Below are 107,154 nucleotides of genomic sequence, written 5' to 3' on the forward strand. Positions count from 1 at the left end.
AAATCTGCACTACATGGACTATGGATTTCATTTCTAAACAAAGCCTCTCCCAGCTTTTTGTATTTTTTTTTTAACAAGACGATGGTGTGGAAAGCCACTTAACTGAATGGCATCCCTCCTCAAGTGATCTTAATGCCAATACCAAAGACAAATACTAGCCGCCAGCTAATTAGATTTTTGGCCCATGGTACGACGCAAACAACTTCAGTGGAAAGATGTACACTGCAAATTGAGTTGCAGATGTGTCTGACTGAGATCAAATACTGCAGGCTACATTAGCAGAAAGAAGGAGGAATGAAAGAAAATTTAAAGAAACTGGAGTTAAGTTTGGAAACATTGCAGGTTATCTAAGGGCTTAATTCATCTAGCTGAAGAACATTTGGAGCTCCAAAGAAATCAGCCAGACTTTTCAGCCCTGTTCTGGATCAACGAAAGTATACATAATTGCCTGACATGTCCACTCTCTGTGTGTTGCCATTCTCAAACTCCATACTCCTCTCCAACAACGAACTTCCAGCCAGCAAGCTACACGCTGAAAATTCAAAATTTGAAGAACATTTGGATTGTGCAACAAGGCTGGCCTGCTTGGTTCTTTTGGGGAATGATTGTAAAGATTTACAAGGAATATGTTTACGGCATTTACTATCTAATTGGGACATTTTGGGACTGATTGGTGGGGATTGCTATGGACGAAGTACACACATTGACACACTAGCAAGAGAAAATTATGTTAACCATGTATCCAGCTAATTTAAATAGCTCATGTTACCGTATTGTGTGAACAGTTAACTTAATTTAATATTTCATGTGGTGTTTTCAGAGCCTTTTGCAAAGCCACCATCTTGGCGTCCAGAGCGTAGCACCACCCAAGACAGTTGTGATTGGTTTAAAGAAATGCAAACAACCCAGAGCGCTTTTTTCTCCTATCCCAGAATGTATGTGTGGAGTTGCCAGACCTTACTTCACAGCGCTGTGGAGATAGTAGTAGTTCAGCTCTAACATTAAGCCTTTGCTACTCTATGGATCAGAGACGTAGAGGACGACCAAGAACAAAATGACGAAACTGCAAACATTCATCAACAGCTGCCTGTGGTGGATCTTGAGCATCCACTGGGCAGATACCATCAGCAAAAATTATCTCTGGCAGAGAACGGGCCAACAACCGGAAGAGAGAAGAAGATGGGGATGGATTGGCCACACATTTTGGACACCAAATACAAGCACCACCAGGCAGGCCCTTAGATGGAAGCCCCCAAGGCACAAGAAAGAGAGGCTGGCCCAAGAACACCTGGCCAAGGGACCTCGAGACAGACATACACAGCAGCAGAGTGAGCTCACATAGAAACAGCTAGAAAGGAAAGCCCAGGACATAAGACTGGCGAGGACATCAGACTGGCGAGCTGTGGTCAACGGCCTATGCTCCATGAAAAAAGAGCGATAGGCGTAAGAAGAAGAATCTGCAACATATGAGGTATCAACCAAGTCTCACGGCAGTTCGTGAAATGGTCACTTTATTTAATCTATTGATTCGTGTACATGGACAGGTTTATGTCGTTTTTTCGTGGTGGTCAGCACGTTTTTTAAACTAATGTATTTCAATGGGAAGCATCTTTTGTAATCACAGCACGACTACGGTAGCCCCGTTGTTCTTTTCCTAAACACAACTGTCACGTTGTTGTCACGCGTCCCCCAGAGACCGCGGATCGTGGCCCGTGTGTGGCATTTCATTTCCCCGTTGTTGTTTTCTTAAACACAACCATCCCGTTGTTGTCGCGCGTCCCCCAGAGACCACGGATCGTGTCCCGGCGTGTGACGTGTCCCCGTTCTTCTTTTCCTAAACCCAACCTCCATATAGATGCTTCCCATTACGTGCTGACCACCACGAAAAAAAAACGACATAAACGTGTCTGTGTACACGAATCAATAGATTAAAAATAACGTGACCATTTCATGAACTGCCGTGAGACTGTGTTGGGGGTATAGTTCCCTGCAGAGAATTGATGAAAAAGGATTTCAGGGGTCGGACCACCACCTTAGTCTTGCTCGAGTTGGGAAGATGCTTTTAAACATATTGAAGAAGAATATCTCTACTCACTATGCAGTCTGCTGCCTTTCTTTTTGGGGGATTTTTAGGCCTTTATTTTCACAGGACAGATGAAGACATAAAAGGGGAGAGAGAGGGGGAATGACATGCAGCACACACACACACACACACACACACACACACACACACACACACACACACACACACACACACACACACACACACACACACACACACACACACACACACACACACACACACACACACACACACACACACACACACACACACACACACACACACACACACACAAAATATGAGAGCAGGAAGAGAGGCTCCTAATGGAAAAAACAGGTTATTATTTGGATACAAGTATATTTGGCCCCCATTTCCTCTACTAATGCATCTAATATGTTATAATGAATATCTTGAAAGGGGAAAGTTGACTTGAGTATAAACTGAATGTGGCAGATGGGGAAAAATGTCCAAGGTGACAGGAGAAATGCTGTTCAGGGTAAAATGCTTTAGAAACATTCCTCCTATCCAGCAAGGCTAAATATAGGCTCATTAAAAATCTAAAGAGCCCATTGAGGGGGAGGAGCAAGGGTGTAGATGGGAAAAGAATTGTGTCAGAAACACAGAGAGAGTGAGATTAGAGGGAGAGATGGACAGGTAAAAGAGATTTAAGAAGTGGTTGCGATGGTGAGAGTCAGAAAGTAGTGTTAGTTATAATGAAAAATGGAGGGACACGCAGAGAATGAGCAATAGGGCGATTCTGTTTTGTACCACACAGGAGAGAAAAGCATGTCACTCCCATCACATAGCAGCCACCAGCTTGCCTGCTTCTCCTTTTAATTCTCTGCTCCCATCCAGTATTCAATAGCCTGCTCCTATTCGGCCAGCAGAAATAGAAAAATGCCTCATTGTCAAGTTTTCACTTCCATTTCCTCTAATTGAAAAGTGAGGTGGAGGAGCAGAGGGGTGGAGGTAAAATGAACGAACAGATAGGGATGGATAGAGATAGAGAACTAAAGACAGATCTGATTTTAAGGATGGATCATTTAAATACTATACATTAAAAGTTCAATCATAAACAAATCCCTTTTGAAAACAAAGTAAAAGTAAAATGTAAGATAAAAAATGCAGCATGCTCCAACTAGGACTAAAGTTTTGTTCTGACAGAAAGTAAAGCAAATTTTTGTCTTGCTTCAATCACACATATTTGATCATCAGATTGTATGCAGTCAGAGTTGATTTGTTTCAAATAACCGATGTAACAACTGTATACAGATGTCAGCTGTAAGCTAGTTAACAACAAATGCCTGGGAGTGTGCCTGTGTGTGTGTGGCGGCTCAGCCTTTGACTGTTCTCAAAAGAACTCCAGTTCTTTGTGTTTTTTCTCTTTCTCGTTTATGAAGTAGATTCATAAAGCCTCTGGAAACTTTTTCAATTAGTGAGTTCACGCTGCCTCTGATAAAATTGCATCTGATCGCATCTTCCCATTGACTGTGTTAAATCGTGCTGCCTCTACAATTCGCTTTGCTTTATGTGTGAAGATACAGTAAGATGGCTATTCTCAATTGGTAACCTATTTACTACATGCTTACATTTGTATTGTTGTTATGCTTTTACTGGCCATTGGTTGGTACATTTGTGGACAACAGGAGTTTGTGAATTGTGTTTTGGTACAGCAGTAACATTAGGCTATACTGCTGTCAATCTACCGTAGATAGCTAATAGACATTTTAAATTGAAGCCATTGTTATTTCCAAAGGCTAATGTCGATGTAAAGTCACAAACCACTCATGATAAAGTCAAATTCCAAGTATTTTTGAAATTTGTCCAAAAGCATCAGATTTGTGACTTGAGTCAGGCTTGAACCAGAGACTGGGCCTGAAGATTTCCAAAGAACAAGTTGTTCTAAAATATATGCTACATCTACATGCCCTTATACTGGCTGATTTCTGTTGGAATAGATAAGTAACGGGAAACTAGCAAATGTAGAGTGTGTGAAGGTGTGTATGGTTTGTATGGTGTAATGAGATCTGAGAGGTGCAGGTGCAAGTCCACGTATATTCGTTTATGGAAAAGATGGAAGTGCATGAGCATGAACCAACGAATGCGACCAAATGAGATATGAAAAGAGAAAAGAGATACAGACAGAAACAGAGAAATATGTCTTGAGAGGAATGGGAGCAGAAGACGACAGAGCCTTTGAGGAGAGAGCAGCTGCTCAGTGGAACAGCCGCAGGGCAAATTTCAGAATGCATGACAGGGGGAACCTCCCAGGCCTGGGTATCTTAACACAAACACACACACACACACACACACACACACACACATACACACACACACACACACACACACACACACACACACACACACACACACACACACACACACACACACACACACATTTGTACCATGACGTATGCGTGCACATGCAAGGACATACATGTGTGTCTGCTTCTTTTGGGTATGCACTGTGCATATAACCACAAACACTTATATACACACACACAAAGATATACATGTGTTTTCCTCAAATTTGTTTCTGAATGTTTCCGCCGTGAGGGCTGCTGCCACTGTCTAACATATGAAGCCAGTTATCCTGCCTGTGCCTGGAATATTAATTATGCCTTTAAGTAATATATAAATAGGCAAAAGTGGCATTTTGAAAGAATACTGCAGCCACACAAAAAGATGGAACATATGGAAGGGGGATTTAGCATTTGAACAGCCATCTCTTTGAGAAATGTGCAAGTGAAAGTTGCTAAAAGTGAAACTTTGATTTAAAAGAGATTATTAAAAAAGGACATTCCAAGCATTTGTAAGGTCAAAATAAAGTACTAAATGCTATATGTGAGTTAACACACTCACCTGCAATGTCCATGGGTTGGTTAGACATTTCCTTTACAAATGCAGGCTAAAAGGTAATGAAAATTAAATAAAGAAAGTGTTTAAAAAAAAGAAACAAATGCAGGCTTAGCCGAAACCTCTATGGTCATGGAGGGTTTGCTCAACATGCTTACCCTGGAAATCCAGAGTTCTCGCGAGAGCACAATTTGAATTTGCTCAGCAAGTCACTCTGGCATTCAGTAATGATGCTCATTAACTATGCTCTTGTAGCCGAGCTGCACCAATCACATCGGTGTATCTGAACTAGGCGGGCCAGAGGCGAGCTAAACAGATGACGACAGCACTGCAACGTCAAAGTCATTAGTAAACATTGCAAGATGGCTACGGATGAACACCAGTTGTTTGACACGGCTTTGGCCAACGATGAATGAGTTAGGCAGGCTTTTTATCTAAAAGAGGAACAGAAGACGGCGCTCGAATCTTTCCTTTGCAAGAAGGACGTTTTTGCTGTTTTGCCGACCGGATACGACAAGAGTTTAATCTACCAGTTAGCTCCGCTGGTAGCTAAGTGTATGGGTACGCTCTGGATACGTCACCCCATGTATTGTTGTGATTGGTCGTAGTGTTATCCAATTGCGTGCAATGAGATTTTCAAATGCATGGTTGGTGCCGCCCCCTAGAGTTGGGCCATTTTCATTACTCATTGCCAGACCCTTAAACTTTTGGATTTGGGTCTGGATTTCCAGGCTACCACATGCTCATAGTACTTGCCTTTTTTATCTTCAATGCATGAAGTGTACAAAACAACAAAATCATTTATTAAATTGATGTTATTAATGCTTGATTAAAGTTCCTGCACATGCTCACACACACACACACACACACACACACACACACACACATACACACACACACACACACACACACACACACACACAGGTGTTTTCAGTTATATTAGCTAATAACACCTTATCTCATAATTGTGTGTGAGTTAAAAGGAACCGTGATTGACACCTTTTACTTTCGTTGCACCTGTTAGCGCGGATATACTTACACTACTTACAGTCTTTTGGGTACATGGAGTTTGTTGACCTTATCAATTTCCAGCATAGATGCATTAAACATAATCTATAATTAATCAGTCTAATTAGTTAAAATAAGTAAAAACAACAAAGGGGAAACATTTAAGTCTGATGTAGTCATTGATTAAAAAACAAATAAAATCTATGTTATAAAACTTAAGTACAATTTTGCCTTTTTTCATCTCATCTTCCTTCATTTCAGTTGTTTTAATGAACATCATGTGTTTTAATGTAATTCAGAATCGCTTTCATTCCTGCTCTATCCACTCTAAAACAGGAATCTCTCTATTAGCTAATTGCTCTAGTTTTTCACTCACTCCATCCCCTGTTACCTTCTGTCCCTCTCTATCTCACGGGGCTGTGAGGTCAATTAGGTTGTTTTACTGCTGTTCCAGTTTAACTGGGTAGGAAGCAACACTATAAACACTAATTAACACACACACACACACACACACACGCGAAGGTGATTTGCTTTTCTTTTACCATACACACAACTCTGGAGTGTGTTTCTACAAAACATGCATGTAGCTGGTCAAACCCATAGACATTCTCATTAATAAAAAGTACAATAAAATCCCAGATATTATGATGTGCAGTTAAAAATACACACTATACTGCAACACATAGTGTATTCATAAAAGCAGGAGTCTAGTCGTTCTCGCCATAGTTAATGATCTTAACAATAATGTCAACGGGTCCTTGGTGGAGAGGGTGGACCTTGGTGTCCGCATCGCCGAGGGTCTGACCTGGGTGCTGCATACTGAATTAGTGGTTAGAAAGGAAAACAAGGACACTGCCTTAGAATACAGCAGGTACAGTATTGTTCCACAGGGGTGTCTTGTAATGATGAGTGGTGCACACAAACATGCAGTATAGATGAACACATGAGCGCAAAACAGAGGCCTGTAGAGACATTCACAGCTAAAAGCAGAGCCTGCAGACATGCAACACCAGCACATTCCCTGTCTTTCACAAAGACACATGCACACACAAACTGACACACAGAGATTCACAAGACAAGATTCAACAAAGACATCCTTTGTCCACAAGCTCTGCCCCATAGCTGTGAATTTCCTCCATAGTTCTTTAAACGTGTGTAACTGCATGAGAATGTCTTCGTCTCATGAAGCTGAAAAGAAATCTCTGACTGTTTTCTCTTTCCAAAGATAACACTGACCTTCCTGAGGAATTGTAGCCAATAAGATGAACTTTCACAGACAGCATAGCACTTTAGAAACGTTCTCACTCTGCCTAATAAGAAGACACTTGAAGAGAAGAGATAGCGTGTGTGTGTGAGTGTGTGTGCGTGTGTGTGTGTGTGTGTGTGTGTGTGTGTGTGTGTGTGTGTGTGTGTGTGTGTGTGTGTATGTCTGTGAGTCATATTGGTACCATTAAAATTAAAAAGTATCCTTCAGAAATCTCAAATCTCTCTGAATCCCATCCTATCCAGTCTGTTTAAGGACCATCTCCCAGCTGTCTCCTCACTCATCACAAAGGTCATCAACTCATCCTTCAGCTCCGGTTCAGTACCACAAACACTCAAACTTGCTGCTGTCAGCCCCATCCTTAAAAAACCAAACCTGGACACAACCCTGATATTATGAGCAATTTCCGGCCTATCTCCAATCTTCCCTTTTTATCAAAAATACTGGAATGTGTTGTTGCCTCCCAACTCAGAGCCCACCTCATCTCCAACAACCTTTTCAAACCATTTTAATCCTGTTTCCGCTCACAACACAGAAACAGCCCTCACTAAAGTCACCAACAACCTCTTCCTCTCCTCAGACTCTGGTCACCTCAGCATTCTCATCCTCCTGGACCTCACTGCAGCCTTCAACACCATCATCAAGACAATATCTCTCTCCTGCTTTGAGTCCTTACTCAACATTTCCGGTACCACCCTCTCCTGGATAAGGTCATATCTAACAAATAGACAACAATTCATCAACATCAACAACTGCACCTCCTCTGTCCAAAGCACCCCCAGGGATATGAGTTTGGTTGTCTGTTCATGCTCCCCCTAGGTACATCACATGCCATCATGGTCTCTGCTTCCACTGCTACGCCGATGACATCCAGCTCCACATTTTCACCAAATCCATCACCACTGCAACTCATTACACTCTGACCAACTGCTTTAGTGAAATTAAATCATGGATGCAAACCAACTTCCTCACACCTAACTGTGACAAATCAGACATGATCATCAGTGGTCCCAAATCCCTCACCAAAACCACTCAGGCCAACTTCTGCCTCACCATCGATAACTCCACTCTGTCTCCCTAAGTGCTGTATAAATATAATTAATATTAGTCACATTTGTATTTAAAGATCAATAAACTGTGTACAAACTTTGCCAAATTACATATGCATAAAATGGAAATAGGTGTATGTGTGTGTGTGTGTGTGTGTGTGTGTGTGTGTGTGTGTGTGTGTGTGTGTGTGTGTGTGAGAGAGAGAGAGAGAGAGAGAGAGAGAGAGAGAGAGAGAGAGAGAGAGAGAGAGAGTTAGAGAGAGAGGAGACAGACTGGCTGACTGAGGCTGAAGGTAAGTGTTGATAATGGCAGTGTTGTAGCGGTTAGAGATAAAGATGAAGAGACAGCGAGAGTGTTTGTCTCGTCTTTCGAGTGAACTGTAGATTAATGAGCTTCTTTGAGTAACGTTCCTCTGCTGCTGCTCCAAAACCTGCTTTTCTCAAACGGAAATATACACACACCAACACTGAACATACAAATAGGATACACAATGAGACAATAAAGTATATTGAAATCATTGCAAAAAAGAAGGGGGAGAAGATTCGAACCAGACTTTCCATTCCATTTAACCCATTTTGCCCTTTGGCGAGAATAGGTAATTTATGAACTTTCTCCAGCTGGTTTGGTGTTGGGCGGCCTTCTCTGCTTCTTCCAGGATGATGTTGTTTGCACTTCACTAAATCACTGGCAGTTTATTTTGACAGCATCATTATATAATTAACCTACCTCCCAGTTCAAACAAACCCTGAATTTGAAAAAGTAAAAAAGTAGGTTACACATACAAGTACAGGGCAGCCTGCTCCACAATGATATGCTGTGCATTTGTTCAAGGCTGTAAGAAAGATGCAAGGAAAGAACCCTGAAGATAATTGCTTTAGTTTGAACAGAACTAGTCAGGCTGTTGCACCAGTGCAGCTGGAATTATTATCTGGGTCTGTGTGTGTATGTGTGTGTTGAAATACCCCTGCTCAAGTACTAGCTGCTCTTTTGTTGGTTGGCCCAGGCGTACACATACACAGAGAACATTCATACACAAACACCACCACACAAATGCATACAGATGTGAATACATGCACACTGATAGAAATGCATGCATGCATTCTCAAAAAGTGCTAACACCTACAAGCCAGGCAGACGCTTTTTTTCTAACTCAAATTAATGCTAACTTACTCTGTGGGACCGCTTAATGAGCTGACAATGACCAGAAAGAGATAAAGGAGAAGAGGGAGAGAAAAAAGGTGAATTTAATGTCACTGCAGACAAGGACGGATATTATGCCCATTCAACAATCATAAAAAACAAAATGTTCCTGGCCAATCTTCCTGTAACAACAACAGCAACATTGACTAAAATTAATACAACCTTTACATCTAAGTAAATCACACCAATGTCTCCATTTATTTTATTTTATTTATATTTTATTTGTATTAATGAAGCAATCGTGTTCTATTCTCTGATTTTCCAACTGAGTGAATATGAGGCATCTTCATTAAGTATAAATCAAGAGAAGAAAGGTAAATCATAGCCAACCTAGTGCTAAAAGAGGAGACAAAGTGTGTGGTATTATTGGCATCACTAGGTCATCATTTAATGAGCAAAATAAAAAACTGATGTTATTGTTAAAATGCCAGCCACTCACTCAGTGTGAATCACAGTCTGTAATGATAAACAGTAGCGCTGTTTGAGCATTTGGAGGTATGTGTGGGTGTTTTCAGGGAACAGAAGGAAAGGTTAGTAGACAAGAAACTGATTGAAATGAGAAAAGTGTATCTCAAGTAAACTTCAGCAAAAGTAAGCGTTAGGAACAACTGGTTAGTCAAAATAAGGAGGGGAGGTTAAAGTATGATAAAGTCAAACTAAGAGATTCACACATTCTACTGGCGATGTAGAAAATGTTGTGAAACAGAACTAGTTAAGTTTAGGCAAGAAAAATACTGAGGGTTAGTAAAACATCAGGGATTAGTTTTAATGAGTCACATAAAACTACTAAAACGAAGATGTTACATGACGTCACGGACTAAGGTCCGTAAGATTCATATGTAAAACTCGGCTAATTTCAAGTTGACAGTAGACTTTTGGTTTCACATGGGACACAAACCCTAGTCTCCTGAGTGAAAGTCCAGTGTTCTCTACACGTGTTGATGTCAACACGGGCATACTGCACAGGCGTCAACACTTGGGCTGCAACATTTACATACACTGCTACATGTAGCTACATGCAATAATGTCAGGGAAACCTACATTTTTCTCCACAACTACAGATCAAATTCCTATTGTAACATGTTTGGTTGTGTAGTTTTGGGTTAAGAAGACTTTATTGGTGACTTTGCTGCTATGATTAATAATTAATTAATTCCACTGCTACATCTAGCTACACGCTAACGTTAGGGAAACCTGTGATCTTGCCATCATCATGCCCAGTTGTGGAGTTTTTGGTTTAGAATCCTTAATTGGTGATTTGTCAAGATAAAAAGTGCTGCTATACTCAGTCTCCGGCTGCAATGACAGATGGTACCAGAGTTGTGTTCTAGCAGGGATAAAATAACCGTCTGTTAAACAGTGTTGCAGCCCAAGTGTTGACGCCTGTGCAGTAAACCTGTGTTGACGTTGACACGTGTAAGGTGCGATGTAGCATCTACCAACCTGCCTCCATACACAGAATTTGGTGCTCTGATACTTTGTCACCTCACTTCCTCCTTTGCTCTCGCGATAATTACTACAGCAACGAGAAGTCGCCGCCTGAGAGAAACGTAATTGTCGGTTGATATGAGCTGCTTGCATGATCGACCCATATGGTCGTTTTCTGGGTGAGGATGGACACATAGCACTGCAAAGCCTTGTGTAACCGGTAAGTTAAGTACATTGTCATGTGAGACATCACGTGAGACACACGGAAATAAATGCCCGTCCGGTAAGCTCCGACTTTCCCTTTGTCTGCTGTTGTTGCTGCCTGGTGTGCCTCGTGTGTTGTTCTGTGGTCCAAGATTTACGCTCTGTGGTTTGCGGGTTCACTGGAGGAGACAGCCAAGGTACTTTTAATTTGTTTGTCACTCTTACTGTGTGTTTTTGCCATGCCAGGACAGACATTGACCTTTGTTTTTTTCTGTCCGTGCAGGGCGCAGCGCCGCTGCTGTTTTGCCTAGTCTGAGTTTTACACTTACTTATTTAGCTTACCTGTTTTATTAATTTTAACTTATCTGTATGTTCTTTATGAGCGGGTTTTATGTTTCTATTGAGGGGAGTTCATTTTGTTTGGCTATTGTGTATTAGGTTTAGTAACATTTAATCTGGCCTGAGATTTTAGAAACCTAGTGGTTGCTCGAGTTACTCGTAGAGGTGGTGACGTATAACTGGCTCATTTTATTAGTGACATTGCATGGTTTTAGTGTGTGATTTGGGTTTATTTTGATATTTGCATGTTGTGTTTATTGGTAGTCCCTGTTTTTTTGTTATATGATCCACCCACGATAACCACTTTAACCACTTAAATAGTTTTCACTTTAAATAGTCTTTATCTGAATGAAATTCTCCTCTCCTACTGTGTTTTTGTATTTTTGGTTGTTTTGTTTTTGTTGCATTTGCTCTGTTTTAATTAATTTTTTTATATTGTTATGTTGAACTGAACATTGTTTCCTTTGGGTTTATAATACATGATTTTGAGTTGCCCAAATCAACCTCGTCTCTGATTATTTATGTGGGCTTGCCTGTGTAGTGGGGGCCCCCAGATTGATATCAAAATTAAACTTTAAACTCTTTGGGTGAAAGTCCCAAGGTGGCGTTGTCGACTGTTACATTGCAAAATTTTGGGCTAAGCCCTCTATTGGGCCCGGTTACACTTGCATAACATTTATTACTTTAAAAAATAAGTTTGCAATTGTCTCACACACTGGAAAGTCACAACATTATTATATTCGAACAGAATACTAAAGCATCCCCTCAAAGTGCATGGCACGATCAAGTCTGGCTTTGTTGTCCTATAGCAGAAAGAACAGATGTTGATGTTGTGTACCACAGTAGCTGCCTGCTGGGCGGGAAAGGACACATTCATGTTTATTCACACCACCATTTGGATGAATAACACAGAAATAATGTGCGTTAATTTAATGTGTCCGCGTGTGCACTGAATACATATACACACAGAAAGTACTTAATATGCTTAAGACATTCTTATTCGGCCGATGCAAACACTAGACACATGCACTCTGCTGGAAAACTGGAAGATAACAAGAGTTTGATGACCACCTCTAGATGTTAAAACGCTCGCTCACTCAAATGCACACACAGTTCTATACAAATATTTCCTCCCTGGAAAGCTATGTTTATACTCTGTCAGGTGCTGGGAAGAAGCAGCACACATTTCATCTATTCTAAATAAGGTTTTATTGCTTATCTGCAGTAGCTGCAGCAGGAATGCAGAATTAGATTGGATAGAGAGTGAACTTTCTTGTCAGCTATGATAATCTTCTGTTGTACAAGTTGGATTAAATGATTTTGTGTTAACTGCACAGTGGGATTGTGGATTTGACCAGCCATTTCTGCTTGATTAAAACTATAAAAAATGTGTTGCTATATGGCACTTCTGAAAGTCTGAAGAAAGAGTATCACAAGCTATACATTTATAGTACATGACACATTCTGTTCATGCTCGAGCTGCATTAGATATCAGTTTCATTTAAATGTAGAGGTTATGACAGCTGTGATTGGCCTTGTTCCTCCCACACCAATTAAAGGGCACTTTACATGAGTCATAATTCCTTTGTTTCAATCCTGTCTTTTTACCTGATCAAGTAGGATTACTTTAAGCCCTCACTTGAAGATGATTCTGTTATAGGAATAACTGCTGTTGTTATTCCTCTTGTCAATCTGCCATGATGCTGCTTGAGAAGATATCACACTGCTTAAATTAGATCATTTAGATTTTGTTCTAAATCCCCTAAAGCCCCTGAAATGAATCAACAGCTGTGTTAGGGGAGCTATGATGGGTCCGACCGGCCGTTATAGAAATAGCTATGACTCAAAATCCATGCTTCACTATGATGGAAATATCTGTATCTGCATAAATGATGCAGCTGGCATCATATGGAAACAGATATATTTGCATCTAAATCAAACACCTAACATAACACCAAATATTAATTACTTGACATAACTCTAGCTAACAATGTTTCACATAAAAATAGTCACAGTGCGTTCCCTTCGGCCACTGTTTGACAAAGTGTGTGTGTGTATGGGGGGGGTGTATTTATATTTTAAAACAATACAATCACATTTCAAATGGAATGATTTATTTTGTTAGGTATGTGTATATGTATATATGTTTAGAAATGTGTTCACATAAAACAAGACACACCCGAAAACCAGGAAATTGCATTTCAGAATAAACATTGCCTTTACATGGTGCGCATAGGTGGCTGTGTGTGTGTGTGTGTGTGTGTGTGTGTGTGTGTGTGTGTGTGTGTGTGTGTGTGTGTGTGTGTGTGTGTGTGTGTGTGTGTGTGTGTGTGTGTACATTATTAGCAGTGTAGAGAGTGGCCTTCCTAATCTGCTTTCCCCTAATTAAAAGCCTGAGACTAAATGGACCAGCACTGGAGCTGTCTGCCGGGGAAATTAAAAAACGAGAGATGTTTAGAGGACAGAGAAAAGAGGGACGTGGCAGAGCACAGATGGACAGAGGGACGTAGGATGAAAGGCACTGAGGATGGAGCGGAACAATGGGAGGGGAGGGAGAAGAAGGTAAAGGATTGTGAGTCTGAGGTTGAGAGAGAGAAGCAGATAGGAGGAGGCGTAAGGGGACAAAAGGTACGGAGGAGGAAACAGAGATGATAGAGGAGGGAAGAAGGACTGGAGGGAAAAGGGATATGAAAATATGATGTTGGAAGAGTTGTGGGGTTATGAAAAATACATGTGAGGAAAGAGAAAGAAGGAAGAACTGGATCCTAGAAAAGGTGGAAAAGATAGAAAAAAACATATATAATGGGATAAAAGTTATAACAAGACTAAGTCAATGGCCATGCAAGCAGCTCTGGGGAGGTTGTACTTTCATTTCGAACATCGTCATATAATATTTACCAGGTTCACAATCTTAGTTTAGCATGTTAGCTTGCTAACAAGAGCTAATAAGCACTCAGCTGATGGGAATTTCATTACTTTAGCAGGTATTTGGTCCTGATGAGAAAAAGTCAGTAGCAAAATAGAAGTGTTCAATTTGTGTACAAACACAACAGTGAACTGACTATGCTGAATCACCATTGTCACTGACCACATCAGTGGCTTCCAGCAATGGAGCTCCCCTCACTGGTGACCGGGAGCACCGCTAAAAGCTCAGCTGTGATTCACAGTACATTACTTCCTCATCAAAAGATTATTAAAAGACTGCAAAAAACACAGAAACAATCATGATGTGATGACTGCAAATAAGTGGCTGCTGAGCTATTAACCTGATGTGCAGTGCTTGTATAGGGAGAGTTTTCTAAAACTGAACTGAATACAGCCTGAATCAACACTGAGCGTCACAGTCGTATGAACTGTGGTACATTCGCTTACTGTTGTACACAATTAAATACTTTTGAACGGTGATGTGATCACTTAGAAGAGAAAAAAGTGAACAAAGTGCATAGCCTGTAGGGACCTTGATTATCTGGAGAAAATGTCAGAGCAGGGCATCTGGTTAGCTCACCTGGTAGAGAAGGCGCCCATATATAGAGCGGCTGCAGGTTCAACTACACTCTGAGGCCTTTTGCTACATGTCATTCCCCCTCTCTCTCCCCTTTAATGTTTTCAGCTGTCCTATATAAATAAAGGCCTAAAATGCCCAAATAATAATCATCCAAAAAAAATGAAGCAATCCATCAATTAGTTGTCAAGGCATTACAGTCTGAACCAAAAATGTCAACCTGCTAGAGGCACTAAAGAAAAAGTCAGATGATCACCAAAGTAATTTGAGTTCATCCTCTGGAAACCATGAATGTCTGAACCCAATTTCTTTGCAATCCATCCAACAGTTGTTGAGATATTTCAGCCTGGATCAAAGTGGTGGGCAGATCAAAGTTGCCATCTTGTTCGGCTAAAAAGACATTAAATGCATCCTCAATCAATGGAAGAGACATGGATAATATTTGGAAATAAAGACTGAAAAGAAAAGACTGTGAGATCCAAAGAAAAACAAATGTTACTGAATGAAAGGCTTTCTATCTTCCACTTCAATATATTTCCATGTCCAAAACAGTTACAACAAGCCAGATAACTAGATGATGGAAGTACTTGGATTCTGATTTGATCAAAGACACAAAATATGCCTCTGGAGTTGCTGCAGAGAACTTTTGCCCTGCAGCACAAAAATCTCAATTCTGAAGGATGCTGTCTTATTATCTATACTAAGCTTTGCATCCATAACAAAAACTGGGATAGAGGGGATATTAAAGGGAAGAGGGAAAGAAAGAAAAAGGGGTGCTTGGAGAGAGCAAGAGATAAAAAGACACAAGAGATAAAGACAGAGAATCTGTGCATGCAAGACAAGAGTGTTTGATCATCCCAGCTGAATCAGCAGTGTACTTTAGCTGAATGTAGATACACTCAATGCTCATACTCTTGAGTTTGCAATTAATTTATATGCATCACTCCATCCTTCTCGCTATCACTCAGACATAACTTGTCTTTTCCCACTCCTTAGTCTGTGTCTATACGCACAGACTCTCCGGAACTTACACATGACCATATTCTCCCTTTTGCCTCCACACAAAAAACCATCCAGATATGATTACTTATTCCCCTCTATGGAAAAATTTACAAAAAATTATTTACCCCGTGGGCTTGACTGTAAGAATAGGAGTATACTGTAAAATGTAATATACACTAAGTGAATGTAAGTGGGTGCTTTCATTCAGAGTGCCTGAAGGTGCAGTGAGTGAAATGGCAGTAGCAGCCAGCGTTTGGACTGGCAAGCAATACATCTCCTTTAGCTGAGTGTGACTGCTTGCAAGACGGATTTCACCATTTCACCCTTTATTTACAGTATGTATTTATTTTGTGCCAATCATATTGCTCTACAAGCCGGAGGGGAATGAATAATTAGCTGATAAATGATTGAAATATGAACACTAGCAGTTGTTGCCCAGTTTGTTTGCCTCGGGGGTAGGAGACAACAAAAGAGTATCACTCTTTCCTATTATTTAGCAACAGTTTGGGCTTAGGCCAAGGAAAAAGAAGTAATTCATATTACTTTTCATGTTCAGTAAATTACATTATTCTTCTTCTTACAGTATAGCCATTCTTTTCTATTTGTTTTTTAAATGTGTATGCATACAGTGGCTGCATATGGAAGAAAAAAGTGCCCCTAAGAGAATTTAACTTGCATAAAATTATAATTAAACTACGTTTCTAAATTAAATTGTCATTAAAATGCAGTAAAATTAGTAATATTATTAAAATGAAGGACAACAATTTGTCCAAAATACTACATGCTGTGCTAAATAAAAAAATGGCCGTATGTGTGTCTTACTTTTCTCAGCAGACATTTAAGAAACACTTTTCTCTATAACACATGTTAATCATTTTCAAGGAACAGTATTTTTGATTTGTATGTAGGGTGGAGCAGTGGCTCAAAGTCGGAGGTCTGCGCTCTCCGAGTGCCATTCTAGTTTGTCATGTAATCATTGCTATGGACAAATTTGGTCAAGATATCTTCCTGCCTTTTACAGTTTGGTGTACTCTTGACAGGTGAGGAAAATAATCACTAATTGTCCAATGTGTTGCTGCTCTAATGGTGTAATGTGTGTGAAGGAAGCCTAATCACATTCAAAAACCTCATTTACAACGATCAATTATATGCCTGCAATAATGGTGCACTGTAGGCATAATATAATTCAAAACATTCAAGGAATATGGAAGGCAGGTCACAGTAATATGTCACTCCCTTTCTTTGATATTGCAGTGTACCACGTTGTTGCATTCGTATAATCCATTTATGGGTGGTGACTAGCACCCTATTGGACTGGGTGCAGTAAACATTGGCCAAAACTACTCTGAGAGAATCTTGACAACCATAATTCTGAATCTGAAAAGATCTGAAAAATGTCAGTAGTGATTCCCAAAGAGAGCTCAATGTCAGCCACCCTGCTGACTGCCTATCTCCTGTACTCCTTTGGAAGTCAGCATTCACCTGCAGTTTTAAGCTTGTTCATTTTGAGGTTGTTGATATATTAGGTACCCACTCCTCTACTCTACATGGTCATATCAGAGTGCTGCCATGGTGACTTTTATTTATTTATTTTTTTATCTATTTGGGTAGCAGTGACCTAAATGTGAGAGAAGAAGGCCTTTGAGAAGAGGATCATCAGTTTGATCCCTTTTTGGCAAAACAAATCTAGCAGAGACAAAAACAATGCATTTAACCCCCCAACTGATTCAATAGGGGAGCTCAGTGGTCAACAATAGCTCCCTGTTGTGACTATACAAAAAGTAAGTTTATGAATTTGAAGTAGAGCACTGTTGAAGACTTTCCTTTGAAAAATGAAGTTTAAAGAAATGTTAAACTAAATGCAAATAAGGTCACTGACCTGTTTCCACTGAACCCCAAACAAGGAATACAGGATTTAAGAATTATTTTTCAGAATAATTGGAGAGCATGAAGGGATGGTGCAGTGCAGTCACTTTTCCTATGCATATTTTAATTTTTAGTTCAGCAATTCAACTTGACAAGATTAGTGTGTGCCTTTAATTATACAAAGTTACTCAACATATGCTGTGTTTTATTACTTACTGTAAAAATATTCTTTATTTTATGACATTTTCTTTCTTTTTTTCTTTTTTAAACTCTGGAAGGTCTGGAAGTGTTGTCTCTAATACCAAATAAATCCATCTTTAATGCCAGTAAAACACAATTAATTGAATAAGCTATTGTTAGTCGCGGTTAGTCAATCAATCCAACAAAAGTGTGTACGTCATTGTAGGCAATAAAGAGTTTGTGGCCACATAAACAATGCATTTCAGCTGCTCTCACTGAACTTATGTTGCAGAAATATTGCAGTTGACTGAGACTGCATTCCTTACTGTAAAACTGATTCAAAAGGTGGAGAGAATATAGCATCGTTGTAGGTGGCAGGTGATTAACATCTTATACACATTCACTCTCTGTCATGAATATATATATTTTCCACATTATAAAGAAAATGTGGGTCAATGCATTTCTTATTGCAACATTTTATTGATTTGATTTCTTTAGTAGGCTAAAAGATGGGAGTGACTGTTCATTCTCAAAGTAGATGACAGTGCAGTATATTCCCTTCCTTGAGAATATTTTAAATAGTTTAAGAGAGAATTGAATGGATGCCCTTCAGGTTTGGCAGGATTTTATAAATGTATACATCAGGGAATCCCACACCCCATACAATCCTGACTCCTCAGATGCATTTTCAGTAAACAGAATTGTACACAGCTTTGAGAGAGAGAGAGAATGAGAGAGCTACATAAAAAGAGAGAGGAGCGGAGACTGAGTCCTTGCCTAAATGTATGTCCCTGTCTGAGCCTCCTCAGCCCATATGTGTGTGTGTGTGTGTGTGTGTGTGTGTGTGTGTGTGTGTATGTGTGTATGTGTATGTGTGTGTGTGTGTGTGTGTGTGTGTGTGTGTGTGTGTGTGTGTGTGTGTGTGTGTGTGTGTGTGTGTGTGTGAGAGAGCAATGATTAGGCTATCCTGTCACGTAATATGCTAAATATCTCTGCAGACCACCAGTGAAGCACAAGGTTTAACGGGCCATTGGAGGCTACTTGACATTTCTGATGCTTATTTCTTCTTCTGCAGGGAATGAGAAACACAACAAGAGATGCCCACACACACACACACACACACACACACACACACAGACACACACACAATGCGTTTCACTATCTTTGTGGGGACCCGTCATTGACATAATGCATTCCCTAGCACCTTACCCTAACCTTAACCATCACAACTAAATGCTTAAACTTAACCCTTTCCCTAACCCTAACCCTAACCATAACCTAATTCTAACCCTAATCCTAAAACCAAGTCTTAACCCTCAAACAGCCCTTTGAAGTTGTGGGGTCCAGCATTTTGGCCCCACAAAGCTGTCCGGACCCCACAAGTATACTGTATTCCCGGTTTTTGGACCCCACGAATATAGTTAAAGAAGAACACACACACACACACACACACACACACACACACATACCTCTCTCCTCTCCTACATAGTCACACAATGCAAGCACAGCACATAAAAGCAGCCTTACAAGAACTGCATGCCCTATTGCTCATATTGTGACACACATACATGGGTAGACACAGCACTTGCGTGCTCATACACACACAGATGTTGTAAGAGATTCCCAGGGGGTAGCCAAGAAAGACAGGCTACTGTGGGAACCTGGAGGAATCTGCCACTCTCACCTGAACAGACATAAACAATAGACAAAGGTAATATGTTGCTTTAAGCTGACCCAAATATACATAGAATTAAATAAATGACGGGTTAACATAGATCATTCAGAGATAGTGCCAGAGTCTATCAGAACATACTGTTTTATCTTTCCAACTCATCAACAAATCGTATCTATTAGTATCACTAGGCATCTACATAAGCCAAAATGTCCTAAGTAACATAAAAGGACACACAAAATCTAAATGTATTTGGAAAAGGCATTATTATTTACTTATATCTGCAATGCAGACGTTTGGTAGTTTAAGGTGTTGCTAGCCCCAAAATGTAAGATTTTGGTATGAAAGAGTAACCTCCTGCTGGCTTTAAAGTGGCTGTTAAAAGTTGGTCAGTTTCTCGCTTCAAAGAGAATAGCTGCTGTGGTCAGCATGAATATGTGTCACTTACAAAGTTCTGCAATAGTAACAAGTACTCACTGCAGAATAGACCCAATCACAATGTTTGTGCAATAACGTCCGGGTAGAAAACTTCTGCGTCCAGTACATACAATTTAACAGCGCTGAGCAAACAGGGACGAGGAACAGCTGGATATACTCTCATCTTATTAATCTAAAGTGCATGTTTAATGCTTTCATATGTCAACACTTTCACTAACGTTAGGTCAGAGACCTAATTTACCTGTTGGACCACAGACTAAAGAAAATGACACCACTAAAACTACCAGTCAGTCTGACCGGCGGTGAGTTGTTGCTGTTCGTAACACTAGATTTGGTTTATCAAAGACCCTAGCAAAGCAATACAGTACAGAAAATAAGCACAGCAGAAACGTCACATAGGTCGGACCTCCGTGTTTAACTAAATATCTTTAAATGTTACAGTTACGGCTGAAAATGACAACAGACATAAACAAGTTTGCCAATTCAAATCAACTGCCATTTGTCTATCTAGTGATTTTTGTGTAAGCACGACGTCACCGAGATTCGGTCTACAATATGATTGATTGATATTTTTTTATTTACGTATGTAAGTATCGAAACAACCATAGAAACATCTCAAAACACTGGCAACATAATCAACCTGTTCTGCACATCTGTAGGGATACATACACTGTTCCTGTCTGACTCCACATGTACAAGATAAAGTTATATTTGTTAAATCAGTGAAATAGCTCCACTATCCTCGAAATTCACCAAAATATGCCAACACACACACACACACACACACACACACACACACTAAAACACTGGTCACGTCCCCCTCTACCAAAGCTAATCCCCCTTCATCTGACATTAAACCAAAGGATTGAAGGATGTAGAGGTAAGCAGGGGATGAGATGGGGAGAACAAGAGAAGAAATAGGCAGAGAAATAAAAAAGGAGAAGAAAAGAGAACAATGCTCTTTGCCCTAATCATTTTTGACATGTGATGTCTGGGCTATTACTGGTGGAGCACATCTGAAGTTTGAGTGTCTGCAGGGATGTCAGCTTTTTGAGTCAAGATGTTTCTCCTTTTTAAAAGCAAGACATGATTTTTATTTGAACTTTTACCCACAAACTTGCATTTAAAAAAAAAAAATGTATTACCAGTTTTCAGTTTTATATAAAGGTAATTATCTACACCTACACTACAAGTCATTTCTCAGCAAAACAAAACCATGGTTAAAGGATTTATACAAACTTACATGCACACGTAAGCCAAAGCCCACAAGCATGCATGAATACAATTCTAATTCACACACACACACACACACACACACACACACACACACACACCCAAATGGGCTGGTTTCCCAGAATTGGTGTGGTCCTGATAATATGTGTGTGTGTGTGTGTGTGTGTGTGTGTGTGTGTGTGTGTGTGTGTGTGTGTGTGTGTGTGTGTGTGTGTGTGTGTGTGTGTGGATAGCAATGTGTCTCTGAAATGAGCCTTGTTTGTCTAAAGTCTTTGATAACACACTACATTAAGTAGTCAGAATATGCATTAATGCAAGAAGAACACACTAATGGGACTATTGACCAAAGTAACAATTTTTATTTTATTTTTTACCTGTAGTGATATATGGTGATGCCATTGTTGGTTTTATTTTCCAGGTTTTGAGATATCTGTCTCAGTAATTTCTGACACAGAAAAATAAATCAGAAATGAATTGATTAAGAAATCAACAGCAATGTCTCTGTTCCTCTGAATAATCCAATAAAACTGAATGTATACACTTTTCATAGGGCCAACTTTTATCTGAAGAAATAGTCCATGAAGACATGTTGAAAGTGTATTCTGCAGAGTTACACTGAGATGTTACTTTTATCTATAAGGGAATTGTCTACTTCATCTGCTGGAGTGCTGGGTGTCTAGAGTTAGAGCATGAAGATTAAACACTGAATAATAATACAAACTAATACTAGGTATATTATAATAGGTGATAGGCCAAGCTACCTATAGTGATGAGAAATGGTTTCTGCACCTGTTAACATTTTGCACCTTTTGTTATTATTTCATTTGTTTTACAGACATTGTATTTTTCAGTCAGTTTTTTTCCTGAGACAATGATTTCCAAAAATACAGTGCAGCTGTATATCAGCCACATTTTTGTTGCATAGTGCAAGTTAAAAAAAGGTTAAAAAAACTTTCTGGAAGACACAGCATGGATCATTTATCATATCACAACAGAAAACCAGTGAGTTACAATGGTTGTGGGGAAACTAATCTGTACAACTTTACACCTACCATGTAGGGTATGCTTACCACCAAATTAGGCATTGAATATAATCATCTGCTTCTGCCCAGATCATCTGTGCAAACCAGTAGTTAAATCTGTTACAGGACAAACTCAGAAAACTGAACTTTTCAGTCGAGTAGCATATCTTTAAAGTGGAATTGATTAAGCAATATTGATCGCTTGATATAAAACCTTGTTTGGATTATTCAGATTTTATACTTGCTTCAGTGCTGAAGTGTCCCTGCACCAGACACAGTATTGTGCAGAGCTCTGCTCAAGAAAACCTCAGCAATTACGACAGGCCTATCCTAGTGATGGGGATTAAACCAGCGCCTTTTCATTTAGTGGTTGATGTTTCTGCCTCGAGGCAAGCCTGCCGCCCCAATACACACAGACACACATTAGACATTAAGGTTACTCTACAGTATGTCTATTCACTGTGAAGTCTCCTCTGGGAAGACAAGACTAATGCCAGCTCATTCAAGCAGACACATGCTGCGGACACATACAAACACACTCACATACGTAGAAAGACAGGCGTGGAAAACAGTAAGAGAAGAGATTATATCCGCTACTGATACTGCACCGTAATCCTATGAATAGTAATAATGCTTTACTGTTACTGTAACAAACATTCTGCTTATACAGTATCGTCTTATGGCTCATGTCTGTTTTTACCATTTATGTGAGTTATTGTCTTTATGTGTGAAATTATTGTCTACGTTAATGTTGCTGTTTTCGTATACAGCCTTGGCATGTTGCCGTTTTTAGATTTAAATGTGTGTGTGTGTGTGTGTGTGTGTGTGTGTGTGTGTATGTGTGTGTGCGTGTGTGTGCATGTGTGTGTGTGTGTGTGTGTGGGCCTGTTTAACTATATTTGTGGGGTCCAAAAACCGGGAGTCCAGTATACTTGTGGGGTCCCGACAGCTTTGTGGGGCCAAAATGCTGGACCCCATAACTTTAAAGGGCTGTTTGAGGGTTAAGACTTGGTTTTAGGATTAGGGTTAGAATTAGGTTATGGTTAGGATGATGGTAAGGGTTAAGGTTAGGCATTTAGTTGTGAAGGTTTAGGTTAGGGTAAGGGTAAGGGGCTAGGGAATGCATTATGTCAATGACGGGTCCCCACAAAGATAGTGCCACAAACCTGTGTGCGTGTGTGTGTGTGTGTGTGTGTGTGTGTGTGTGTGTGTGTGTGTGTGTGTGTGTGTGTGTGTGTGTGTGTGTGTGTGTGTGTGTGTGTGTGTGTGTGTGTGTGTGTGTGTGCGTGCGTGTGTGTTAGAGTGCGTGTGTGTGCAGCATAAGCATGCATGGCGTACAATACATCTGTGCCCACCAGCGATCTTTATGTATACTTACAAATTCACTCCCCGGGTGCATTATGCCTTTGAAGCTCAGCAGGGTGGTCTAAGAGTTTTCAATTTTAATTAATTTCCCCTGTCTATTAATAACCTTTATCATTGCCTAAGTGGTTCTAAGTTTTAAAGGTGCTGCATTACTCAGACAATTGCTGGGTAATGGGAAGGCTTTTTGTGCAGAGTCAGCAGAAGTCTCAAGTTGGCAAGTTCACCCCATAAAGTCTAAATAACTTGTGACAAGATGATAAGCGTGGACATGGGTGACAAGAAATGAGTAAGTACAGTAAGTGTGAGTGAAAAAGTGACCAATACAGAAACTGAAAGGGGCAATGAATACACTTATGAGTGTGCCTTGAGGGGAATACATCTGGTCAGAAACAGTTATAAACTCAGTAGAAGTGTTGAAGTCACTGCTTTGTTTTGCTGCAAATACAGCATGTAACACCTTGACATTTTATAATGGTGGATAAATCACTCCGAAATGTACCCGCTAAAATAACCTCAAACGTAATGCCTGCCTGAGATTGTTTGCCTTTGGCTTACAAAGCTGCCTATTGAACGATTCCCGGCAATCCATTTCCAAAATTTGATTATTAGAATCCTCAACAAGTCCAATCATGTCATCTGTGTTGTGTTTAGACGAGTTCTGGGAGCTTATTTTGAACAGTGAGTGATCTGAAGAAGATAAAATCACAGAGTGAGGGACCAGACAGACGGATGGTGTCTTTAACACTATTCCGTGGCAATAGTCTTTCAAACTATTAAAGCATGTTATTCTATGAAAATAAAATGACATAGGCTATATCCAGTCAATATAATTCTAAAATGCCTTTATATACTTTAATGCGCCCATTAAGGGCTAATAAATTGTATTTTTAATGGCCTCCCTTCTGTCATTGGAATCCAAGTGAAGTCATGTCAGCTGTTTCCTTAGCTCTCTGTGTAATGCAGGGAAGAGCTAACTCCAGAGACTTCCCTTCTCTTGAGTTGAGCTCTGCTGTGGTGACCCTCCCTGCTCTCCTCTGAGGGTTTCCTTTAAAATGTAGTTTCCTCAGTAGGTAGGTAGAATAGATAAATAGATATATAGATAGATAGATAGATAGATAGATAGATAGATAGATAGATTTTTCTCCACTAAAGTGTATTTTAAAGTGTATTTTTCCCTTTCTGACCTCCCGCCCAGCATCTCGCTCAGTTACACACACACACACACACACACACACACACACACACACACACATCGTGAGCGCGCATCACTCAGTTGGCAAAGTTTACGCGCCGACTTTCATAGCACAGACACGTCTAATAGAAACCAGTAAAACTATGCGGGGTATTTCTCAGTGACTGAACAGAATTTATTTACTCCGCGGTGATAAGAAGTTCGGCGCCTGTAAGCTCTTGTCTGACCGTGAACTGAGCTATATTACCCTCCACCTGCACTTAATTGTTTCGGAGTTTTGCTTGGGCGAGTAACTTTCAGGCGAGCACAGATACTTGGATTTCGGGGAACTTTGGAACAAGACGGGACATCGTGAGCGTCAGGCAGTCAAATGGTGGCTCATATTTTGCGGGTAGAAGAAAGAGATTAAGAAAGCGTGAAGTTGCTGAATGGAAAGTTAGTTTTTACTTTCTTGGTCGCGGGGTATTTTAGCCTTAATCACATTGTATTTGAGCCACTAGAAGGTGAAGAGGACATAAGTCATTTAAAGCGTGTACGAGTTTTTTATCAACATGAGTGGAGGATTAGTTTTCCAGATGTGGACGGTTTTATTGTTGGGGACTATAACTGGGGTCGGGAGGGCTCAGGTTTCCAACGTCAAAGTGCTGAGGGGCAACATCAGGAGAGACGGTGAGTCTTTATTCTTTGTTGTTTGACTTTTTCCTTGTGTGTTTAGTGTGTCTTTACTGCTGAAAGTCTCTCTGCAACACTCAGTGATATAGTGGCTGTCTTACAGGAAATATATCTTAAGTGGCATTGTGTAACTTGACTTCTTGACACATTGTTGGGCCAGAGAGAATGAGGCAGCAACAGAGTGGGGACACTGGTGAAAAAATGAGAAAAGTTAAAGTGGGTGCAAAAGAAGAGGAAACGCAAAGTATATTGGATGACAAGCTGATCCACATTTTTAGACTAAAAAAAGAAAAGAAAGATAAGCATACAGGACATCTCAGACAACTGTGTACTAGCCTGTTAAGAGTGGGACTTCTATCATTGCTGCAGTGCAACTTTTCATCATTAAAGAAGTCTTCAGACTCCCTTGGCCTCTTGTAGGGATGTACTGGGACGGAAATTCGGTCCGGGACTTTGGGATGGAGCAGCCTTTAATGAGAGCGTGTGAAGAGTGCACGTAGAAAAAAATTCGGAAGTAATTTTATATACTAATAATAAGTCATTTTAAATACTAATATACTATTTTACATAATGTAATACAGATGTAAAACAATAAAAACTAATCCAGCCTTTGTGGTATGAAGAGACTATGATGTTGCTAAAGACCTTCAACTCAGGATGTTTTGCACACCTGCCTCCTCAGTTTGCTGACTGTAGAGCTACATCTACAGGGTAAATGAAGTAGTATAAATGACATCAGTAACTTCTAGAATTACCAGTAACTAACCATTGAAAAGTAACAAAGATTTCCAATTCAGCAGGCCAGTACATTTAATGCAATAGTGGATGTTCTCTTAATTTCTGTTTTATATAATTTCAAACAATCATACAACTCTTTCCATATGTTTTTATTTCTATTCATAAAACAATTGCCTATCCAGCCCTGCACACTGCACTACCTTTCGCTTTGTCTTTGCTAGTTCCTGCTCCATACTCCTGCCTGTCTTCCTCCTCATCACCACCATGACTGGAGTCACCCTATGTCACAGCATCACCTCCACTGTAGTCACTCGACTAATAACAAGTAATAATAATAAACTTTAATGATTATAATATTAAACGTTAGTACTTTGCATACTGTGTTTACATACAAATACAATAACAAAATAAAAGACAAATACTAATAAATTAAATCATAGGCCTATAAGTTTTAAGTTTAGGAGTTTAGAAAGTCATAGTTAAGATAAATGCCTTAACTATTCCCTCTTAAACCCGCTTTGACCTAATGCACACAAGTTATTGCCCAACATGGCCAATAGTGCACCTGTCATGTCTCTGCTGCTGGGTCCTGGTCCTGCCTCATCAGTGCTCTCGCTGACATTGGTATTAACCTTGGCCTTTCCACTAAGGAAAACGTTGGTTAATTTTGCGCATTTTACCGCATCTTGCTCTAACTACACTGCTTTTTAACCTCAACTTCTCAGCGCCACCAATTCTTTTTCATCTTCACCACCATTTTCGGTTTTCTCTGTGATCATAACTTCAGGGAAGTAAGTTACCCGACCTAGGGTCAGGCTGAGCCAATCAGATTTAACAAAACACGGAGCAGTCCAAGTCGGGAGGAGTTGTTTTGACGCTCGCATCCCCACTTTAAATTGACAGTATTAAATTGGCCCACTCTGACGGCCGGGCCAGAGCTCCTTTTTGTGCTGTCTGCGGATGTGATAGTACGTTCCATTTACCTCCAAACTTGGAAGCCGGAGCTGGGAATAACATCACACCCGAGTTGAATGCGTTCCATTTACAAGTCATATTTTTGATTGTGGGGTTAGCTCTAGCCAGGTTAGCCATTGTTTGCAATACCAGTTGATAACAACGCATTATGCTGTTTTTTGTTCATACAAACAGCTTAACAACATGTCCACAGATAGAAGTTGGACAGGACTGTGTGTATGACTGATTTAGTGAGACATAAATTAAACAGTGCTAATAACTGTATGTTACTACAGCTTTCACTTCTGTTGATGCATGGGACATCCATATTGGATTGTGAGATCGGGGTACTCGGAGGTTGTCCGAGTTCCGAGGTCAGGGGGGCCAACTTTGACCTCGGAAAATCCGACTTCCAAGTACAAATGGAAAGCACTATAAGAGCCAGGCCAGCCCATGTCATGGCTGAGGGCAGTACTGTCACCTGTTATAATACGTCCGAATGTAACTGGCATCTAAAATTGAAATATGATCGCCAGCCGGTTCGGCCCAAGATGGACCGCCCGTTCAGGAAATCTCCCGAACCTCCCGATGGCCAGTCCGATTGATGATTTTGGCAGGGAACATGAAAATACCACTGTATAAGGTTCTAACTTGGACGACTGCACCTGAGGCTTACCTCTTACTCCTGTGTTAAAAACAAAAGAATAACATGGAGGGGTTAGGTCATGACTTCAAGTCTGAAGTAGCTCTCCATCAAATACCTCTGAAACTTTCTGAAGTTCAGATTGTTTTTTTGTTACAACATTTAACTGTTCAGGTTGAATCATTGAGACAAGTCTGCCATGAATGCAATGAGCACATAGTTTAAACACACTTTGATAAGTCAATATCCACAGATTGATTGCAACTTGTCAGAAAACAGTTGCCGAGACTTTTCCAGTCACAAGTGAGGACAGTATTAAATTACATCATAGAAGCCGCTACACAGAGTGATACCTGTGCTGCAGCAGTATCGTGAGACAGAGCAGACAGACAGAAGAGAAGAGCAGCAAGTGATGACAAAGAAATGGCTTGTTACAAAATAAAAGTTGATACTGTTAGGAGACGACAGCTGCACTAACTCTGTTTGGTCAAGGTTCAAAATACCAGCAGGATTGAAAGTCAATGTTCTCTTACTGAAAAAGTATAAAGCAGGAAAAAACAGAAGAAGGCATGCAGTAATAAAACTCCAACATGCTTTTATGATACTTAAGAAATGGGTGTTTTTATTACTTTTATTGCATCCCATTCTCAGTTCTCCTTTATATGTTACTATGACTAAAAAAGCGTGCAGTAAAATGTGCACACCATTCTTATTCATTCATATTCACTCTTGTTTTGTTTTAGCTTGTTTTCCTCCTATAGTTAAACACTTCCCTTTAGCAAAAATGTAAACATTTACAAAGCAACAATTTAACTTTTTTTTCTTGTTCCTTTTCTACATATCAGATGATGACATAATTAAAAGTATACACTTTGCCTTATCCTCTCCTTTAAAAAAAAATCACCACTTCTTTGTTTTAGGGTAGGAGTGCTTCTCAGTACATTTCAAACCCGCCCTCTGCCTTTACAGTAATAACGACTTTTATTATAAACACATACTATAAGCTCTCTCCCTGCTTCACATATGCCTAAACTGTCTGCACTTGCCATCTGTCAAACCATAGCACCCCTAAAAATCATCTCAGCACCCCTGAAAAATAAAGTCCTTGTCATTGTGATTTTGTGAAATCGTTTAGTGCTCAAACGTTATTACTTCTGCAAATCTGATTTTAGCGATAAATGACGACAGGCATAGCTCAGTTGTAGCCTAAAGTCAACAGCCTATTTGCGATTCCCTGAACGAGTGCGCCTCAGCCTACTCTTTAGTCTGCGCAGATAACTTTGGGGATTTTGGTCGTCAGAGTATGGCAACTTTCAACCACTGAAAAGGTATGGCTAATGGAGTGAAAATTAAATCTAATCGAATTAATACATTAAGTAGGCTACAGGTGTAGTATTTGTGGAACCAATCTGTGATTCCCTGATCACAATGATGGCAATTATATCTGAATTAGCCTAGCTTATTCACCACAGAGTCCAATTTTGTTGTGCAACATTAGACAAAATTGCTAACTGTAGGCAAATGTAGCTTAGGAGTAGCCTACAACGAGTTTTTAAAGTGTGCTATTAATAGCCTGCCGTAACGGCTTGAGCACCGCTAAAAATAGCCTAGCGCCACCGCTGCAGTTACCTCCCTACCAGACACTTTCTTATTTTTAGCTGTCAATGCAAATGAAAAATAAATAATTCGACCTGACGGATCATCAGACTCATTCATATCAGAACTGAAACACTGGAAGAACAAACCCTGACTCACAGTCTGTTTCCCCATAGATGGATATACGTTTCTTTTTTTTTTAAAGAAAACAGCCAGGTTCAGGTGAGAGAGTATAAGATAAGTCATTAACATTATCCCACTGCACTGAACAGCAACCCCATATTCACATATGTTATAAATAGGTGAATGTATAACCTTTGGTAGCCTACACGATACATTCTCTGTTGATTAGTCGATTACATTTGCCTTCTGGTTGACAGCACCAAGTAGTGAGGAGAATAGAGAGGGAGAAGGGCAGAGAGAGCAAGATGAACAAGGTGAGAAAATGGCTAGGTAGCCTATAAGCCAACAAAGCCAGAAAACAAAAAACACAAAACACAGTAGTCCTACTATATATATATATATATATATATATATATATATATATATATATATATATATATATATATATATATATAGTAGGACTACTGTGTTTTTTGTTTTCTCTTTTATTTGATTATTTCCTAGTTGATTACAAAATTTTTGTATGTGATTGTCAGTGATATGACGGAGGGAGGGGGATAGAGAGAGAGCAGGATGGATAGAGAGTGGACAAAGAGAGGGACCTGGAAGAACCAGGTGAGAAAGTGGACATATATTGTATGGGCAAAAACATTTAAAACACTTAAAATATTCCATTTACAGTTTAGTTTAGTTAGTTTGTCATAATTGCATGTCTCAATCTGTCTATTTATTTCCCCAAAACTCACAAGAAGTCATGATTTAAGGGTTTAAAAAATATAGAAAATATTTTTTTTTAAATCTTACGGGGGCATGCCCCCGGACCTCCCTAGCTTAACTGCTATCAACTTTTCATTAGGGGCTGAGCCCCCCCAAAGGTCAGATCCTAGAATCGCCCCTGCCTGTGATGATGCTGTCAGGAAATGATTGGTTTAATGCACTCAGTAAAGGAAAAGATGGCTATTAACATTTTAGAGAAGAGTTGTTATAGAAGGAGCCAGTAAAACAATGTGTTTAATCATTCTATCACAGGAGTTTGAGAGATCAAATGGCATAACGTTTTTTTGAACACTGTCACACTCTGAAGATCTTTTCTGACAAAGTTGTCAAGCCACCTTCATGTTCTGTATATTAAATTATATTGACTTTATCAAAGTGAATTATTTGATCTCTAGATGATCTTTTGTTGCACAATGACTATGGTTCACTGTGATAGCTGCTATTAAAGCATTCTGGTTGTTAGATGCCGTCTTTAAACAGCTCTTTAATCCCCAGTGCTGTGTGTGTGTGTTTTACTGTAGTTCCCTTATTTGATTGACAGGTGATGATTAGCTTTCTGTCCATGAGCAAGACTGAACCTCAAACTGATAGGGGCTCCGCAGCTTTCACTCATCCATTTACCGATGTGAATGTGACCATGTGTGTACCTTTGTGTATTTGAATGTGTGTGTACACGTGTGTATGCGTGTGACAGAATGTCTTAGCTCACTTTGAGGAATTCCCCCCAAGGTTTTTTTCTCCTGTGTTTGTTCAGCCTCTTTTGCTCGTTCTTTTCTTTTACTGAAGTGTGTTCTGTGGGCGCATTGTAGACACTGGTGGGGGGTGAGACAGGGAGACAGAGTGTACAGCATGTAGAAAAGGAAACACACAAATACACGTGTAAACACACAGAACGAAGTAAACACTACTTGGCCCTTCTGCCCCGAACAACTTATCATGTCTGCTGAAGAGATCCAGATGACCCACATAGGATAAAATCTATTACACATACTTTGTGTGTGTGTGTGTGTGTGTGTGTGTGTGTGTGTGTGTGTGTGTGTGTGTGTGTGTGTGTTTGTGAGTGTGTGTGTGTGTGTGTGTGTGTGTAAGCAGCACTTGTGGGCAGGGAATACATGTGTCTGCAGGCACTAACAGAAACAAGCATACAGTAGTCAGATACTGGCACCGTCACCCAGACACAAGCACTACCATCTCATTCACAACTAAAACAACAACACACACTATCACATGCTTAACTTTGTTCATGTGGCTCACAAATATGGTATTACTTATGTATTAAAGTGTTTATTGCTCTTAGTTTTTCTTATTTTTTTATTTTAAAAGTGAGTCTTTCTTAACAATGCTCTGACACATTGTGGTAGTAGAAAATGTCATTGGCTGGAAACTTGTGAATGCCCTCTGCTGGAGTTTTAAAGGAGCGGTACGTGATTGGAGTCAGATCAGCGTAAATCTTTGACGCATATTCAGAGACATTTTGTCCTCAGATGTTCAGAATCCAGTAGAAATTCACATATTATGAAAGACACTAGACAACAACAGTATGCTTATATGATTCATGTCATTGTTATTTTTGACGTTATGTAATACTTAGAACTTTCAAGATCTTTCATTGGATGGATTTATTAATTCATTTCTTATAGCCAAGTTGGGATGCTTGTATCATAGTCTATATTGTAATTTTTTTGTAAGGTCAAAATCACAAGGAGAAAATGCTGTCATCAGCTAATAGCTAAAATATTCTATTAAGGCTCCTTTTTATCCATTTACATTAAGATTTATTCTTTTTATATTTAATTCCTTGGCACACCTGAGCTACTACAAATGCCCACTGGTGTGTTGAGGCACAGCGGTTCAAAATACACACACTAAGTTCCAGAGAAAGTGTTGACAACTTTATGAGTACAAGGGAATGTGTGAAATACTGTTACCTTTTTTAAACTTGTTGACTTTAAGATTAAAGATGCAACAATATTACTTGCACACACTTTACTCGTGTGTGAAAGTACAAACACTCACATGAAGACCTGCATGCACCACTCACAGTTTAACTTAAAAGTATGAAAAAATTGAGATGTTGCTTTTAGATAACAACCATGCTTGTAGTCAGTGGTGTGGTTAACCTTTTGAAGAAACAGACCCTGCAAACAATACAATGTCTGTATCAAGCAGTCATTGTGGCCACTGTGCAAAACAGAGAATATAACTTCAATTCAGGGACAGAACCACATTATAAATTATATTTTTTAAAGGCTCCTGGCATCTTTCTGATTCCTCCTCTTCTTTCCTCCAATAGTTATTCTCTTATCTGTTGCCTTCCTCTCTCAGTGTTGTCTTATCAGTCTGTGCCTCGCTACATATCACTCCATCTCTCCAGATCCTCCTCTTCCAATCTCCCCACTTCTCATTTATCTCTTTATCTTCCCATCTGTTTCAGCTCTTTTTAATCAAAAGCTATTTCACCCTGTTGGCTCTATGAGCAAATATAATGCTGCACACATAGTGTCACAGACATGCATGGACACTTGCACAACACAAAGGTACCTGCACAAGGATAATACTTTTAGTCAACACATTTACACTATACAAAATGGGGCGCAGACACAGAAAACTAAAGGAAGACGTTACATATGTACAGTAATACACATATATGCACATGCAGACAAATAATATGAGTGGATGTGCTAAAAAATGCATGTCTGCTATCATACTGAGCTGAGCTAGGCGTTGGTGATATCAGTGGTTGTGATGTCATGGTCCTTGACTGTGTCTGAGAACTGGAGGTGGCCTTGCCTTGGATAACACACACACACACACACACACGCGCGCGCACACACACACACACACACACACACACACACACACACACACAAAGAATATACAGTAATTTACTAATGTAAATTTCTCATATAGGCATATAAAAAACATGCTTGAGCATAACATGTGCAGCAAAAGAGACAAATGCCAGTTTACATGCTGCAGTAGGGTTTAAGGTGAATTTAAAGTGTATTTGACAAAATAATCTCAAGTTTGGAGCTTCCAATCGCATCACACAATCTTTCTAAATGTAATCTAAGCTAATTTATAAAATTCAAGAAATCTAAAACAGTCTAAAACTGTATTCTTAGTCTGTGCTTTGAAGTGCAGGAATACATGATTGAAGGGCCATCAACCAGGTCACTCCATCCTGCAACATCTTGATAGATTCAAGATAGGATGCAAATGGATTCCAAATGTTTTTGTATCATTATATTAAACACAGGGGTGACACCAGGGAGGAGTGTCACTGGGGTTTTGGGACTCATGAGTCACTCTCAGGACACCCGACATGGAAGAAATTGCATGAGCTAAAGTTACCCCACCCTTAAACATTTGGCAGACAGTCTTTTCCTCCCCTTCACAGAGGAAATAGGGTGGTGACCACTTGGACAGAGAAACACAGAATGAGATGATGCCTTGAAAATTGAGTGGAGCTAGGTGTAGGCTCATCTTTGTGGTTGTGCTCCGATTTTAGGAGGCGAGGGCAGCAGGAGAGAAGTTAAAGTTTAGGTAGGAGCTTAGAAGAGTTAGAGGGCACAGAGGAGGAGAGGGAAAAGGTGTGTTAAGAGAGATATGCCAAGTTGAAAGACCAGTCCCTCCACTTTTCTGCCCTGTCAGCTTTAAAAGAGAGATAGTAAGAACAACGGCAAGCCAAATGGACAGAGTATAAAAAGGGAAATGGAAGAAAGCAGGAATGATAGAGTGTGTGTTGGGGGGGGTGATAAGGTATTGCCAAACATCAGCAGATAATCTGATCTCTCTCTATCTGTTCAAAATGTAAAGCATAAGGATACAATAAAATAAAAAGGCATGACCGTAGCTCTGTCAGTATGCAGTACCTTCGCCACTGATGAAGGCTACAGACAAATCTGGCTTCCCAGATTGGGAGGGTCACACTCAGTGAAGTGGAAACATAATTAAGCTTCTTCACCTCATGCCCCAAATGTGATTGTTTAAAGGAACAATGAATTCCTCAAGATTATCCAAATACACAGAATATCCTTTTACAGAAAAACATTGAATTCTTTCACATTGATGATGTGAGTTCAGGTAACAGCCATCATCACGTGTTATCTTCTATTAAGATTAAGCCAATTATAATGAGGAGTTGTGGATAGAGGTGAAGAAGACCTGGCATGTGGACTGTGAAAAAGGATAATGCTCCTAAAAGTTTTGTGCTGCAACTGCATGTGAAGAAATTTAAAACCAAACTACTCCAACATGAACACAACATCTTAACAATGAGGTATAGTTTGAATTTTGGGGGAGCCAGGAGGCTTAGCTCCCTTTAAAGAGACAGCAGCTCCCCTGAACACAAACAAAAGATTGAGCTCGGACTGATGTCTCGAATGTCTCATTGAGTATCAGATACAATTAAAACTATTGAGGAAATATTTTCCTTTGACATTGGTCCAGTATTAAACGAGATCACTGCAGTCGGCAACAGTGAAACAAGCTACAACGTAAAATAATAGGACGTCAATTGTCCAGCTAGTATTTACGTTCATAAAAGTGCTCGTTTTTCCACTGACAGGCATTCATTTCCACATTCTAAGTGGTGTAACATTATGGAAAGGATTTCTAAGGAGGTCGATCTTTCTGTTACAGAGTAAGATCCTTTTTTAAAACATAAAAAAGTCCACGAAATGCGTTCGCTAAATCCACCAGACTCCATGTAAATAAACAGTAATTTTAGCATCGTAAAATGGGCGTTCTAGAACATCTCTGAGCTCTGAGGCTTGTTCTGGCTGTCTTGAGCCTGTGCGTGTAGGGTGCACGACTATTTCATTCAAATTTCGGGTCTGTCAGTCACAGTGAAAACCGGGGACATTTCCGGGGACAGCTCCAGCCGGGGACAGCTCCAGCCGGGGACAGGTCACCGAAACCGGGGACTGCTGGTCACCCTATGTTACCAGTCTAAGATGTTATCAGGAAAGAACACCTCTGGTCCTCCACCTAGTGGCATTTGGTGGCTAATGTTATCTGGTGTTAGCTAACTTAAAGCAATAGTTTCACATTCACACTTATTTGCATTCTTGCTGAGAGGTAGATGAGAAGATCAATACCACTCTTCAAAATCTGCCTACCAGCACCTCTAAAGCTTACTACTTAATACTATCTACTACATTAATATCTCATTTATTTTAACCTTACAAAAAACAAAGTGAACTAGAACTGCAAGCAGTTATGACAGGGCCCAAGCCACCCATGCCAGTCGCCCCCGACGCCCCGGGGAGTGCGCAAAAGCGGAACCCGAAGCCTGGCGGCGTGGAGGCAAACGTCGGTAAATATCGAGAGGTGCGAGCCGCGAGGTCTGCGGTACGTCGCCATTGCAAATGTAGCGTTCAACAGTTCATCTCCATGCATATACAGACCACCTTTAAGAATGCTCTACAATAAACAAACTTCTTAACCCCCTTGACCACAGGGGACAGCAGAGAGAAATGAGAGAGTGACCAAGAGGGGGGAGGCAGGTGTGGTGGTTGAAGGAGCAAGGGAGGTGGTCAAGTTGTTGCAAATGGCGTCATAGGCGCCGATTTATGTTTTCCTCCGTGGGTACTTAGTGGGAAATTAAGAATCAATGCCACTGACATAACCAATCACACTATGACAGACGCTCCATCCCCACTCCTCTTAATTAAGGATCCACTCCCATTAACATTGAGTAAAAGGGCCAAAACCCATTTACGTTGATTATAGCGCCCCCTAATGGCCAATCTTCGCCAAATTTGGTACAGAGCCTCAGAGCGGTATGCCGAACGAGCACCACAAGTTTCGTGTTGATTGCATTTACTGTGGCAGTGATATTGCAATTGCAAATTACCCATTTAAATGCATTGAGTTATTGGCCAAAACAAATAAACGTTGCTTATAGCGCCCCCTAAAGGCCGATCTTTGCCAAATTTGGTACAGAGCATCGTAGTGGGATGTTGAACAAAGATCTCAAGTTCTTTGCTGTTAACATTTAATTTGGCCGAGATATGATACGTGTGTGGCAGCTAGCTAGGAAAATTTGTTTGGTCGTCATATGCGCATACTTTAACTTAGCAAAATTCCTTGAGTAACTTTTGGTCAGGTCCATCTGGAGATGCTACGTACCAGGTTTCGCGCTGATCCGTCGCACGGCCTAGGACGAGTTCGAAAAAGTTGTTATTGCGCAATATTGCGGCTTTAACTGACAAAATCATGTGATTCAGCTTGATTCAAGGAACACGTTGATGTATGGTTTTCTAATGTGCGATGTGCAATGTGGGAGTTAAAGGCAAAAAACCATTATAGCGCCACCTAGTGGTCCACATGTGTAATTTTTTGGTAGGTGTGGTCCATGACCCATTGTCTATCTACCCTGTAAATTTAAAGTTGTTCACGTTAGTGTAAGTAGTAAATTTAGACGTGGGTCCCATAGGCCACGCCCACTTTGACCCCTCAGTACCCCACTCTAGGGTAGGCCTCAGCATTGGCCCTAGATGGTACCCAACAAATTTTGTAAAAATCGGATGAGCAATTCATGAGATATAAACTTTTTGTACATGTAGCGCCCCCTAGTGACCAATTTTCGTAAAACGCGTGAGCGACCTCCAGAGGGTCACGACAAACAAGAATCTAAAGTTTGGCGTTGATGGCATTTATTTTGGCTGAGATATGGCAAAGTTGGTGTTTTCATAATTTGTGCATAATATGCGGAATTTTTATCCTATCAAAATAATTTGTATTAACTTTTTGTCCGGCCCATCTGGAGATGCTGCCTGCCAAATTTCGTGCAAATCGGTCGCATGGTCTAGGAGGAGATCAAAAAAGTAGGTTTTTGATAAATCGCAATTTTTCATGCAGAAAAGTTTAGGCGGAAATGGGCGTGGCCTATATCACGTGATTCAGGAAACGCGTGGATATATGGTTTTAAAATGTCCGGTGTATGGTGTAGGAGTTATCGGGCCAAACGCGGTTTTTCTGCTATAGTGGAAGTGGGTGAATTGTTGCGCCTGAGGTCCTTGCGGAGTTTGGGACCAGTCCTGAAAACGTATGGTTTAGACTGTAGTCAGAGTTTTAGGCAGAGAAGAATAATGAAGAAGAAGAAGAAGAAGAAGAAGAAGATTAATCAGTAGAAAAACAATAGGGTTCCACAGCCCTGCTGTGAGAACGGCATAGCTTTGCTATTGCCGGTTCTTGCAGACTCAGGCTTGGACCCCTAAAAATCACTGAGTTCTGGTATTATGGTAGGCTTATTAAGTCATTATTTAATAACTGGTGATCTTTAGAGCTGCTGGCAGTTGTATTTTGTTAACTTTGTACAGACTCCATACCAGGTTAGCTGTTCCATCCTGTTTACAGTCTTTATGCTAAAATAAGCTAACCACTGTAAGCTGTAGCTTTATACGGACTGAGGTGAGAGTGGATGTTCTTATCTAACCCTCCGGAAGACAGCAAATAAGCACATTTCCCAAAATTTAAAACTATTTCTTGAAGATAGATATCGCTGTGTAATGGAACTGAGTTGGTTTGCTTACTTTGTGATTAATGTGTACTTACATTACAAAGCTTTGCTTTAACTGACAACTCAGTTATTTATACATACTTGTTTCTGCAGAATTATTTACCTCCATTGATGTGTACCGTCTTCCTTTGGCTATACTAACTCAAATTACAAGCCAATAAAGCTTTTCCGACATTGAGCCCAGGACAGTGAGGGAGACAGATGTTTAGTCATTGGAGAGTGTTGTTAGTGTTGTAGCAGAGTCACCTGACTGGCACAGTGGATGCAGATAGGAACGGGAAAATGAGACAGAGAGAAAGAAGGAGGTGCATGATTAGACCACAAGATGAAAGAGAAGAGAAGATGAAATAAAGAACATGAAGAGAATAAAGATGGCAAAGAGGGTAATGAGAGTTTTTGGGGAGGATAGAATAGAGCTAGGCAGAGAGAGGGAAAGGGGAATTAATGAACAGGAGTGGAAGAAGTGGGAGAATAAACCAGTAGAAAGTTATAATTGAAGGGGAGATTAGAGGTTGAGCAGGGTAAAGGAAGAAGCGAAGGAGGGGAGGAGAGAGATGGTGTAGCCAATATGTGAGTTTCACAAAAACAGCTGACAAGCAGGTGAAAGAAAAAGCCAGAGAGAGAGAGAGGAGAGGCATTAGATGAGACAAAGTGAGTCAGAGTGATGGATATGAAAAGAGACAGAGTAGAGGTGTGAAAAGAGTGATAGAAAGTGCATGGCACCACAAAGGAGAAACAGGAGTGGGAGGGAGTGTGCTGAATAAGCAGTGAAAGCGAAAAAAAGGAGTAGAAGGAGAGAAAAGTTTGGAAAGAGGGAGGAAGTTTGTGAACACTCAGGGAGGCACCCCCCAAAAATGAGAGAAACACTGATGAATAAGAATGAAGGATAATAAGGGGAGGAAAAGAGAGTGCAGTTTTAGGAGGATGTAGATTAGCTGGATAGTGAGCTTCTCCCTCAGTGTTTGCTGAGTCCTTGACAAACAAATCTAATGTGACTCAACAGTAAATGCATGAAAAAAACTTCTGATCCCTTTGTGTGAGTGTGTTAGAAATATAGTGCCAGACAGAGAGAAGGATGGTGGTCGTGTTTGTGTGTTTGGGGATGGATTGTGGTGTAGAAAACTGTGTGTATTTGTAAAGAGTTGGACAACCAGGAGCTGCCAGAACAGCTTCTAGTAAAACAGCACACACACTTCATATTTACACAAGTAACTGGTGTGTAACAATGCCACTGTAGTTGCAGCCAGTGTGTTAATAGCATTGATATCCCCTCAGGCAAGGTGTTGCATGGAAACAGGCTCTCTGACGGGATTGTGAGTGGAATTAAAATGATCTCTAGTGCAGCTAATTGGCACTTATTTGGATTTAAGTTGGATAATAAAAGAAAGCAGGCTGATCTTTTATCAAGCTGCAAAGTATGAATATAAAAGCAAAGAATTGATGTACCATGCTCCATCAAAAGCCAGTGTTCATTTCCTGATTTGAAAACATCCTCAGTATGGTAGACAATGTACTGTATCCATTTTCCAATTCCATTTTGGGTGAGAGGGGGAGGGTCCATGAGTGATTAGTCAACTGCGTGGGTCACACATGGATGTGATCTACACTCTTGTTTTTATTTTGTGGTGTCACACTCGTCCGTAAAAGTCAACCATGGCGAAACATGCTGTTGCACAGCCCTGTGGTTACCATGTTTCCGTGAAAATCATTATGTTGCAGTCCGCAGCCAAAGTTCCTCTATTTTGCTTGCTAAAGACTGTACATCGGTGAGGAAAATGCTGTGTAGTAATTGGGGATCGGGATTTAGCCTTCGCCTTACGTTAGACTTCCTCTCTTCCCTCCACTTTGTTTACACTCTAAACCCCGCTTGCAAGCACTTCCAGTCGGCGGACGTCAGTGCTGTAGTATTCGGTCTTGTTACAAAATAGAGAATTACGTTTTTATTCAGTGTTGTCTCGGTCTCAGACAAAAAAGGATTGGATTTTATTTCAACACCACAACTGCGGGGTATCACTGAATTGCTTGTGCATTCATAAAGTACGATTACATGCACACCAATATTCCACTATTATTCCGAATATGACAATATTCGGAATTTGATACAGCTCATGTAAACAGCATATTCCGGTTGAATATTCCGAATAAGGCCTTTTTCCGAATATAGCATTTTCCGATTAAGACGTGGGATATTCTGGTATTATTGAGGTTTTAAAAGGCATTCTTTGGACATGTATACAGCGCATTCAGAATATGCGTCTCAAGCAGGGTTTCCCACTCAATCTTTCCCATACTGGGTGTTAGATTCTTAGACACTCTCCTTTCTGTGGAAGTTTAATCACCTTAGATATGATTGTTATTTCAGTGTCTGCTACTTGGGTGGAGTGATTTGCTCGCAGCACCTGAGAAGCCCCGTGGTGAGGAGCAGAGCATAACAATGGTGCTTTTCAGGTGTTGCGCTAATTATTCCACCCAAGTAGCAGTGCTTCGCCTTCTGAGAATAGTTCCCAGTATGTATACGGTTAGAAGATGGCTGTGTCTCATGTGACCTTGTTATTTGTACACGCTGTGATTATACAAATCACAACATGTAACTAGGAAAATGTTGGCGTTATTTTGTTTATTTTGCTTTGTTATTCGGAGCAGTAGGCTAGATGGAACCGGTTACCTCCAGGATCTGTGCTAAGCTAGGCTAGCGGTGGGTGCGTCAGACAGTTACAACACGCTCGGAGATGAGAAGGGTATGTATGGACTTATCTAACTGGGGGGATAAGGTGAATAAGCTAAAGTCCCAATAAGTCGGCGTGTTCCTTTAAGCACCATTAAATAAACATGTGACTCTGAACTACAATAAAACAGCAGATTGTAGTTTCTGTATTTATTACCAAAGCATTTATCAGTAATACAGTTAAAATGGGGAAAATATGAAAAATTGTGTTACAGATTGATTTAAGGTGTGTGCCCTTACATTTTCTGGCATTCAAATTTTCAGATAGGGGCTACAGTGCTCCTGGTAAGAAACGTTAGTCTGGAGCCCTGGCCTGGTATATTTGTTTGTTTGTGTTCTGCCAACTAAAGTCGTATCTATTCAGCATGAGCGTACTCAACCCTATGAGAGCTGCTGCTTAAAATTGCTCACGTCCACAGACAAATCATTTCTGTCATTTATTAAGTATACAGACATTTTCTGGTTCCAGTTTCTCAAATGTGAGCAGTTGTTGCTTTTCTCTGTTTTATGGCATTGTAAGTTGAATATATTTTTTTAGTTCTTTTTTTTTTAATCACTCAAATAAGCTTTTTGACAACATCCCTTTGGGCTCTGAGAACTTGAGTAAGGCATTTGTCACTTTTTTCTGACATGAATTGAAAAAATTGTTGACAGATAAACAAATGATGGACATAATCATGAAGCTTGGGAGGTAGTTGAGGCAGACAACATGAGTGCACTGTTACAGTAACACCTAACACACCCAATTTACGGCAACATAAATCCAATGCACCCACCCCCAGTGTAGGCTGGATTACTGATGATTCACTGATCACCTGAAAACTCTGCTGTAACTGCTATGTTCACTTGGCACCACTGCTGTTTCTATGGCATTTTAAAAGCCATTTCTCCAACTACACATCCACCTGTTGTGCTCTAAGTCTAGGTTGCTGCCCTGGGAGGGAAATTATTGCTGTACCTCCCCAATCTTTGCAGTGCTGTATTGGGTGGGTCCATGATGGGTGTCACAAGGTTGGAGCCTTAAAGCCGAATATTTTATTCTATATTGTAGAGTTTAGGATATTTTCTCCAGAAAAAACTGTACCAAGGAATCAAATGTTTTCAGTACCTGCTGAAACATTTAAAGTACAAGATACAGATCCTTAAGAAAAAATGGTGTGATGCCAGTGGGTTTCTGCCACCAGGGCTAAGTGAGGGTGAGAACATGACAAATGTCAGATGTGACACTTCAGAAAAATGAGAACAGGAGCTGCTCTTACCCCAGGAGATCCGCCCCTGCTGAAGGAAAGAGATAAACACTCTGTGTGTATGTTGTGTGTGTTTATATATATATATCTATATATATATATATATATATATATATATATATGTGTGTGTGTGTGTGTGTGTGTGTGTGTGCTTGTGCGTGTGTGTGTGTGTGTGTGTGTGTGTGTGTGTGTGTCTGTGTGTGTGAGAGAGAGAGAGAGAGAGAGAGTGAAATCCTTTAGTGCACTGTGAGAGCTATGTCTTTGTTACTCTGACAATGGTGCTCTGACACAAATGAAAAAGATTCTTTTTTTTCCTTCTCCGTCAAACACTTTTATGTTCCCCTCTCCAACTGTCAGCGTTTCTCCCCATATTTCCCTCACTTTCTCTGATTCTCCATTTGTGCATCTCAGCATTTCTCCCGCTGTCCCTCTCTCCCTCTCCTTCTGTCTTGTCTTGTCTTCATTAGCTTCCCCTCTTCTGTTTTCATGTCATCATTTTTACTCTCTGAATTTGGTATCTAAGCAGCAGAGAGTGAGGAAGTGCAGAGATAGAAGTAGAGAATACAAATATAGAGGAGAGAGGAAGAAATGGGGATAAGGGACATGGATAGGAGCACAGAAAAAAACGGAGAAGGCATTGTTAGAGGGATATCAGAGGAAATAAATGCGAGAGGCTGAAAGAAAAGCTAACAGGCAGAAAAAGAAGCAAAAGAGAGAAATAATATAAAAAGGAGAAGGGGGAATAAATGGCAAGAGGATGGTGTTATGTGGTACTGCGGAGCCTGCAGCAAGATAAGTGATCCCAGCAGTAGATAGAAGGTCAGATACACACTTACAGTCAGACCACTGCTTAACCCTGCACTCTGACCACACACACACAGCTGATGTGAGGCAGACAGACTGAGAGCAGGATGGCTGTCAAAACATCAGCATCTGGTCAACATCACACACAACGCTCAGAGCAAACACACATAAACATATATCTTGGAAACAGCGTCCAAGCAGCCCTAAGGGGGACTAAGGCTGATATTTGATAAACTTGTGCTGCCCCAGCTGGGGCTTAGTTAAACACACACACACACACACACACACACACACACACACACAGCCCAGCAACAACCAACTTCACCAATTTGTTTTATAAAGTTAGGCTATGCGTTGAAACATAAAGTCATGGAGATATAACAAACAGAATTTGTCTGCAGTTATTACATTACATGTTTATTATATCGTGACTGTATATATTGTAAATGGCCTTCAATGTGGGTTTTATTCTGTGAACATATTTCGTGAATATCAATGTGTGCGAGTATGTGTGTGTATGTAGGGCTAATTGATTGTCCTCGTCAGCCCTGCTGTTCAGACTGCAGTAGCTGTCAGCAGGAGCCAACTGCTACTCTAACAAGCCTTACAAACACACACACACTTTCATAGTCTCTCAAAAGCACACACACACACGTTATCCCTTAACATAGAAACAGATGCACAGAATCACTTAAATGCACGCAAAAAGGCAGCTCAATAAAACTACAAAATGCATGTGGCGTGATTGCAATAAAGATAGTATTCTTGACATTTAGCAGTTTGAATGACAGACGTTAGACATATCTGAAGAATCCCCTGGCATTTGTTGGTATGTGACAAGTATAACAAAGACCCAGGCCTAATCCAACCTTGAGCCAGAGTTATACACAACAAAGATTCACCATCTGCATGATTAACAGGCACAGTGATCAAACGAAACAGTACGTCTGATGATTTGCATTCTTAATATTACAGATACAGCATTGAACAAAGAGATAACATGGAAGACAATGCACACGCCAAGCAGCACTGCATCAAGCCACACATACTGTATAGACACACACACAGGGAGGATATTGCTGATGTAGTGTGGGTAAATACACTACATCACAGTGTAGGAGGTTACACAGGGACAAGCCCCTCTCATCCCTTATCCTCTGCTTCTCTCTATCCTGCCCCTCCCTCAAACCCTCCTCACAATCTGCCAGTACAACTTGAGTCGGCTTCTCACACCCAGTTTTGTGTCTTATCTATCACTTATTTTCCCTCTTCTTCTCTCTTTCTCTATGTCTTCCTGTCCTCTTCCCTGTCTGTTTTTTTCTTGTTCCCCTTTTTTCTCAATTTGTTTTCCATCCTCCTCATTTAGCGAGATGGAGCTTTCTGTCAAACGTTGTCCTTTGAGCCTCCTTCACTCTTCCATAACACTGTAGCTGTTAATGTGTATGACTCATGAGCATGTGTGCATGTAGTCATGTGTAAGACTGAGTTATAAATGAATGTGTGTCGGTATAGCTCTTGACTGAGTGAAAGTTTGTATATGTGGCTGTGCTGTTATTCTGGTTAAACAAATGGCATTATGCATATGTCAGCATCTCTAATAGAGATGGTCCGATACCATTTTTTGCTTCCCTACCGATTCCGATACCTGAACTTGCGTATCGGCCAATACCGAGTATTGATCCGATACTAGTGTGTCATATATTTTATTATGTTTTAAGAACTGTATACTATCCCTGTATGGATGTGATATGATTTCTATCTTTGTTGTCAGTCTGGCTCAGGTTAAACTCTTTGTGAAACATGAATGCCACAGAACGTTCTTTTATTATCCTGTTTGACAGTCAGTTATAACGGGAAAAAAAACATAAATAAACTACTTTAACATATTTTTTCTTTAGGGCTTTATTACGTGGTATCGGATCGGTGCATAAACTCCAGTACTTCCCGATACCAATACCAGCATTTTAGGCAGTATCGGAGCCGATACCGATACTGGTATCGGTATCGGAACATCTCTAATCTCTAACCAGCATAGATGTTACAGTAACAGCTGGATAAAAACATGTAACACAATGTTATCCACATGAAATACTCACATACTTTATATGTACTTTTAAAGCAAATATTGGTGTGCCATAATACAATGTTATAAAGGAAAATGTTTCAACTACTGTATGAAACATGCTTCAATCTGCATTGATAATGCATTCCATCGACCATCTCTTGCCTCGAGAGCTCAATGTGATTTTTGCACAGATATGCTTCTCAATACCTTTAAGTGCCCCAGGCTCTCTCTCCCTCTCTTTCTTCTCTCTCTGTGTCTCTATATGTGCATGTGTTAGTACTCCTCAGTTTAAGCGTCTTCATGTGTGCATCCATGAATATGTATATTTTGGCGTCCAATCACCCATGCATCTGCTTGTGTGTGCGCCACCTACGTATTTGGGGTTATGGCTGCTCAAGCCATTCAGCCACAGTGTCTCCACCGATCTGTCCTCAGTGCTGACTCAGCGAGTGTTGGTCCCCTCTGCATTATTCAGCGAGCTTAGCCAAGGTGTTAAACAGAAGCACATCACAGCAGAGGACGGGAGCATGTTAAGTGGACTAGCACAAGACAGGGAGAATGTAGAGAAGATGTTAGCTTAGTGGGATACAGACATTAGCTTGTAGAAACAGGACTAAAGCTGTGTCCCATTTCCATTCACACATTTTGACTTTGATTTGAGGATGTCAGGTGTACACTGACAAATATGTTAGTGTGCATACTAAATTTGCTTGATTTTTAAGTGTGATGCAACACATAAGTAATGTAGGAGATTGTCACAGTTAAAACAAACATTGATAAAGACGCTACAGGTACATTATGGAATATAAAAGTATCGGTATGCTTTGGGAAACATGGCAGTAATGTGAGGTTGAATTAATGTGTGGCTTAAACTTGCTAACCCCTAGTATAGTCCTTTGCAGTTTATAAAAATTTAAAACTTGTTTGTTTGTGCAGTAGGTCTGACCCGAATGCTTTGAAGTAGGGCTGGGCGATATGGAGAAAATCAAATATCACGATATTTTTGACCAAATACCTCGATATCGATACCACAACGATATTGTAGGGTTGACTATTGGTGCTTTCACAAAATATTTACACAATGAGATTTTTAATAAATAATCATCAGTAATGTGGATATAATGACTAAGTGGGTAAAGGCAAATAATAGAACAGTTACAACAGTCTGGTAAGTTCAGAAAATGACATAACTTTACTGTAATGCAGCCTTTAAAACCAGTAAAAGACAACACTTATGCCATATTACGATATTACGTTATCCAAAATCTAAGACGATATCAAGTCTCATATCACGATATTGATATAATATCAATATATTGCCCAGCTGTACTTTGAAGCTTTGATTGCTGCCATGGTAATGGACGCCCAAATCAGTATTTGAATGCTTCTTTTTAAAATGATAATTATTATTATTATTTTTTTAAATGCATTACCCCAAATTCCTGATAGCTCATGAAATAAGGAAAAGTAATCCTCTTTCAATACCATGGATTATGCCATTCGGCACTTATTTATGAATTGCAATAGTCAATGGAAAATAATCTGAAAAAGAAATAGCACAACGTGGTATCAACATAAAACACAGCACTTTCAAGCAGCGGAAACACTCGACAATCTTTTTCCTAAACTTAACTAGTCGTTTTGGTGCCTAAACTTAACTGCCATCGCTGCGTGACGCTCAATTCTTTTGGCTAAAATGTACTACCATGGCCCCTGAAAGGACCATCATCTGGTGGTGCCTGTGGCCAGCTCACAGTCACCTATTGGCGGCTAAACAACTGCTGCTGGTAGCCGGCATCTCACAACTCTGTAGCTAAATACAACCAGCGACTACCGCTCGGATTTTATTGTTCAATCGCACTATAGACTGTTCACGTTACAGCGCTTTACTTAGTTTAAAATACTTATATTTTAGGTACCATTAATATATGGTCTATCGGTGAATTTTCATGGTGAAATTCATCAATTTGAGGGGGGCAGAGGCAGGGATATGTAGACCAGAAAGGGCACACGTCACAACAAAGCAAATGACACACAGACACAAACATGCACATACAGTAACTTCACAGATGCACACAAAGCAATTACCGTGGACTATTTATGAGTGCAACTCAGATATGCACTGTGGTGCAGCCCTGGGGCTTTGTGGACTTTCCTTGTTCTTTTCACAGTACAGTAGCTGTGGCAGTGTTCCCCCCTCTGTCTTTCCACTGCCTATTCTCCCTCTTTCTTTATCTGCTCTGTTTTGACATTTATTTTATCTCCCCGTTTCCCTTTCACTCCCTTCTTTTCTCTTCTCTGTCCTTCTCTACCTCACTCAATCACTCCCCGTTTTTCTCTCATCTGCCCTTGTCCATGCTGTTTTATTCTTGATTTATAACCTTTCTTTACCTTCATTTTGTCCTCTGTATTTTTGTCTATCTGTCTTTCTGTTCCCCCTCTACTTGTTCACACTGAATTGTGTGTAGTCAGTCTAAGAGACTGAGTAAAGTACGCTCAGTAGACAGTGTTTTGGTCATGTCTGTGGCTGTTTGTCTAACCTCCTCTGTCCGTGACATAGGATATTCCTTTGTACCGGCATCAAAAGGAACACACACACAAATGCATTCACACAAAGTCTTCAAAATCCTTAAACAGAGGTACATGCTCACCCAAATACCCAACCAAATACCCACATAGCACACACACACACACACACACACACACACACACACACACACACACACACACACACACACACACACACACACTTTCTAATGCACGTGGTCACATGCTGAGGCTCCCACACTGAAATTGAGGAGTAAAGGAAAGAGATCCAAAAGCAGAGAAAGAGAGAGAGAGGGAGGGAGAAATGAGTGGCTGCCTAATATGTACTGTAGGTTTGCTGCAAAAAAGAGAGAGGGGGAGGGGGTGGGGGGGGTTGAAGGTGTTTGTGGAGGATTTCAGTCACAAGTGTGAGTCATCAATATTTATTCAGTCTTGTCACCGAAGTCAGCCAAAAGCTCAGAAAGTTATGTTTTATGTGATAATGTTGCCTGGCAACCAAGATATTTCTTAGCAGATGTTTCAAGCCAAACCTTAACATATTACAGTTAGACAAGTTAGGTAATTGGAAGTGGATTAAAAAAGTTATAAATGAACACATTTTAAAGTCAAACTAAAATTGTAATTCTCTGTAAATCTAAATTATGATGATACTGCAGCTATTGTGCATATTTTTACATTTTATGTATTTTATAAGTTTTTTTGGACATAGTGGAAAACGCTTCTTAGATTCAGGCTTCTGGGTAGGCGTTTTGCATGACAGCGGTTGACTAAAAAGTTAACCACTCACATTGCTGGAGATGTGCCTTCAACTTCTGCCGACTGAAGCATGCCACAGCCCTGCATAACAATGGCGTTACAATTTTTCCCCTTTTCCAACAGGCACTGTTTGTTATGTACCATTAGCAACTCATTAAACACACACATTAAACACCATTAAACCATTTGTTTTTTGTTGGTTAGGTTTGTGTTCTTTGAAAGTGGATGCTATTTAGTCTAGTTTGCTATTGTAGGCATTGCTTACCACAAGACATTACTTTTTTGATAATGTTTACATTATACAAAAGACAGAGGCTGGCTAACATTACCTATTTTTCATGGGTCTATTTGTGGTGACAGCACTTAGAAATAAAGAAAAATAAAACTCACAATAATGGGTAGTTCTGTTACCTTAACACTCCGTATGTTACCCAGTGATTGGAATCAGAAACATACAGAGTCACATTGGGAGCGCTCAAATCATAGATGGGACAAAGCTACCCCCCACACACACACACACACACACACACACACACACACACACACACACACACACCCCCGCAGATATTCAGTTGGAACCAAAAATTCCCACCCGCTGTGGAGAATGCTATTACAGGAGACAAATAAATAAAACTTACATTACTTTTTTTTGGTTAGTACAATTTTTAGTCCACCAAATTATAAAAGATATAATAGTAGATTATATAATCTACTATATAATCCCATCTAATTGCCTATACGTCTTTCAATGGTCAGGGCCCTAAATATATTCTGCCCTACAAAGGCAAAAGACCTTAACTCGCCAGTGTGAAACTGAGAAAAATGACTTTAAAGTTATCTTAATGTCCTGACAATTGAGTTATAGTATAATATTGTAATTTTCACATTTTGTAGTGTATACCTGTATTAATCTATCGACAAAAACATTTTGAACTCAAATTTGACCTTTGACCCTTTTTAGGAAGTTACTGTATTCTGCCTTAGCATTGCCCACAAAATGACAATCGGTCATACCAAGGCAAAAGACCTTAACTTCTATTGTATAGCACAATGTTATGATAACAATGATAACTTTTACTTAAAATGTAAGCAATATTAATCCTATTGGACTCACTATGATAAAAATGGCTGCACATGTATCAACATCATATGAAAATGATATATCAATAAATTTTTTCTGTATTTCATACTCATACTAGTACCACACAGGCAGTCGCATGATTGATTCAGACAGACGTCAGAATTAAGCATGAGTGTTTAGATGTTTTAAAAAGCATGTGTGTGTGTGTGTGTGTGTGTGTGTGTGTGTGTCTGTGCAGCGCGGGCATCGCATTTACAGAGTACCTTAACTCAATTTGAGCATTCTGAAGCGCCATGAAACAAAGACAAAGAACCGTAACTGATGTTACGGTATTCTGCCTTGGCTTCTCTGTGGCTTTTGAAGTTACGGCAAAGACATCACACAATTTTCTCCCCAGAACAATAAAATTGACTCAAGATATTTGTCCACATGATAAAGTAGATCTTTCAAAGTTCTTTCCAAGAGTGGTGAAACGGCCTTTAGCCATTATGTTGCCCACTGCTGGAATCAGCTTCCGCTGGATCTGAGGCAAGCACCAACTGTTACCACTTTTAAATCCAAGTTAAAGACTGTTCTCTTCTCCAGGGCTTTTAATTAGTCTCGTCTGATGGTACTTTTAATTATTTTTGTTTAAAATGTTGTCGTACATTTAAATAATGTGTTGTCTTTTCATGTATCTCAGTATATGTATATTTGTTGTTGTTGCTTTTTGCCTGTAAAGCACTTTGAATGACCTCTGTGTATGAGAAGGTGCTCTATAAATAAATTTGCCTTTGCCTTTACTGATTTTGTTTTCTAGCAAAAATTACCTTTCAAACTTTAAAAAACGTTTTCTGTTGCTTGGAACACAAACACATACACTATTTTAAGAAACGACTTAAATGGAATGTTTGTTTGGTTTTTATCTGTATATTTTTGTTTTGTTTTATGCTTTTTAAACACATTTTCAAAATAATTCAGATGGAAATCCATATCCATGTTATTCTATGACACTTTTCTGACCACAACTCAGTGGCCATCAAGCTACTGTAATAGAGCAGCTCGTTTGTGTCCAACTGAAGGCACATGATGACTGTGGTGCGTTGTTGTCCATATAGGCCTGCTGTTCTCTATAATTCATGGATATGTACACTCCAGCTGCCTCTGCACATATGTAACACTCAGATGAATGCCTATGTGGCCTGCCTAATGCACTGGACACGCCCACACACCCTTTTTTAAAACCATGTATTTTCCTTCTTGATCATCATTTCAGTAAGTTAGACTGGACAGTAACTGACAGGTCTTTCCTGTCTATCCCTTCTATATTCTGCCTTCCTCTTCATGCCATCGATCCACTTCAGAATTCTAATTCCCTACATTTTTACACTTACTGCAAAAAACATGCAGTCTCTTTGCAAAGATTGGGCTACACCAAAATGATAATCTTAAAGAAAAGAGGAAAATCTCAGACTGAGGAAGCGAAAGAGGAAGGGAGCTCCAGTATTGTTTTTGACCATTTTCAATTTATTAATATTTAACGCCTCAGGGACCAAGTCAGACCATGGTCACAGGACTCGGTCCCTGAGGTGTGAAATCTTTAAAAATGTGAGAATGTAAATCAGGTATCCATTTGGTGTAAAAGAAAGAAAAATTAGAGCTTCAGTGTTTCTGTCGTGGTCAAAAAGAGAGTGAAGCAGAGGTAGAGAAGATGGTGCAGGATGGAGGGAACAGGGAAGTGAAGAAGAGAGAGGAGGAGAAATGCAAGAGCCGATGCTGACCAAAGCTGACACCCCTCGGCATGCAGTGTTCACCTCCAGGGTGTGTGTGTGTCTTTTTCATGCCTCTATGCTCGTGTGGGCGTGACTGAGAAACAAGGGAGAATATTTAAAGCTGATTTGTCATGAGAGAGTGGGAAAAAACAGTGGAGCTAGCACAGGCTTTGATAAGCAGCATAGTAATGTGTGTACACACGTGTGTACACACACGCACGCACGCACACACACACACGCGCACACACACACACACACACACACACACACACACACACACACACACACACAGAGGCCTTGAGCTACATTTAGCCAGATGGAAATGGCTTTGGTTATTTCTCATGGGTGGAAATACTCTGAGGGTGCAAGTACAGCTTCCCGCATCAACAACCAATACACACACGCACAGACACACAGACACAGACACACACACACACACACACACACACACACACACACACACACACACACACACACACACACACACACACACACACACACACACACACACACACACACACATTTAAACACAATTACGCAGGACACACATGCTTACACAGTGTTCAGAAGCAGTTTTGCTGCTAATGGGCAATGTTTTACACTCTGTTGCCAAACACAGATGAATAAACAATTCAGCAGATAACTAGGCATGACAGCAAATGGGTCTGTAATAATAATGATAAGAATAATAGAGTAAAAAGGGAAATTCACCCAATATAAAATAATACACAGATATCATTGGACACCTTTAAGATTATACAGAATGAGAGTAATGAATAACAATTTGTGTTGGAAATGTCATAAAGAAGTAGGCACTCTGTTACACTGTATTTGGGAATGCCCAACTATCCAGCCCTTCTGGAGAATCATTTTGGAATATTTAGGTAACTGGGCCAGAAAAAACCTACCAATATCTCCAAGACTCTGTCTATTAGGTGACAGAAGTCAATTACACAACATATCAAGTAAAGAGTTCTCTGTAATCATGGTTGGCATTACAGTGGCTGCCAGGACGATACTTAAACACTGGAAAACACCTAAACACCCCGGCATTAAAAGAATGGGCCAACACCATGGTAAAAACAGCTTCATATGAGCATATGCTAAACAGGATAAACACTGTTTAGGATTTTTCTATAGAATGTTGGTAGAGCTACTTCCCAGGGTTCATTCATGCCAAAGCGGCTTATATCGTCCTCACTAAAATTCAGTCCCTATTACCAGGCCCAGTGGTTGAGCCAGTTACTGTCTCACAATATGAATGAAGTTGAAGTAATTAACTGCTGCATACAAACTACTATGCAGCCAGCATGCCAACTGCTTTATTAATAAGTCTTTCCCTTGACATGTCAGACTTTGATGACTGATTTGTCTACTCCCTAGTCCTGTCATTGAAATGTCCATGCACGCTCTGTGTACCTAAAAGTATTTTTACCCCCCATTATAATGGTCCGGCACATGGCTCCTTGTATTTAAAAAAGAGTACAGACACAAACAACTGAGATAAGTAACGTGTTAATTAGTGGTTGGTTGATTGGTCAGATTGTGTTACCTTTGGACTGGGTTAGGGTTAGGATTGTTTGGATTTTATAAAATGTATGTAATTTACTTAGTTTTAAAATAATTTCATAATCTCAAAGATCCAATCCATGACATTTTAAAATACCTATTTTTAAACTGAATGCCACCAAGAATGAGAAGTATTGCATGTCTCTTGGGAGTTCTTCACGGCAGAAAGTGAATGTCTTATGCATGTCCTGTTAGCTAGTGTTGGGGCTTATGAGAATTCAATTTGAGTAGATGAAAGTCAGACTGGATATGTTAGACGGGATGGCAGATAGGAAATGGGGTTGCCTTGTTATAGGTAATGTCCTGTGGGAGTGTGTCTCTTGAGTGAGAATGCATCATATGCAAACTAAAGAAAAAAAATGTGGTTTGCAAAGAACAGATACATAGATTAAAAACTTTAATATTAGTGGAATGTTTGCACACCTGTAGCACTTTTAATTAGGAGAGAAATATGAAGTTGAATAACTCCTCTACATCATCAGTTCTTTTCTTGTGACTTCAGTGCTTGCTCCACAGAGATATGATTTGGTCTCTGATGCAGCACACTGGTTGCTGGGAGATTGGTAAGTGTGATTGGCACTTGGATCAAAAATAGATTTCAGAGCCATGTAGAACATCACACCCTGGCACTAGAGTTGGGAGAGCCAAGTTTAATTTGTGAGAATTTAATCACATAGTTCCTGGCAAAATCTATGCAAATACACATACAATCAAGAATGTTTTCTTGCAACCTAACACCCACAAACACACTTTAATAGACACTCACATCACACAGTCATGCAGCATCTTTGTAACTGTTATTTAAGTGTCAGATCAGGAGTCTGAAAGCTTAATTGCCAGTGTCATTGACATTGCGTGTGCGTGTGTGTGTGTGTGTGTGTGTGTGTGTGTGTGTGTGTGTGTGTGTGTGTGTGTGTGTGTGTGTGTGTTTAAATCTAGGGGTGTGAGTCAGACTGTCAGTGATATTATTAGCACTTCTGACATCATCTTATTTCCTGAGATTGCAGAACTTTAACTTTCTGTCACGTTCAAAAGAGATAAGTGTTTCTAATTCTCAAGTTTTGTGGCTTTAATGGGAAGAATTAGATAGTCTTAAGTGCTGTAATGTTATGTTGCTAAGGCTTGAAAGAGAGCCATGTATACAACAATAGATAGACTGATGAAGACTAAAAATACTTGCAGTACATTTAGAAACAGTGGCTATCCAAGATAAGAGTTACATGGGACTGCTTATTTAATCCTTAACTGCCTCTTCCCCAGGATTTCCGACTATTACAACTTGCTCGAGCAGATGCGCCATCCCACTCCTGAAATTATTTTTATTCCCACCTGCAACAAGTTTCTTTTAATCCATACAAATGCTATTATAGTTGCAACTATATAATAAAATACCTAAGAAATACATAAAAAAACCACACCAGTTAGCTATGAAAATGCCTAAAGTAAGCTCAGCTTGATGTTGTAAAAACTAAAGGTGTTTTTGTGCATTTAAGACAGTTAAAATAAATTAAACTTTATTTGGTACCGTATTTGGAGGCGATTTACCGGAAGAACAGGTCTTTGCATGCATGGTTAGGCCCTGTAATAACAGCCTCTCAAAATTTCATATATTTCATTCATCCCGTGCCCTCTCTGCGATAATATAGTTTGGAGAGTGACACATTCTTCTTTTTTGCATTGGCCCTGTACTCCAGCAAATTGAATCTGAATCTGAATCTGATTTTTGACAGTGCTTTTAAATTTGACAAACAGATTAGTTCTGTTATTAAAACCAGTTTCTTCCAGCTAAGACTTTTGGCTAAGGTTAAGCCCAAGAGTCATATATGCATTTATTACGTCTCGATTAGACTACTGTAACTCTTTATATGTTGGATTGGATCAGTCATCCCTTCGTCCGGGATCAAAAAGCGCGACCACATTACATCAGTTTTGGCCACGCTCCACTGGCTTCCTGTCTGTTTCAGGATTGATTTTAAAATTGTATTGCTTGTTTTTAAGATTTTAAATGGGTTGTCGCCTTCTTATTTATCGGAGCTTTTACATGTCCACACACCTGTCATAGCACTGAGGTCTTCCAATCAGATGCGCCTTTTGTTTTCTTTTACTGTTGCTTTTTTTGTATTGTGTATACTGTGTATTGTTTGTGTATATTATCTTTTGGGGTTTTTTTTGAGCTTGTTAAGCACTTTGGTCAACTATGGTTGTTTTTAAACGTGCTATAAAAATAGAATTGAACTGAACTGAACTGACTACGAGACTTGAGGCCGTAAGGTTAAAGTCCTGACGTTGCTGACTTGATTGTGTTCACACCCACATCAGTAAACAAGTGTAGCATTCATTCTTCCTGCTGTATTGTGCTAAAAATCGGGGTATGTAAAGAAACTCCATGATTCCTGCACTTTTTACACAGTAAAGATCTAAAAACTCTCAAACACTATTATAGGTAAAAGTCAGTATAGTCACAGTTTCATTTCAGGTCCAACGTGGTGAAGTACAGAGCTAAACAAAAAACAAAAATGTCTCACTGTCCTAGTATTTCCGGGCTAAAAACACAACAACCAGAAAGTCGGAACACCTGACCTTGTGGGCTTCATGCGCACACACACGTACGTCGCCTTACGCTCCATGTAACCTATGTGAGTGAGAGTAGATGAAGAAAACAACTTGTAAACCTAGACACAAGCTTTAATGCTCACAGTACTGTGTGAAATTGGCCAAAGTCGGGTTTAAGTGCAATCCACATGTTTACATGTTACATTGTTGTGAGAGTAGCATAGCGAATGTGTGGTCAAAAGCGAGAGCGAGAGAGAGAGAGAGAGAGAGAGAGAGAGAGAGAGAGAGAGAGAGAGAGAGAGAGAAAAAAAGAGAAACTGACTACAATAAGGCTTTGAGTTATCTGAATATTTTTAAATTGGCAGAGCCATAGTTAGTGTCCACTTTAGTTTGTGTGATTTGTAACTGACTGGAGATCAGTAATATTCATATTTATATTTCATGTATTAATGTCCTGTTGTTCTGCATTGCTTTGCTGTTGTTTTTTCAGATTTTATTTATATATTAAGTAGTGCTGTCAGTTAAACGCGTTATTAACGGCGTTAACGCAAACCCATTTTAATGGCGTCAATTTTTTTATCACGAGATTAACGTTCTTTTTGACATAGCAAACTTTGTAGTTTTTTTCACATGCTGTTGCAACAACTAGTAACGTTAGAAAAACTACAACACCACACCGGATCTAGCTAGACCGAAACAAAACAACACTTGTTTGGGCTTGCGAGCCGGCCAAAGAGTAGTAGGCTAACGTTATGTTTTGAGTGGATGGCGAGCGCGAGACGCAGAAATGGATGCCAATAAGATTCTGAATGGAAAGTTTACTTTTAAAAAGTTGCCAAATGGTTCCATTGACAAGACCGAAGTGATCTGTGTGTTTTGTGGTTGTGAACTGAGCTATCATCGCAGCACGTCCAGTCTGAAATACCACTTGATGGCCAAGCACACAGCTGATGCCAATTCTCCGCCCCCTCGTCAAAGCCAGGCGACAAAAGCACAAAGCAAGCCGATCCACTTTTCCATGTTGATAAGAGCATTAAAATGAGAAAAAATAATTGGACAAAAAGAAATCTAGGGACATTTAGAATAGATAAAAATGTGCGATTAATTGCGAGTTAAATATGAAATTAATGTGATTAATCGCGATTAAATGTTTTAATCGTTTGACAGCACTAATATTAAGTTAAATCATGATGAGCATATTATATGTTAACAAGGCTCAAAGTAACAAGTAATAATATTCTACTGTGATTGAAGGTTTTTCATCTCAACACGTAGGCCTTGCATACATGAAAGTGCAGTTTATATGTTGGCTGTATCCAAGTTGTGTTGGTCATACTATAGAGTGATAGCTGGTGTACAGTGAATAATACAGAAAATAAGGAACTTGCGTACTGAATCACAATATTGATAAAAAAAAATCACAATTAGATTAGTTTCCCGTATCGATCAGCCATATTAGAAAGCTAGTTACAGAAAGTTATATACTCTCTTTAGTCCAGATAGGTCAGAGGTTAGGATCAGCTATAGAGCTATAAAGCAGTTTGAATCAGCCTTTGAAACAATCTCTAAAGCTCTTGTCCCTCTGCTGCGCTCGGATAATACTCTTTTTCTACAACAATAGTAGTACCATTCTAACTATCATGCAAACTTCACAAGCAATTGTGGAAAAGGGCAACACGTTTCAGAAAAAACAAGGCCAAATGAATGGATGTGACACCAAATTCCCTTTAGAAATTAAATATACAGTAAGAGGGGCATAGGTGAGTGTGTCTATGTGTCTCTATGTTATGGGCTCTATATGTATTTTTTTTTCTTACAATTTGAAGTTAGCTTACTCATCTTGCACTAGCATCCTGTTATTGCTAATTTTCTCTGTTGCCTCAAAAAGGTTCTTTGATATACATGATGATTGATGTTGTGCCACTTTTGTTTACCTGACAGCCACTATCTTTGCATTGTTGAGGAAAACTAGGGAGAGGTATTTCCCAGGGAACAACACTTCCAATGACTACTGCTTGTGGTTTTGATGGGGTACCAGGCTTATCTCAACCTATGGGTCTGTGCTAGGCCAAGAGCTTTAACACACCAAAGTGTGCAGTAATACGTAAAACTCGGGGCCATGAACAAATATTGTAGCTGTACTATAGTTCACAAATTCACAATGTATAAATATGAAATGTGAGGTGATTTCAGTGGCTGCCTGTGGGTGTTATTTGTCACTTTGTGTTTATGACAAAAATAGAGTCAGATTGTATTGTGTGTGGAAGTCAACTATGGACTTACAGTTTACCAAAGCTATAAGGGCTATATATCTGTCTTAGAATAAAAGTGATCTAACACTTCATAAATGCTTTCGAAATGCTGTGCATTTTCCTGTATGCACAAACATAAATGTCAGTGGGGAACAAAAACATGCAGTGTTGGCTTGAGAAAAATGATGTACACTATAAAATAGACACTCTACTACATACTTATCACAAATAATGATCACATACACATGAACACACATTTCCTCATGAACATATGAAAATACTCTGAGGCACACTCAAGCTGTCACACACACACACACACACACACACACACACACACACACACACACACACACACACACACACACACACACACACACACACACACACACACACACACAGTTCCCCAGTGACCTTAGTGGGTGAATGTTCCTGACATATAAGCACTTTTGTGACTGCATGGACCTCCACAGTCAGGCTTCACACACACACACACACACACACACACACACACACACACACACACACACACACACACACACACACACACACACACACACAGTGTTAATTGCTAGAGCCAGAATTAGCAAAGGGTGTGACTCCTGAAGAATGACCGATGAGACAGAATTACTGACTGAAGCAAGAAGAAGAAGGGAGAGAGGGGATAGGACACAATTAAGGGAAGTTTGCAGTGAAGAGGTGGAGGAAAGGGCCAAAGCTTCATTATCATCTCCCAGGAGTGCAGGCTGCAGTGGCTTGATTATGCATTCAGCTTTCTCTCTCACAAAAACCACACACCGCTCAGAAATTACAGCCCTGTCAGCCTACTTCAGCACACAGCCTGACCTTAGACTTTGTATGTTTCTGTGTGTATACTTTTCTAATTTTCAGGAAGTCAGCAGTAAAATGATGAGGGAAAAAGTTATGTTGTGCAAGATCAAAACTTGATTTACAGTATGATTGAGTTGACTAATCAGGATGCGACATTCAGATGGCGTTCAGGTGTGATTATGATGTTAATCAGTACTGATGAGCAGTTATACTTATAACACTACTTTAAAAACTAGAGTAAAGCAATGAAGCTAATAACACAGAGCCCATGACATTTTATTTTTGTAGGTAGGTAGGTAGATGTTATCTCATTTTAGAATAAAGTGCGTGCGTGTGTTCGTGCATGCACATGTGTGTGTGTGTGTATGTGTTAGCGGTGAGCTAGCTAGTAGACAGAGCACAGTACAGTAAAGATGCAGTTTTTTGCTGTTTTGGCACAGCAGTGCAATGAACTTCATTCATTTTATACTTGTACACAAGAATTATTAAAAGTGTGAAAAGGTCAGAATTATACTTTGGAACTAGGACAGATACACAAACATATCCATAAACATCCTCAAAAACACAATGTTCAGCAGATCCACAACCAAGAAACATAATTGTATAAAAAAACAAAGCAGAAAAAACGACAAATTTGCTATTTTTAGGTGGATTTCTTTTAACCTTCAGATAGAGCCAGGTTAGCCATTTTTTAGTATTCAAGCTAAGCTAACCAGCAGTTGACTGTAAGTTAATATTGAAGGGCCAGTTATGAGACATGTATCATCCTCTAATTTAATAATTGGCAAGAAAATGAATCAGCACCGTTAAGGCATTTCGTTATACATTAGGCTGAAAGCCTATAAGTGCTGGAATTAAAGTACCTTTGCTGAGGTCATGTTATCATTAGACAGAAATGTCACCTTTGTATTTGTATTGTTCATCTGTGTATGTTTTTGTGTTTTTGCGTCTATCTCTTCCATAAAAGTATATTTGTTGTTCATGCATGTAGATTTCCATTGTGGGTGTCTGTGAACAAGCTGCTCTGCTTGTGTTAATTTACAACTGGACTAACTAACTGATTAGTTGTAACCACTAACAGACAGCAATCGCCTCACTACAGACTTGTACCACAAAGAAGAAAACATCACAGTAACGTCAGTGGGTGGAGCCATCCCCAGTCCACGCTACCCCAACGCTTATCCCCGCAATCTGCTGTTGTCATGGAAACTGGTGTCGCCACCAGGGAGCCACATACACCTGGAGTTTGACGGACACTTCGGCCTGGAGGAGGCTGATAATGGAGTGTGCAGGTAAAACATGAGATTCAAAAAGGTTGGGAGAAAAAAACAGATGGAGAGTGGAGTGATGGAATTCAGAAAAGAGGATTAGAGCAGAGTAAAAAAAACAGACAAAAGGAGAGAGGGCTTATACCTGAGTGACAAAAAGAAGGATAAAGGTACAGAGCACAAAGAAGAGGAAGTATTGATGAATTACAAGCGGCTATAAAGGACGGAAGCCAGATGAAAGTAACAGTGATTAAAGAACCAGAGTGTGAGTGAGGAAAAGATGGAGAGGACCGTTTGGAGTAACAGAGAAGAAAGGAAAAGTTTATGGATGATAAGTCTCAAGTTGAAAGGACGTACAACAGCAACAGTAAAATATGTGAAAATTATTTGTTAATGTATGCATATTAGCACACCAACAATAAGCTGTGATTGAAAGGATGTGAGAGAAATATAGGAAGGTGTGGGGGTGGCATCACTTTGAGAGAGATGTATAGTTGAAGTTTGTTTTATTGCCAAGAAGTATAAGATATAAGAGTTTGTCCTTGAGGGTTGAGGGGATAAAATAGACTTTTTAATCCCCATATGCAATTCAACCATCTTTGTAAGCACTTTGCTGACAAAGACAATGGGGAGCAGCAGGGGAGGAGAGGGGGAAGGAATGATTTAGAAAGGTATGAAGAGGGAGGAAGGAGCTTTGCCCAGTTTTTCAAATCTGTATCTGTGTGTGTGTGTGTGTGTGTGTGTGTGCTACGTGTGTGTGTGTGTGTGTGTGTGTGTGTGTGTGTGTGTGTGTGTGTGTGTGTGTGTGTGTGTGTGTGTGTGTGTGTGTGTGTGTGTGGTTCATAAATTGAATCACTAATTGACTGGGGAATTGATTGCTGTAAAGTTATCCAAAAACAAGCAAAATGCTTGTTATCTTATAGTTTGGAAGGGTGGCCCAGTGATTTGAGAATACATTGTAAATTTGTCTCATCACAGGTTTGGTTAAAGAATCTTAAGACCCTAAGATCAACCTAAACTTGGCTTAAGGAGCTAAATGTACACATAACTTTTAAGGAAAATTAGTTTCTTTCAAATTGGGTCATATCATCATTTCATTTTTATTGTTTATGATAACACTGTACTCACCAAAGTAGTTGCTGAGATCTGGAAAAAAACTTATAAATAGGCTTATTAGCTTTCTTGCCGAGAGTTGTGAGAAGATCCAATTCACTCTCGTACAAAATGAAGCTAGAACCAGTAGCCGCTTAGCTTAGCATTAAACTGGAAACAATGGAAAAATCCCCTGACCAGCACCTCTAAAAAGCTCACTGATTAACATTTTCTATCTTGTTTGTTTAATGTGACAGCCAGCTGTTTCCCTCTGTTTCTAGTCTTTATGCTAAGCTAAGCTAACCTACTACTGGCTCCAGCTTCATATATTTAGCATACGGACATGAGAGTGGTACGGATCATCTCATTTACCTCTGAGCAAGAAAGTGTATTAACATATTTACCAAAATGTCCAACTACTGCCTAAATTTATACATAAAGCCAAAAGAAAGCACACCTAAAATGAGGGTAATAATCTTTCATTGCACAAGAAACTCTATATAGTATGGTTTTTTAAGTTTCAAAGTCTCAGCTTTTCTATTTTTATTATGTGCAAGTTTTATCCTCCATCTTTCACATTCATCTACCTCTCTTCTCCATATCTCTTGCTCTCTCGCTCCAGGTATGACTTTGTTGAAGTGGAGGACCAATCAGAGACCAGCACTATAATTTGGGGTCGCTGGTGTGGGCAGAAGGCACCACCTAGTCTTAACTCCAAAACCAACACGCTCAGAGTCACCTTCAAGTCTGACGATTACTTTGTTGCAAAGCCGGGATTCAAAGTCTACTACTCACTGCTGGTGAGGAATACACTTTCTCACACACTCTCACACACTCTCACACACACTCACAAACTCACACACACTCACACGCACACACACACACACGCATGCACGCATGCACGCACGCACGCACACACACACACACACACACCTCCACAATAAAACTGAGAGATGGGATGATATGAGGAGATATGTAGATGGGAGAGGAAGGCGGAAGGGAGAGAGGGAGCATCTTGCAACACTGTCAGTAAAATGCCAAAATGTATTGGCCAACTGTTCTTTTCTCACACGTGCACTCAATAGTAGAAGAGAGATGGAGGGATAGGGGAAAGAGAGCAGAAGGGCAGGAGGGCAGGAGGGAGGGTGAGGATAAGAAAGTGTTCTCTTAAAGGCTGTCAAACAAACGGATAAGGAGATAAGCTTTGTCATTCTGTCAGGGAGAGGAACAAGAAAGAGAGAGACTGATTTGAAAATGTTACTTCACCTATGAGCAGAAGGAAAAGGGGAAGAGAGAGAGCAGCTGTTGGAATGTCCCCTGGCTTCCTCATTTATGAGTACAGAGGAGAGAGAGGGGAAGAGACACAGCATCACAGGTAGGGTTGAACTGGTGGCATTGCTTATTATCTGAGAAAAGAGTGGCATTCACACAGATGGAGTAAAGGGCAAGACAGAGATATATATATATATATATATATATATATATATATATATATATATATATATATATATATATATATATATACTGTATTTGCAGAAGATCCTTTACTTTCATACATTTTTGACATTACAGCTCCTGTGATAACAGTTACCCTAGCTCTCATCACAATTTGTACTAAAACCTAAAACTCTACACATTCCCAGCAAAAATCTAGGAAGCACTGAGATTTTTTACTTGAAGGATGAGGCTATCATTATTCTATGTGTTTCTTATTGTCAACAAATCCCATGAAAACCAATTTAACCTTTGTTAGGCATTACTTAACGTCCCTACCCTGTATGTGGCGCTCAATACAAAGCTCATTGGTTTCTACTGAAGATGTTAAAAAATGTTTAGGGTTTGGTAATTAACAGCTGGGCATTGTAGTTTATAGCAAATGTCATTCAAACTGGAGTAAACTGTGCATTTGTTGGGGACTATTTTTAGCGGTGGATCAATACATATTTTGTATGTTAGCTAGTATTAGTGGCAGCAGGGATGTATGAGGGATTGACTAAAAAAAAACAGTGCCCATGTTCATCCCAATACAGTTGTGTGGCTCATTGATGTTTGTATTAGTTTTTGAGCAACAATATCACAGAGGAATACTGTAAGATATTGTATATCAGGCTTGGCTACACATACAATACTTGTCACGCCTTTAAGTAACAGCATCAATATAAAAATATTAAGTTAAACTTAAGGTTCTCAAAGTATTATCAGCAGTACTCTTAATGCAGAATGACCGCTATCAGAGTGCTATATATACATATTAATGTGTAAGCTACAGCTGGTTGAGTTGGAGGTAATTTTAAAAGGTACAGGAAAGTAGATTTAAAATCAAAAACATTTGTATGTATATAGGTGTACATGCAATGTACTGTGCAAAGCATTTGAAGTCACACAAAATTTCAAATACCAGCTAAAAATCACCAGTAAAGTGGTGTCTCTATAACAGAAATGCAGATGACCTAAAGGCCCTACACTACAACAAATCCATATGTGCCAGGTTGCTATGGTAACCAGCATACATGGCACACAGTGTAAGGGCAACACAGCCATAACATAAACTGTATGTTTGAGCCAGATGAGCCTTTAACGACCTCAACTATAAAATACTAGTGAGCCACTACCGCGTTCAATCCAACATAATGACAACTCAAAAAAAATTCAAAATATAATTGCCTTATCTCTCTCTCTTACTGCTTCTCTCTGTCTTCCCTCCCTCCTCACTTCTTGTTATAATCCTCCTCTGGTCAATTAATTACACCTCTGTACATTTAAAACAGAAGCTAGCTCCTGAGGTTTATCTTATTTGATCCGTTTTACCCATTTTCCAAAGAGCTCCTGTGCTCCTTGTGTATTTGTATCTTTCCATCTTTCACTCACTCACACAGCTTCCCTTCAGCTAGACTGAAGCGGTGTGTGTGGCTTAATTTAGCAGGTCTAATTTGTTCTCTCCAGACCTGTCGAACAGATAAGAGGGAGGAGGAGAGGAGGCAGCGTGAGGAGAGAAGGAAGAGAGAGGCAGAGAGAGGATGAGGAGAGGCAGCATTGGAAGGAGAGAACAGGTGTCTGAGATGGTATCAGCATGTCAGCTAATGACTAAAACAAGCTGAACTGAGAGAGGCAGACTGAGAGAGAGGCATTTGTGAGGTAGTGAGCTTTGAGGTTGACTAGATAAAGGAAAAACCATGAGGGAAAGCAAAATAGGGTCCATGAGAGAGAGAGAGAGAGAGAGAGAGAGAGAGAGAGAGCGAGAGAGAGAGAAAAAAGGTATAGTCAAATGAGATGGAAGCATAAAGGGAAAAGAGACTGAATAAAGACCAAAACAAAACACTTTTATCACTAAACCCCTGCCATGTTTCAAATATGTGTGGGTCTTGTCTTGTTTAATACCCGAGCAGACACTTTCATCTCTGATCACATGTGAGTCACAATTTTCAGAGAAAAATGTATTCTTTGAGGAGCATTGTGCCACTGCAGCATCTCTCTTTAGACTCAGCTACTTCATGCATCTTGGATAGCTATTTGATCGGTCTGTCTCATTAAACTTCAGGAAAAGCGTCTCAAACTATTTCAACATAGTAATGCTTAAGGCATAACAATATGATTGTTAGGCTATGGTTTAAACCCAGCACACAGAGAAAACAACCACGGACTCAGAGTGTAGATAAAAAAGTGATTTTAATGAAAGTTCAGTTCATCAAGTAACGAAAAAATTAAAATACTAAGTAGGTCGGCTCCGGCGGGCAGGCAGTGGAATATCCAGACGTTTTTTTTTGCAGGAATCCAAACGAGGTGGTGGAAAACTGGAGGTGAAAGAGCTGGAGACACGGAACGCCACAGCAGCTGGTTGAGTGGTGTGGGTCTGAGCAGAGCAAAAATAAAGCACGTTAGCAGGAGCAAGAGCTATTAACAAGGAGACAAAACAAACGAGTTAGCTAACTGCAACTTGGGAGCCTAGTTACCGCACTGGTAGGTGCAACGCTGTGGCACCAATGGAGAGCCATGCCCAGGAATAAATACTGCCAGGTTGATAGTGGAATTAGATGCAGCTGCGCAGGTAAGAATCAGTGGAAGCGCCCGCAGCTGTACGGAGAGGTAGATCTTCCAGCCACGCTCCTTGACCTACTTTCAGGTGAGTCTGCCATACACACCGGCAGACACCACAAACACAGTGGGGACACACACACACACACACCACCGACAAAGTGGGGACAAAACAAGGGAGGAAAGGGACACAGAATGGGGATGGTCGTCAATAAGCCGAACAGGAGGAGGGGGATCCGCCGGCAGACACAAAGGGCTGGAGGACACTGGTTTAAGTTGAGAAACGTGAAAAGTTGGGTGAATTTTCATGGCTTGTGGCAACTTCAAACGAACTGCAGAGGGGTTAATAATGGACTCTACCACAAACCAGACCCAAATACTGAGGCGACATCTTGCGTGACTTGGTCCTAAGAGGGATGTTCTTCGACAACCACACCTCCTGGCCAGGACGAAACACGGGTGCAGGAGTCCTGCACCGATCCGCTGTCCTCTTGTTCCTCTCGGTGGTCCGAAGCAAGGCTTCCCGAGCGTCGTGCCACACCTTCTGGCAGCGGCGAAGGTTCTCCTGAACCGATGCAACAGCCAATTCCTTCTCCTGAGCTTGAAACAAAGGGGGTTGATAACCCAAGGCTGCCTCGAAAGGTGAAAGGCCGGTGGCAGAGGTGGTCAGGGAGTTGTGGGCATACTCTATCCAAGGCAGATGTTTGGCCCAGGATGTTGGATGCTGAGCTGCCACACAACGAAGGGTCGCTTCGAGGTCTTGATTGGCTCTTTCCGTCTGCCCGTTGGTCTGGGGATGAAACCCTGAGGACAGACTTACAGAAGCACCCAATGCAGTACAAACAAAAAAACACTCGAGAAGTAAACTGTGGGCCTCTATCAGACACGATGTCCACAGGTATTCCATGGGGACGGAATACATGTTGGACTAAGAGGTCCGCTGTCTCACTGGCAGACGGTAATTTTGGTAATGCTATATAGTGGACAGATTTAGAGAAACTGTCCACGATGGTAAGTATAGTATCATTACCTTCAGACTTGGGTAGGCCGGTGACAAAATCCAGAGCTATGTGGGACCAGGGACGGCTGGGAACTGGGAGGGGTAGCAACAGCCCAGAAGGGGACTGATGGGAGGCTTTACCCCGAGCACAGGTTGAACAGGCCGCCACAAAAGCCTGGACATCTGCCTCCACTGATGGCCACCAAAAATGTCTCTTTAGCAACGTCAACGTGCGTCTCATCCCAGGGTGACACGCAAAGCGGGAGGTGTGGATCCACTGTAACACCTGAGACCGGACTGTCTCAGGAACTGTGGCGAATGCAGCCTTCACTAGGGACTCGATTTCCCACTGTACAGCCGCCACAACGCACGAAGAAGGTAGGACTGCCTCAGGCTCCCCGGTCTCCGAGGGGTCAGCAAACTGGCGGGACAGAGCATCAGGTTTAACATTTCTTGACCCCGGTCTGTATGTTAAAATAAAGTTAAACCTACTAAAGAATATGGCCCATCTGGCTTGGCGAGAGTTGAGTCTCTTTGTGGCTTGGATGTATGCCAAGTTTTTGTGGTCAGTCCAGACCACGAATGGCTGTTCAGCTCCATCCAGCCAGTGCCGCCATTCTCCTAGGGCAAGCTTGACCGCCAGTAGCTCCCGGTTTCCAACATCGTAGTTTCTGTGGAAGACAACTTCTTGGAAAAAAAAGCACAAGGGTGAATCTTGGTCAGTGGGGGAGCGCTGGGAGAGGACTGCTCCCACACCTGAGTCTGATGCGTCCACCTCCACAATAAACTGCAGTGAGGTATCGGGATGTATCAACACAGGGGAGGTAGAAAACAGTTCAACACTCCAACCGCCTGCTCTGCTTCAGGGGACCACAGGAAAGGGACTTTAGGGGACGTGAGTCTAGGTAGAAGTGCCACCACTTTAATAAAACTCTTAAGGAACCTACGGTAAAAATTTGCAAAGCCCAAAAACCGTTGAAGTTGCTTACGGTTGGTGGGAGTGGGCCACTCCGTAACTGCCCGGATCTTCTCGGGGTCCACCTTCACCTGCCCGCTCTCAATGATAAAACCAAGGAATGATGTTCACCGTTTGTGGAACTCACTTTTCTGCTTTGACGTACAGCTTATGAATCAGTGGAAGCGCCCGCAGCTGTACGGAGAGGTAGATCTTCCAGCCACGCCCCTTGACCTACTTTCAGGCGAGTCTGCCATACACACCGGCAGACACCACAAACACAGTGGACACACACACACACACACACACACACACACACACACACACACACACACACACACACACACACACACACATACAGACACCACTGACAAAGTGGGGACAAAACAAGGGAGGAAAGGGACACAGAATGGGGAGAGAACAGCTGCCCACATAACAATGATGCCTGATCAGTTCAACCACTGAATGATCTGAGGATAGGAGAACACTGATCTGTCAGTAAAAGCCATGAAGATGACCATTTGTCTCGCTTGTAGTCCCATCAGTATGAGTTATACATGTTTTTGTTCTGCACAATTGTCACAGGTAGCTGCTGAATTGTTATTGTTGTAACTTAACTGCTAAAGTGCCAGTTTACTCTCCATTTTCCTTTCCTCATCTTTAGATGATTACAAAGGCTTCAGGAGCATTTACACTACTCGCTGTGTTAGAGTGAGGCGTACACCGATTTGCATATAGCCTGGGAAAACCAAGACAGATTGCGATCAGATTTTCTGGTGAATGGAGAGATTGTATGAAACTCTTTTTTTTTAATCATACAAGTGTAAATAGGGTCTAACTAGGTTGACAACATTTCAGATCGGGTCCTATTATCCTTGGGTCTATTTTGGATTGGGTCTCTTTAAATAAGAAACTTTTTTTTTAACAATAGTTTTAAATTGACTTTTATGTCTAATATAAGACTGATATCCCCTCTGAAGAAACAAAAGCCTACCATCTGCAGGCAACATTACAGTCAAAGAGAGGCCTTACTCATTATTCATGTCACTGTTTTCCCCCCAAATCATTATTCTTTGATCCTTTTAAAATCCTGTTTCAGCGGGTGTGATTCGTCATCTGCGGTGCAGGCTACATGAAGTAATGAGTGCTTTTGAGTTGCAAAAGATTAACATTTTAGGAGATATTTGGTTAGAGAGAAAAAATAACTCTAAAAGTGCACAAATCATATTTATAGTGAACAGAAGCAGCTCTGAGTTTATTTTCATAAGACTTCAGAACCTTATAGATTTATTATTGATTTTTCTGTCTGAAATTATACAAGTAACAGTAATGCATTTTGGTTGGGTAGTCCTGAGAAGAAGTGCTGCTTAGCCAGGTGCAGTGGAAAAGTTTAGGTCATATTATCCAACTTAGTTGCCAGAATCCCATTCTGAGTCATCCGACACATGTGCTTCTCATACAGACTGGAAACACGGAAATGACAGAAAATGAAACCAACAACACCTTTGTGTGTGTGTGTGTGTGTGTGTCTGTGTGTTTTTCATTTTAGTGTTGTTGACATGTCTATTTTAAATGTTCTTGGTGGCACTACTTTATTTCTGTTTAACAGTCCCTAAGTCCTCCAAAGTATCGAGCTGTGGGTTTGCGATCACCAAGCCAGCCTTTGTTGCTTCTGCTGGAATTACAGTGAAGATGTACATTTCCAATAATTTAATGACCCTGATATATTAACATAAATGTACTGCAGATTAAGACTGTAAGTGTCACAGTAAACCACATGAAAAAACATTTTCCAGGCTTCAACTTGAAAATGAGCTAAGACTCAGACACAGATGAGGCAGCATAAATGTGGCCAGTGTGATTTATCTACTAACTTGAATGTCCTCTGGCTGTAAGCGAGATAACCGGTCATGTGGAGTAAAAGTCAACAGGGAAATGCTCTTGCCTTCCTCCCCATCTCCTTCACACACTTAATCCTCAGACACTCCAGTGTCCAAACTGTAAAAAATGAGGGTTGAAAAGGGTAGCTCCCTGGTGTCCCCTCCAGTAGACTGCAACTGTAAATAAGAATCTATTCCCTCACCACCGGTGAATATGGCGTCATTGCTGGAAATATTACTTTTAGCTTTTATAACAAATATTGCTTCAGAAAGTGTACTCAAAATTATGTTCAGAAACAATTCTGCCACAAAATGAGCTTATTTTAGCAACTTGACAAATCCCAAAAAAAAGTCTTTGTTTGTCCTGTGGACTACTTTTTATTTTTGAAGCAAGAGTTCCAGATGTAGCCACCACATTTTGCATGCCATTTCTTAACATTACATGAAATTAACAGAGGCTATTATGAGACATCATATAATCCAAAATGTAGAAATGCTATATTTTCATGTGATTTATACTGCTTTGTATAGCAAAACGTAAATCAGTTACAGTAATCTGTAGATTGTTAGGGTGCCCTCACACCTAGCCTGTTTTTGTGTGAATCAAACAAACTCTGGTTCTTGTGGTGTGAAAGCAAAGCAGACCAACCACAGGCTTGTGTGATAGAATATGTGATTTTAGCATGCGTTCAAAAGATAAACTACTATTGAATCCATCTGCTGACTTTGACCTGTCAAGAAAGTATATACACTATGTACATGATTATATTTGGTATCCCCTGCAATATTACAGTACAAGACGCCTTTTTTCAACATGTTCATCTGTTTTTGACACCAGAGAAGATAAATAAGCAAAGTGCAGCATGCCTCGCTGTCATTCACCTGAAATTGATTTTCCCACACATATGCAGGATGACTGATGAAAACTGATGAATGAATGAGTTACCAGTAGGGTTGGGTACCGCAACGCAGTGCCAATAGGGTACTGGTGCCGACGTAAACGGTAGTAACAAGACCGAATAAGAACGAAAATTTCGGTGCCTCATTTAGGTGCCTGACTTTACACTACACTCGACAGCAGCTAACGTTAGCCTACCTTTAGCTAGCAGCTGGATAAAACACAGTTAAAATGCTGACAGCTAACGTTAAACAGTGTAAAGTGTGACTGTATTTCACTGTAGAGGATTCCAACAGCGGGACGCTGAAGCGCAGCAGCCACCGTTGTCAGAATTAAACAACACAGACGGTGCGTTCACTTAAAACAGGTAGCCTCGTGGTGCATTCAAAGTTATTGTAAAATACCCTTTTCCCATCTGGTGGTTATTTTTGTCATCCAACAGCAATTTACTGGTGAAATAAGTTATTGTTATAAGTTATAGTTATTACATTATTATTACATCTTTAATTTTGACCATATGGCCTTAGCAATAAACAAGCCGTTCTTTAATGTTGCCGACTGTTTAGTACCCTTTTTTTTTTACTTTATTAAAAAGTTCAGGCACCGTTTAGACACTGGCACCGTTTTAAAAGTATTGCTTTAGCACCAGTATTGGAAAAAACCCAAATGATACCCAACCTTAGTTACCAGTAAGTCCATATGAGTAAGTCCTCTTGATTCGATTATTATTATAAAGAAGTGTGCACATTAAATGCATGAGAACTAAAAGGCCAAAATAAGTAAACTAATCTACAGTTGGAAACGTTTTTCATCAGTTTAAAACATAATCTACTTTCTAATGAGTTTCAACAAATATAAATTTGCAAAAAGCAAGCAATAATACAAAAATTTCAAAAATAAGCAAGGGATAAGTATGTGAGAGGGTTAAAGTTTGGTACTGTAGCTGGCAGGTGACTACAGCCTGGATGCTCAGAGATGTTTGGTCATCCCTCTACATCCGTGGCTCAATCATTTTTCCGAACCTATTAAGTGGCCCAGATGTGCTTGATGAGGCATTTAACCTTACAAGGAAACGAGACTAGGACTCTGTAAACACGCATTTACTCTCACACACACACACACACACACACACACACACACGCACACACACACACACACACACACACACACTTCTGACCTCAATCACAGCTGGTTTGGGTTTGCGTTTATGTGTATGAGTACATTTAGCCAAACTCCACATGCGAGAATCTGTTAAACTAAAACTTTGCACACCGACAGGCTTTGATGTCAACTTTGTAGACACACACTTACACAAACACACACACACACAAAGTGAGGGTACAGTGTATTTGATGTGTGGTTGAGACAGATTTACTGTTCCATATTGACTGAAGATAGTATTTAAGACTCTTCAAGGAGAGGGATTTGATTGCCAGTGAAATTGTATGTGTGTGTAAAAAGGGTGATACCAGAGACAGCCTGTGTGTGTGTGTGTGTGTGTGTGTGTGTGTGTGTGTGTGTGTGTGTGTGTGTGTGTGTGTGTGTGTGTGTGTGTTTGCGTGTGTGTCTCGGAGAGAAAGAAAACGATAAAGAATGTGTATATGTGTTCCAAATATGTCATGATGAGTGCGTATCATCTAAACGTGCTTTGACCAGTCAGATTGCTTCCACAAACACACAGAGAGGCATGCTGTGACCAGCTTCACCTGGAATTCTTTTAGGACTTTCCTGACATACTGACAGACCATCAGCTAGACAGGTAGACACATCTTGCATAACCTTACATAACATGTGAAACTCCACCCCATCTCCGACAAGCTGTGTTTAAAGGCAACTATTTGAATAGTAAATTGGTAAGAGCATTGGAGTGATACTGTAGATGTAATCCATTTGCCTTTAGCTGCACCCTTTAAGCCTTTACATGTGGTTTTCCTGCAGTTGCCTCCCCTCAACCATCACTTACAGTAACGATAGTTACGTTATTGTAACTCCAGATTCTATGAGTATAGGTGTAGCCCTCTAAGCCACGCTATTGGGTTTATCCCTTCGCGCATGCGCAGTCGTGAAGATTTTCTTTCCCGCCCTTGCGTACCGCTCGGGCTTCAACAGAGCTGACCCGTTGCTCTGCTCCCAACATAAGCTTTTTCTTCAGCTAATGTAACTGGGGCAGGTGGCCCGAATCTTAGAGGGCTACGCCTATACTCATAGAATCTGGAGTTACAATAACGTAACTATCGTTCTATTTTATATAGGCTTCGCCCTCTAAGCCACGCTATTGGGTTAGGGCGAAGCTGATGTAGTCAATGCCACCTGCGACCCAGAGCCCACAAGTGGAACATAGGCTAAACTTTTTTTCCCTTCTCTGTCTCTCTCTCTCTCATGCATTGACAGGAGACCGTATCAGATAAGCCGTCTTGATAACGGAGCCTGCCATGGTAATGACTTGGCCTAGCTGGCTGTAAGGCCCAAGCCGTGAGTGCAGGCGTGCATGATTGGTGAGGGTAGTACATGATTGATATAATTATTGGACACCCATGTTCCTCCCAGCCACCCAGAGTGTGTGTGTGTGGGTGGGGGGCCCAGGCAGTGGCACATATCATGATTGTAGGCGTGCATGGTAGTGAGAGAGAATGTATCAGGATCGGTAATAATGACGACACCGCGTTACACCCAGCACTCAATGCAGGCGGGGTGAGGAAGGAAAACACACATGCAGGGCACATAATCCGTGATTGTAGGCGTGCATGATACTGACAAAATATATATACATATATGTATATAATATATATATATATATATATGTATATATATTTTGTCTCTTGTATATATATTATATCATCATCATATATGTGGGACTCCGCTCTCCTCCTGGCACCCGGCAAGCAGACAGAACACACATATGACGGGGCATCATTCGTCGTTGAGTGAGGATAGGACCGAGTGGGTCAGAGAGGGCTCGGACATATCCCGCAGATAGAAACGGATGAAAGGGCATGGGGATGCCCAGGAGGCCGCTGCACAGATGTCGGCTACTGAGCCAGCCGCTGGCTGTTCGGTGGACCAGGCAAGGTGTGGGCGTAGAATCAGGGGGACGTTTCAGTAGCAGGAAGTTTATCAACATAATCAAGTAGTGGTTTCCAGTGTGAGTAAAACTTCTCAGGACGGCCTCTGAGGCTGAATTTGATTTTCTCCAGTTTTAGTAGGAATAACATATCATGTAGCCAGGATTTAAAGGAAGGTGGCTGGGAGGATTTCCATAAAAATAAAATGTTTCTGCAAAGATGTGGTCACAAGCTCATCAGGAGGCACCCCAAAAATAGCTATCTGTGGCGAAGGACTAACAGATATACCTAGGATGTCAGAAATAGATTTAAAAAATGATTGCCAATAGTTAGACAATTTAGAGCATATCCAGAACATGTGTGTCAGATTGCACAGCGTCTGAGAGCATCTGTCAGAAGCTTCAGTAGTCCTATCTGGATAAAGTTTGAAGAGTTTATCTTTGCTATAGTGCAGTCTAAAGAGTACTTTAAATTGGATAACAGAGAGTCTGGCACAGCTAGAGGAGGAGTTAACAGCTTCCAACGCTTTTTTCCATAGAGCATCCAAAATGCTTATCTGGAGTTCGGTTTCCCAGTCGGCTCTGCTCTTATTTGCAGATGAACCATTTGTTGGTGATACGAGATTACAGAGAAATGATACATGGCCCTTAGGCAAAGATTTAGCCTGAAGTACTAAGTCTATACTGCTGAGGGGTGGGGCTTGGGGGAACTGAGGAGAGTAGGTTCGTGCAAATTCGCGAAGTTGGAAGAAGCGAAAAAAGTCTGTATTACCTAGTCCAAAGGTTGACCGTAGTTGGTTGAAACTAGTCTGAAACAGTCCGTCTATGTACAAGTCTCCCAGGCATCTCAGGCCTTTCTTTTCCAGAGCTACAAAGCACAAGTCAATCTTGGCTGGCACAAATAAGTGATTGTTACAAAGAGGTGTAGTTAGGGGAATGGAGAGCCATCCAAACTGTTTCCTGATTTGAGCCCACATTTTTAATGTATTAGTTACAATGGGGTTGGATGTGAAATTTGCAAGAGAAAGGCGGAGGTTCCCACATACTAGCGCCTGGAGGGATGTGGAGCATGAATTCGCCTCTAACTGGCACCAACTATGTTGAGGTGAGGTGAACCAGAGCAAAATCTTTTGTGTGTTGGCCGCCCAATAGTAGCCAAGGAGGTTGGGTAATCCCAGGCCACCCAATGATCTGCTTCTCTGGAGTAAGGATTTATTTGCTCTGGCCCGTTTACCTGCCCAAATGAACGTGGATATGATACTGTTAATAAGATTGAAAAATAATCAAGGGAAGTAGATTGGTAAGCATTGAAAAAGGTAAAGGTACCGTGGTAAGATATTCATTTTTACTGTTTGCACTCTGCCCACCAAAGACAGTGGTAAACTGTTCCATTTTTGAAGATCTTGTTTGACTGCTTCCGTCAGTTCCGAGAAGTTCCGTTCTTTCAGTGAGCGCATAGATCATGTGACCATTATTCCTAGGTATTTTATGCCCACCACAGCGGCCTTGAATGGTATGAGATGAGTTGGAATTAGTGTAGCCAATTGGTTAATTGGGAAACACTCACTTTTGGAAATGTTCAATTTATACCCGGAGAATACGCTGAAAGAGTCCAGGATTGAGAGAATGGGTGGAAGGCTTGACAGTGGATCGCTTACATACAGGAGTAGGTCATCAGCGTACAACGAGACCCTATGTTCCTCTCCATGTCTTCTTATTCCTTTGAATCCTCCTTCTGATTTCAATGCTATGGACAGTGGCTCAATTGCAAACGCGAACAACAGTGGAGAGAGGGGGCACCCTTGGCGTGTGCCGCAAAAGAGGGGGAAAAGATCAGAGCGCTGTGTGTTCGTGCATACTGATGCCTGGGGAGAGGAGTACAATAATTTGATCCAAGAAATAAAACCGGTACTAAACCCAAATCGCTGCAGAGAGAGAAGAGGTAGGGCCATTCCACCCTATCGAAGCCCTTCTCGGCGTCAAGTGATATGACCACCTACGGATCTGTAGGAGAGGATGGAGTATGAATGACGCCGAGAAGTCTTCTGACATTGGAAAAGGAGTGCCTCCCACCAATGAACCCCGTTTGGTCCTCCGAGATGATTAAAGGCATAATGGGCCCCAAGCGATGAGCTAAAATTGTAGCTAGTATTTTCACATCTACAGGTAGGAGGGATATCGGCCTGTATGATGCGCAGTTTAGAGGGTCCTTATCTTTTTTATGGATGAGGGAGATGGAGGCTTGCACTAAGGTGGGTGGTAGAGAGCCATGACTATGAATAATTAAACATCTCCAAAAGTAGAGGGGCCAGCTGGTTAGAAAATCGCTTATAAAACTCAACGGGTACCCGTCAGGGCCCGGAGATTTACCACTATTTATTAAGCTTATTGCTTCTTTGATCTCAGGAAGTGTTAAAGGAGCGTCCAGCATCTGATTATCATTGGGGGAAACTCTTGGTAAGTCTAGTTTTTGAAAGAAGGCGTTCATTTGGGTGTCATCGCCGGGGGGATTCAGAGTTATACAATTGACGGTAAAATAAATTGAATGAGGCATTCATTTTAATTGGGTCGGTCACTACCGTGCCTGACTCATCTCTAATCTGGATAATTTGGTTGGATGCTTGTCTGGCTTTTAGCTGGTGAGCGAGGAGGCGCCCAGCCTTATCACCATGTTCATATAGCGATCCATAGGAATGAAGAAGTAGTCGTTCAGCTTCTGTTGAAAGGAGTAAGTCAAGTTCTGTCTTAAGTCTAAGTCTCTCTTTATACAAGTCCGGAGCACTTGTTACTGCTAACGATTTGTCCAGATCTGCGATTAATCTTTCCAGTTCTTCCTTATGCATTCTGCGTTGTTTATTGGCATAGGATGTATATGAAATTATCTTGCCTCTGAGAAAAGCTTTCAGGGTATCCCATAGGAATATGAAATTATCTTGCCTCTGAGAAAAGCTTTCAGGGTATCCCATAGGAATGATGGGGAGGTCTCTTTATTTTTGTAAGTGTCGCAAAAGGCTATAATTGATCCAGAAATATAATCACAGAATTTTTCTTCTTTAAGTAGGAGAGGATCGAGGCGCCAAAACATAAAATGTTTCAGTTTTAGGTCAAAATGAAGATCCAGTACTACGGCTGAGTGATCTGAAACTGTTATGGGTAAATGGGTAAAAAGAACGATGGGCATGCGAGAAAAAGGAATATTGACGGGAGCGTGGGGACATGAATCTCAAGGGATCAATGTAGCCAAACTGGTCCATGAGGGTGGACAAAGCTTGTGACATCTTTGAGGGCGGGATAATTCGGGAGCTCGACCTGTCAAGAACTAGGTCAATGACACAATTTAAATCCCCACCCAGAATCAAAGTGTGGGAGTCCAGATTGGGAATTAACATTAGAACGGCCATGACGGTCATTTTGACCGTTTTGAAATTTATATGTGTAATAACTTTGCTGAATAAAAAAATACAATCCTGCTGCTGCCTGACTTTTCCTAAAAGAGTCTGTATTTTAATTTAAAATTGTTTTTATATACATTACACAAAAGGCAAAGAAAATACAATCACATTTACCTATTTCAGCCATACACGGTCATATTGACCGCTCGGATTTTCGCGGTATTGTTTTTAATTTTTGCGCGGTTGAAGATGCATCTTGGTTGCTTAGTAACTAGCCTACCATAGTCTCTGTCAGAGAAACGTAACTAGTGGTCTCAAGTAACAAGTGTGGGCATCACCAATGGGCCAAAGGCAAAGCCAGAGTCGGTAACGTGGGCTACTACGGTGTGGATGGACTCAGCTCTGAATCAGAAGGCAAACACCGGGCGCTCGCTCTGTGAAAGGCGCGGAACACATAGATGGCCGGTGGCTGTTTACATGTTCATATAACTTTATACATCCTCGAACTGGCTGGAATCATTGCACACATCCTCTCTAAGGAGTGCACCAGTAGTAAAATTCTCCGGAGAAAGTTCATGCAGCAACTGGCAGAGGAGCAGAGAGCGGAGTTTATGGAGGAAAAAAGGGCAGCTGCGCACGGTCCGAGCAGCGCTGCACTGAAAAAAGTGATTCTGAGCATTTGTAGATATAACATAAATTAAATCTGTTTTAAAGAAATTAACAATACAAATCTCAGTTTGTATCTTTACATGAAAATGTATTGTTTGAAATTCATCTGGATTTGTTCATAATACAATAAAATTGTGTTTTTTTTCATTTACATGCTTTATTTAGTTATCCCAGTCGATTTTCTCAAGTACAAACACTCAACAAACAATAAGCTTGTTTCATTTACGCTGTTCCGTAATACCACGAACTGGCACGCAGTCACGCACACCCGTTCCCTCCTGATTGAACAGCAGACCACATTTCCAGAGGCTGAGTTTATGGTTGAGTCGGCTGAACGTTAAGGTAAGAATAAAGTTTGCCAAGTACCTGGTTAGATTCTAATCTAACCATGTACTTGACAGTAGGCCTGATATCTATATCAGGTCTACTGTCATCGTCTTTTCGTTTAATTTGAAGATTAGCAAGTGGCTTTCCTCGAGGCCTGCTAGCGTCAAAATCGTGATTTTTAAAATACTAAGTAGGCTCGACACAACATGACACATTGCTTGTAGTATTATTAGGGTCCCTACACATGAACTTGTATTGAATGTGTACCCTGGATTTATTTAAAATGATGTAAAGATAACGTTTCTGTTTGACGGGAAACAAACCATGTAGCTAAACAGGCTAGAAAAGTTAGCCTATCGTTATCAGCTAACTCACGTCAGCATAGCCATTTGCTGTTATTGAGACAGCAAACAATTAAAAGGAAACATTAATATCAAGTTTTGTCTTATCTAAGACTACAGGCTGTTAATAAGTTTGTTGTACTTGGAAGTAGCCTACCACAGCAACAGCTAGTTTGAGAAGCTAAGAGCAGGAAAAATATTCAGTGCAACTTTTGAGATGTTAAAATCTTAAAAGCCACTCTTCAGATCATAATGGTTTGGAGGTATTATGCAGAATGTGACCCATAATGTATAAATTACTCACTAATGTTTATATAAATTTCCTGAAGATAAGGAAAGTCCAGAAATTTACATGTAAGTCTATGAAAGGTAATGTCTTTCTGCAACCAGTTCTACAACCAGCAGACTAATTTATTCTAACAACAGAATAAATGTACAATGTGCTTCAGAAAAGATGTGAATGCATGCAAAAACAGAAATAATCTGCAAAGAAATAAAATGAACATCAGATAAATGATAAATGTGGAAGACTTAAAATAAAGAAGTTATTTTGGCCTTTTTATATTATAGTGTAGTTTTGGTTAATTGCAGTGGTTAGTAACTAACTATGACGTATCTTTACCAGCTGTCTCTACAACCACACTGGATGATGGTATCCTTACCAGGTGACTCTACAAGTTTGTTTTTATCTCTTACACTCTTACAAGGTGAAACTGATGCAACGCCTGAAAAGGAGAGAGTGGAGCTTCTCTATGAGTACCAGAAGAGAGACAATAACAAACTCATTAATGAGAAGATGGGAAATTATGTAATCCTTTAACCACCTGTGATCGACCTTAAAGCTCGATGGCCTGCCTTGTTTGAGTGTTCCCAGGTATGTTGAACATTTTGATCATGTCTTCTCCAATACAGGGTGTTTTTTGGCAAAGTTTCAAAGTGAATAAGGCTAATTTGAATTAATCATTATTTCATTGTTTGATAGTATCACTGCCATTATCCTGTAACCTATGTGACACTTTCTGAAGTGAAAGATAGATATATTTACCTGATGAGGCTGCCAGAATGAAAGCTATTCTTACCTGATTACCTGTGGAAAAAATTATTCAGTATTCTTACACTTCTAATTTCATATTTTTGTAGGACAGCAACATTGAGTCCCGAAGAGAAGTTGTGATCAGAGGCCTCAAACTCTACCTTGGTGGAAACACTGGAGAGTTAATCAAGGACTACCAGGTAAAAAAAGTAATACTATGCTGTGGCTCTGATTCAAAGCCCTGCCAATATGAGACACGTTTGTGCAAAAATAGCTGTTTGCTGATAATTTGACCAGATTTTTAGGAGATTTTAAATAATGTGCCTATGTAGAAATGGGATTTGATTTGATTCATTTAATTGTATTAAAATGCCTTGCACATGAAGGACACTAAGTACATTGTTACTAAATTACTAAAAATGCTGCAGTAAAACATGGAAAATCATCACAGATATCTCGAGACATGTACAGGAATATCCTAGGGTTTGATGATAACTTCTGCTTACAATTGGATTTGATTATTTTTATGGAATTTAGAAGATTGGAATATATTGGAATATGATTTTGCTTTGCTATATGATTATTAAAAATGCTGTAGTGAAAGAACAAGAAAGTAATGACAGATGTATAACCATTTATATAATTGTGTAGCTAACAGAACCAAATATATGATACTCTATATAAAGCTGCATTGCTTAATTGAATGAGTGAAAGATGATTTCTCCAACAATAGGTCTTAAATTGACTTAAAATGGCTTTAAATGGCATTTAATTGTGTGATACCTGTAGACACCCTTGCTAAGCTACAATACTACTCAAAACTACCACATAACAATCGGATCGTTTGTTTGGAGAGAGAACAAAGAGTTATGCATCCTTCACATTACTATACCATAAATATGTTTTATTCTCTCTGGTGTATTTCACAGGTTTGCAATGACGACGATGCTGCTGCCGTCCAAGAAGCTCTTACTACATTTGTCCTCGGCATCTTTGTTGTCAGCAATCCCAGGGATGGTCTCCCCAAGCAAGTTGGAATAGCCGTTGAGGGAGCAGAAGTCTTTTTGGTATCCCAGATGTGGCACATGCTTGCACCTATCTGATGGGCCTTATCTATGCCTTGGAACTAAGGTACCCTAATAAACTGAAATACACATTTGAGATCTTTCAGAAGATCTTCCTAGAGCTGGAGGATGCGAACAAAAAAATGTCCTCAAGACCTTGATCTCCAGGTCTGTTTGCATGCTTAAAAGCTATACAGATGGTGTTGAAGGTGTAGGATTTGAGTGAGCTGACTCTTATCAAGTTTTACACAGTTATTCTGAGGTTGTCCCAATGCACTCTCTCAGGTTACACTGCTTGTTTTTTTATTCTATGATGTTGGGAAATAATTAATTTGATAGTTTAATGTGCTGGCGCATGCTTTATTATGTTACAGTGATGCTCATACGTTTATGAACCCATGCTAAAGTTGACTAAAAAGAGAAATAAAATATCATCTTTTGGAAATTGATCTTAATGCCTTAATTTAAAAAATGAGGGAAAATTCAACCTTTAAGGACACCAATTTTCTTTGAATGAATAATGTGTCTAAATAAATTAAATAAATGTTCTCCCTTAAAATACAGGGGGCATAAGTAAGTACACCCCTATGTTAAATTCCCATAGAGGCAGGCAGATTTTTATTTTGAAAGGCCAGTTATTTCATGGATCCAGGATACTATGCATCCTGATAAAGTTGCCTTGGCCTTTGGAATTAAAATAGCCCCACATCATCACATACCCTTCACCATACCTAGAGATTGGCATGGGGTACTTTCCATGAGATAATCTCTCAATGCAAATCAAACCAGCTATTAGGCTAACTGAAATAAAACCATGCCAATCTCTAGGTATGGTGAAGGGTATCTTCAAAGTCAACTTTAGCATGGGTTCATAAAGTTATGAGCACAACTTTATATGTATTGTGAATGTTATGTTCTTTGCACTTTAAATGGCACACATAATTCAGCTCCAGCTGGACTAAAGCATTTAAAGTAACCTGGACTCTATTTTTCAGTTTTTCATGTACTGCCACAAGAGGCAGAGAAACCATGTAGAACTGTACATTTCTTCACTACAGTTTTGAATTTTGTAAGCTGCTGGATTTTGGTGTGTTGTTTTGCTTCATCAATGTATCTGAATGTAGCTGTGGATTTGAATGTAGCTGTTTAAAAGTTAGGATTTAATTTTGTTATGTGTTCTAACCTCTAAGAAAGATATTGTCAAATAAATTTGTTTATTTGAGCTAAACGACTTCCAAGTCTTGTTTTGGGTTAAGATGCATAATTATACCTGAGATTGTTTGACTCATGTGGGTGTTGTTCATAGTAGCCAATGTTGGGGCTGCAACCCATGATTTAATCTGTCGATTTTCTTGATAAATCGATTTGTAGTTTGGTCCATACAATGTAAGACAATGGTTAAAAATCAATCACTCTTTCCCAAAGCCCAAGACGCAACCTAAAATGTCTTGTTTTGTCCTGATCATCAAATTATTCTAATTGTTGATGATTAATTTAGTTGTTAGCAACTAATTGATCAATCAACTAATTGTTGCAGTTGTCTTTTTATCTGTATGGTAGACACTTGGCTCCATAGCAGCATATCTTGACATGTGATTTGAGGATTGTGATTTCTAACACATAGATGACACATACTAAACTTTTTAAGTAGACCAAGCTTGATACAAAATATTGTGCCTGATCTACTTTAAAAAGGTAAGGCAACTTTTTGCATCAGATTATTATGTAGATAAAGCAAGGCTAGTCTTTGCATAGGCTACTTAATTTCTTGAATATAAGAAATTAGTTTTTGAAGTATAGTCTACTTAACTTAGTAAGTAAAGTCAACTTAATTTAGTAAGTAAAGTCTACTTAACTTTGCAAGTTCAGTCATTTGCAAAACTGAGTTGACTTTACTTGAAAAAGTAAGTTGACGTTACTTGATAAATTAATGTTCTGTACTTCCAAAACTCATTTCCTATACACAAGAAATTAAGTAGCCTATAAAAAGATTAGCCTTGCTTTATTTACATAATAATCTGATGCAAAAAGTTGCCTTAGCTTTTTTAAGTAGATCAGGCTCAATATTTTTATCAGTGTGTGCACCGCAGCAGACGCAAAAACGGTGGCAGTGCCAGGTTAGGTTATAGCTAAATGTTCAAATAAGATACTTTTAATTGTTATTTGGAGTTAAGTTGAATGAATTTCCACACCATATTTTTCAGGATATGAATGTATGAAATAATTACGGTTTACTATGCCATGATATGAATTATTGAAACACGTATTAGTACTTAAATGTATAATTAAACTCGTTAAAATGTACATTTCGGTTATTACGTTTTTCTAAAGATGTCCTAACACAATACATAATACAATATCGCAATTAGGTATGTATCATGAGAGATTATGGAGTTTAGAATCTGGCGGTCAAAATGACCGCTCACGGCAGTTCTAGTAGTTACGGAATTCCGGCACTTCTAGTGTTAAAGACAATACCGAATTAAAGAAGCTGTGATCATCCCAATTAGGGGCGTAGATTGATAAAACTACAGGCTTCTGGTATGATATACCAGAGATAATTGTATAACGTCCTTCTGGATCTGTGATAATATTACTGGAGGTAAACTGAACATTTTTCCTGATTAATATAGCTGTACCTCTTATTTTACAATTAAATTGGGAGTGAAAGATTTGTCCTATCCAGGGTCGGCTCAACTTTCCATGTTCAGACTTTAGCAGGTGTGTCTCCTGAAGAAGTATCACATCTGCGTCCAGATTTTTGATATAAGTTATAATCTTTGTTAATTTTAATGCAGCATTCAAGCCCCCCGTGTTTAAAGAGGTGAACCTTACCATCTGCCCACCGGTGGTCCCTCCATCTATTGAGCCAGTCATGTTACAGCTAATGGTAGCAAGGGTATCAGGTTGATTCTAAGGTGCAGGCAGCACAATATAAGTGAAATCATAACAAATGATATTAAAAACTTAAAAAAACCATAAGACAGTGCAACACGTAAGTACAAAACAAACAGAAAAGGTCTCTTTACCAGCCCATTCCCTAGAACCTCCACTCCACTTGTGAGGAGACCTGGTCTCCTGCCCTTGTCCCCTCCCATGTCCCCCCCAGCCCCTAGAAATGTCATCAACTACTGAACAAACTTGCTCATACTTCACTTTCTGAAGCATCTTATCTCAAAGAGTCGTCTCAGAACCCACAACTCAACAAGTGTCATAATATGTTTTACATAACCCTTTGAGCCTTTAACAAAATACTTCAATGTACCCTTCCAACACGAAGTAGAGAATATATAAAAATAAAATATTCTGTATAATATGTGGAATATTACATAGCAAACTATGACCCAAGTAATGTGTCAAATATACTTATTTACTATTACTGTATTAAGTAAACTTTCAGAACAGAACAAAACAAACCAAGTCCTACGCTTGGTTAAACTCAACATTAGTCAAAACTTACTATTACTGTGCATTTCTTCATCTGAATGAAGACTATTAGCTCTGTAAAAATTGCAGCTTTAAAAAAATACAAGAGAAATTAAGCAATAAATCTTTGCACATTTAGTTGTCCCATAAAACCGAAAAATGAAAGTGTCCAAATTCGTGCAAAAGCAACAAAAATAAATAGGTAAAATAAATTGTCCGAGTACAAAATTAACTCAGTTTGCTGCAGGAGAGTGACTTTGGAAGAGACAGCCTAGCCCTTTGGTGCCCAAGGCAGAGGGACAGCTAGTGCGGTAGCCACTGGCTAACACAATGCGCAACCACCAGTAGTCCAAAACAAAAGTCAGTCACATATATTATTATTATTTTATTTTACAACGGTTAGGGTTTAATAACGGTCATATACCCTTGACCTGTTATGCCTTGGTGATCAAAACTATACCTGATGATCTAACATCCCACTGGAGCTGCCTTAGTGTTGTGTATGCCCAGCCTAGCCGGCCAAGCTAGTCCGGCCTCGGGCTCTGTTTGTAGCTTGAAGCGAACGCCGCGGCCTCTTCTGGGGAGGAGAACCTCTTCTTTGCCCCGCCGTTGAGTGTTACCTGAAGGCGAGCCGGGAAGAGTAATATGGGCCTGAGAGAGAGATTGTACAGTTCTGCCATCACCGTCCGGTATTTTGCGCGTTCTTCAACCACCTCCGGAGCATAGTCTTCGAAGATCTGGATGGGGGATCCTTGATCTTGTAGATTTCCTCTTCTTTTGTGGCCCTCTCATATGATTAGGTCCTTAACCCGAAAGCGGTGCAGGCGAATAATCACAGGCCGTGGCCTCGATCCTGGTTGTGGCTTGGCGGTTAGCGCTCTTTGCGCTCGGTCAAGCTCGGGAGGGGATTCCAGGATCTCCTCTCTGAGTAGTTCAACTAACAGCTTCGAGAAAAACATGGTGGGTGTGGGCCCCTCAATCGATTCCGGAAGGCCAATGATTCGGATATTATTCCTGCAGCTCCGGCTTTCGAGGTCCGACGTCCTCGCTAGTAGCTTGTTGTTGCTATCGGTTAAAGCTACCAACCTCGCCTCCAGAGTACGAATACGCTGGTCATCTGATTTGGCACTGGTTTCCAGTGAGATGATACGTTGTCCATGATCTAACATCGTGGTCTGTATTTTTTCCAGTCTTGACTCCAGGGCAGCAAAGGAGTTTTTAATATCCGTCGCTATGCTAGCTCTATGTTTTTCCAGCAGGCCTTCGATGCTAGTTAAGCATGTGTTAGCGCAGGCACTCTGAGCTTCATTCTCGCCCTTCTTTGACAGTTTTGTTGCTTTTGACATTATTCCTGGTGACACGATGTTATACTGAGTTTGTGAGGTGTCAGTTCTTACTTGGGTTGTTGAGGGTATAAGAAAAATACGGGTTTTTGCAAAGTTGAGTTACGGGAGACGGAGACCACGTCGCTCTCACATGCTCACCAAACCTGAAGTCCAGCTAATTGCTGCATTTCTATAGTTAATCGCAATTAATCACATATTTTATCACATGATTAGAATTCTATTATTTTGCATTTCAGAACTGTTTTTAAGTACATATTAACAATGGAAAGCAATTCTTACCAGTGTATCTTGATTGGGAATCAAATGAATGCAAAGAAAGTTACTTTATGAACTTTACTTTAAGATTTGTATTTGTTATTATTTATTTACTGTAAACAAAAGAAAAATGTGTGAATCTGTCATTATTGCACAATTCCTCCAAGTACCTAACTAAAAAACAAAAAATCCCTATCCTTACCAGAATCAATATAGTGTTGAGTAACTCCTAAATCATTTTGATTACTCACTGACGCCCAGTGATCACCAGTTAATGAGCAGGAACTATAGTTACGTATTGTAACTTCAGATTCTATGAGTATAGGCATAGCCCTCTAAGAGCTGTTGCTATTGGGTTTATCCCTTGCGCATGCCTAGTCGTGAAGATTTCTTTCGCGCCCTTATGCCCTGCACGGGCCTCTCTTATCGTCATTAACCCAATCTCGCGCCTTCATAGAGAACCACAGTGCGCACTGTGCATTCTCTCGTGAGGCGAACAGATCCACTTTTGCCCTCCCAACCTGTTCCACAGCATCTGAACGAGAGTTGTGAGAGGGACCCAACATTAGGTCTGCTGCGCGGTTTAGTAACCCCGGAGTGTACCCCGCTCTGATTAAGTACAGGTGTCTGTGTGACAACAACAGCAAGCTCCTGGCCAGGCTGAGTGTACCCGCCGCTGTCTTGTTGTCTGTTCTTATCGACACGTCTACCTGACAGGCTCAGAGCAAAGTGTTTCAGGACTTTTAGCACCGTGGCAGGCTCCAGGCAATGAGGAAAGATGGAGGATTTCCCCATCTCCCTCCCACAACCTGGGACTCGGACTTGCCCTGCCATCCAACGAGAGATGCGTCTGTGTCTGTTACGTGTGACGTCACCCTCCCAAGGGGAAACCCCCGATGATAGAGCACGGGGGGTTTCAACTAGGCCAGGTTTGACTGTAGAGAGATGGTCAGCATGTGCCAATTGTGACGTGATGGCTCGAGGTGCAGGCAGCCGAACCATCTCTGAATTTTTCCTCATGTGCAATGTGTGCGTGCTTACTCATGTCCCAGAGGAGCCACTACGTGACTCGCATCACTGACAGCGCTGACACCACCCTGTGAGGCGCAATGTGTGACAACGGAGAGTTTAATGCATCCAGCGTGGTTTTCATAGTGACAGAGTTTATGTCCACACCAGATAAACTATGTACTACTACTACAGCTATAACTACTATACTAAACTCTGAGGGGATCGGCAAACCCTCTCGGCAAAAGCTCTCTCTGGGGGTGGCATAAGGATTAGGCCGTCTAACAGAAGCATGATACCCTCTGCGTAATGGCTGAGAAACCGCCTTGATACATTTGGAGGGCGTACGATGGGCCAGAGATTAGCAGAATAGCAGCCGGTTGTCTATTGAACTCCCAGAAAGGAGAAGCACAGGAATTTTCTGTTTGGGTATGACCGGAATGTGAACGTGCCCTCAGGTTGATGGAAGTGAAACAATGGCCAGGCACACTGCGACGCATGTACGGCAGTCAAAATGTGGAACCAGGATGCACCGGTTGAACAAAGACAGGTCTAGCATCGGTCTCATCCCTCCCATTTGCTCCCTGAAAACCCGTCGTTCTCCTCCTCTGGAGGGATGCGGGAGATTAGGCTATAGCATCTTTTTCCAGCAGCTCCACCAGCTCTGACGTCGGAGCCGATATCTGAACTTGAGATAGCATGATAGTTTTTACCACGCCGGTAAGAACCGCGGGAGGGCTGGTGAATTGAAGCGTATAGCCGTTTTTGATTAGCTTCAACATCCATGTGTTCACCATGGGTAACATGCTTTTCCACACAGCACAGCGTTTCGAGAGCGGGCACGCACATGTCTGTGTGTTGTCTGTTTACATAGCAGTGAGTATCGTGCCCTCCCTGCCGCTGTGTGAAGCAATTTGTTTATTTCTCACAAGCCGTGGTAGGCACACAGTGTGGCTGGACATCGCCTGCGTTACTGCATGTGAGCATGGCGGCGAGCCTGTCTGTGTGTGTGAGGGGAACGTGTGTCTCAGTGGCCGCAAGATGCTCAGAAGGGACAAAAGCGGACTGACAGAGGAAACTGCTCTTTAGGTTCCAACTCTCAGCTGGAGTGAGACATGCGTTCCCGGCACCCCGTCACTGCTGTTGTGGCCGAGGCGCCGCTCTCCAGGAGGTGTGTTTCCGCATCCCCTCCACTACCTATAGTTCGTGGCTGTCCAAGCTGTGGTCCAAACAACCCACCAGGGGCAATGGGACTGTCCAAGAGCACACATCTGCTATTGGCTGGGAGTTGTGACCTGTGCAGGCAGATGTTCCGCTGTGACATGTGCAGCCAGATGTCGATATAACTCTGGGGGACAGCCAAAGGCTTAGCGGTCATGGCGGAGATAGCAGAGCGATGTTGTTCTGCGCCGCGGTCACCTAGGCGGCACACATGTGTGCACGGTCAGTGAAGCAAGCATGGACCTGCCGCAGTGGCGGGACCGCTGGGAACTCAGAAGAATGTTTACTCAGCATTCACACAGGTCGAAAACAAAAACCTTAGTGGTTGGCAGGGATCCCGCCCGATGCGGAGGAGAAATCCGCTGATGCGGTGCTCCTCTTCCGGGACGGAGACAGACGCAGTGGCGGGGTTCCGTAATCCTCTTCTGTTTCGAGCTCCAGTTCTCCAGCTGGGGAGGAGGGAGAGCCAGTGCTGGCTAGAGAACCATCTCTGGGGGGATCCAAGTCAGCAAAGAGATCCCCTTCCGGGATGTCTGGTTGTCACCGCTGGTGGTATTCTTAACTTACCTGACTGTCCGCCCGGCTGCCATCGTCTGCCGCTTCAGTTCCTCCATCAGTAAGCGGGCACAGACCTGCTGGCGGCCGGCGGGGTGCCAGCCCGGCGAGACGGGCCAAGGCACGCCTCGCAGCTCGGGCTGAGAACTGGCAGCAGGATGTAGCCGGTCCGTCAATCGGTACACAAGTGGACACCGCTGTTCTTCAAAGTCTTGTCGCTGACTGAAATTGCTTGTTGCTGAAGAAAAATAGGGCGCAGATCTCTGGTCTCGCAGCGGACTGCGGACGTAAGAGAGGCGCGTGCAAGGCACAAGGGTGCGAAAGAAATCTTCAATAATCATTCTTTTTCTTCTCTTCTGTACGGATTCTCGTCCATTGTCTGCTCATTTGATCAACTGATGATTGGTTATTTCTGCTGTCCATTCCTGCAGTTTGACTCTCCTTTGCCTGCATCCATCACCAACTGGGAGGCTGTCACTATGCCAATGTTGGTGAGTCATGCACACACATGCACACTTAAAAATTTAAGAATAGTTCAAATCCAAGAATTAAAATGTAATAGGCACGCTTGACCTCAGTTATAATTAGAGATATTTTTGGCAGAACGCGCTCACACATTAACCATTGAATGGAAGAATGAATAGATTTAATAGTTTTGTAAACATTTTTAAATAAATGTACAGCTAGGGAAATGTCATCACCATCATCAGTTTTATACTTTTTTTTATAATATTTTCAAACTAATGCTTTAATTCTCTTGTTTCAAACTGTTAATAATTCTTTTTTGCATATACTGTTTATTGCACAGAAAATATGATATTCCAACACAGCCTACCTGCCTTCCAACCCTGTCACCTGACACCAAATATATGTTTTCTTAAACACAACGGGGAACAATGGCTACACCAATTACTGTAATATGACATATGGTCCGTTTGCATAGGCTAACATACACCCACACACAGAATACATTCATGCATGTATGTACTTATTTCTTTCCAAAGTTGTTTTTATAAGACCATTGGTGTAATTTGTGTGCACGAGTGTAGGGGTTCAGTGACATATGTGCCCATAATAATTAGTGTGCATTGGGCAGCGTGGCAGTTGTTCTGCATGGATTGATAATGGTTATGTGTGTGAGTGTATGTTTTTTCTGTGTGTATCTATGGATATGTTACTGCCAGTGCAGATGGCATGTACATGTGCATCTTGTTGGCCTCCTCCACTTTATATTCAAATGGGGCTCTGAAAAACAACTACTCTGTGGGTTTTCCCAGTGATTTGTAGTTGTTTTACATTAAGATCATGTTGGCACATTAATGAGAAAATACAAAGTGTGATACATTAATTATATTTATTTTTAACTCTCAACCTCTAATTCGTTTTAAAACTAACTCTAATTGAAAGCAAAATACATTTTAAACAATTTATACTGAAAGTAAAGATGATGATATGTAGTTATTTGAAAAGTAATCGATGGAGCTTTTGACTTTGTCATGTCAAAAGCTGTCTGAAATGTTCAATGCTTACAAAGAAAACCAATGTTTCCTCAGCTGCAGAAGTACCCCTTCTATCTCTGTGCATAAAGCTATTGCTTCCAAATTTTGTAAAAAAAATAAATAAATAAATAAATAATAAAACACTGCAAAAATCCTTGACGTGTTTCCTGGCTCTCCAGTAACCCTTTAAATGGGATTGTATTATAGTTCTGTGTTGCATAATAATTAGTGTTTAACGTTTTCAAAAAGGGGGACCAGAGGGTGTGTGCCAATTACAGGGGTATCACACTTCTCAGCCTCCCTGGTAAAGTCTACTCCAAGGTGCTGGAAAGGAGGGTTTGGCCGATAGCCGAAGCTCAGATTGAAGAGGAACAATATGGATTCCGTCCTGGACGTGGAACAATGGACCAGATCTTCACTCTCGCAAGGATCCCGGCGGGAGCCTGGGAGTATGCCCATCCGGTCTACGTGTGTTTCGTGGATTTGGAGAAGGCATATGACCGGGTCCCCCGGGAGATACTGTGGGAGGTGCTGCGGGAGTATGGGGTGAGGGGGTCTCTTCTCAGGGCCATCCAATCTCTGTATGACCAAAGCGAGAGGTGTGTCCGGGTTCTCGGCAGTAAGTCGGACTCATTTCAGGTGAGGGTTGGCCTCCGCCAGGGCTGCACTTTGTCAGCAATCCTGTTTGTAATATTTATGGACAGGATATCAAGGCATAGTCGGGGTGGGGAGGGGTTGCAGTTCGGTGGGCTGGGGATCTCATCGCTGCTCTTTGCAGATGATGTGGTCCTGATGGCATTATCGGCCTGCGACCTTCATCACTCACTGGATCGGTTCGCAGCCGAGTGTGAAGCGACTGGGATGAGGATCAGCACCTCTAAATCTGAGGCCATGGTTCTCAGCAGGAAATCAATGGAGTGCCTTCTCCAGGTAGGGAATGAGTCCTTACCCCAAGTGAAGGAGTTTAAATACCTTGGGGTCTTGTTCACGAGTGAGGGGACAATGGAGCGGGAGATTGGTCAGAGAATCGGCGCAGCGGGGGCGGTATTATATTAAATTTATCGCACCATTGTGACGAAAAGAGAGCTGAGCCAGAAGGCAAAGCTCTCGATCTACCGGTCAGTTTTCGTTCTTACCCTCACCTATAGTCATGAAGGCTGGGTTATGACCAAAAGAACGAGATCCAGGGTACAAGCGGCCGAAATGGGTTTCCTCAGGAGAGTGGCTGGCATCTCCCTTAGAGATAGGGTGAGAAGCTCAGTCATCCGTGAGGAGCTCGGAGTAGAGCCGCTGCTCCTTCACGTCGAAAAGAGCCAGTTGAGGTGGTTCGGGCATCTGGTAAGGATGCCCCCTGGGCGCCTCCCTAGGGAGGTGTTCCAGGCACGTCCAGCTGGGAGGAGGCCTCGGGGAAGACCCAGGACTAGGTGGAGGGATTATATCTCCAACCTGGCCTGGGAACGCCGCGGGATCCCCCAGTTGGAGCTGGTTAATGTGGCTCGGGAAAGGGAAGTTTGGGGTCCCCTGCTGGAGCTGCTCCCCCCGCGACCCGACACCGGATAAGCGGACGAAGATGGATGGATGGAGTTAAACGTGTTATTAACGGCGTTAACGCAAACCCATTTTAACGGCGTCGATTTTTTTATCGTGAGATTAACGTTCTTTTTGGCCTAGCAAACTTTTTTTCACATGCTGTTGCAACAACTAGTAACATTAGAAAAACTACAACACCACACCGGATCTAGTTAGACCGGAAACAAAACAACAGGCACGCCGCACACACGTTTGGGCTTGCGAGCCGGCCAGAGTAGTAGGCTAACGTTACGTTTTGAGTGGATGGCGAGCGCGAGACGCCAAAATGGATGCCAATAAGATTCTGAATGGAAAGTTTACTTTTAAAAAGTTGCTAAATGGTTCCATTGACAAGACCGAAGTGATCTGTGTGTTTTGTTGTTGTGAACGGAGCTATCATCGCAGCACGTCCAGTCTGAAATACCACTTGATGGCCAAACTGATGTGAACAGGTGACAATGGATGACTTCAGACAGAAGCACATGGATACATATTTGCACAAAGCAAGCCGATCCACTTTTCCATGTTGAAAAAATAATGGGACAAAAAGAAATCAAGGGACATTTAGAATAGATAAAAATGTGCGATTAATTGCAAGTTAACTATGACATTAATGTGATTAATCGCGATTAAATATTTTAATCGTTTGACAGCACTAATAATAATTGGTGGAAAAAATAATAAAGGGACCCACAAAAGGTTTTGGCGCATAGCTACCTGGGATCTCCTAATGTGCTGTAGGTGATCATGTTATAAATGAACAATTGCTGAAGTTAGAATAGGCTCAAATGAATAATAGAATTCTTAATTTTGTCTTTGGCTCTTTGCAGGACATTGGTCCAGAGCACATGCCAAAGGCAGTCACAGAGGTTCCTTTCTCTTTGGAGGATTTGGACCGGACCATAGCTGCCTTTGACACTGTGGAACAGCTGTTCAGATCCCTGAGCCCAGACACCTGGAGACAGGACCTGGACAGCATCTACACTCAAACACATATACATTATAGATCCAGGGCCTATCATCTGGCAAGCAGACATAATAAAGGTAAGCTATACTTTATATCTTTGTGTTTAAAGCCATTCATGAAACTGTCCAACAAACGTATGTACATAGATTGCAGAACACTAAACCCAAACATATGTCCCTGCATGACTGGGATTTGAGTATAACATTAATCACTTTCATTTGGTCTTAATATAACTGTGGCAAGTGGCAAGTGGTTAACATTACAATACAGTTTTACAATACAAAACTTAAAACTAAGACTATGAGTAGATGAAGAGAGTTGTATGTGTATGTGTATGTGTGTGTGTGTGTGTGTGTGTGTGTGTGTGTGTGTGTAATAAAACAATGACCTACAAGTGTCAAAAAGTTGTGTAGAGCTGCAGAGTTGGTAGTTGATCAATCAGAAGTTTGACAGTACTTGCAACCCTTCGTGAATTGTTTATGGGGTTTTAAAATTATAATGAAGATGTTTCTAGAAATACAAAATATTTTATATCAGCCTTATCTACAGGGAGAAAATTGTGTAGCCATAAAAATATCATTTTGGTTTTAATAACCACTTAATGTAAAGTCATATGGATCAAGCAGATACTGTAAGTTTCTGTACAGTGTTATGCTCTGTGGATATTGGAATAGGTCTCAGAATAATATTTAAGTATAAATACGAGAAGACTTATAAATGAGGCCAGTGGACTGGTAGTGACATGTTAAGTTTGTCAGATTGATGCAGGAAGATAAGAGCGGTGATGTTCTTATCCCATTTTATTGTGCTGCTGGTGGTGGTGATCCTCAACAACTCTGCTGCGTTCACAGTATTTCGCTGCAGACTGGTGCAGTTGTTGGTAGCTGGTGTAATAGAGGGGAGGATAGAGCATGCTGTCTTGTGCTGACCATTCTCACATATTGCGCCATTTATAAAACTCAGAGGTACAGCATTGCAGAGCACAAAGTCTATGGCTCGGTAATTTGAAGGAAATTATTAGTCAGGGCTGTGATGGAGTCATATTGCTGCCTTATGATGAAATGTAGCACGGGTGACAGCCAATCAAAACATGTGAATGAAGTGTTGCATATTCAGTGGTTGACTGTATCTCAACATTTTGGTATGTAGGAAGGAATATATAAAGGTAGAAGAAACATCTGTGTTCTTTACTCCCCTAAGCTGAACATAGAAAAGGAAAAGAAATAGTATTAAAATAACATTCTGATGAATTTGGGTGTGAAAGTACATTTTGAACTTGAAAGACGCATACATAATATACAATATAATGCACAAATATAAAAGATCATTAGTAAAAGGAAAAAAATAAGAAACCAGCTCATATTATGATCCAACAACATACTGTAGCCTAAAGTAGTTGTCGCATCATCAAATGAGCAGTTTGCCCTCCAGTGGGTCTAAAAATGAGTCAGTGACAGATGTAAGGTGACACAGGACCAGCGGTTCAAGGCAAGTTTTTTCTGTGAAGTCAGCGCCAATGACCTGGAGTCACTGAGGCAATAGATTTTGTTCTTAAAATGCACAGAGACAGCGGATTTCTTGGCACGAATACACTTATTAAACACACACACGTCACACAATCATGGGAGCGTGTGTGTTTACAGTATAGAAGCATTCAAGCTTGCAACGAAACAGAGTGCTTTCAATGCAGTCTCTCTCACCTGTGCCTCCGTATCTCTCTCCTGCACTCTTTTGGCCTTTCTACCCGAGGGCTCTCCTGTTCTTTAGTAAACATTTGTGCTTGACAGCAAATCTATCTCTATTTATCAGTGCATCTGTGTGCTCGGCTGGCAATAACAGGCTCCATATATGAAGAGTTTGCGCGTCTTGCAGCACTAAAGGGTGCATAGGTTCTGCAGGTCTTTGATACACTGTACAGGCGTATAGCTCTCTCTAATTGGAAATTCAACCTGTGCAGCAGAGCAGAAATCTGCCACAGTCAGCAGCTTGGCTTTGTTTTCATTAAGACACACCCACTCTGTAGCTCACACCCACCTTTGTTACCATGAAGGATGGTAAGCTCTATATCAAAATATTAATTGGGACACTTTTAAGTCTAAGTAACTCACACATAAAATAGGTTAACCTAAAAACATTATAAAACAAATCCCGGTCCAGAACTTTACACCTGTCATGACTCTTGACATCCTCACAATTCTGTCATCAACTCTAAAAGCTCATATTATGATCCAACAACATACTGTAGCCTAAAGTAGTTGTCGCATCATCAAATGAGCAGTTTGCCCTCCAGTGGGTCTAAAAATGAGTCAGTGACAGATGTAAGGTGACACAGGACCAGCGGTTCAAGGCAAGTTTTTTCTGTGAAGTCAGCGCCAATGACCTGGAGTCACTGACCTGGAGTCACTGAGGCAATAGATTTTAAAACCGTCACTCTAAAACCGTCACTAGCCTATGCAAACGGACCATATGTCATATTACAGTAATTGGTGTAGCCATTGTTCCCCGTTGTGTTTAAGAAAACATATATTTGGTGTCAGGTGACAGGGTTGGAAGGCAGGTAGGCTGTGTTGGAATATCATATTTTCTGTGCAATAAACAGTATATGCAAAAAAGAATTATAACCGTCTGCTATTTTGCTCTTTAGTAATAAAACAGAAATGATAGTTTCTCTGTCACCTATACTTTTCACAACAAAATAAGATGCATGAAAATAAGACTTGACTATGATTTGTCTGTGAGCCAAAGTATATTTGATGAAATTAATTATTAATGCTTGATAAACAACAGATTAGTAAGTTAGTTAAGGCAGTTTTTACTGAGCCTGTGATCAAATAAAACATTAAAAGTTGTCCTTTTATCATTGCAAGCACAATTCTTTGTCAAAAAAATGCATGTAAATAAGAAACCATTAAGAAAATGCTGCATATACAGCAGCATGACATACATCATTCTGACAGTTTAACATAAACTATACTCAGCAAAAAAAGAAACATGCTGTCACTTTCAACTGCTTTTATATTTTAAGCAAACTTAACATATGCAAATATTTGCATGAACATGAACATATTTAATAATTAAAACATAAACTGAACAATTTTCACAGACATGTAACTAACAGAAATGGAATAATGTGTCCCTAAACAAAAATGGGGTGGGGGGGGTCAAAATCAAAAGTAGCCCTCAGTATCTGGTATGGCCACCAGCTGCATTAAGTACTGCAGTGCATCTCCTCCTCATGTACTGCACCAGACTGGCCAGTTTTTGCAGTTGTTGTTGCCATCCTGTACCTGTCCCACAGGTGTGATATTCGGATGTACCGATCCTAAGCAGGTGTTGTTACACGTGGTCTGCCACTGCGAGGATGATCAGCTGTGCTTCCTGTCTCCCTGTAGCGCTGTCTTAGGCGTTTCACAGTAGAGACATTGCAATGTATTGCCCTGGCCACATCTGCTGTCCTCATGCCTCCTTGCACTATGCCTAAGGCATGTTCACTCAGATTAGCAGGGACCCTGGGCGTCTTTCTTTTGGTGTTTTTCAGAGTCAGTAGAAAGGTCTCTTTACTTTCCTAATTTTCTTTTTACTGTGACCTTAATTGCCTACCACCTGCAAGCTGTTACTGTCTTTTCGACCTTTCAACAGGTGCATTTTCATTCATTGTTTATGGTTCATTGAACAAGCATGGCAAACATTGTTTAAACCCTTTACAATGAAGATCTCTAAAGTTATTTTGATTTTTACAAAATAAAGTGTCCTGAGAAAAAGTTTCTTTTTTTGCTGAGTTTATGTCCTAAAGAAAAACATGCATTGCAGGTCTATTCCACATTTTTTATTCATAATCTACAAAGTCTATGAGGTTGTTATTGTTGTTGTTGTTACACACAATGCTTTTTAAAAATAGTGATTTCTGCCTTTGATGTGTATATTTAAGTCTACAGATGAGAAACAAAAAAAGTGTAAAGGAGGTGCAGAATAGCACACTATATTCTACCTGTAGCTAAAATGATCGGGTTTAAACCAGGTTGTAAAGCAAAGATTCTATCTTATTAAAATTAAATTGAGTAGGAAATGGTAATTATTTGGGGTTTCTCACATTTTTTCACAATTGTGCAGATTGGTGTAAACCCAAATGTTATGTATCCACTCATCCAAAATACATCAATACATTTCCTCATTTTGTTTAAACGTGCCACAGACATGCTTTTTGAATCAGTTGTCCTCATTTAACCTGTTAATACTCACACAAATGCAGACGTAATCCACTTTTCATTTAGACTGTGTAGCGGATGTGCTCAGAGCAACTCTCTCTAAAACAGAATGCAGGGATTTGAGAGGAGCATGTAAACACAAATATAAAAAAAACACCTCACACACAGAAGCATGCACATACAGTAGCCTACATTTGCTACATTTCTATTTGCCTTTTATAACCAATCTTATTTTTGTCATCTTGCCATGCAACTGAAATGGCCTGAAATAAAACATAGGTAAACATGGGTAATTTTATCACTTAGATGGAACCACAATCAATGTTCTATCTTCTCCTGTACCTTCATCCATCTCTCTCTCTATATATTACAAAAGCAAATGATTTTATCGCCTGCTCTTCTAAAAGCCAATCTTTAAGGACACCAATTTTCTTTGTGAATGAATAATGTATCATAAATAAATAAATGTTCTTCCTTAAAATACAGGGGGCATAAGTAAGTACACCACTATGTTAAATTCAGGCAGATTTTTATTTTTAAAAGCCAGTTATTTCATGGATCCAGGATACTATGCATCCTGATAAAGTTCCCTTGGCCTTTGGAATTAAAATAGCCCCACATCATCACATACCCTTCACCATACCTAGAGATTGGCATGGTTTTATTTCAGTTAGCCTAATAGCTGGTTTGATTTGCATTGAGAGATGATTTTATGGAAAGTACCCCATGCCAATCTCTAGGTATGGTGAAGGGTATGCGATGATGTGGGGCTATTTTAATTCCATAGGCCAAGGGAACTTTATCAGGATGCATAGTATATATATAGTATAGTAGCACAAACAAGGTAATTTCCTTTAATGTGATGACATGAAGAAAGATTGCGGTCAATATGCATTCAATCTAATGGCTCCTGCTTCCTCTTCTGTTCTCTCCTTCTACATCTTTGCATCTCTCATCTCTCCATCTGTTCTTCTACAGTCAATTGTTGTTGCAATTGTACCCATATTTAATAGTCTCTCTCCGCCTTCCAACCATTTTCACTAGATCAATATTGAGCATACTTTTAATGTGAATTACAGCTACTTAGCCTCCCTCCCCAGTTTCATTGTTCCGTCTGTCTCCAACATGCCCCACATTTCTATTAATGATAATGCGAAGCAATAATAAATCAAAACGTCTTTTTGTCTCTTCAGTGCAGTTCAAAACCACTACAGCAAAACGGAAACTTAAATACAACAAAAAAAGTAACTAACCAGTCATCTTTTTTCTGTATCTTACTCACTGTCCAGTTGATCTAAACCGTCTCTTTGACGACGTCAAGCGGTACAGCTGTACGCCTCGCAACTACTCTGTAAACCTACGCGAGGAGCTGAGGGCCACCAACGCTGTTTTCTTCCCTCGATGTCTGCTGGTCAAACGCTGTGGAGGCAACTGTGGCTGCGGAACTGAGAACTGGAACAATGGCTGCACCTGTCAGGCCTCCAAAACGACACTCAAACTACACGAGGTAGACACACAAACACACACACATACTGTTGAGTGCATCTTAAAAATGTGGGAATTTTCTGTCATGGTGCAATATTTGGTACCTGCTATGCATAAGGAAGCAGCAGTAAGTCAGAAACTATTGATATGAAGAACTAAAGACTTATCAGCGATTTTGTAGGCGATGCCTTAATAAAAAAACGTGCAATAGCATCTGTAAAAATGACAAGACGTTACGGTGGCACCTTGGCTAAGTAATTCCTATTTGCTCAAATGCTGTATAGCATTTGTTGGATATTCAGACTGTATGCATTGGCATGGAAATGTAGGGTACCTGATGACCTGAGGATTACTGTTTTTCCCTCTTTCATCCTGCACCATGAGAGGGGAAAATATACCTTTTTTATAATAACAATGACAAACATGTAGTGCTTTAAATACAGCTGTAATAAAAGATGTTCATTTAACGTCTCTCTAAAATGTACAGCACATTTTTGGTGTGTGCCTGAAAGGGGCTAAAACGATGGTGCGTGAGTGAGGGCGTGAGTGAGTGAGTGAGAAGGAGAGAGATATTGGGCATGCAGAGGCAGGCGCCGCATCAACAATAAAGCAGCAATGCACCATCAGCCTCACACTTTCTCCCTGCTCCTCTCCTCTATTCGTCTGTCGGCCTCCATCTCTCTCTCTCGAATCTCTCCACATCTCTCTCAATGCATTGTTAGCATTCTATCACTCTCTGTCTCTCTCTAGGGTTTCATCATCCTTTCATTCTTCCCAATTCCCATTTTCAATTTATCCCTTTGCAATGCACCATTCTTGCTCTTTAAGCCTGTCATTCATTCTTTTCTCTCTCTTCCTTCCATCTCTTTGTGTCTTTGTTCTTGTATTGCTTCATTATTGAAACATGGTCCACAGGGTTCTCTCTGTGTCTCTCTCTCTCTCGCTGTTGAAAAATCATACAATGGAAATGCAGACAAAAGTAGGATTTGGGTTGTAACTGTGCTATGTCTAGGCCTAAGTGTGTGCATGCAGAAAAATGCTTGCATGAGTGTGTGGTTGCGTAGCATTGTATTTTTGTGCGCGTGTGTGTGAGAGATTTTCGTCCTCTTCTCCTTGTAGTCTAAGACCTGTAACTGCTTCCTTCACTGACTTAACTTCTAAAGAAACATTATTACTCACACTATTGTTTCAGTGCTGGGAAGTCCTGACATTAATCATGGGCAGCTTTGCTTTCACTGTGCTTTGGAGAACAAATTGACTGCATCTGTTGTGGAACAATTTGTACTTCCATTCCATTTTGACATTAGTAGTGACACCTGCGAACAATGTGGCCATCTGCAACAAAGTCAGTTATAGTGAAACACTGAGTAATTCTGACTATCAAATAATTTTCATTGTACTTCCAGAGACTCTCACTCTAAACAGGGCCTTGTAACCTTTTTTCCACATTTGTAAATAACGGTCTTACTTTTGTTGAAAACCACAATGTGCAAACTTTTTGACATAGTATAAATGGTAACCACATACATATATCAGTCTGTGTATCTGTAATCTGTGTGTGCACTGTACTGATGTTTGGTATGTTTTCTAAGATACGGTTTTGTCTTTGCACAGTCAGCAGTGAGTCCCTTGGCAATATGTCCTGGATGTTTCCCTTTTGGGAAGTGTTCCAGCTCCAAGTTACCCTGAAAACAAATACGAATGAATAAACTGTATATTAAAATAATACAGGAATTTCAGTGTGGTCATTTATAATTAACAAGAGGGTGGAAGTGCCCCCAGAGTTTCACAGTAAACCATTGCACTCTTAGAAACCTTGCATGCTATCTAATCTATATTTTGGCATCTCACTTGCTTCAATGCCAAGTTTTTTGTTCTTTAAAAAAAGACTGTAGATCAGCTTTTCATTATTTTCTCTACATTTCTCATGTCTCTGTCTTTCAAAGTGGATTTATTGGCATCAGCTACAATGAGTTGACCATGGCTGGGTGTAGTTCATACAATTTCAATACAGATACCATGAATTTGATTCTTCATTATTGAAATTTGGTATTGAATGACAAGGCATTTTTCAATACTTGATACTGTGGAGGCAATTTGGCCGGTACCTAAAAGTATTTAAGTTACCCACCCCTAGAATAGACAAAGTATTTCCAACACCTACCAACAATCCAGGCAAAAGTGAATCCGTTTTCTCACCCCTGCTGTCTTATTCTCTGACCCTTTTAGGTGCTGAAGTACGTCCCAGAATTCACTCTGTATCAGCGCCCTAAGAGGCTGAAGGTGCGCTGGGTCATAGATGAGATCTTCCTCACACACCATGAAAAGTGTGAGTGTGCGTGTCCCTCCCAGCCCCCTCGCTGACACACCCAGACTGGCACATGCATCTGGAACTGTTGGACAAGTTCCTCTTTTATCTATTTTGCAACGGACTTCATATAATTACAGCAACGCAGACACACATGCAGCAAAGAAGGAGGCAGCATTTTGACTGACAAAAAAAACACAGCTCGCATCATACACTGTGACATTTGTCCTTGCAAGTAAACCACCTACCTTTCTCTGTACATAGGCCAAACTTGTTATATTTAACTTTCCAGCAACTTGGAGTATAAATTTTCCCTTTTTCAATTGGAATTTCTTTCCTCTAAAAACCAAATTCATAAGATTCTTTGGAATACAAAAACATTACCATACCACACTATGAAAAAACATTATAATCAACTCATAGTTACATTTTGATTTAAGGAGTTTAATGGATGCCAACTTGATTGAATTCAAATTTGACTCCAACCACTGTGTAAACAGTTTATTCATATTTCATGTGTATATATTTGCATCTTCGTGTTATAAAAAGAGTTTTTGTAGGAACTTTAAGCCCTTCTTCAGCCAGAAGCATGCTGAGATGCGTGAGCGTGAGACAGAATGAGAGAGGGAGAGGGGTTGGAGGAAGTGTAAACCAAAATAACACTTTATCTTGATGTGAAATTAGGCTAACCACAACCCTCTAGATCTGAATTGCATACTAACGCACTCAAACACACATTCGCTCTAGGCTTCTGCTCCATCCTTAAAGACAAAAAGAGTAGTTATTATTAAAATCTTCACTGCTCTATTTATTAGTGAAGCCTTCTTGTTTTTCACACATTCCTGTCTGCATATATTCACGCTTCCCTTTGTCTATCCATCCATCCATATGCTTCCTGCCCCTTTTCTTTCTTTCTCACTGACTCCATCCCTCCCTTTCTCACTGACTCCATCTCTCCCTCTTTCTAAAGCACACACTCCCTCTCTCCCTTCATCACTCTCTAACACATGAAAAGAAAAGTGAGATCAAACTGCTGTGCTCTGCCCAGTTTTCTGAGCGTTCCTGGCATTCCAAATGCTAACTGGAATTCTGCTAACATGAATAAAACTGGCATCCTCAGACCCTGAACACATAAGAGGAAAGAGAGTTTTTTTTTAGGAGAGGAGTCAAACAGAAAAGGGACAATCAAGCTGCCTGTTCGTAGATTACCAGCACTTCTGGATGAGAGAGGAGCCACTTTCAAGATATAACATAAAAGATTGCAGCTACTTCAGCGGTTTCAATCAGCATGTTCACATATTCAGCTTGACTGATTTTTTGTCAGGCTGCTTTATAACCTCACGAAGATGCTCATAAGTATCACAATCTGACCCCATTTTGCAAGTCTGCTGCAGCACCACAGTGAAAAAGAGATATGTGGGAATTAGTGTAATGTTCTTGGTCTCTGCTGAAAATACAACTGATACCGGTGTATGTGTGTGTTACACGGCTAAGCTAAACCTAGGCTCGTAGAACAAAGGAACACAGCTACTAAACCTAGCTCGTAACATTAATGGTATGGGTCTCCTCTCCCTGCGCGATGCATTTAGCGTGAGAATGAGACCTATGCTTGCCTGGATGAACGTATACTTTCCTACCTAAGAGGGGTTGTGCGGTGTTAAACTGACTCACCCAGCTGTTGTTTTAATTCGTGCTGCGGACCTTGCTTCGTTGACCACCCCGTCCTTCGTTGAGCCCGCAAGTTTTGAAAAGGTGAATTTACAAAGTTTGTATTGTGGGAAACAAGAAAATGTCTCTTTAATCCAATTGTGGTTTTCAGCAGTCAGCATGCCGCGTGCTGCTCCTTCCTGAAACATAGGCTGCGGTCGAATAGTCTATTTTGCTTAGGAAGGTTCCTAACGGAGTGAAATGACCCGGAAGTAGTTAAGTGGCTGCCATGATAAGAGCCGTTCGAATTGTCTAAGTGATAAGGAAAGGTGGATCAATGCTTCCATTTCATTTTCTTTGAGACATTGCAACACATCTAAAACAAAAGTAAATGTACTTTTTGGCACTGTTTGAGTGTTTTAATAAACGGTTAATGCGAGAACTTTACTCTCCTCTCCAACGCTTAAAATGACAGTGAGCATGTGTTAACAGAACTGTGAATGAATGAACCGCTGAATCCAAAGTTACAGAGCACACTGGACAGCTGTGTATTTATAGCCCAGTGCAGCGTCTGAAACAAGTTACCTGTTCACCCCTAATGGCTTATTTCAATATATATGTTTTGTTAAAAAAAATCACTACAGATATGACTACATTATTATGACCATGTGTAAAAGTAGGAATATTATGTGACAATTGTGCGGATCGGCTCTAACGGCATTCAAATCAGTTACCTGAAATACCCCACAAACACCCTCCCAAATAAGTTATTTGCACCCTTTCTACAGTCTCTGTAGGATATTGCTTTTAAATGATGCATTGTAGTGATGTATAAGTATTTTCTTTAAAGATTTACTGTAATGATGAGAATGCTGTTTTTTAGTAACTGTAAATATTTCCAAGCGCGCAGTAATGTCACTGTAGCTGATATCGTGGGATATTTAAACAGCAATACTAAAATCTGTAGTTGACAGAGAAAACATAACTCAGCTTATGAAATAATCAATGGAGTGACGCTGTTGACTGCTGTCCTTGTGCATAAATGCGCACAGTATAGCGGACGGCTCCACTGTGTTTACAGTTTAGAGAATATTGTCCTCCTTAATAATGTATTTCTTTCACCCACCCGCAACCATCTAACCCTTATAACATAGAATATGTAGCCTACAGTAGATTCGTAGATCTAACGCGTTCTGCTTATCTTGCATACATTTAACAATTATTTTCATACAATCATCCTAATCGGGATTAAACTTTATTTGCTGAACATCTTTCATACAAGCAACATCAGTGTTTTATAATAAAGAAATGACATGCAGTGAGTTCTTCACATGAAACAACATCATTATTGCAGAATAAGAAGGGAAATAAAATGGTGATGAAGTACTTTTTTTTGTTTTTTTAAGCCTGCATGAACGTTTAGAAAGCACGGGCCAAGTATTCATATGCGCTTGTTTCACCGGCAGACTCACCGCCAATAACACCCGCCGTTGCACGATTGCAGCAGAGTGTAAGGGCAGTCGGATTCTCCTTGCACTGCGGTTGTCTTATCCTTATTCCTTTTGAATTCTCCTTCACACCTTTCCTTGACCTCATGACGTTTACCATAAGGAAAAGTGGTTAGGAAAAGGACTTAGGAGGTAATGTTTTGACTTTTCAACAGCAGCCAATCTCTTGAATGAATCTCATCTCATACACCTGCAATGGCTGGGCTCAATCAGATCAACAACACCACAGCCCTCATGTGAGTCTGACCCTGTCAATCAGCTAACCACGCCCACGTCTCTAAAGTGACTAGGGCTACGTTTACACGGGCTACGTTTACACGTTGGCGGCTATTTTCATAAAATTTCAATTTCTCCGTTTTCAAAAATAACATTGTGCACAGCTGTCAGTTTTCAGAAAAGTGTTCATTTACACGTACCCGTGTATATATGCCGTCAATGCCATCACGAGCATGCCAAACCTGTAGGTGGCAGTGTAACGAGAAGCTCAAGCCCACGTTAGCCAATCAGAATCCCGAAAATAGCAACAAATCACTTCCTCTCTCTTCTCTTCCTCACTTCCTCGGCTGCCTAAACCTTCGTTTGTCTCAGTTTACATGCAAATGTGCAAACAAAGTTTTCCAAAATCTCCACTCTGGCCGGAGTTTTTAGAAAAAATCGTTTTCAGAGGCAATTCTCCGTTTGCGAAGGGCACAAACGAAGGGAAATGTCTCAGTTTTTCAAAATAACCATGAACGTGTAAACGGGGTATAGAGTAATATAACTCTGTGTGTGTGTGTGTGTGTGTGTGTGTGTGTGTGTGTGTGTGTGTGTGTGTGTGTGTGTGTGTGTGTGTGTGTGTGTGTGTGTAGCTAGAGTATCATAGCAATAGAACAAGAATTCAAAGTAACTACTTATCATTTCCAAACACATGAACCAGCTGTGAGAAATAAAAGACACCATCATCAGTCATCCCTCCATCATCCCATCCCATGTGTCACACGTTTAGGCCCGCTTACACAGAGAAAAAGGAATTTTACACACTACTTTTGTTGTAAAAGGCAGACAAAAAAAGAATAACTGGACACTGAGACGATCCCGTGGTTACGGTGAAACCTGATCAGCTTTTGGCGCTTTTATGTACATGTGTCACAGGTGTTATTTGGCAGGTGTGCCAAAAAAGTGTGTCAGGTTGTGTGGTAGTCACATTCCAAGTAATTTGACAACCTCCACCCACACACCCACACACTTCTTGGCTGTAGCCTCACCTTGCTGTAAAGTTTCTGTCTTCTGTTCTTATGCAAAGTTTGCTTTCATTTCTGTGTGTTGCATTTTAAAAACACAAAGATAAACACAATGCTCGTACAAAGTGGGTGATTTATTCAACTTTCACAGAGGAAGGTTGGCAGGTAAAATAGTTATATTTTCGAGCCAGATGGTGATTAGGTAACGTGTCATTTTCCAAGATGCTTTGTTGCTAAATGTATAGTTACTCGAGCAAGAGCTTTTATGAAATCTGCTATATATTCATGCATGTGTGAGGGATGTGTGTGTGTGTGTGTGTGTGTGTGTGTGTGTGTGTGTGTGTGTGTGTGTGTATCCTGTGTTTTCTGGCGTTATCAGCACATTCCATTGTTGCATGCTCCAAAGTGACATTCCTCTTTTTTCTCATAACGGGTTTGTTTTCTCCTACAGTTCTTTACAATAGAACCGCATGTATTTCAAATTCAGACATATAAACCTGCTTGTGTAATTGTTTGGACTTTTTTGTTTGTTTATTAACGTCAGCTAAGAGTCATAACCCACTGGACATATTTCAGATTATCGTGCTTTGTATAAGATTTGGTCCAGAGTTTCAGCTTGCATTGTGGGGATTGTATGGTCATATTTTCAACTCAGACAAAAGTTGTTCGTTTTAGCAAAAACCTGCTTTGCTGTATTCAGAAAAATATTCACGATGCTTTACTTAAATAATTTATTGTGTCTTTCTCTATTGTTTTATTAAAAAATAACAGCTGGTTTGTCTTGATAAATAAATAGTTTCAAGCATTACTGCCTCCAGTGTTTAGATTTTTCTGGTTTTTCCTCAGCAAAAAATTATTTTATCAGATATTTGACTGTACAGTGTCTTTATGTGACACGGGACCAGGGCATGGAATTAACACCCGCCCACCCGCCAAATGCGGGTGAATTTTGCAATTGGCGGGTAACACTGTCAATCTACCTGCCACATTGGCAGGTAGCCAATGAGAATTGAGTGATTCAGATGCGTAACTATCGGTAAGCAGGGTACGCGGTTGCTTACGGGCCTGGTCCAATCAGGGGCCCGCATCACTGGAAGGCATTGATTGACAGCCGGGGCCCTCTATCGCATTTTCATTACTCACACAATCCCAGCAGTCCCACGTGCAGCCACTGACCAAACGGGAGTAAGAACGGTTAAAATTTATTTCCTTGTTTCTGTTATGAAGACGAGACGTGTGACTCGAACATCTCACATTTACTAACAAAACGAACAGCGAAAGACCATGCAAAACATTTCAGACCGTCCTGCCAACATGTATACATTGTAACATCAATGTACGCTGTAACGTTTTTCCACTCTAAAGTCAGCGGCTGCTGTTTCAATCGGTCGGCTGTCTGCAGCGGGCAGGGCTGTTGCTCCGTTCCCCCTGCGACTGACGCGCACACACACACAATCACACACAGTGGATGCAGGAAAAAACGCAGATGAGATGTACAGTTTGACCTAAATTGAGGACAGCTACGCTCGTTTTTGCACGTGCAATGATAAGTTAGAGTCAAATAAGTACTTTATTAAACCGTATGAATGTGTGTCCCAGGCCAGGTTAGGAAATTAACTAACAATGTAAAGATCCCACTGAAGCCACTGACAATGAAAGATATGTTCATATTTGATTTCATATTTGATTCATTCAATAAATTATTATTTTGTGTCTTAAATCCACCAGCCGTTTTCATATTATACCAACATTTGCAGCATCCTGAGCCTTTTTGGTAAGGTTCCTAGAAAATCTCAGCCCAGAGTAATTAATTAATAGTAATAATTATTATTCTACCCAAAAAAAAAATTATTTTTAAGAACTATACAAAATAAATTGCAACTATTTTGCAACAACTCATGTGTTATGGTGCGCATTCACCAGTGTTTTTTTGTTGTTGTGGTGCGCGTAGGCTACTCCTGATTTTGTCAGTCATCTCATCTCTTATATGCAGTGGCGTAACGAGCCAACACCGGGCCCCTATGCAGGATTATCAAGGCGGGCCTCCCTACTACAGCACATGATGACGGCGCAATGTCCACGAGTAGGCTACCATGAATAGGACAGGATAGGATCATAGAGACACAGTAATACAGTTTTTCACCTTTTATGAGGCAAAAAAAAAACTGGCTGGTGGTCAAAAAAGTTAACTTCATGCCCTGCATGGGACAATTGCTTGTTTGATCACCTGTAAAGTGAAATAGGAAATGTTTCGGTGAATACCTCACTGGAAAGAGAGATGTAGGGAGACTGGGACAGAAGTGACTAAGAATAAACACAAGCACAGACAGCAAGAAGAAGAAAGCGTTTGGATGAAGAACAATGAGGTTGTTGCTGTCAGATACATCCTTGCACACAACACATGGAGCAGACAGGTCACCATGGAAACCACAGATGTGTTTTTAAGAGCCATGTATCACAGGTGAGTTAAGGAGAGGTCATATAATCGTGACTAAGTCTACTGTTTAGTCATGCTAGCGGCTCTGGGAGGCTGTACTTTTCCAGAGTTGTGCTTTAAGCTAAATGCTAACGTCAGCATGCTAACACACTCACAATGACATTGTTAACATGCTGATGTTAAGTGCATATAATGTTTACAATGTTAGGGATCTTAATAATTGTTAAATAGCACTAAACCTAGCACTTAAGTACAGCTGAGGCTGATGGGAATGTAATTTGCAGGAATTGGTCAAAAAAGTATTGGACAAATGGAAATTTTGACCTGATGATGGTTCTACATGAAAATTTAAGAAAGTCAAAGATATTATATTAGTTATTACACCGTTAATATCTGTAGCAAATTGAATGGCAATCCACCCAGCAGTTCTCCTGACATTTCACTTAAGAAACTCAAATATCAACCAGATGTTAGAGGAAAAGTCAGGCAATCTTCTGGCATTCAATTCAACAGTTGTTAAAATATCACAGTCTGGACCAAAGTGGTGGACCGACATAGCCATTCCTAGAGCCATGCCACACGCATGGCTGAAAACATTAATAATATAGGACACCATCCATTTCATTTGGGTTTAACTTACATTAAACAACAAATTTTGGCCGACATGGATCATCAATATTTGTTTCTGTATTATTAATTTCCAAGTTGGATATCAAGACTTCGAACAATTTTGAGTTTTTGCATAGTAATAACAACAACAACAACAACAACAACAACATTTATGTTGATGTAAACTCCATTTTCAAGTCAGAAATGCTTTTTACCCTAACTCCAATATGACATGGACGCAGCATCAGCCACATGGTTAAAAAGATGAGGAGAAAAGAAATGATGACAATAATCAAAATTTACTTTAAAAGGGATCACTGTTTTCAAATGAATATAGTATTACCCATGTCTATTCATTCAAGTTTCAAATCTCTCAAGGCTGCTTCCTGTCTCCATGGTTGCTGTGGCAACCCTTCCTGTGCTGTTATTATTACACAGAAGTCTCCATGTACAGCCATCCAGTCACATCCCACAGGCCACCAACCAGCCATCTCTCAGTACATCCTTTCATCCATCAGTGACTAGTTTTTGAGTTATTCAAAAAAAAGAGATTAATCAAAACAACGTAGCCTTCTCTCAGTCCCCACTGAGTTGAGAAAGATTAAATGAGAAACATACAACAAGATAAAAAAAGAGTGAGCAGGACTTAAGATGAAAAAAGTGAAGTAAATATAAAGAAAGGGAGCGAATATAAGGAAAGAGAGAGAGAGAGGGGGCATGCTGGTTTGAACCCATCATTCCTACAAGGCTGTTTTTGTGTCTGTCAGCAGCTTCTTTTTGTTTCC

General features: G+C 40.6%; 1 protein-coding gene across 2 annotated transcripts; it reads left to right on the top strand.

Annotated features, from left to right (window-relative positions):
- The first annotated feature begins 24,935 nt into the window (after nt 1–24,935).
- On the top strand, nt 24,936–104,128 carry pdgfd (platelet derived growth factor d). Of its 2 annotated transcripts, XM_078246344.1 has the most exons (7): nt 24,936–25,552; nt 59,195–59,384; nt 61,075–61,252; nt 87,347–87,406; nt 90,814–91,027; nt 96,445–96,662; nt 98,870–104,128. In XM_078246344.1, exons 1-7 carry the CDS (start codon nt 25,435–25,437, stop codon nt 99,002–99,004), a joined length of 1,113 nt encoding a protein of 370 aa, XP_078102470.1. In that variant the 5' UTR covers nt 24,936–25,434; the 3' UTR covers nt 99,005–104,128. The 2 variants fall into 2 exon arrangements, with proteins under 2 accessions (XP_078102470.1, XP_078102472.1); XM_078246346.1 differs by lacking the exon at nt 87,347–87,406.
- Nucleotides 104,129–107,154: the final 3,026 nt, after the last annotated feature.

The sequence above is a fragment of the Sander vitreus genome, chromosome 3 (genome assembly GCF_031162955.1).
Source record: "Sander vitreus isolate 19-12246 chromosome 3, sanVit1, whole genome shotgun sequence".
In the NCBI taxonomy this organism is placed as follows: domain Eukaryota; kingdom Metazoa; phylum Chordata; class Actinopteri; order Perciformes; family Percidae; genus Sander; species Sander vitreus.

What these genes read in the sequence shown, in the direction of transcription:
- pdgfd (XM_078246344.1), top strand. Translation starts at nt 25,435, where the DNA reads ATGAGTGGAGGATTAGTTTTCCAGATGTGGACGGTTTTATTGTTGGGG. An exon ending in GGGCAACATCAGGAGAGACG is followed by an intron (nt 25,553 to 59,194) that starts GTGAGTCTTTAT and finishes GCCTCACTACAG; the next exon opens with ACTTGTACCACAAAGAAGAA. An exon ending in CTGTCACTATGCCAATGTTG is followed by an intron (nt 87,407 to 90,813) that starts GTGAGTCATGCA and finishes GGCTCTTTGCAG; the next exon opens with GACATTGGTCCAGAGCACAT.